Consider the following 144,179-nt stretch of genomic DNA (forward strand, 5'->3'; position numbering starts at 1 on the left):
AGTTTCTACACACCATAGATTAAGGTGTGGAGCTCTGCTGTACCTCGAGTATTAATACAATTACTATTATTCTTCTATTCAATTCAGCTTATTCTTGTTCTAAGATATTCATTCGCACCCAAAAACATGATGAATGTGATGATTATGTGACGCTCATCATCATTCTCACTTATGAACGCGTGCCTGACAACCACTTCCGTTCTACAAGCAAACAAGGCTTGAATGTTTATCTCTTAGATTCCTTAATCAGAATCTTCGTGGTATAAGCTAGAATTGATGGCGGCATTCTTGAGAATCCGGAAAGTCTAAACCTTGTCTGTGGTATTCTGAGTAGGATTCAAGGATTGAATGACTGTGACGAGCTTCAAACTCGCGATTGTGGGGCGTTAGTGACAGACGCAAAAGAATCATTGGATTTTATTCCGACATGATCGAAAACCGACAGCTGAATAGCGTGCTGTGACAGAGCGCGTTGAACATTTTCACTGAGAGGACGGGACTGTAGCCATTGACAACGGTGATGCCCAACATACAGCTTGCCATGGAAAGGAGTAAGAAGGATTGGATGAAGACAGTAGGAAAGCAGAGAGACTGAAGGGACAAAGCATCTCCATACGCTTACCTGAAATTCTCACCAATGAATTACATAAGTATCTCTATCTTTATTTTATGTCTTATTTATCTTTTAATTATCAATCCTCCATAACCATTTGAATCCGCCTGACTGAGATTTACAAGATGACCATAGCTTGCTTCATACTAACAATCTCCGTGGGATCGACCCTTACTCGCGTAAGGTTTATTACTTGGACGACCCAGTGCACTTGCTGGTTAGTTGTGCGAAGTTGTGATAAAGAGTTGAGATCGCAATTGAGCGTACCATGTTGATGGCGCCATTGATGATCACAATTTCGTGCACCAACCATTATCTGTTACTATTTCTTTTGGTATTCCAAATCGGCATATAATATTTTTTCATATAAAAGATCGTACCATTTCGGCTGTTATTCTTGCTAACGGTTGTGCTTTTATCCATTTTGAGAAATAATCTATTGATACTAAAAGAAATTTTACCTGTCTTGGTGCTATTGGAAATAGACAGAGGATATCGAGTCCCCATCTATGGAAGGGCCAGCTTACCTCCATGTTATGTAGTACCTCAGCCAGCTTCATGGAAATTGCAGCGTGTTTCTGACAGTTGTCCATGTTTTGACCTTTGTTATGCAACCCTTCATCATGGTTGGCCAATAGTATCCTGTTCGAATGATCTTTACCGCAAGAGCTCGTCCTCCGATGTAGTTTCCACATACACGCTCATGGATTTCGTCCATTACTTCTTTTGCTTCCTCTTCATTGAGGCATTTTAGCAATGGTTGTGAGAAACCGCGCTTGTATAGTTTCCCTGCTATGTTTGTGTAGAGACTTGCTTTTCGTCTGAAGTGTTGAGGGTTAAGTTCATTTCTGGGTATGATTCCTGCATTAATGTATTCAAGGAAAGGTGTTCTCCAGTCGCATAGATGGTTAATGCTTGTTATGGATAATAGTTCAATGCTAGGATTTTTTTAATGTAAGTTGTGATAATGTCGATGTTTGTGTATCGGCCCTAATAGCGGCAAGTTTAGATAATATGTCTGCTCTAATGTTCTTTTCTCTATGCACATGTCATATGATGAATGTGTCAAATTTTGAAATGAGATCCTTTGCTATGAGCCAATACCGCTCTAGCAAGGGATCTTTTACCTGAAATTCTCCTTGGATTTGCTGAACCACCAAGAGGGAATCACAATGTACTGTTAGGCTATGTACTTGGAGGTTGAGGGCGAGCTTGTATCTTGCAATCAGTGCCTCGTACTCAACCTGATTGTTGTTCGCTGAGAAGTGGAATTGGAGGGATTGTTCGGCCGTTACTGTGTCTCCCTCTTTCAGGACTACCTTGGCCCTGCTTTCTTCTCGACTTGATGCCCCATCAACGTGTAACTCCCAGGCCTTGTTGTATTGGTGCTCGCCATGTGTGAGATCCGAAACAAAGTCTGCTAGGATTTGTGCCTTCAGAGTCGGCCTGGGTTGAAATTGGATATCAAATTCGAAGAGTTCAATGGACCATTTAGTCAACCGTCCTGCCAGCTCTGGTTTTGTTAATATATGCCTTAATGGTTGATTCGTTCTCACAATTATTGTGTGGCTTTGAAAATAGTGCCTGAGCCTTCTTGCTATTGTCACTAGTGTTAAAGCTAGCTGTTCTATTCTCGGATACCTTTGTTCTGTTGGTTGCATGACTCTGCTGGTTTTTGTATTTTTCCTGTCTCAATGACAAGAGCTGAGCTAATAGAATAATTTGAAGCGGATAAATACAAGTATAAAGGTTTACCGACTTCTGGTCTTTGTAACATTGATGGCGATGATAAGATGGCTTTGAGCTCGGTGAATGCCGTCTCGCATTCTTTTGTCCACTCAAATTTCCTATTCTTTGATATTGTCTGGAAGAAGTGGTATGATCGGCTTGATACCGTTGGCAAGAACCATGATAGAGCAGCTACTCTTCCTGCTAATTATTGTACCTCTTTCATTGTTTTAGGGCTTGCCATGTTAAGTATTGCGTCACATTTTTTAGGGTTTGCTTCGATTCCTCGTGAGGTCAGCATAAATCTGAGGAACTTGCCTCCTTGTACTCCAAAGGCACATTTTTCTGGGTTGAGTCTCATGTTGTATGTTCGGATCTGCCCGAATATCTCCCTGAGGTCTTCACAGTGGGATCTTCCTGGGGTGGTCTTGGCGATCATGTCGTCCACATAGATTTCCATATTCCAACCTATCTAATGTCGAAATACCTTGTCCATTAGTCGTTGGTATATTGCACATGCATTCTTTAGATCAAATGGCATTACTCTATAACAAAAATTTCCATGTTCAGTGAAGGTTGTCTTGCTTTGGTCTTTTGGATGCATGAGGATCTGGTTGTAATCAAAGTATGCATCCATGAAGCTTAAGCTTTTAAAACCTGATGCATTGTCTACAAGCTTGTCAATACATGGTAAAGGGTAGGCATCTTTAGGACATGCCTTATTTAGATCTGTAAAGTCGACGCACATGTGCCATTTACCTGAATTTTTCCTTACCATTACCACGATTGATAGCCATGTGGTGAAGCAGATCTCTTTGATGAAGTCAGCGCTAAGGAGTTTCCTGGTTTCTTCTAGGGCTGCCTTTGACTTTTCTGCTCTGAGAATCATTTTCTTTTGAGCTATAGGTCGGATTGTCCTGTCAGTGGTGAGCTTGTGGCAAATGACGTTTGGGTCTATACCTGGCATGTCTGCCGGGGTCCAGGCGAATAGATCGGCGTTGGCTTGTAACACTTTTATGAGTTCCGATCTTTCTTGTCCTTGGAGTGATTGGCCGATGTATGTGACCTGCTCCAGTTCTGACGTCAGTGGAACTTTCTGGAGCTCATCTGCTGGTTGAGGCCTTTCTTGGGTGTCCTTTCGAAGGTCAAGCTCTGCTAGGGACAATACCTCGTTTGTGTTGTGAATTGCTTTGACTTCTTGTTAATATTTTTGTCCTATGTCCGACCTCTTTAGGCTTGCATTGTAGCATTGCCGAGCTTGTTGGCGGTCTGAGTGGAGTATCGCTATCTTTTCGTCTTATGCCTGAAATTTAACACATAGATGAAAGGTGGATACGACTGCCCTGAACATGTTCAGAGCAGGCCTTCCAAGAATAATATTGTAAGGACTGGGGCAATCAACTATAAGATATTGTATGTCAATGGTCTGTGATAATAGGGGGTCTCCTATCATCGTCTTTATCCATATGTAACCTTTAATCGGGACCCTTTCTCTAGAGAATCCCACTAGTTCTCCGGATGAGGGTTGCATGAGTTTTTCAGATAATTTCATTTTTAGAAAAGTAGAGTAAAAAAAGACATATGCACTATTACCTGGGTCCAAAAGGACTTTTCTTACCAACAGTTCACCTGTTTGGATGGAGATTACCACTGGATCGTCTATGTTCAGAGCGGCCGAGGATATGTCTGCCTGACTGAAAATGATTTTGAGGTCGGATGTATGTTTGTCATTTTGTGGTACTGTTCCTTCGATTGACAGCATCACGCGGTAGATTTGTTTTCGCGCCGAGGTTGTTTCACATCCCCCGGCGAATCCTCCGGATATGCAGTTTATGATCCCCTTTAGTGGAGTATTGTTTGACCATTTACTGTCTTCCTTGTTTTCCGAGGTTTGTTGGCGTTCTTCTGGGTCCTGGCCGTTTTCTCTATTCTTTCTTCCTTCGATGTATTTGTCCAAGAGGCCTTGCCGAGCTAATCTCTCTAACAAGTCTTTTGCTATCACGCATTTGTCAGTCGTATATCCATACTTTTGGTGAAAGGCACAATGTTTACTTTTGTCTATGAACCGCTGATCCTGGTAGCTCCCTGCTCTAGCTGGAGGTTTTATGATTTTAGCATTGAGTATCTCTTTAATTATCTTTTCCCTCTTCGTGTTGAATCTGGTGTAATTGTCGAATTTTGGGGTGAGCTTAAATGGCTTCCTTGAGTCTTTGTTATTCGCCGACCTTGTGGTTCTTTCTTCCTCCCTTCTGGGTTGCTTTCTTTCTATTCTTTTGGCTTCACAGAGTTTTTCGATCTCCATCTGTCCAACCGCCCTTTCTCGGAATTCCTCTAACGTCTTCGGCTTGGTCACCGCGATCGTCTCTCAGAACTTACCGGGTCGAAGGCCGGCCTTAAGGGCGTGTAGGTGGACAGCAGGGTCCAGATCTGGTATCTCCATGGTTGCTTTAGCAAATCTGGTCATGTAGTCTTTTAAGCTTTCTTGTGGACCTTGGCGGATGGTACCGAGGTAATCTGATCCGTGCACGTATATCCGCGCTGCTGCGAAGTAGTCGATGAAGGACTTCGCCAGCTCTTCGAATGAAGAGATTGACCCTGCAAGTAATTTAGAAAACCAAAGTAGTGTAGTGCCGTCAAGGTAAGTAGGAAAGGATCTGCAAAGCACAGGTTCATCGTTAGGGCCATTAAAAAACATCATGGATTGAAACTTTTTAATATGAGCTCGGGGGTCACCAATCCCCTTATATGGCTCGAGCGAGGAAGATAGCATAAAATCCTTTGGCATCTAGTAGTTGGTGATTTCCTCGGAGAACGGGTTGTCTAAGGTCAGCTTCTCCTTTGGCAGGTTGACACTTAATAGGTCTGTGTTGCCTTGGACTGGGCCTTTGGAGCTACCCTCCTCACGTTTACTGGCGCTGTTGTGGGTGGACAGTTCAGTAAGCTTTCGAACTTCTGCTTGTAGCTCGGCCATCTGGGCCATGAGCTGGTGAACTCCGTTATCGGCCATGTTGGAAGGTTGAGAAACCATGCGCAAAAGAGAAATACAAAGTGCAATATAGGAGAAATAATGGGGCTAGATTAACTCTTCGTTCTCCACGGTGGGCGCCAAATGTTCTGTCCTAGGTGAGCCGAGATATACGACTTCTATGACAGCTGCTTAATTTCTGGCAGAGTTATACGTCGTCCAAGGAGCAGCGTTATAAGTGAACCTCGGCACTGTGAAACATGGCAGCGAGAGCACCTGCAAAAAGCATTCCGACGCTCAAGTAAGAATGTAAGTTATGAGAAAGTAAGAGAAATAAATTAGAGTGAGTTCTGTGACCTGTTTTTCCCAGGACTATTTGGTTTGGTTTTATAGATGAGTGAGGTGCCGTCTTCTGTTTATCTGTTTCAATATTATTGGCTTGGGTAGTGAGTTCCGTTGTAGATAATGGCCAAAAGATAGTGTTTGACTTGTAAACATTTTAGTCAGATTTATGATTTTAGGTCTAATTGTTTGTTTCTAGATCTTAAGATTGATTTTCGATTATAATCTTGTTTCTGAGTATAATGGGGTACACGTCAAAATTATTTAACTATTTTTCTCTCTATATATATATATATACTAAACGGAATCTTTTACTAGAACCAAACCTCATTATCAACACACCAAAATTACTTGACGTGATTAAACTTTTCACATTTCCTTTTAAAGAAACTACTACATATATAAAAAACCTGCACGCCCCTAGATTCCGTTTTATATTTCGTCCCTTCCCACCTCAAATAATTTGTGTTTGAATATTCATCTCTCTGACTTTCATTACAGGACAGACTGTTAATATAATCACGCGTCTTGGAACACAATAATAATGACTAGCAGCTAGCTATAAAGTAGTCTAGTAGTTAATCCAAATTTTACTACTTGTTTATATGTAATGACTTTTCAAATAAAATCTCAACCTCCTTGGCAATGGTACTCGTACTTCTAATTCATAAATTGGGAACAAGGAAAAGTCGCAGCATAATATTATATATTTATTAATTAATAATAAGTAAATTGCCGACCACCCAAACAAGACTAGATGATATTCTGTTTATTTTTTTCTCCCGTTAGATAGATTGAAGTTATCCTCCCTCTTTTTTTCTTTTTAAAATTAAAACACTCGTTACAATTAGATGTCGATCACTTTAAATTTTTATATATTCATAACTCAATACATTAATCAATTTGAGTTGGTCGAGTGGTTAGCTCACTTGTCACTTAAGTAAGTATCAAAAGTTCGAATATCGTCTCGTGCATACAAAAATCTATTAGCTAACAATAGACTCTTAACCTATCAAACTAGGAGCTAAAAAAAATAAAAAAAAAACTCAATACATTAAATAGAATATGTGATATTTGATATTTGGGTATTTAATAAAGAGATATATTAGAAACAGTAAAATTTGTAATGTGTAATCATCAATTAGCTATTATCAATATTTTAATGATATGAGATAATATTTAATAGTATAAAATTATTCTTTTTTTATAATTAAATACTGAATTTCAATTAAAATACTGACCTCTTAAACTTTTTCTTTAATAAAATGTCACACTAATTTCATGTATAAATAGGATATTAATTACTTCTCTTATACGGAGATCAATCAATAAAATTAGTTATTTTTAGAGGAACAAACTATAATTTTTTTAAAAAATGAAGGGTCATTTTATGAGTCACATAGTTAGTACATAAATAATTCAACATTTAGATGTTGGTCAAAATAAATTAATAACAGCTACAAGGTTCATTTTCTTCCTCTTGCATGTGGCTATTTTGAATATGATTAATAACTTTGTCGTCAAAGGTTTTAGCTTGCAACAATTTTCATCCTCTTATAATTAATTTCCAAATCCGGACCAAAATTCAGCTGCTTTTAATAATCAAACAACCAACCTACTAAACCGTGCTAAAATTGGAAATGTCAAAGCAATGGGATTCTCTATATAAATACGTATAATTGCTTCATTAATTGTTCCAATGATATTAATTAGTTACATTCAACTATATCTACAAGCATCAAATATATCGACGTTATGACGCGTTTTGCGTTTTATCTTGCATGGGTTTTTGCAACAATTATGCTAGTAGCTTCTTCATTGGCTTCTGCTGCTGTTGTGGAACACACTTGGGATGTATGAATTATTATTCTTGGGCCTTTTCATTATTATGTCATTCTTGTGTTTATCAATTTTGAAAATATCGGTAATATTAGAAAAAAAATAACTAAAATTTATTTTATTTAATATTTATTAATTATTATAATAATTAATAAATGATAAATAAAATAAATTCTAATTATTTTTAGTTAATATTTTTTAATTACCAAACATTTTAAAAAAATATATAATCATGTCACGCTTAATTTTTCATGGACTTAATTAATGTGTGATATTTTACTTATTTTTTTTAATTTTGTTTGTCATGTGTATCCAAATTTTAAACATATTAGAAGGGATATGATAAAAATTCCAAAATTTTCTTGTAAAAATTTAGATTAAAAACTAAAAATTCAACTTTATTAAAACTTTTTTTCCTAATTACGTTGATGACCACTTGCACCACCGTCAACCGTAGTTCATACGGCTACCATATATCAACCACTTTATTTCTCCCTCCACCACCGTCAACCTTAGCTTAACCGCCACCATCAACCACCCTCTCCCTCAATTTATCATTCTACCTAGATTCCTTGAATTTTCCCTCCAAAGTCACAAAGTTTAACTAACTATATTATCTTTTAATTAAATGTATCATGAAATCATTTGTTAGCGTGAGGTTTTAATTTGTATGGCTTTACTTTCTTTTTGTTTTGCTTTATCTGAAATTCTTTCATTTTTAATTGGATAACAAAAGAGATGGAATTTTTGACTTTTTAGTGGTATATATATATATATATATATATATATATATATATATATCAGATATATAAATGATTTTTAAAAATATTATTTATGTATAAATAATATATATATATATATCTAATTCAATTTATTTTTAATGTGTATTTTATATTTTAATATATATTCTACACAAAAAATTATTTTTTTGGTTGATTTTAATATACACATTAAATGATTATATATATGACAAAATGAATAATTAAAGATTACATATAAAATGATAATTATGAGCGAGATATCATCAGAATCCAATCCCCTCTCTGTTGAAAGTAATTAATAAATAATTAGAGTTTGCATAATATACTAATATGATAATGTTAAAGAGATAATATTTAAAGTTATTTTATATAATATAATATTTATAATTTTATACGTATAATATTTATAATAATTATATATTTATTATATTTAAAATTGTACAATTATTTTAACGATAATTAATAAATATTAAATAAAATAATTTTAAATTATTTAAATTGATTTTTTATTATCTCCTAATCATTATTGATACTAATAATAGTTGAAATCATTAATGAATTTCTACTTTGGTTGATGCAGGTTGAGAACTTCAGTGTGGAGCGTTTGTGTAATCAGCATGTAATAACTGGAGTCAACGGAACCTTACCAGGGCCAGGAATTGAGGTTCAAGAGGGTGACACTGTTATTATTCATGTTAATAACAATTCACCCTATAATGTTACTATTCATTGGTATCCACTATTTACCCTTGCTACCTTTCCTCCTAAGATTTGACAACACGCATTTCATGCACAATAAATTCTTGGTTCTTCACTTCTTCTTTGGAAGATACCTTTTTCTCTTCTTTCACATTATTAATATGCCTTTTTATCCTTTTTTATTTATTTTTTTCTGTTTTTTTACTTATTCAAACTCAATTTAACGTCAATCAAAGAGATGTACAAAAATGGTTACTATTTTAAATCACTCTAAAGTTTCGATTTATATACACAATACACACTTAATTAATTATAGAATGGATTTAATTATTTTCTTCACACTAATATATGACTCTATTTTATATATTTTAATATTATTTTTGTCCTCACTATCTTAAGATTAATAGTTTCTTTTCAATTAATATATTAATCATCACACGTGTATACAAAAAAAAAATTCCTAATCATTCGTATAGAATAAATATTAAAATATATAAATAACACATGTATCAACTAATTATATATATATATATATAAAATAATATTTTGAATAATTATCTAAATTAATTTTTAAAATTTTTAAAATTAGACACTTTAATCCTTCAATCTCAAAATACATAAAGTAGTTCTCAATTTTATGAATATATATATATATATATATATATATATATATATATATATATATATATATATATATATATTACTTATTTGTATACCGTTGCTACCTCTCCTAAGCCTTTTTTTTTCTGTTTTTTACTTATTCAAACCCAATGTAACTTCAATGAAACAGATGGGCAAAAATTATTATTACTTTGAGTCAAATCTACGATTTATATACTTATTTATATAGTAGTGAACTTGCGTGTAGTTTTCAAAATAATAAAAAATAAAAGAATACAGTTATATATTCTGACTGCTATACATATTTAATACATTTAATTAACAATCACATTAAATATATACACAAAAATCAGTTATCAATATAAAATACATGATAAAATATAAAATATATATTAAAAATAAATTAATTAATACATATATTTATACATTAAATATAGGATGACTGACTTTTTAGTATGTAGATAACATTTTTGTTTAACTAATTAAAAAAAATATTTTCTTCACACTAATGTGACTATATTTTATATTTTTAATATTACTTTTTTCTCACTATCTTAATCTTTTGTATTAATCGTTGCCTTTCAATAAATATGTATATATTAATCATATTATATGTATACAAAAAATAATTACTATATAAGTCACTTGTATAAAATATATATTAAATATACGGAATCATACATAAATGTATACATATAAATACATAATTCAGATTTAGTATTTTTTTTTTTTTTTGTGTGTAACAACTAACAACATTGTTTATTATATAATGAGCGCAGGCATGGAATATTTCAACTTGCGAGCCAATGGTCAGATGGTCCAGAATACGTAACTCAATGTCCAATAAGTCCTGGTGGTAGTTACACATATAATTTCACAATAACTGGACAAGAAGGAACACTTTGGTGGCATGCGCACTCCTCTTTCCTACGTGCCAATATCTATGGATCCCTTATCATTAGGCCTTCAAAAGGCAGATCATACCCATTCTCTCAAGTTCACCAAGAAGTACCCATATTGCTCGGTAATTTTATCTTTTCCTCATTGTTACTTTTGCCAATTTTTGTTATTGCTTTTATATATTCTATTTGTAACTTGTAAGTGCAAAGTTTGGATTTATTTGATAATAGGTGAATACTTCATTAGGTTCTTGTACTTTTTTTAATCATGTACTTTAAGGTTGATTTTCCTTTGGTCTGAGTTTAAGGTTGAATTTTATTAGCTAAAAGTTTTGTAAGTTGTGTTGTGGGCTACTGTATTTTGTCTTGCTTCTCAATTCCTCCTTATTGTCAGAGGATTGAATTTTCTGCATTATTACTATTAAAGAAAAATGTGAAACATGAGCTATATATAAAGCACCACATGAAATGCATGCACTTAATTTCAAATTTTTTGTTTTTTTATATATGTATAATATAATATAAAGAATTTTGTAAATAAAATATAATAATATCATGATATTTATTGATAATAAAAATATAACCTATTTTTTAATGAATTTAATATTTTTTAATTATATAAGTATTTTTATTTTTTATTAATAATTAATAATACATCATTATACATATTACTTCTAAATTTATCTCAAAAATAAAATTAGATACACCAACATATAAATAGTTCAATGTGTCTAAATATATTTAAAAAATATTTTTATTTTTTATTAAAATATAATTAAACATAAAAGATACACGCCTCAAAAAGTATTATAGTGTCCAGTTCAAAAGATTGTAATAAATAAGACGTTGTTTTGAAAAACATTTCATGATATTTATTTTTTAATTCTATTTATTTATTTATTGCAGGGGAGTGGTGGAATGATAATGTTGAGGATATTGGAAATAATGCATCAAAAGGAATAGCTCCGAGAAACTCAGATGCTTACACAATTAATGGCTTGCCTGGCGATTTCTATAATTGTTCTCAAAACCGTAAGTCAACTGTTTAAAAACATTGACGAGCCCTGTGATACTCACGTGAATGCGGTTGTTTTTATGTGAAGTTTATAATTGAGAATCGTTAGATAAAAATTTAGTCAAATTTATTAAATTATAAAACAATCGAACAATATAAACTTTATATAGAGTAAAGTACATGTGAATTTTCACCTTAAATTAAAAATTTTACATCGAAATGTTTTAATTTTTCAGAGACTTACCGGCTGAACGTGGAGCAAGGAAAAAGGTACTTGTTGCGAATTATCAATGCTGCACTGAATGAACAACACTTCTTCAAGATTGCAAACCACAGTTTCACAGTTGTAGCCATTGATGCTGGGTACACTAGAGAGTATAACACGGACGTTATAGCATTGGCACCGGGCCAAACCGTTGATGCAATAATCACAACAAACCAAAGAGTGGGTTCTTATTACATGGCATTCAGCCCATACCGTTCCTCAAATGTAAGAAACGATACCGCAATTGCAAGGGGAGTGATTACTTATGAGGGTGCGTCTTCAACATCAGCACCTATAATGCCAAACCTGCCAGATGCACATGATACGCCAACAGCACACAAGTTCTACTCTAATCTCACAGGTATTAGCAGCACATTTGAGAGAGTTAGGGTTCAATTTAGTTCTTTAAAATTCAAGCATATCTCATTTAAATTTTTAAAACTGTCAATTTAGTTCTTTAAACTACAAGCTACAAGCATATCTCATTTTTAAGAAAGCCATATATCGCTTTTCTTTAAAAAAAAATTAAGGAGATTTTAATAAATTGTTTACTTATATATTTTCAATCCAAACAAAAAAAATTGTTTTTGCAATAAAATAATCTTCTTAAGAAAGATAAAACAAAAAGAGAAAAATATCTTTTCAAAAACAAATTCAAACTCACCGTCCCTAGACTAATAACAGTTAGTTAATCAACCGTTACTCTTTATGTGATGTATGTAGACTAGTGCATAATCATGTCTAACATTTTCATTCATAATTTATAGTGAGGTTGTAATATATATAGAATAGAGGAGTGTTATGGTCAACAAGTTTTGTAATTTGTAATAATCATTTAGTTATTATTGGTGTTTTTAATGGTGTAAGATTTCATCTAATAATATAGAATTATTTACTTTTTTTTTGCTAATTAAGTGTTAAACAAATTTTAATAAAAGTGCTGACTCTCTAGACTTTCTCTCTAGACTTTGAAAATAGATCCTCGTCATTTTATTTTTAATTGAGAGTATAAAATATTATTTTTAACCTTTAATTTTAATATTTTTTATGCTTTTTTTTCACTTATAAAATATATAATAAAAAATTACACTTTATTTTCTCAAGTTAAAGAAAAATGAAAAGATTCAATCCCATATTATATTACTGGAATAAGAAAGTAAATTTAAAGATTTGTATAAAAGTATACGAACTTATACATATTTAATTCTTTATGGTCTAATTATATATTTATCTCTACATACATACACTATTACAAAATTTAATATTACTATGCATATACTAAAAATCAATTATTATATATTTATACATGTATTATATGTGTAATACATATATTATTTAATTTATTTTTAATGTATATTTTGTATTTTAATATATATGACTTATTTGGGGATTGATTTTTAGTATTTAGGCAGTATGATTGTACAAATTTATGCAAAACTTTTTATCATGCTACTTCCCTCTTAATAATTTTGTATATGAATGTTTCTCAGGGTTGGCTGATGGTCCTCATTGGATTCCAGTTCCACGTAAGGTGGATGAAAACATGTTCATCGCATTTGGAATTGCCCTAACCGTATGCAACCTTCCAGGACCAAGTGCATGTTTAAATGCCTTTGGGGTAAACTCACCATTCTCTGCAAGCATGAACAATGAGTCATTTGTGTTGCCTACAGGTAGAGGCTTCTCTATGTTGGAGGCATTCTATCGCAATGTTAGTGGGGTCTACACTAAAGATTTCCCAAGTCAACCTCCACTTGTGTTTAACTATACTGACCCTTCTTTAGAAACCAACACTAGCAATCCCTTGATCTTTGCACCTAAATCAACAAAGGCAAAGACATTGAAGTTCAATTCAACTGTGCAAATTGTGCTTCAAAATACAGCGATACTTGGCACCGAGAACCATCCTATTCATGTTCATGGATTTAATTTCTATGTTTTGGCTCAAGGGTTTGGGAATTATAATGCTACCATAGCCGAACCACAGTTTAATTTTGTTGATCCACAAGTGCATAACACAATTTCTGTACCTGTCGGAGGATGGGCTGTCATCAGATTCCAAGCAAATAATCCAGGTTGGTATTCTTTGTTTAATAGATTAAATGCAATTATTTTCACTATATGGGTTGAGATTGAGTTTTGATTACATGATTAAATGCAATTATTTTCACTATTTAGGAATTTGGCTTGTGCATTGCCATTTGGAAACTCATCTACCATGGGGGCTAGCCATGAGTTTTGAGGTTGAGAATGGACCTACCCCTTCAACAAGATTGCCTCCACCACCAGCTAATCTTCCTAAGTGCTAAGTTCATCAATCAATCACCACAATCACATTCAAACCTCAATAAATTTGACGATTACAAAAATAAGGATTTATTCATGTTTATTCAAATTAAATGTTTATTATATTTAAAATAATTTTCTAATATTGACTACATTTGTTAAGGAGATTTTATACGGGTAGATAATAATATTATTTAATTTTTTTTAATTATGTTATATAGAAATCCATTAAAATTTAAAAGTATTTATAAGAAACTACTTTAAAAGTCTTGGTTTCTTATAAAAACATTTTATGTAACTTTCAAAATTATTAAAATGAAAGAAGAATAAAATGAGATGGAAGATAAGAACATCCAATTAGGAGAGTGGATGAGATAAAGAGTGGACATATGACGTATACTAAAGAAAGACCTAAAAAGATCATACATGAAATAGTCGAAGAAAATCTGCGTGTCAACATTTTCACTGCATACATGATACATAATAGGGTAGGGTACAAGGGTACAATGACATCGTTTCATCCATGTAGCTGACCCTACCTAATAGAAAAAAAAAAAAAAAAAAAGACTTTGTTGTTGATATCATTGTTTGTTGTTGAAGGAAGAATAAAATGAATGACACATTGTCACGTTGTCAACTAGGAAACGAATACATCAAAAGGTTCACAATTGTTGTTACTTGTTACAAGTAGGTTAAATATCAAAAACAAATTACAACATCTGAATATCAACAAAGCAAAAATGGCATTTGAAATTACCTCTCATTTTCTTTCTTTCCTTTCCTTGTCTCTTCATCCATCATCATGCAGTTCCTCATAGCAAAAGATCATAATGGTTCTTGCCACTGAACAATAGCCTCACAGGTTTCTTGGGAGTCCTGTTTGTAGTACCGTTTTTGAACTCACTTCCATACTCCGCAATGGCAATGAAACCAGATCCCCAACCACTCCCTGTATACTGCAATTAATTTACAAACCAGACAAAAACCATCTTTTATTTTTTAGGGTGTTTGCTAAATTTCTAGTAATAAAAGTAAAAATACTTAAAAAAAAAAAACCTTTTTGAGAAGCTACAATTTACATCTTTTTTTTAAAAAAATTCTTTAAAATAAGATGTTTTCACATAAAAAATAAACAAAAAATACTTTTATATTATTATACCCAAACATAATTGATAAATAAAAATATATTTTTGCATGAGATATCCAGACAAAATTACTTGTATTTTTCTAAAAGATCTTCTAAAAAAAAACTCAAAAAATCCTTTTTTAGAAAGTCATCCAAATAAACCCTAAATCACCATTTTGGTGCTTGGAAGATTAGTAGTCCCACAAAGATTCATAATTATCTCATGGTATCCGAAAAAAATTGGTTTGCTTGAAAAATACATCCAATGTGAGGATAATGTTGACAGCAAACTAATATTTATCTTTCAAGAGTTGAAATAGTGGTTTACTCATTATAATAAAAACAAAATAATTGCTAAATTACTCAGTCTTTAAAGTTTTACCAAATTTTTAATTATATCATTACAGTTTAAAACTTTGTAATTAAGGCTTCATATTAGATAAAAAATTTCTAGGATATCCTTGCTAACATTATTTATTAAAAGGTATGAAATATTTTTTGAACATTATTTGTGTTTAATGTAGGATGAAGTGTGGAATATTCTAGAAATAAATATTCTGAGATTATTCTGGTTTTTTGAAAGATAACAACCAGTAATACCTAATCAAAAAAAAATCTAGTATAAGGAATTAAGGACCCAATTACAAACTTTTAAATTGTAAGGAACTAATTGAAAAGTTGATGAAAGTATCAAGAGTAATTAAACCTAATATAAACTACAAGAATCATACTAAACTGGCCACAAGGCCACAAATGTACTAAATATCCAAGTACTATCTACATTTGTTCCCCTCCCCCAAAATAAAGGAATTATTACCTATTTATACCAAATCTTTTCATAAAAAAATTAGCGCAACAACGAAGTAATCACCCATTGTATAGACATGCTTTCCATACACAAGTCATAATATTTGATAAAGCAAGTAACAGAGTCTAGGTTAAATCGAAAAATAATTGCGTCTCCTTGAGCATGTATAATGCATGCCATGCAAGTAGCTCTCCTAAAATTAGTGAAAGGAACATTCCTTCCCAAGTACATTAGATAATATCAACCTAGTAAGAATTGTTGGAAGGCATACCTCATGCTCTGGTATGTAAACAATAATTGGCTGCTTACATAACTTTGCCAGTACCTGCCAGAATATGGCCATTGCTCAGTATCTGATTTTTTGTTCAAGGGATTTGTGGATCAATTAGGAAACGAGGATTAAAACATTGACAAACGAGTAATGACATAATATCCTAAGAACATTTCTAAACATCCACTTAAATACTTAATGAGGTAGAAAGCAGATACTTCCAGTGTCTTGGTAAGTTGTCAAAAGGTATCAATTCTTCTTTCATTTAGAAGTTAGGAGAATCTTTAAGAGGATCTCTTAGGAGGACAATTCAATTCTTCTTGATAGTGTAGGATCAACTCTTGTTTAGAAGGCCCAACGGGAGTTTCTATCAAAAGCTATGACTAAATAAGTAAATAATGCCACTTTTTGTATTGATCAAATATCAAAATACCAAGATATGATATTAAATCATTTAACTAGGTAGATTATGATATAATTTACTTATAGTTTCACAAATACAATTTCTTTTACAGAGGTTCCAGTCCCTGATCAAACCCCAAGCTCTATATATGATAGCATTTGATGTGAAATGAGTCAATTATTTAATTAATCTAATGCTTATCCGTCTATGACAGAATGATGCCAAAACAATGTATTGAATTTCAATATTCTAAGGTCTGTCTAAGAAGAACATATGTAAGCCTTGTATAAACTACAATTATAAATGTATTGTAATCTTAAAATATAGAAGAGCTAGAAAAAGCAAAGCTTACAGTATTTAAGAAATATGCATAAAGAAACACTAACCAGCAGCTCTGACTCTCCTCCCCAAAAATCAGATCGCGCAATTCGTTGGCAGTAACTGCAGAATAGCAGATTTAATCATGCCACTGTATACAAATTACACAATATGCTTCAAAATCTCCGATCTCTTGAGATTTCCAAAACATACCGTGGTAGAGACTCAGCAACTGTGATGGCAATGAGAGCTTCTTTATATAATTTACGCTCTCCATTATTATCACATAGAACTTCTTTCACAGCCCTTCTTAGTTCATCTGTGCTTTCATGGGCAAGGAAAAAGATTCACAAGAAGAGCAAAGGAAAAAAAAAAAAAAGAAGGAGTCATAAGACATGATGCGAAAGAAAGAACTTGGAAAAAAGTAGTTAAATTTGAAAGCAGAACCAGCCATAATTATTATCACCATGCTTTGTGTTACATAAAGAACATCCTGTAAGTGAAAGCAAAAAAAAAAGGCAATATCTTTTCCCATCGGCATGTCTGTTGTCAGTATATCAGCATACCTGCATCTTCTGTCTCCTTGCGTTGGTTAAGAGAGACTCCTTTATTGTAAGCCATTCCTTTGACCTAATTTTGTTGAAAAACCAATATCAAATTAGCCATGTTTAAAGCTCAAATACAGATTGGAAACAACTTATATAAATTAATAAAAATAAAGGTTTTTTTCCACAAAGCACAATCAATCATGAATCATCCTCTTGTTTGTGATGTTCCAACCCACCAGGCAAAACTTTTCTTGACCAATGTCTGCAAGGAAGTACCATGCAAAGAACCTCCCAACTCTCAAATCTTAAGGCTAGTTATATCATTCTGCGCTATGCCAGACAGACTAAACTGATAGTTCATAGAGGAATTATTCACTAGAGTCGGTGCTTAAAAATAGCAGCGCAGTGGAAACAACATGGTTAAAATTAAATACAGCAGAAGCTAGAAAGATCATGAAAAAATGGATTACATTCCAGTCAGGTACTTTCAACAGAAAACAAGAGTACATCACCAACAACTCCAAACTTAATTTTAATATGCCCAGGAAATACTATCTAATAACTTTATGAATCTCATCCTCCTCTCAGTTCTTTCAAATATTCCTAATTGCTAGAGCAGGCAGCATTTAGAATCTTGTACTTTTCTCAGGCTGATTTCAAATGGTGGAGGTCATCTACTCAGCACCACATTTGAAAATCCACTAATCCAAATACCATTAACTTTTCAGTTTTCAACAAGAGTTATTTTGTTTCCTATACATTCAAGGATTAGAAGAAAACTCGATTCACAAGGATGGGACTTGACCGAGCTGTTTCAAGTCTAAATACTAGGCAGTTCAGTAAGAATTATGTAACAAATATTATAGCATACGGGTCTTTAAAAAACATTTCAAAGGTTAAAAATAAAAAACTTCAAAAATCGAGGAGTAGCAAATCAAATCAGCATGTGAATTCTGCAAATGAGAAACCAGAGAAGTGATTAACGCAAATGGCAAAGAAGACAGTACCAGTGCACGAAACATACACCTTCCATCCCCTGTGACCTTCTGAACCGAAAACTGCTCTAGCTTCTTCATAGCTGGAGACTGTCCACCACTGACATATCCAGGTGACAAGCAAACGAATCGAAATTCAAACCATGAAGGAAAATTTTTCAAAACGTCTCATCCACTTTTGAAAAACATACGAACTCTCCAAAATCAAATAAAAATGGACAAAACAAGTCAAGCACAGTCCACTTATATAGTTCCTCAAAATTTTAGATTCTTCAAACATCTTAGGTTATCTCACCCTTCTATAATTAAAAATTTGAAATCCCACATCAAGCCCCCTAAACACACACAAAATAAGACTAGAATCATTATTATTTTGGTTTGATTGAAAAACAGTATACAAATTCCTAATTTCCTATGTCATTAGGCATATCCACATTCTACGAATAGATTTCTATACATAGATCCTTTTTATCCTTTATCCTTTTTTTTTCATCTTTAAAGCTCAAGAACTTGAACTACTGGTTGGAAAATTCAAGTGCCCATGAGTTTGAGGCAAATAGATGTACATACTTATTTTGAACAATAAAATAAAATAAAACAAAACCATGGAGTGACCAGAAAGAAAGAAAGAAAAAACCACGGAAATGATGTCTTACAGTGATGAGGAAATTCTAGCGAAAAAAAGAGTGCTAGTGCTACAATTTCCGATTCCAAATAAGCTTGTGATGTTACTGAATTTAGGAGCAGCAGCAGCAGCAAGTGAAGGAAGTGGCGAAGATACAAGCTCAAATTTTGCTGTACCGTTTCTCAGCTGCTCCAAAATATCCTCTGCAAGAGAGAGAGAACAATTGGAATAACAATAAGAAGAGTTAAAACGAGTGTTCATAGTGCGGTGTAGGATCTGTTTGTTTACTAAGTAAATCGCAGAAACAAAAAGAGAGAATATTAAATATAGAAAGAGAGGGGGACGCGAGGAAGAGGTGTATGGTTACGATTGCAGAGCTTGTTCGCCATGGAATGAGAATTGAAACGCGAGCACTTCAATACTTCAGTGAGGTGAGAGGAGGAGGTGAGAGGAGGAAGAGGAAGAAGTATAGAAATTGGGGGGAACGGACTAGAAAGAAGGAACTAGGAAGGCATGATTCCCTTCAAGTTTAAGGGTGGCTAAATCCTCCACAGTGATCCTTTAATTACTTTTTACTATTTTAGCTTCTTAAATCTAAATTTATTATATTAGTCTCCCAAATCTAACCTCTAATATTATATTAGTCCCAAATCCTTTCTAAAGTTGAATCAACCAACGAAATATTAAACTAACTTTAAAGAATAAGGGAAGATACTTAAACAAAAAAAAAAAGTTTTTTTTTTTTGCCTTCTTTACATAATAATACGAAACGACATCATATAGTCCAGTATCCAAGTTAATAAGTCAGAATCTAGTAGAGTATTTTATTTGTTTACTCGGTGTTAGAAAAAATCTAAAGACTAATATAATGTTTGGAGCTGTACCTTGAGCATCAATATAATGAATTTTAAATCTGATGAATTAAAATGGGAAAAAACATGAATTTCAGAAAAAAATTTTAAAATAAAATTTTTATTAAGTACGAAGAAATTCAGAATTTATTTGGATGAACTTTTTTACGAAAATATATTTTTTTGAGTGGTCTTTTTTTCTAATTTTAAAAAATAAAAATAATTTTATGTTTAGATATCTTATATAAAAATATTTTAATCTAATAATTATATTTAGGTACAATAATATAAAAATATTATTTATTTTTTTATGTTAAAAATATATTTTTTAAAATAAAAAAATTTGTTTTAAAAAAATGTAAATTATAACTTCTAATTATTACAATTTAATCAAACCTGTTAAATTATTTAACGACTTTGAGCTATGAATTTTTACCTCTGACAGAAAATGTAACTTATAACTTTTAAAAACTATTTTTTTATTTTTCTAATGTTTTAATTTTTATTATTAAAATTTTATCACACACACTAAAAATTTAAAAAAAAATTATCAAAAAATATTTTTTTTAACAACTTTATCGCACCCAAACTTACCTAAGCTTTAAATTTTGAGAAATGCCAATTTGAAAACTACACAACCAAATAAAATAATAACCAAATAAAATAATAACCAGTAATCATGAAAAGACAAAGTTAACATCATTCATGATTTCCAATTTATTCTTTATTATTCAAGGAGATTTATTAAGGTTATTAATTAAAATATAACAAAAAATAAAAGGTTTAAATTTTTAATATATTCATTTCTTATACATTTATTTAAAAAGCAAAATTTTAACCAAATCCTATTTTTCCAAAATTATTAAACTTGCAATTCAATCAATTTTATTTCATAGATCACAATCATCCTAGTATCATAAAATATTTTATGGGCTCATGATTAAAGTAAAAAAATCCAACACTTTTTGTATTAATATCTAAAATAAGGTGAATTTTATGATGTAAAAATCACTGTCTTTTTACATATATAAAAATACTGCGTATGATCTCACTAAATGATAAATGTTTTACTGAAAAACAGAATCAATATTTGTTGCAGGTTTTTTACAATTTACTTTCACGTAATGTGAGTGATAATTGATAAGTGGATATGTTAATGTAGACCATTTGCATAATTGTGTTAGCATAATTGTGAGCTTCTAATTTTGACCTTTTTTAGTTTTTGAACAAAACAATGAGTTTATCATATAACCCGTTGATGTTTTTAAATAAAATAAACTATTTTGTAGAAAAAAATATAATATAGTTACTTAATAGTAAAGTCCGTTTATTGATGAGTCATTAGAGGAGAAGAAAAATCTATTCCTTATTTTATGGTTCTTATATTATTCTGTGAATAATTAATGAGTCTAAATATTTTTTTTTTTCAATTTTTCCGTAATAATGATTATTTAAATTTCACAATTCGACTGGTTTATGCTGTCATATTTTTTTAATAGCACTAATAGTTATGAAAAAAGAATGGGTAGCAAATAAAGTCATGAGGAATAGCATCTCACCTAAAGCTTTAAATATGGATAGAAAATCTTATGCTCTATTTGCACGTAGACTAAGTTCCACAATACATGTCACATGGTATAATAAGAAGCATTCACATGCATGTACTATGGTATTTATATGTGTTTCTTTATTTTTAATTATTGATTTTAATTATAAATATATTGTAATTAAAATAAAAAAATTATTAAAATTAATTTTATGATTGAGATTAATAATTAAAAATACAAAAATATTTCATGTTATGATATATGTAATATATTTTCATAATATATTATTTTCACATGTACCAATTTTATTAACGTGACACAATGACATTTAATAATAATAATAATAAGTTGAATAAATTTCAACTATTGATTGAGCATATATAAGAAAGGTGCCTCGTTAATTAATATGTCAATGAAATATACTTATATACCGCACTAATTTTATACTTGTAGAAAATAAAATAAAATAAAAATATAGAGATGAGATTTTGATTTCGTTTATGTGTGTTTTTTTTAAATAATTATATAAATATTTGTATAAAATTTTGATTAAATGTATATAAAATTTGTCAAATACGATAGTCGTTTTGCAGTAAGAAAAAAATAATTACCTTTTTAAAAATTGTTGTTACATTTTTAAAAGTTTTTCCGTAAAAAAAATGGCTAACTTTTTTATTCTCATATATAATTATGACCAATTTATTAGTTTTTTTAGTATATAAAAGAATTTTGAAGTGTCTAATTTAAATAATAATTAGTGGTTAAAAAAAAAGAAATGAATGAAGTTGCAGATGATAAACCATAACCACCGCATAGAATAGAAAGCTAAACTTCATTGCACTCACGGTAATATGCACTTTCAAGTTTCAAGTTCTAACTGTGAATTTCAAAAAGGCTTCATTAACTCCATTGGGTCCACGAATTGTAGCAAAAAGATTAATCCACTTATCCAAAAAAGGCCCAATAAAACTAGCCCAGCAACAGCTCGCACTAATCACCTATTCTTAATCTAATTAAACAAGGTAATAACCTTTTTAGGTGACGTGGAGTCCGATCAATTTCTGACTCAATAACAGACTATTGTTGCAAGTTATCACTTCTGCCTCCTGGGTCAACACTTGTCGCACATTGACTTGATCTACGCTATTTTTATACATGTAGAAGCTTAATCACTATCTACACGGAAGACTTCACCCTAAAATAAATATTAACAACTATAACATCTAATTTATATAAGAGTATCCAAAATTCAATTTATACCACTTAAAAAAATCTCATTCTCAAAAAAATATATCTACATTTTTTTCTGAATTAAAAATAAAAGAAGTAACTTTTAGACAGAAATTAATTTTGCTAAAGGGTTTGGATAGGAAAAGAAGAGAGGAATTTACTCGAAAAAAAAGTAAGAGAGTCAGAAAAAAAAAATTAAAAAAAGAGAGTTATTTATTTCATTTTATCAGAAGAGTTACGGAAAAAAAAAAGAGAATTTCATATAGAAAAATTGTATTTATTAAAAATAATTCGTAATTATACAACACCAGAAAAATATATTAATAATTATTTGAATTATTTAATTTATGTAAGTTGATAAAATTAATTTTTTTTATATTTTTAAATTTTTATAATTTTTGTTATTGTTATGAAGATATAATATTATTATTTGATTACTTTTCTATATATTTAATAAATAATTTAAATATTAATAAATTAAAAAATATTCTTATTGTTCGAAAATAAATATTATTAAAAATTTTGAAAAATAAATATTTTAATAAATAAATATTACTAATAATATTAATTTTTCTGTTGTATTTTAATAAATATTTATATTTATTTATATGTTTAAATAAATAAATGTGATTTTTTACTTATGATTAGTAATAACAATATTTATATTGATGTAAATTAGTATAAGAAGTATTTATTTGTAGTAACTTTTATTTATTTAAACTAATAAATATATTTAATGAATAAATATTTTTTGAAATTTTTTTATTTTTTTGAAAATAAATATGCTAATATTTTTTAATAAAATATGTTTTCTAAGTCTTAAAATAAAAAACAAATGAAGGACTAAGTTCATATATTTTTTTTCTTATTTTTCTTTCCTTTCAACGGCATACACACGTTTTCTAAAAGCATATACATCAAGGTTGCGAAAACTGAATCGGTCAATGAACCAGTAGAATGACCGATTCAGCGGTTCAGTGATCTAATCGTATTTTAACCGGAATTCAACCGATTTAATTAAATATAAAATAAAATTATAAAAAATTAATATATTATTTTTAATATTTAAATTCAATAAATTTTCAACTAAATAAACTCAGTATAAATTACATACAACAAAATAAAACTTCAGTCATAAAAAATATACCTTTAAATTCTTTAAAAATTCTTATGAAGTACATTATCTCAAAGAAAAAAAAAGCTTGTTGTAGTTATTGGCATTAATGTATAATTTACTTTTTTAAAATTAACAGAATTATTCTAAAAAATTCAACAAGGTACCAGCAATCATTAACAAAAATACTCCAAAAGTAACAAAAAAGATGAAAATCAAATAAAGCAGTAACCATATTTTCTTCAGTTAATCAACAGAGTTACATAGGTAATCCAATTGAAATATTTTTTGCAATTACAACCAATAGAATTTAATCTATCCAACCATCAGAATTCAGAATATAAAAACAGCAAATCATAATCATTATAATTAACAAAATAAAAAAAAACAAATTGAACTACCGATCGAATAACTCAAGAAGAGGGAGAGTGTAATACCCGGTCTAACCGAAATTAATTAAATAATGAGTTAAGTAGGAGCGAATATGGTTGGAAGATTTGGCAATTGGAATTTGATGATTTAAATATGATATTTGGATTCAGTGAATTTTTCCGAGTCGGAAGACATAGTTTTCTGCGTAAAAGTGCGCAGTGAAATTTTGACCGGCAGTACCGGCTGAGACCTGTCTGGTACTGCAGCTGAGAAAATTGATTATGAGTAAATAGGATTAAGAAATGAGGAATTATGATTAGGGGAGGTAGAAATATTTGAAGTGCGATTTAGAGCGCTAATCTTAAAGGTTTTGGTCCAAAATTGGACCAACGGACAAAAATAAGTGAACTGGGCCTAAGTGGGCCCAAGACCCAACATATATAAACATTAGTTATGAGCATTTCAGCTCATTTTACCCTAAAAAGAGAGGTTGGGGCGCTGAATTGAGAAGAGAGAAGAGAAGAGAGAAAACCTAACTCTCTTTGATCTTCAAACCACCATAACTTGAGCTACGGAGCTCTGATTGACGAGCCGTTTGCGGTCACGCGTCGCTCTTCTCATCCTCTACAATTCTATCTAAGTTTTGTGGTGAGTATTCCATTCATCTCTGCCCAGTTTTCGATATTCTCCACTGTTACACGTTTTTGGGTGGTTAGTGTTGAAATCTTGTGATTTTGGGTGTTTAGGGATACTCCAACATGGATTCCAAGTGGGTTCTATCCCTACTTCATATGGGCTGAGGTAAAAAGTGCTCAAACCCTTGTGATTGGTCATCTTTATGAGCCCTAGGTTGATGTATGTATGTGATATTGGTTATGTTAGTGTATTTGATGATCTTGGTGCACAATTGGGAGATTGGTGTTGCTTGAGGAGCTTCGGTGAGGCTTGGGACTAAGGTTGGTGGAGACTTTCAAAGAAGAGGCTCAATTGATTTTGCTACAAGAGGTACGGTTTAAGTTTCATTTAAGTACCGTGTGGTGTGATGAGAATTCCTAGGCTAGATGCCCATAGGATTAAGTTTGGATTGTGTAAATGGTTGATGCTAATATGCATAGTTGGTATGTAATGTGAATTGATGATTGGGTTGAGAATTGTGTGGCCTTGTATGCTTGGTGTATTGAAAATTTGATGTATTGGGTAATGAGTATTAATTTGTGGTTTATGCATTTAAATTGTGAAATTGGGCCGGAGGCCGTAAATTTTGGGTCGGAGGCCGGAAAGAGGTAAGGGAGGTAAGTTGATGTGTGCATTGTATGATGACACAAGTGATTGGATGAATTTCATATAATGAATATGTGAATGATTGGGTTGATTGTTGAATAATAAGGTTTGAGGAGTTGAAGGGTGAAATTATGTAGATGAAGTATGTTTGGTTTTGGGTTGAGAAATATTATGTGGTCATATATGTGATTATGATTATTGATGTCTTGATGGTATGATGATGCATGAGAGGTATATATATTGTGATATATGCTTGAGGAATGATTAAGGTTGATTTGTGGGTGAAACCACATGATAGTGATTATGATATTGATTATGTATAATGATGGTTGATTGGAGATAGTATTGTTGGAAATTGAGATGAGGAAGGATGTATGACATGTTGATATGTTTGTAATTTAGCCATTTGTTTGAAATAGGTAAAGATGGTTATATGGCGGTTTGTGAATTGTGGTAAGGTGTTAATGTATGAGTTGAGGAGGCTTGATGTTGATTTTGGTATATTTTGATTGGTTTCAAAAAGGGTTGAAATTGGCATGTTTTGATTGATTTTGAAAAGGGTTGGAAATGGTTTGTTGTGAAATGGCACTTTGTGGTTTTTATGAAAAATATGGTTTTTGGGCATACTTTGGTGAGACATAACTTGGACTACGGGTCTCTGTTTTGCGCCAAATCTGTTTAGAAATGAAATGGGATCCGGGATGTCCATGCCGTTCGAAGAACGGATGAAAAATGATTTAAAATGAGGAAGTTATGTCCATTGGAAGATTGGGGTCTAAATCTGTGAATTCTGCAGTTTTTAACTTAGAAAATTTTTAGCAGAATAACCCCTTGCGCGTGGGCGCACTTGGCGCGTGCGCGCCGATCTTCCAGAAAGCGCCATCCACGCGTGAGCGTGATGTGCGCGGGCGCGCTGATAGTGCTGCACCCAATGCCCAGCCATTTTCCAGAGAGTTGTGCCAGAACTATGCCAGCTTTGTGCCTGGGGCACGAGATTATCCACGCGTACGCGTGGTTGACGCGTGCGCGTCGATTTGGCAAATCTTTAATCCACGCGTTAGCGTGCATGTCGCTTGCGCGTCGATGAGTTTTTAAGGCCATCCACGCGTACGCGTGGAGTACGCGTACGCGTGGCATTGTTTTCATTCCAAAGTTGATATTTGAGTTTTAAAAGCCAAATCTCATACTTCTAAACCTCCGATCTCACCCCTTATGTATTAAATCATTATGATATGCTTAGTAATGAGAAAGGAACTAGGGGATGTGGTAACTTGCGAGTGAAGCAAGGGAAAAAGTTATGATCAATGGTGATCAACGATGATTATATGAGATATGGAGGATGGCGGTAGGAGTACCGTGTATGCCATGAGCCGAAGGGCTATATTTATTGATAAATGGCTGGTTCTTGATTGAACCATGAGCCGGATGGCTGAGTTATTGCCGGGTCACGGCAAAGCCATTATTGATTATGGCTGAGTATAAATGCATATATGATTAATGAATGAATGTGTTAAATGGATAATAATGGAAAATGTTGAAATGTGATGTGTAACCCCGGGTAGTAGGCAGTGGCGTTGTCCACTTGCTCCGGGTATGAGACGAAAAATGATGTTTATGATAAATGAGTTAATTATGGAGTTTTGAATGAATGTAACTCTGATACCTGGGTAGTAGTAAGGGTTGGGGTTCGTCCCACTTGCTCCAGGTTAATGTTTGAGATTTGATAACAATGAGGATTGATAATATGAATTGAGATTGAATGAATATATGCTTAAGATACCTGGGCAGTAGCAAGGGTTGTGGTTCGTCCCGCTTGCTCCGGGTAAATGCTTGAGATACCTGGGCAGTAGCAAGGGTTGTGGTTCATCCCACTTGCTCCAGGTCAGAGATTGTGATGCCTGGGTAGTAGCGGTAGTAGTGGTGAATCCACTCGCTCCAGGTTGAGCTGTTAAACACCCGCCTGGGTAGTAGCCGCAGTAGTGGTTGTTCCACTGGCTCTGGGCTGAGCGGGTAGTAGCAAGGGGGTTGTAGCTCAAACCTACTTGCTCCGCAAGGGGTGTTTCTGTCCATGGTTAGCTACCAGGACATGTCGGGTTGGCTATATAACCGACAGATGATATCATCAGCCATAGGGCAGGCATACAGCATTTGCATATGTTTGAATTGTTTGGGTTTGCCTATTTGTTTTGGATTTCTACATTATATATGCTATGTTACCTGATTATGTGCTACTTGTTCTACTTGTACCTTATTTGTGTATTACTTGTCTGTATTGCTTGTGTTTGTACAACTGAGAGATCCACATGTTGGTGTCGGTGTATGTTGAGGGCTGTTCTTGATGAGATGAATTGATGATGCGATTGCATGATGATGATGATTTTTGAATGAGATCATTTGAGCCCCTGGGTAGACGCAGTGATGTGATTTCACTAGCTCCAGGCGAGGGTATGATGTATTGATATAAAGTTGCTGAGGCAGAACAACTGATAATGGTTTTGCTTATGATTCTGAGTCTGATTCGTGAAAGAATCAACGAATTGGGAAACATGTGTAACATGAACTAGATGTAGTATCCCCTTACGACAGATGCCTATTTATGGATTAGTGAGAATCTAGGCTGGATACTTGGTGAAAAGGAGTTTAGGATGCTTAGTGAGTTTTTATTGCAGTGCATTGTATTTATTTGGCACTTTTACCGTACTGGGAACCCATGGGCCCGGGGTTCTCATTCCGTATATATCTCTTGTTTTTCAGATACAGGTTCAGGTGCTCAGAAGTGAGCTGCGGTTCGTCTGAGAGACGGCGAAGATATTTATTTTCTCTACTTTGTATTTTGCTTAGAATCTCTCCACCTTTGTTCTAAAAAGATTATATTATGTATTGAACTCTTTTGGAACTTGCCTATAGAGGCTCTTATGTTTCCTTTGGGAGAGATTAGGATATATTGTTGTCATCTACTTTCATACTGTACCCTAGCCGGCCTAAACTTCGCGGGTCGCGACTAGTGGCTATTTACTTATGTTATATATATCTATCTGTTATCTGTCTCTTAATCTCCTTTATGCCTTGTCCGTATATCGCTTTCGGCTTCACGTTTTAACTTTTCGTTGTCGAAACGTGAGTGATACGTCTTCGCGATTTTATTTCTACTCTTTTCAGGCTTCTCGATTAATACTCCTTTCGAAATTACCTATAGTTATATATTAAAAATCCACCTGAGAGTCGTACCACCGTAATATCATTGACTTATGACTCGAGCATAAGGATTTGAATATTAGGGTGTTACATTATGGTATCAGAGCAGTTCGTCCTCGTGAGCCTGAGGGATGGAACTGCTTATGCTTCAATGCATACTCTGAGTCTGTGCCTGTGCTAGTTAGGGTATCTAACCGATACATCTAGCATGAAGTCCATGAGTGTATCTTTGGTACTTTGAAGCACTATACTTTCGATATTGAGACTGATCAACTTGATATCGATTGTTTGGTGTGTATAGGAACCAGATGGCGCCTCGTGGACCCGGTCGGGGACGTGAGAGAGATCGTACTAGCACGCAGGAACCGGAAGTCAACCCGAATAACCCGATAAACCTTATGGCGGCGTTGGAGAATATGGTTGCTGCTATGCAAGCCACTACGGAAGCTCTTGGGCAACAGATAAACAATAATGGCAATGGCGGAAGGGAAGCTCAGGGCCCGATGACACTGGCAACTTTCTTAAAGGTTAATCCACCTAAGTTCAAGGGAACCACCAATTCGACTGAAGCTGATACTTGGTTTCGGGCCATGGAGCCAGCACTGCAAGCGCAGTTGGTGCCTGAAGAGCAGCGTGTTGAATTTGCTACCTATCTGCTCACGGGGGAAGCATCACATTGGTGGCAAGGGGCTCGACGTCTCCTGCAACAGGGGAATGATCCTATCACTTGGGATGCCTTCCAGGTGGAATTCTATAAGAAGTACTTTCCGAATTCTGCCAGAACAGCCAAGGAATTGGAGTTACTACAGCTGAAGCAAGGTGCTATATCCGTATCTGAGTATACAGACAAATTTGAGGAGCTATTCAGGTTTTCCCGCATGTGTCAGGGAGCTCCGGGAGACTTTGAGGAATGGAAATGTATTAAGTATGAGGGAGGACTTCGAAGTGAAATCCTAAGCTCCGTTGGACCGATGGAGATTAGGGTCTTCTCTGAACTTGTGAACAAGAGCCGTATTGCTGAAGAATGTGTGAGGAAGGCTGTTGAGGCAAAGAATGACCGTCGGGAGTCCCACCGCAGGGAGCACAATCAAGAATACCCAACAAGGGGTCAAGAGTTTAAGAGAAGAGGATACCCACAACGTTTTCCTCAAAGGCGAAATGACCTTGCGACGAGTGAGGAGTCCCAAAGGGATGGTAAGGGAAAACGAGCAGCGGCTGCTTCTAATGTTCTGAGCTGTCAGAGATGTGGAAGTCATCACCCAAATAGAACATGCCGATTGGGGTTAGGCGTATGTTACAAGTGCGGGTTGCCAGGGCATGTATCAAGAAATTGCCAACAGGGAGAGAGTCAGGATGCGGGCCGATTGCGGCAGTAAGATTGAGGTAATTGCAATAATCAAGCTTAAATGGCAGTGTGTGATTTTATAATACCACCTATACAGTAGAACTGGGAATGTCGAGCTTAATGTTAGACTGAGAAGCAAACCGGATGGTCTGAGTAAGGATTTGCCTTAATACAAATGGATAAATGCTTGTGATGTAAATGATTTTCTGTTGAAAATAATGTGTTGTGTTTGTTATATAGTTGGTTAATTTTTGGATTTGTGGCGAAACGGATTGAACCCGTGACTTTTAGTTCCTTTGATTTAAATAGATAAGCAATGGTCCTAAATGATGGATTTAGAAACGTTGATTTGAAATGTCAGTCATGCTAAGTTGTGGTTGGATACTTGAGGAAATAAGTGGTGGAGCTAATACTTGACGAGAAATCAAAGTGGCATAGTAGAAGCTTGCTAAAGCGTTAGCATACTAGGGTAATAATAAGGAAAAGTGGGATATGATTAAAAATGCTTTATGCTTTGAGTACTTAAAAGTTTAGTGAGCTTATACAGATACTGATTCTCGATAATTGGAATTAATTGCGGCGGTGAGCCTTAACGGTTCTGAAACGGGTGATGAAATTATCATTGATGCGTAGTCGGATTTAGATGATGATTGAGTGCAAGTTGTCGTGTTCGAGAGATGAGTGCTATGATGTCTGGTCATGGTGACTTTGGATTTAGATCAAGATTTGTAATGATCGGTTTCAGAGAAATCGTTTGGAAACCTTTAAATTGCAATACTGATGCGGTACTGAGATTGGTTTGAGGGAACCCGTGACGGGTGGTAAACTCCAATTTTTAGGGAGGTGCTGTTGAAAACTCTCCCAAGAATTGAAGGAGTGTTGGTTATATTTTTGAAAATGATTTTTGATCTGAGTAACTTCAACAAAAGAGATGTGTCTCAAAAGCTTTTATAGATTATTAAAGGGAAGCGGATTCATAAGAGTTTGTCAGCTTGTTAGTACAAACTCATTGAATTTAAAAAACTAAGAAAGCTTTGATTGATTATAGTGATGTGGGATGATGGCTATGATTAACGATGATAGCAATATTATTGATGAGATTTAATAGGGTGTGAGTTGATGAGACGATAAAAGTAAGGAACGAATGACCGAGATCATCAGAGATGGAGAAATCAGAGCGCGGCAACGGAAGCGTGCAGAGTAAAAAGACCTTGGAGCTGTTATGCGTTGGATATAAAGGCACACTACGTGCGCGTACGCGTAGGGATGGATGGAATTTTCGAGGGCGAAAATTTCTGTTAGGGGGATAGAATGTAATACCCGGTCTAACCAAAATTAATTAAATAATGAGTTAAGTAGGAGCGAATATGGTTGGAAGATTTGGCAATTGGAATTTGATGATTTAAATATGATATTTGGATTCAGTGAATTTTTCCGAGTCGGAAGACATAGTTTTCTGCGTAAAAGCGCGCAGTGAAATTTTGACCGGCAGTACCGGCTGAGACCTGTCTGGTACTGCAGCTGAGAAAATTGATTATGAGTAAATAGGATTAAGAAATGAGGAATTATGATTAGGGGAGGTAGAAATATTTGAAGTGCGATTTAGAGCGCTAATCTTAAAGGTTTTGGTCCAAAATTGGACCAACGGACAAAAATAAGTGAACTGGGCCTAAGTGGGCCCAAGACCCAACATATATAAACATTAGTTATGAGCATTTCAGCTCATTTTACCCTAAAAAGAGAGGTTGGGGCGCTGAATTGAGAAGAGAGAAGAGAAGAGAGAAAACCTAACTCTCTTTGATCTTCAAACCACCATAACTTGAGCTACGGAGCTCTGATTGACGAGCCGTTTGCGGCCACGCGTCGCTCTTCTCATCCTCTACAATTCTATCTAAGTTTTGTGGTGAGTATTCCATTCATCTCTGCCCAGTTTTCGATATTCTCCACTGTTACACGTTTTTGGGTGGTTAGTGTTGAAATCTTGTGATTTTGGGTGTTTAGGGATACTCCAACATGGATTCCAAGTGGGTTCTATCCCTACTTCATATGGGCTGAGGTAAAAAGTGCTCAAACCCTTGTGATTGGTCATCTTTATGAGCCCTAGGTTGATGTATGTATGTGATATTGGTTATGTTAGTGTATTTGATGATCTTGGTGCACAATTGGGAGATTGGTGTTGCTTGAGGAGCTTCGGTGAGGCTTGGGACTAAGGTTGGTGGAGACTTTCAAAGAAGAGGCTCAATTGATTTTGCTACAAGAGGTACGGTTTAAGTTTCATTTAAGTACCGTGTGGTGTGATGAGAATTCCTAGGCTAGATGCCCATAGGATTAAGTTTGGATTGTGTAAATGGTTGATGCTAATATGCATAGTTGGTATGTAATGTGAATTGATGATTGGGTTGAGAATTGTGTGGCCTTGTATGCTTGGTGTATTGAAAATTTGATGTATTGGGTAATGAGTATTAATTTGTGGTTTATGCATTTAAATTGTGAAATTGGGCCGGAGGCCGTAAATTTTGGGTCGGAGGCCGGAAAGAGGTAATGGAGGTAAGTTGATGTGTGCATTGTATGATGACACAAGTGATTGGATGAATTTCATATAATGAATATGTGAATGATTGGGTTGATTGTTGAATAATAAGGTTTGAGGAGTTGAAGGGTGAAATTATGTAGATGAAGTATGTTTGGTTTTGGGTTGAGAAATATTATGTGGTCATATATGTGATTATGATTATTGATGTCTTGATGGTATGATGATGCATGAGAGGTATATATATTGTGATATATGCTTGAGGAATGATTAAGGTTGATTTGTGGGTGAAACCACATGATAGTGATTATGATATTGATTATGTATAATGATGGTTGATTGGAGATAGTATTGTTGGAAATTGAGATGAGGAAGGATGTATGACATGTTGATATGTTTGTAATTTAGCCATTTGTTTGAAATAGGTAAAGATGGTTATATGGCGGTTTGTGAATTGTGGTAAGGTGTTAATGTATGAGTTGAGGAGGCTTGATGTTGATTTTGGTATATTTTGATTGGTTTCAAAAAGGGTTGAAATTGGCATGTTTTGATTGATTTTGAAAAGGGTTGGAAATGGTTTGTTGTGAAATGGCACTTTGTGGTTTTTATGAAAAATATGGTTTTTGGGCATACTTTGGTGAGACATAACTTGGACTACGGGTCTCTGTTTTGCGCCAAATCTGTTTAAAAATGAAATGGGATCCGGGATGTCCATGCCGTTTGAAGAACGGATGAAAAATGATTTAAAATGAGGAAGTTATGTCCATTGGAAGATTGGGGTCTAAATCTGTGAATTCTGCAGTTTTTAACTTAGAAAATTTTTAGCAGAATAACCCCTTGCGCGTGGGCGCACTTGGCGCGTGCGCGCCGATCTTCCAGAAAGCGCCATCCACGCGTGAGCGTGATGTGCGCGGGCGCGCCGATAGTGCTGCACCCAATGCCCAGCCATTTTTCAGAGAGTTGTGCCAGAACTATGCCAGCTTTGTGCCTGGGGCACGAGATTATCCACATGTACGCGTGGTTGACGCGTGCGCGTCGATTTGGCAAATCTTTAATCCACGCGTTAGCGTGCATGTCGCTTGCGCGTCGATGAGTTTTTAAGGCCATCCACGCGTACGCGTGGAGTACGCGTACGCGTGGCATTGTTTTCATGCCAAAGTTGATATTTGAGTTTTAAAAGCCAAATCTCATACTTCTAAGCCTCCGATCTCACCCCTTATGTATTAAATCATTATGATATGCTTAGTAATGAGAAAGGAACTAGGGGATGTGGTAACTTGCGAGTGAAGCAAGGGAAAAAGTTATGATCAATGGTGATCAACGATGATTATATGAGATATGGAGGATGGCGGTAGGAGTACTGTGTATGCCATGAGCCGAAGGGCTATATTTATTGATAAATGGCTGGTTCTTGATTGAACCATGAGCCGGATGGCTGAGTTATTGCCGGGTCACGGCAAAGCCATTATTGATTATGGCTGAGTATAAATGCATATATGATTAATGAATGAATGTGTTAAATGGATAATAATGGAAAATGTTGAAATGTGATGTGTAACCCCGGGTAGTAGGCAGTGGCGTTGTCCACTTGCTCCGGGTATGAGACGAAAAATGATGTTTATGATAAATGAGTTAATTATGGAGTTTTGAATGAATGTAACTCTGATACCTGGGTAGTAGTAAGGGTTGGGGTTCGTCCCACTTGCTCCAGGTTAATGTTTGAGATTTGATAACAATGAGGATTGATAATATGAATTGAGATTGAATGAATATATGCTTAAGATACCTGGGCAGTAGCAAGGGTTGTGGTTCGTCCCGCTTGCTCCGGGTAAATGCTTGAGATACCTGGGCAGTAGCAAGGGTTGTGGTTCATCCCACTTGCTCCAGGTCAGAGATTGTGATGCCTGGGTAGTAGCGGTAGTAGTGGTGAATCCACTCGCTCCAGGTTGAGCTGTTAAACACCCGCCTGGGTAGTAGCCGCAGTAGTGGTTGTTCCACTGGCTCTGGGCTGAGCGGGTAGTAGCAAGGGGGTTGTAGCTCAAACCTACTTGCTCCGCAAGGGGTGTTTCTGTCCATGGTTAGCTACCAGGACATGTCGGATTGGCTATATAACCGACAGATGATATCATCAGCCATAGGGCAGGCATACAGCATTTGCATATGTTTGAATTGTTTGGGTTTGCCTATTTGTTTTGGATTTCTACATTATATATGCTATGTTACCTGATTATGTGCTACTTGTTCTACTTGTACCTTATTTGTGTATTACTTGTCTGTATTGCTTGTGTTTGTACAACTGAGAGATCCACATGTTGGTGTCGGTGTATGTTGAGGGCTGTTCTTGATGAGATGAATTGATGATGCGATTGCATGATGATGATGATTTTTGAATGAGATCATTTGAGCCCCCTGGGTAGACGCAGTGATGTGATTTCACTAGCTCCAGGCGAGGGTATGATGTATTGATATAAAGTTGCTGAGGCAGAACAACTGATAATGGTTTTGCTTATGATTCTGAGTCTGATTCGTGAAAGAATCAACGAATTGGGAAACATGTGTAACATGAACTAGATGTAGTATCCCCTTACGACAGATGCCTATTTATGGATTAGTGAGAATCTAGGCTGGATACTTGGTGAAAAGGAGTTTAGGATGCTTAGTGAGTTTTTATTGCAGTGCATTGTATTTATTTGGCACTTTTACCGTACTGGGAACCCATGGGCCCGGGGTTCTCATTCCGTATATATCTCTTGTTTTTCAGATACAGGTTCAGGTGCTCAGAAGTGAGCTGCGGTTCGTCTGAGAGACGGCGAAGATATTTATTTTCTCTACTTTGTATTTTGCTTAGAATCTCTCCACCTTTGTTCTAAAAAGATTATATTATGTATTGAACTCTTTTGGAACTTGCCTATAGAGGCTCTTATGTTTCCTTTGGGAGAGATTAGGATATATTGTTGTCATCTACTTTCATACTGTACCCTAGCCGGCCTAAACTTCGCGGGTCGCGACTAGTGGCTATTTACTTATGTTATATATATCTATCTGTTATCTGTCTCTTAATCTCCTTTATGCCTTGTCCGTATATCGCTTTCGGCTTCACGTTTTAACTTTTCGTTGTCGAAACGTGAGTGATACGTCTTCGCGATTTTATTTCTACTCTTTTCAGGCTTCTCGATTAATACTCCTTTCGAAATTACCTATAGTTATATATTAAAAATCCACCTGAGAGTCGTACCACCGTAATATCATTGACTTATGACTCGAGCATAAGGATTTGAATATTAGGGTGTTACAGAGAGCAACATAATCGAACTGTTTAATTTTCTATGGAGGCAGAGTGAAACAGCGAAGAGTCCACGACGACAGAAAGTAACGCTCGAACTGCGCTGTGAGCTCGACAGAGAAAGGAAAAAGACGGGCAAAAATACCGAGGACAGAGACGAGTTCAGGAAGGCCGACGATGACAATGACAGAAGTGACTTGACGACACGATGAGGACAGAAACAGCGACGAGAACAACAGCTCCCGGTAGATCTGGCGATACGAGAATAGATCCAGGAAGAAAAGAGGGGCGGCCAACGACGGCGAGGACAGAGGCAAGCTTGGCGACACCACGAGGACAGAGAAGCTGAGAAGGTGACACTACTGTTGGTGGTGGCGGCGCTGGAACTCAAAGGAGGTGGTGGCAGCGTTGGAACTCAAAGGGGTGGTGGCGGCGTGGAACTCAGAGGGAGAGAGAAAGAGGTATTAGGGTTTTCTTCTGAGAGTAAGGGGGTAGCTGGGCTTTTATATGGGGGGTTTGTTTTTTTTTTTCTTTTTAAACCTTTGAAAACCGTCACCAGTTAACCGCCGGTTCGACCATTTTTTTACCAATTTTTTATCAGATGATTTTTAGGCTTATCCGGACCGGCTAGCTAACTGATTCCTGATTAATCCTGTTGAACCGGTCGATCCGATTCGGTTTTCAAAACTATGATATACATACACTATGCTATATCTTTCCTCATTGTCATATTATGTCTCTCTTTTCTCTCTCATATCACTTCTTCAACAATAATTCTATACAATTTTATTTCAATTAATTTTGCTATTCTTCTATTCCAACTCTATTATGTTTTATCTATTATGCTTTCTTATGTTGGCTTTTATTCTAAAATTTTATTGAAGTAGTCTAATCTTAAAGAAGAGAAAAATCACTTTTAATTCAAGTATTACCAATTATTAAGACATTAAGGTGACTCTTGAACTTGATAATTACCTATATTTTTAAATTTTTTCATATTTATAATTATGGGTATGATCCCTTCCATCTTGTATTTTCAGTAGAAGAAACCAACAATTATATTTAATTAAAAAATCTATAAATATATTGATTTAGGTGCAATATATTAGTAACAATTTTGTTTGGGATGCGGTTACTTTATTATCTTGAAGGATCATCATTATGCTTCCAACTTCCTTCTCGTTAATTTTATTTGGATACTTTCAGATTCTCATCACATATATTTTAAAATTCTAATAAAACTTTCTCACATTGACAACAACATCAAGAACATAGTCGTAGTATTTACCCATCTTGTTTTGATTATCCAGTATGTATTATGGTGAAGATAATTAATGTTAGAAAATATGTTTGAAGAAGCTGGTCTCAAATTAAAATTTTTAATCTAATGGATAAAATAAAAGACATTATAAAAAAATGTTTGTACTATTTTGTCTTATATTATAAAATATATAGATCATATATATAATAATATTATTGTATTTAAAAAATTTTACCATCATATTTCGAGCAGGTTCCACATACCAAAATGACAAAATTAGCATATATGCGTGTTGAACATGAAGATGTGACACTTGTTGAGTATTGAAACATATACTGATTACCTTTTATATATTAATAAATTGCCATTATATGAACCTTTTACATGTTAAATTGACGCAACACCTCAATTTATTAAATTTCAAACTTTATAGGTAGCATATTTAAACAAAGAAAATTTCTGTCTTATTTATTGGAATTGTCAACATAGTATGTTGTCACTGCGTGTCAGTACTAGTACAAGATGCGTGTCAGCACTAACACAAGATGCGTGGATGGTCCATACGCATAGTGTAATGACTCCCATTCTATTTAAGAGTCTGATTAGGGATAATAGTTTGGTTAGTTAAGTATGATAAAGTGGATGAGTTTAGTGGGCTGTTTCTTTATGGACTTGATGTGTTTGAAGATATTTTTAGTAAAATTTGTTAGAATTTGCATGAAAATAAAAAAGGCTTGGATAATGCAACTCGCAAAAATATAATTTTTTTTAATAGTTTAACTTGTTACGAAAAAAAATTGTTTATATATTTCATTATTAATGATAAAAGAAAAAAATAAATAGAATATATAATAAAAAATGTATCTCATGTTATTAATTTGACTACTATAATAATATTAATAATATAAAATATATATTACTATTGACGTAAGAAATTTTAGCTATTTTTAATATTTTTGTTAACGACAAAATATATAAAAAAATTTAAATTAATATTTTTTTAACAAGTTAAAATATTAAAGATAAATAAAAACTATTACAATAATAATAAGTATATATTATGTATTATCATTTTTATTTTTAAAACATTAATATAATTATGACTAATTTAAAAGTAAAAATAATTATAAATAAGTATTTTAATTGATAGACTAAAGTGTATCTTTTAGTGGTGAAATTTAAAAGAAATTTTTAGAGGAGTCAAAAATCTTAATAAAAAAATTATATAATGGTATTTATATTAAAATACAAATAAAAAATATAATTATTTTATTTTTAAGTTTATTAATTAAAAGGTAGGATTATATATGATTAAAGTTAACTAAAAAAGTAAATATAACTTTCGTTAAAAAAAATTGTTTAGATTAATAAATAATTTGATTTTAAATAAAAAAATTAAAAAAATAATTACTGGAGGCGGGTTGACATGGCTCGAGTTACAGAAGTTCCACTAGAATCATGAGAGGAAGCATACATTCAGGTTCAGGATTTTTAGTTCATGTCCCTCGTGTAGTCATTTAGAATGTTTTGGGACCTTTTTTATTCTTTTTGGGACCCTCCTTATTTTTCATTTATCTTTGATCAACATTACACGACTCAACCCATCAATTGGCCCATTACTTAACCATCTCTAATATAGTGATTACTTTCTAATTATTTAATCTTCACAAAATAATAAAATAAAAACAACAGAGTCACACTTTACAAATTCCGTACACACATCTATCTTTAATTCCACGCGTCTCCTTTTTATTATGACACCACATATAAGCATGTCATGCTTACAACCACCATCAGCACCATAGAATCTTCCATTGATCCAAAATTCAATTTAAAGTTCTAATACCGCTTTTAAAAAATGGAACATGCGAAACGTGTTGAACATAGAGTTGTGACACTTGTCGAGTATTAAAACATATATTGGTTACCTTATATATATTAACTAGCAGAAGCCCCCGCGCATACGCGCGGGTAATAGTAGTGTTTGGATGGTGTAACTGCTTTGCTTACAATATTGGATTGAATACTAATATTGTATGTAATATATATAACGGTCTTTTGACCGATTTTCTAAGATATAATATAAATAAGATGTGAAATTAAAGAAAACATAGATAAAAAAAGGAGTCGTTGAATGTTTTAGTTGTGATGTACTATCTACTATGTACTTCCTTGTAATTAAAAATGTAAGGTTCCAATATTAGTGTAAACAATAAAGGAAACACAATAAACAAAAGAAATATAAAAGATAAGAAGATGATAGAAATTGACACAGTGATTTAGATCTATGCTCTAATGGAAAATTGGAGGAAAATATGAGTAACCATGAATATCCACTGCTTTGTTAAGTAATATTTTTCCATTTTTGCATCAAGTTGGAATATAAATGCACAGAAAGATTATAATTTAACAGAAATTTGAAATATTTGGAAGCAAACCAACCAAGGAAGCATACAATGAAAAGAATCATGTTAATAGAATTTGAGAAGAGTTTAATATACTAAATAAAGATCTATTTGTCAGAACACAATATAGTTTATGTTCATGTTTCACAAAATTCTTAAAGCAAGAAAGTGCAACATACATTGAAAGGAACAGTTTTAAACTTGTTCAAGTAGTTAAAAGAGCAAAAAATATTAAAAAGTAAATTTCCTAATGCTGGAAGACAATTTTTCCTTGTTTAATGATGGTAATTATAGGTTTGTCGTTATGGACCTGCATAGATTGTTGAGAAAATATAAGTAAATTTGATTTAATCAACTAACAGGTGCAGATGCATGTTAAATGATACAAATAGAATACTGTTTTAGTAGTTTGTTTTAAATGAGTAGTATATTATTGTAATTGGGACTTTTATGAAAATTTAAAGTATATTGGAAGTGAAGTTTAGCAACATGGAATATTGATTATGGCAAAGAAGGTAAGGCAGATAATACTTGATTTCAGACATTATGCATGATGAGAAATCAGGATATTAATGAGGTAAATTGAAATATTAAAAGACGTGAGCATTGTTTCTTTTTTGATAAAGTACTTCATACAGTTAGAATGTGATTAAAAAGAACAGTTAACCATTTCAAAGCAAAATAACATTATGGGGTAGATGACTTATCATTCCAAATTGTCTGTGTTAGCATGCATGGGAGGCATGATTGAGGAGTTGTAGGAAAATATAATTTTTTTAAGTCACATAGTTGCGATAGGAATATAATAGGAATTTTAACAGTAATAACAAAATATTAATCATAATGGTAGAGTTGTGCATACCGGTATCATTTGGGAGATTTCTAAAAACTTCTTGGTATACCACATTTTGTGTTTCGGTTGAGTTGTTGGATTTCTCATGGGATATTACAATTTTTAATCCACTTTTGTTGGTAACCCGTGAAATTGCCACATAAAGTTGTCCATGCGTGAATACTGGTTGTTTAAGAAGTAATCCTACATGATTCAAAGATTGTCCTTGACTCTTGTTTATTGTGATGGCATATGAAAGCATCAAGGGAAATTGTCTGCGTTGGAACTTAAAAGGTAATCTTGCATCGGATGGGGTTAGAGTCATTCTTGGTATGAAAACTTTTTCACCAGCATTATTGCCTGACAAAACTTCTGCTTCGATAACTTTATTTCCAAGTCTTGTGACACTCAATCTAGTTCCATTGCAAAGACCCGCTGAATGATCAATATTTCGTATAAGCATCACAGGACAACCTTTTTTAAGTTGTAGCTCATGACTGGGGAGGCCAGATGATTTAATGGTTGCCAAAAAGTCCGGTGTGTGTATGCTTTCAAATGTGTTGTTAGCTCCATCTTTAAAGCACGCTGAGTTAGAACTCACATATGTTTTCATTTCATTCACATTTAAAGAGAGCATGTAATTATTGACCTCTTCAACAACATTAATGGTAGGGGCTAAAATAGCTTGACCTTGGAGATGTAATGGATTGCAAACATTATTTAAGTAATCAGCATAAATAGCTCGAACTATTGCTTCAATTGGATCATTGAATTCTGTAATTAACAACTTTGGTGGAATGTGTATGATACTACAACCATCATCCGAGTCTCCTAGTTTACCATCTCCTATGGCAAGAATCCAATTTGCAAATTCTTTCAATTCCTCAACACTGTGGTCCTCATGCATAGAGTTTAAACGCATATTTTGAGTCAATTTTAAAATTTGACATTGTTCCCACAAATATGATGAGTTAATTGATGCATCAACAATATCTTGTCTAGAACCTTTTGTTATTACTGGAAGAATCTGCCTGAAATCCCCTCCTAAGACAACTGTTTTTCCTCCAAACGGTAAGTGCAAACTTGCATCATTGATATGACGCAATAAGTCTCTCATTGTTCTATCCAGTGCCTCAAAACAAAATCGATTCATCATAGGAGCTTCATCCCAAATAATAAGTTTCGTTATTGAAATTAATCCAGCCAACGGACTTCCTTGTTTGATGTTGCACGTAGCACATTCATCTGGAGTAAGAGGAATTGCAAATCTAGAATGTGCAGTTCTTCCACCAGGTAACAAAAGCGATGCTATTCCACTTGAAGCAACCGTTAACACGATTTCACCTTTTGATCTAAGAGCAGCGGAAAGAGTTTTCCAAACAAAAGTTTTTCCTGTTCCTCCATAACCGTATAAGAAGAATACCCCACCTGAATTTGATGTGACAGCTGCTATTATTTTGTCATAAACATGCTTTTGGTCTGTATTCATCTGTGATAGAAATTGCTTGTGTTGTTTAGCTAACAGTGCACGATCATAACGAAGCTCATCTAATATTAACTTGTTCTGAGAGGCTTGCTCCATTGTGAACTGAGTGTCATCTACATCAGGAAATGGCATTGTTGGAAATTCTCGGAGTGACTTTCCATTTCTATTAAGAATTTCCTCAATTTCAAGAAGAGTAAGTTGCAACAATTCAGCTTCTGATAAAATCAAATCTACATGATGAAAATCAATTGTATGTAAGAAACTATAAGGGTAAGTGTGTAAACTTTTTGTTGTTGATATTGAGTAATAAAAAATTTTTAGGCCACAATATGAAGGAAAATTTGAAAAATGAATAAATATCCATTTAAAATTAATCTTAGGATATGTAAAATAAATAAAAAACCGAAAAAGAGAGGATGGGAGTGAACCTGGTAGGCAAAACATGTTTCTATGATCATGTTGTATTCCATCTGATAAGAGACTCTAGCATTTTTGCCAAACTACTTCTGGTCTAATCATTGAATGTGTCCATAGTAGTGTGACAAATAGCTTACGTAAATAATATCCAGAACCCCAATGACTTGCTTCTTCAATAGCATCAATATATTCCCGATCATCATCCAATAAACCTCGGGCATAACATGCATCTCGAAATGATGAATATACAACATTGTTGTAGGTTCTAAGATCTCTATAACTTTTGGGGCCTTTTACAATGTTCAATAACATTCGTAGGTAGTATAATTCTCCAGATGATGGGGGAACAAAGAATAATCTCCCAATAACAGAGTAGCTTTTTCTTGGCTCCCAAATCCTAAGAGATGGCTTCCAAACAAATTTTGTTGGAAAATCATTGTAAGTTAATTCTCTTGCAGCAGCATATTCTTTGTTAGCTTTAAACCAAGCCATAAACATTGATTCTCTGACAGTTGCTTTATCAACAACAGTTTGCAATGCATCATCATCCTCAAAAAGAATTGTATGTTCATCAGGCAAGTGAAAACTTAATCGTTCAACTGATGGTCTTCTATAGTGGATGTCAAATGCAAATATCCTCCAAGCAGATTCACATGGAGAAATATATCGACAATCATAAAACATTTGAACTTCATCGACAGCAGTGGCTGAACTTTCATCTATTCTTTTTGAATAGAAAGAAGCTGTAATGCGATCAGTTCCCTTGTTGACATACTTGAATAAGTATTTGATTGACCTTGATTGATTGCACCATTCGACATTTATATGGGCACCATACCTTAAGAGAAGAAATCTATTATGTGGCACAACATAACGATTATCCAAATCAATGCCAGACACCTCGATGGTACGACCATTGTTGCGACGTCTATAGACTGGATATCCGTCTTGATCGATAGTACTGTTCTGAACAAACTTTTTTGGGAAATGACGAATGCAGCGGCTGTTTTCCATGCAAGGTGAGTTTTTCCTTGCTGATCCACATGGACCATGCATCATTGAACTCTTTACAGCTTGATAATATTCATGATCAGTTGTTGGATCTGGAATCTCTGCAGAGATGATTTTATCAATGTCATCTGGAGTAGGAAACTTGTGTTCTGGTGCAAGGAATAAAAGGATATGAGCATGCGGTAATCCTCGTTTTTGAAACTCAATTGTGTAAATCACTGAAAAAATTTCCATTGAAATTGTTAGAATATGTGTAATTGTTGAAAGAACAAAAATGTAGTAGAAATTACAGTTTAAGAGATTACCTGCTCGTGATCTACCGAATATATTGTTCTTGTCGATATCTCTAATGAGCTTTTCCAATTTCAGTTTGAACATTCTGCAAACTATATCAGGTCGATCTTCTGCTTTCAATTTGTTATCTTTGCAATAATCTGCAATCTCCTTCCATTGTGGGTTGCAAGTGAAGGTTATGAACAAATCTGGATATCCGATTGCTCTACATATTGCCATTGCATCTTGATAATTTTGAATTGTATATCTTGGACCTCCGGTGAAGCTTGCTGGTAGAACAATTCGCTTGCCAAGTGTAGATGCCTGTGTTTCACCGTTAAGAACTGCATCTTTTAGGCCTTTATAAATCTCAGCTCTAAACTGTTTTTGCTTGAGGTATACATATTTCAGCCTAGCAGCTTCGATCATTGAGAACGCATCAACTATAAACTGCTGGAAAAGTCGTCGAGAGTAAATCAGAACACCTTCACGCCAAGGTCTGTGTTGTATTCTATATGCGAAAAAGTCTCTCATGCTAATGAATCCTGGTTCACTTCTCATATTCTTAGGTAGTCTGTTCAATGGAATCTTTTCTCTCCAACCGTCCTCCCCAAATGGAAAAAGAAGTGGATACTGCAGACCCAAGTATGCAGGATTCAATTCAGATATCCGTTTAAGTATTCCAGATTTTGTTTCAATTACAATATCTCTTTCTTTGGTGCGTCCATCAAAATCACCCACAAATAAACCAGCGACTTCACTAACAGAGGGTAGATTGTACCGTCTTCCATCTCTACCTCTTTTACCAAACAGTCAAAGTTTGATATCTGTTCGTGGATTAGTTCTAACCATTTCTCTTGCCATACGGAATGATTTTGCAAGAACATTGTGTGTATCTAACACGTTGATTAGATCAGAAACTATCTCGACATTCAAGGGGTTTGACTTTTCGCTTGAGCTGCAATTGACATGACAGTTGTGATTAATATTTTAAATACTTTGTAGCAATGAAAAGATGGAAATTTAGGGATTAAGATTCGATACTAACCTCACAACTGATGTTCGATTATTTATCTCATTTTCCGTGTCATAAATGTAAAGTTGAGCAAATTTTGCAGTGCTTCCTTCTGTTGGTAGTAAACTGCCCATGAGATGATAATTTTGGCCGTGTAATATGAACGTGGGGGGTGCTCGGCCTTGGTTAATTGATTTATCTACTTTGCCACCAAACGAAGTAAATGCAAACATACTATTGTATGTTCGAGTGTTTTTTTGGAAATGGGTTGCCTTAGCACTATCACCAAAGAATAGATCATCAAGTGTGTTGGGCGGTTGTTGTAAAAAAGGCAATTGAACTTGACCTTGGCGACAACATAAGGTAAACTTTGGATTAACAGCATTAAAGTGTTTGTCGATACGCTCTTCATACCAGAAATTGGCACCACAATGCTGACACTGATATATTGGGTTCCCAAAGTCTAGATAAGCTGGAGCTGAAATATTATAGTGATGAGTTATCATGTATGTTAGTTAAAGAAGGAAATAAGTAAATCTGATAAAGTTTTACTTGCCGGAATCACATTTGTAGTATTATGATTCTCATCCAATTGCTCTGATTTATATAGATTGGTGTCAGGGTTGTGTATTATTTATACGGATAGAAAATGAGAAATGATTTCTTTATAGATATCGATGAATTGAAACTAACCTTCATCAGGGAGTTGGTTTGATAGTTGCAAATGATTAATATTGTTATCCTCGTCCTCTATATCTGCAAAAACATTCATACAATACCGTTACTTGTTTGTTCTGAAAGGTAGTAAGTTAATTTAATAGATACAAATACTTTTGATAAATACCTCCTTCTTGTCGACTTTGGGAACACTTCCAGAATCAAAGTTATCAACATGTATGAGTCCGCTTAAGTTACATGAATATTGCACATCTGTCCAAAGAATAGAAAACACAAATGACCTTATGAAAATAATCCAGGCCTTCTCTTTTGCCAGGAGAATTTGTATGTTTAAAAAGTTTAGTTATAAAGGTTAATTATTGTTTATCAACTGGATTAAGCGATGATTTTAGGAACGGAGCTATATTGAATTTTAGGGAGGGGCAAAAAATTAAGTTTGTAATAAAAGAAGAGTAAAATCAAAATTTTAAAGAAGACTAAACTAAAATTTATATTAAATTTATGAAAAAAATTTGAAAGGGGGTGTTTCATAAAATGTTAAGATACGTGGGAGAACATGGAAAAGTGGAAACGCTAAACGCTGATTTTAGGGACGAAGGGCACTACATGCTCCCCTTAGATCCGTGCTTGGTATATGCAGGGTTAGAATTTAATGAATGAATGCTTGTGTTGTGGAGTTAACTTCTTAAAAAAAAAAAAGTAACAAATTGAGTAGAAAGGCCAATGATTTTATTTAATAAAAGAGATATAAACATAAGAAAAGTAATTTAAATTTGTTTAAGATATCAATGTATTATTAATGCAATTTATCATGAAGGTTAAAAAACCAATTTGATTATTGTCGTTGTACACAGAAATAAATTAAACCTTGGTTCTCCCCTCTTGGTAAACACTCATGAACTCCAGTTTTGTCCTGTTCCAATGGTCTCAGTGAATGATCCATACCTTGAATACCTATGAAAACATAATCAGCAGGGAATATTTAGTTGATTTAATCCAATTCATATAGTTTGGCAAGAGAATTTACATATTTAAAAAGTTTAATTATAAAGGCTATTTCTTATTTGTCATTGGAGTAAGTGATGATTATAAGGGCCACAACAGAATGAATTCTAGGGAAGGACAAAAGAATTTAGCAAAGGAGGGCTCAAATAAAATTATTTTTTTAATAATTAAATAAAATATTATATATTTGGTAATATATATAATCATGATTAGTATATTTTCTAATTAGAAAAAATATTAATCAACACTTGTCAAAAATATAAGCTAATTAGAAAAAATATTAATAATCTATTTTTATTTTTTTTTGTTAATTAATTTCCTTTGCTAAGTATTAATGTGATAGTAAATTATATTTTTATACTTTGCATCATAGAATGTATGACATAAAATAATATGGATCAGTTGTTCAAACTATATGTATTTAAAATAAATTTGTGAATAAAAAATATAATATATACTCATTTTAATGAATTGATTTAATATGTTATAATTTTAATATAAAAAAGATAATAAATAAATTATAATATTATTTATTTTCATATACTATCATATATATAGATTTTTTGACATCTAATTAAATATTGCTATTATTATAAATATTTAACTATTTTTATATAATAATAGACGTAAGAATCAAGTGAAAAAATGGAAGTAAAAAAAGAGAGAAGCAACCAAATAAAATAAAAGCAATGTTATTATAAATATTAAAATACTTTTTATATGATAATTAGTACAAAAATTAATTGAACAAATAAAGAAAATGTATAGGAAAAGTAATTTAAAGTTGTTTAAGATAAATATATTGGTAATGCAATTTATCATGCAAGGGTAAAACACCAATGTGATTATTGTTGTTGTAAACATAAATAAATTAAACCTTGATTATCCCTTATTGGTAAATATGGGTTTATGTTATATGATTCATCTTATTTTTTTATTGGATTTTTTTAAATCAATATTCATCTTTTTTGTTATTTTTTATTTAGTTTTTTATAATTTTTACTATGTCAATTTGTATGTACTTTATCTGTTGTTGTTATTTTTTTTATAATATAAATTATTTATTCTATTAGAAAGATCAAATTAACTAAGAAAAAGAGTATTTAAGAAGCGTCATAAAAAATTATAAGTCAAAAGAACTTAAATTTATTTGTAGAATTTAGTATTTTTTTATAAAGTACTCTTTTTCATGTAATTTGATCTTGCTAATGAATTAAATAATTGAATGGATGAATGTTTGTGTTGTGGAGTTAACTTCTTCATATGGCAAAAAAAATTTAACCAATTGAGTAGAAAGGACAATGATTTTATTTAATAGAAAAGATTTTCAACATAAAAAAGAGTAATTTACAATTGTTTAAGATATCAATATATTATTAATGCAATTTATGATGAAATTTTAAAAATCAAATTGATTATTGTTGTTGTAAACAGAAATAAATTAAACCTTGGTTCTTTCTTGTTTGTAAACACTCTCCAGTGTTGTGCTGTTCCAATGGTCCCGGTGAATGATCCATACTTTGAGGACCTAGAGAAAGCATAATCGGTAGGAAATATTTTTTAGTCGACTTAATATTCATATTATAAAATTTGTATAATAGTGGACTTCATTGTCATATATACTTTCACTTTTAGTATATGATTTCTTGTAAATTTACAATGCATAAGATTTAAAAAAAAAACCTTATTTATTAACAAATGTAGCAAGCATATGGTCCATTAATAGTTCAGTGAAGTTGTATCCATAGATAAATAGATTTAGGCTTATATTGGAATTTAAAAAAAAAAGAACCTGTGTCAATTTCAATTTGAAAGGAACGATTCTCCTGATAAGTATGATCAATGTTTGTTATGTTTGACAGAGTTGATGGTGTTTTAGAAATGATGTCGATCAAATTCTGCTGCTGCTTTCCACTGTTTAAGCTGGGACTATTTCCACCAGTTGAACCTGCGATATTTTGTTCACCAAGATTTACAATGCAACTTCACCATTCAGTTTTGTTAATCCGTATAGTAACATATATACTTACCTTGCGTTACAGGATTCGCAGCCTCTTTCCGAAAACTTAAAATTTGTGGATAGCTAAACTGCATCGTGTACACATTCCTCTCAGCAGAGGTTTGGTCATTGTGTGTGACAACACTCTCGATTGAATAAATTTCTAAAGATAGCCAAAATCATTGGACTCCAATTAGGTTAAAAGATGACATACGAAGGACAACTTATTTGTTAACATTACAAATCTTTTCAACTAAATTAATAATTTACTTGTGAGTCATGTTCAAAGGAAATCTGTATAGTTTTATTCTGATATTCTGTTTTATGCATGTCTTGTTTCATATGAAATATAAATAAATAATAAATTATGTGTATATATGTATATGATGTTTTCACATGAACGCCAATTACATCTTGCTCACGTTTAATAATTTTGTCTCTGGCTATTTAATTTCGTCATTTTGTAATGAATATTACGAAAATTAAGATTCGTGACAAAGGAAGTTGATTGCATACGTTAAATTTGAGAAATTCATTTCTTCCCTTATCTTTTGGCTTATAATTTGTTCCTGCATAGGTTTCATTTAAGTTTTGAATGTGAAATCTAAAACATGGAGAAGGAAAATTTTGTGTAGGAAGCACATCAAGATTAACATGCCTGGTTGGATTTCAGTAAGGGGTTCTCTGTCTGTGAGTGCAAGCTTTGTGAAGTCTGTTGCTGCAGAACTCTCTCCTCTTATATGTTGCTTGTCAAGCCATCCATCATTCTCTGTATTTCATTCAACATAACACAATGGCCTATTAGTCGTAGCAATAAAAAAATGTCGAGATACACTGTAAATGAAGTTTGATTCATAGATGTTTCATGCGTGTATAACCTTTCTCATTTGATGTGCTTAGCTTTCTCTTTTTTGCTTCTCTGATGAGATATCTACGTTTCCTTGCCTTCTTCCCATCTTCTCCATCCATTGCCTACAACAATGGTGGGATAAGTTCTGGAAAAGTTATGGTATCGGATACTTGACGTGTTAGCTGAGGTAGAGTTTACTCTAAAATGAAGTTGAATCGCACGGTAGAAAAAGTTTCCCTGACACAAATTGGATCCTATTTGGTTGTTGTTTTGTGGTTATTTATACTGTACGAACTTGCTAGCTTAAAAAGAATTCACAAATGCAAGTTCCTTTGCAATGTGAATTACAAACATGGAATCCTTGTAACCTTAGTTGATCGTACTTGTACTTGGCGTTTAAATTCAAAGGTCCGACCTATATTAACACATGTCCCAAAGAATAAACTTGCTTAGTATACTTAGTTAGAGTTACAATGTAACAATGCAAAAAACTATGCAAAAAACTAAGTTCAAATAGTTTTAAATAAACAATTAAAAAATATACATATCAAGGTAGAAGCGGGAACATGGAACCTGCTTCGAGTCTGACATTGGCTATGTGGAGGTCACTGTAGCTGCATGACACACTAAGTTTATTAAACAGCGGGTAAAAAAATAGCTTCACCCAAATTCTTTACGCTTCCGTTTTCAACCAGGATGCTTCCATCGTGACATGAGTTTGGGAAAAATGTCTAGTGGCTGCAACGGAGTTTTGGGACAACTCAGATTCATATCCAATTTTTTGTCAGGTGTGGAAGAAGGGGAATCCACATAAAGGACAATAACGAAAATATAAATAATATGTATTAACGGTTCCGCAGATAATATTACATTTCGGTTACTACTTATGTTACAATCAATCTTAAACAAAGGCCACGAAATGAAATACATTGCATAACAAAGAATATGAAATTTGGTTGTTTAGACATGTATTCAAACGGGAAAAAGTGATTGCCAATATTCATTGATAAATTTGATTTCAAGTTGTTGGGTCCAATGTCCGCATTGAAGATGGCATCTCTTGAAATTAGGTGAATAGCAGAGTCTTGATAGGACAATCTCGTTGAAAGGCATACCAGTCCGTCCGGTTTCGTCAGTTAAGCAGATGAGGTCCTCATCCATGAAAAATTTAGGAATGTCATGGATTCTTAAATCGGTGAGTTTGAAGAGAGCCTTCTGATGAGCGGATAATTTATACGCTTTTTGGCATTGTTTTTAGGTAGTTTTTAGTAAGTTCAAGCTACTTTTAGGGATGTTTTCATTAGTTTTTATGTTAAATTCACATTTCTGGACTTTACTATGAGTTTGTGTGTTTTTCTGTGGTTTCAGGTAAATTTTGACTGAAATTGAGGGACTTGAGCAAAACTCTGAAAAAGGCTGACAAAAGGACTGCTGATGCTGTTGGAATCTGACCTCCCTGCACTCGAAATGGATTTTCTGGAGCTACAGAACTCCAAATGGCGCGCTCTCAACGGCGTTGGAAAGTAGACATCCAGGGCTTTCCAGCAATATATAATAGTCCATACTTTATTCGGAAATTGACGACGTAACTTGGCGTTGAACGCCAAGTACATGCTGCTGTCTGGAGTTAAACGCCAGAAAAACGTCATGATCCGGAGTTGAACGCCCAAAACACGTCATAACTCGGAGTTCAACTCCAAGAGAAGCCTCAGCTCGTGGATTGATCAAGCTCAGCCCAAACATACACCAAGTGGGCCCCGGAAGTGGATTTATGCATCAATTACTTACTCATGTAAACCCTAGGAGCTAGTTTATTATAAATACAACTTTTTACTATCATATTATCATCCTGGATTGTATTTTGAATCCTGTGATTACGTTTTGGGGGCTGGCCTCTCGGCCATGCCTGAACCTTTCACTTATGTATTTTCAACGGTGGAGTTTCTACACACCATAGATTAAGGGTGTGGAGCTCTGCTGTACCTCAAGTTTCAATGCAATTACTATTATATCCTATTCAATTCCATTTATTCCTATTCCAAGATATACGTTGCACTTCAACTTGATGAATGTGATGATCCGTGACACTCATCATCATTCTCACCTATGAACGCGCGTGATTGACAACCACTTCCGTTCTACCTTAGGCCGGGCGCATATCTCTTAGATTCCCCAACAGAATCTTCGTGGTATAAGCTAGATAGATGGCGGCATTCATGAGGATCCGGAAAGTCTAAACCTTGTCTATGGTATTCCGAGTAGGATTCTGGGATTGAATGACTGTGACGAGCTTCAAACTCCTGAAGGCTGGGCGTGATGACAAGCGCAAAAGAATCAATGGATTCTATTCCAACCTGATTGAGAACCGACAGATGATTAGCCATGCGAGTGACAGCCGCAGAGGACCATTTTCACTGAGAGGATGGGATGTAGCCACTGACAACGGTGATGCCCTACATACAGCTTGCCATGGAAAGGAATAAGAAGGATTGGATGAATGTAATAGGAAAGTAGAGATTCAAGAGGAGCACAGCATCTCCATACACTTATCTGAAATTCCTACCAATGAGGCTGCATAAGTATCCCTTTTATTATTTCTTTTTATTATTTATTTTAGAAAATCCATAATCAATTGGTTTAATCTGCCTAACTGAGATTTACAAGGTGACCATAGCTTGCTTCATACCAACAATCTCCGTGGGATCGACCCTTACTCATGTAAGGTATTACTTGGACGACCCAGTGCACTTGCTGGTTAGTTGAGCGAGACTGTGAAGTTGATTTTAGACCATGGTATTGTGCACCAAGTTTTTGGAGCCATTACCGAGGAATATTATTCGAATTGTGTGAAAGTATAAATCACAATTTCGCCCACCAAGTTTTTGGCGCCGTTGCCGGGGATTGTTCGAGTATGGACAACTGACGGTTCATCTTGTTGCTCAGATTAGGTAATTTTCTTTTCAAAAATCTTTTTCAAAAATTTTTCTTTTATTTTTCGTTTTTCCAAAAATGTTTTTCGAAAAAAATTAATAAAAATACAAAAAAAAATTTTAGAAAATCATAAAAATAAAAAATATTGTGTTTCTTGTTTGAGTCTTGAGTCAAATTTTAAGTTTGGTGTCAATTGCATGTTTTAAAAATTTTTCCTGCAATTTTCGAAAATCCCATGCATTCATAGTGTTCTTCATGATCTTCAAGTTGTTCTTGATAAGTCCTCTTGTTTGATCTTGATGATTTCTTGTTTTGTGTCTTTTCTTGTTTTTCATGTGCATCTTTACATTCATATTTTCCATGCATTAAAGATTTCTAAGTTTGGTGTCTTGCATGTTTTCTTTGCATTAAAAATTTTTCAAAAATATGTTCTTGATGTTCATCATGATCTTCAAAGTGTTCTTGGTGTTCATCTTGACATTCATAGCATTCTTGCATGCATTCATGGTTTTGATCTAAAAATTTTATGCATTGAGTATTTTTGTTGTTTTTCTCTTTCATAATTAAAAATTCAAAAATAAAAAAATATCTTTTCCTTATTTCCCTCCAAAATTTCGAAATTTTGGGTTGACTTGGTCAAAAATTTTCAAAATTAGTTGTTTCTTACAAGTCAAGTCAAAATTTCAATTTTAAAAATCTTATCTTTTCAAAATCTTTTTCAAAAATCATATCTTTTTCATTTTTTTCTATTTTTTCGAAAATTTCAAAATATTTTCAAAAATCTTTTTCTTATCTTTATATGTAATTTTCGAAAATTCATTAATAATTAATGTGACTGGTTCAAAAATTTGAAGTTTGTTACTTTCTTGTTAAGAAATGTTCAATCTTTAAGTTCTAGAATCTTATCTTGTAGTTTCTTGTTAGTTAAGTCTTTTTTAAAAAAAAATTAAATCTTTTTCAAAATATCCTTTTCTTAAAATTTTTTATCTTATCTTTTTATCTTATCCTTCTCAAAAATTTATCTTTTTCAAAATTTGATTTCAAAATATCTTATCTAAATTCTTATCTTCTTATCTTTTTAAATTTTGATTTCAAAACTTTTTCAATCAACTAACTAACTTTTTGTTTGTTTCTTATCTTTTTCAAAACCACCTAACTAATTCTCCCTCTTCTATTTTCGAAAATATCTCTCTCTTTTTCAAAAGTTCTTTTTAATTAATTAATTGTTTCATGTTTAATTTTAATTACATTTTATCTCTAATTTTCGAAAATTACTAACCTCTTTTTCAAAAATTAATTTCGAAAATCTCTCTCCTCTTTTCTTCTTCTATTTTATTATTTAATTACTAACACTTCTCTTCACCTCTCTTCATTCATTTCCTAACATCTCATCTCACATCTCTGCCATCCTCACAGTTGTGTTTCTTTTTTTTTCCAATCTTCTTCTACCCCCTTCTTCTTCTACTAACATAAAGAAATCTCTATACTGTGACATAGAGGATTCCTTTTTCTTTTCTTGTTTCTTCTCTTTCATATGAGCAGGAACAGGGATAAAGGCACTCTTGTTGAAATTGATCCAGAACCTGAAAGGACTCTGAAGAGAAAATTAAAAGAAGCTAAATTACAACAATCCAGAAGAGACCTTCTAGAAATTTTCGAACAAGAGAAAGAGATGGCAGAAGAAAATAATAATAATAATGCAAGGAGAATGCTTGGTGACTTCACTAAGCCAACGTCCAAGTTTGATGGAAGAAGCATCTCCATTCCTGCCATTGGAGCCAATAACTTTGAGCTTAAGCCTCAACTAGTTGCTTTAATGCAACAAAACTGCAAGTTTTATGGACTTCCATCTGAAGATCCTTACCAGTTTTTAACTGAGTTCTTGCAGATCTGTGACACTGTAAAGACAAATGGAGTTAACCCTGAAGTCTACAGACTCTTGCTTTTCCCTTTTGCTGTAAGAGACAGAGCTAGAGTGTGGTTGGATTCACAACCCAAGGATAGCCTGGACTCATGGGATAAGCTTGTCACTGCATTCTTAGATAAGTTCTTTCCTCCTCAAAAGCTGAGCAAGCTGAGAGTGGATGTTCAAACCTTCAAACAAAAAGATGGTGAATCCCTCTATGAAGCTTGGGAAAGATACAAGCAGCTGACCAAGAGATGTCCATCTGACATGTTTTCAGAATGGACCATATTAGATATATTCTATTATGGTCTCTCTGAATTTTCGAAAATGTCATTGGACCATTCTGCAGGTGGATCTATTCACCTGAAGAAAACGCCTGAAGAGGCTCAAGAACTCATTGACATGGTTGCAAACAACCAGTTTATGTACACCTCTGAGAGGAATTCCGTGAATAATGGGGTACCTCAGAAGAAAGGAGTTCTTGAAATTGATGCTCTGAATGCCATATTGGCTCAGAACAAAGTGTTGACTCAACAGGTCAACATGATCTCTCAAAATCTGAATGGATTGCAACATGCATCCAACAGTACTAGAGAGGCAGCTTCTGAAGAAGCCTATGATCCTGAGAACCCTGCCATGGCAGAGGTTAATTACTTAGGTGAACCTTATGGAAACACCTATAACTCATCATGGAGAAATCATCCAAACTTCTCATGGAAGGATCAACAAAAACCTCAACAAGGTTTTAACAATGGTGGACGCAACAGGCTGAATAATAGTAAGCCATATCCATCATCTTCTCAGCAACAGACAGAGAACTCTGAGCAAAACACTTCTAATTTAGCCAATATAGTCTCTGATCTGTCAAAGGCCACTTTTAGTTTCATGAATGAAATAAGATCCTCCATTAGAAATCTGGAGGCACAAGTAGGCCAGCTGAGTAAGAAAGTCATTGACACTCCTCCCAGTACTCTCCCAAGTAATACAGAAGAAAATCCAAAAGGAGAGTGCAAGGCCATTGATTTAATCAAAGTGGCTGAATGCACCAAGGAGGAGGAGGACGAAAATCCCAGTGAGGAAGACCTCCTGGGACGTTCCTCAAGCAAGAAGGAGTTTCCTATTAAGGATCCTGAGGAATATGAGGCTCATCTAGAGACCATAGAGATTCCTTTAAATCTCCTTCTGCCATTCATGAGCTCTGAAGAATATTCATCCTCTGAAGAGGATGAAGATGTGACTGGAGAGCAAGCTGCTCTATATTTAGGAGCTATCATGAAGCTGAATGCCAAGCTGTTTGGTAATGAGACTTGGGAAAGTGAACCTCCCTTGCTCATTAGTGAACTAGATACTTGGATTCAGAGAACTCTACCTCAAAAGAAGCAAGATCCTGGCAAGTTCTTAATACCTTGCACCATGGGCACCATGAGCTTTGAAAAAGCTCTATGTGATCTGGGGTCAGGGATAAATCTAATGCCACTCTCTGTAATGGAGAAGCTGGGGATCATTGAGGTACAACCTGCCCTGTTCTCATTACAACTGGCAGACAAGTCAGTGAGACAAGCTTATGGATTAGTAGAGGACGTGCTAGTAAAGGTTGAAGGCCTTTACATCCCTACTGATTTCATAATCCTAGACACTAGAAAGGAAGATGATGAATGCATCATCCTAGGAAGACCTTTCCTAGCCACAGCAGGAGCTGTGATAGATGTCAACAGAGGTGAGTTAGTCCTTCAATTGAATGGGGACTACCTTGTGTTTAAGGCACATGGCCATCCCTCTGTGACAAAAGAGAGTAAGCATGAAGAGCTTCTCTCAGTTCAAGGTCAAGAAGAGCCTCCACAGTCAAACTCTAAGTTTGGTGTTGTGAAGCCACAACCAAACTCTAAGTTTGGTGTTCAACCCCATATCCAAACTCTAAGTTTGGTGTTGGGAATACCACACTTAAATTGACCTGATCACCTTGTGGTTCCATGAGAGCCACTGTCAAGCTATTGACATTAAAGAAGCGCTTGTTGGGAGGCAACCCAATTTTATTTATCTAATTTTATTTTATTTTGTTTCTTTGTTATTTTTATGTTTTATTAGGTACATGATCATGAGGAGTCACGAAAAAATCAAAAAAATTAAAAACAGAGTCAAAAACAGAAGAAAAAAATTTTTCACCCTGGAGGCAGCGCAGACTGGCGTTCAACGCCAGTAAGGTGCATCTGTCTGGCGTTCAACGCCAGAACAGAGCACCATTCTGGCGCTGAACGCCCAAAACAAGCAACAACCTGGCGTTAAACGCCAGGATGCGCACACAGAGGACAATCTGGCGCTGAACGCCAGAAACAAGCATGAAACTGGCGTTCAACGCCAGAAACATGCATTACATGGGCGTTTAACGCCCAGAACATACATCAATGGGCGTTTGAACGCCAGAATGATGCATGAAGGCAATTTACACGCCTATAGGGAGAAGGAATGGTATTTCTTTTCACCTCAGGACCTGTGGACCCCACAGGACTCCCCCTCAGGATCTGTGGACCCCACAGGATCCCCACCTACCATATTCCCACCTTCCCTTTTAATCCTAATCACACTCTCTTAATCCAAATCTCATTCTCAATATCACACTTCCCAAAAACCTTCACCAATCACCTCAACTCCTCTTCCCAATTACCCCATTCACCATTCACATCAATCCACTCTTCCCCATAAACCCCACCTACCTTCATAAAATTCAAACTCAATTTCCCACCCTTTCCCACCCAAAATGGCCGAACCTATATCTCCCCCCTCCCTATAAATACCCTTCAATTCCCCTTCATTTTCACACAACACAACCCCACATTCTCCTAAATAGCCGAACCCTCTCTTCTTCCTCTCTACCATATTTTCTTCTTCTTCTTCTACTCTTCTTTTCTTTTTTGCTCGAGGACGAGCAAATTTTGAGTTTGGTGTGGTAAAAAGCCTAAGCTTTTTATTTTTTCATTCACCATCAATGGCACCTAAGACCGGAGTTTCCTCAAGAAAAGGAAAAGGGAAAGCAAAAGCTTCTTCCTCCGAGTCATGGGAGAAGGAGAGATTCATCTCCAAGAGCCATCAAGACCACTTCTATGATGTTGTGGCAAAGAAGAAGGTGATCCCCGAGGTCCCTTTCAAGCTCAAGAAGAATGAGTATCCAGAAATCCGACATGAAATCCAAAGAAGAGGTTGGGAAGTCTTAGCCAACCCCATGCAACAAGTCGGATTATTGATGGTTCAAGAGTTCTATGCTAATGCATGGATCACTAGGAACCATGACCAAAGTATGAACCCAAGCCCAAAGAATTATCTCACAATGGTTAGGGGGAAATACTTGGATTTTAGTCCGGAAAATGTGAGGTTGGCGTTTCACTTACCCATGATGCAAGGTGATGAACGCCCCTACACAAGAAGGGTCAACTTTAACCAAAGGTTGGACCAAGTCCTTATGGACATATGTGTGGAAGGCGCCCAATGGAGAGTAGACTCCAAAGGCAAACCAGTCCAACTAAGAAGATTGGACCTCAAGCCTGTAGCTAGAGGATGGTTGGAGTTCATTCAAAGATCCATCATCCCTACAAGCAACCGATCTGAAGTTACTGTGGATCGGGCCATCATGGTTCATAGCATCATGATTGGAGAGGAGGTGGAAGTTCATGAAGTCATCTCCAATGAACTCTACAAAATAGCTGACAAGCCTTCATACATGGCACGGCTAGCCTTCCCCCACCTTATATGCCATCTATGTTACTCAGCTGGAGTTATCATAGAAGGAGATGTCTCCATTGAAGAAAACAAGCCCATCACCAAGAAAAAGATGGAGCAAACAAGAGAAGTTCCTCACGGCCCTCAAGGAGAACATGAGGAAGTTCATCATCAACAAATGCCTCAAGGAATGCACTTTCCTCCCAACAACTATTGGGAGCAACTTAACACCTCCTTAGAAGAATTGAGCCATAATGTGGAGCAATTAAGGGTGGAACATCATGAGCACTCCATCATTCTCCAAGAAATAAGAGAAGATCAAAGAGCAATGAGGGAGGAGCAACAAAGGCAAGGAAGGGACATAGAAGAGTTGAAGAACATCATTGGTCCTTCAAGAAGAAGACGCCACTAGAGGTGGATTCATTCCTTGTTCTTTATTTCTTTCTGTTTTCGGTTTTTAATTATTGTGTTTATCTATGTTTTGTGTCTTTCTTTCATGATCATTAGTGTGTAACCATGCCTTAAAGCTATGAATAAATTCCATTAATCCTTTACTTCTCTTAAAAGAAAAATGTTTTAATTCAAAAGAACAAGAAGTACATGAATTTCGAATTTATCCTTGAATTTAGTTTAATTATATTGATGTGGTGACAATACTTTTTGTTTTCTGAATGAATGCTTGAACAGTGCATATGTCTTTTGATCTTGTTGTTTATGAATGTTAAAATTGTTGGCTCTTGAAAGAATGATGAACAAAGAGAAATGTTATTGAGGATCTGAAAAATCATGAAATTGATTCTTGAAGCAGAAAAAGCAGTGAAAAAGAAAGCTTGCGAAAAAAAAAAGAAAAAAAATGGCGAAAAAAAAATAGAAAAAAAAAAGAAGGAGCAGTAGAAAAAGCCAATAGCCCTTAAAACCAAAAGGCAAGGGTAAAAAGGATCCAAGGCTTTGAGCATCAATGGATAGGAGGGCCTAAGGAAATTAAATCCAGGCCTAAGCGGCTAAATCAAGCTGTCCCTAACCATGTGCTTGTGTCATGAAGGTCCAAGTGAAAAGCTTGAGACTGAGTGGTTAAAGTCGTGATCCAAAGCAAAAGAGTGTGCTTAAGAGCTCTGGACACCACTAACTGGGGACTCTAGCAAAGCTGAGTCACAATCTGAAAAGGTTCACCCAGTTATGTGTCTGTGGCATTTATGTATCTGGTGGTAATACTGGAAAACAAAGTGCTTAGGGCCACGGCCAAGACTCATAAGTAGCTGTGTTCAAGAATCAACATGCTTAACTAGGAAAATCAATAACACTATCCAAAATTCTAAGTTCCTAAGAGACGCCAATCACTCTAAACTACAAAGGAAAAAGTGAGATGCCAAAACTGTTCAGAAGCAAAAAGCTACAAGTCCCGCTCATCTAATTAGAATTAATATTCATTGATATTTTGGAATCTATAGTATATTCTCTTCTTTTTATCCTATTTGATTTTCAGTTGCTTGGGGACAAGCAACAATTTAAGTTTGGTGTTGTGATGAGCGGATAATTTATACGCTTTTTGGCATTGTTTTTAGGTAGTTTTTAGTAAGTTCAAGCTACTTTTAGGGATGTTTTCATTAGTTTTTATGTTAAATTCACATTTCTGGACTTTACTATGAGTTTGTGTGTTTTTCTATGGTTTCAGGTAAATTCTGACTGAAATTGAGGGACTTGAGCAAAACTCTGAAAAAGGCTGACAAAAGGACTGCTGATGCTGTTGGAATCTGACCTCCCTACACTCGAAATGGATTTTCTGGAGCTACAGAACTCCAAATGGCGCGCTCTCAACGGCGTTGGAAAGTAGACATCCAGGGCTTTCCAGCAATATATAATAGTCCATACTTTATTCGGAAATTGACAACGTAACTTGGCGTTGAACGCCAAGTACATGCTGCTGTCTGGAGTTAAACGCCAGAAAAACGTCATGATCCGGAGTTGAACGCCCAAAACACGTCATAACTCGGAGTTCAACTCCAAGAGAAGCCTCAGCTCGTGGATTGATCAAGCTCAGCCCAAACATACACCAAGTGGGCCCCGGAAGTGGATTTATGCATCAATTACTTACTCATGTAAACCCTAGGAGCTAGTTTATTATAAATAGAACTTTTTACTATCATATTATCATCCTGGATTGTATTTTGAATCATGTGATTACGTTTTGAGGGCTGGCCTCTCGGCCATGCCTGAACCTTTCACTTATGTATTTTCAACGGTGGAGTTTCTACACACCATAGATTAAGGGTGTGGAGCTCTGCTGTACCTCAAGTTTCAATGCAATTACTATTATATCCTATTCAATTCCATTTATTCCTATTCCAAGATATACGTTGCACTTCAACTTGATGAATGTGATGATCCGTGACACTCATCATCATTCTCACCTATGAACGCGCGTGATTGACAACCACTTCCGTTCTACCTTAGGCCGGGCGCATATCTCTTAGATTCCCCAACAGAATCTTCGTGGTATAAGCTAGATAGATGGCGGCATTCATGAGGATCCGGAAAGTATAAACCTTGTCTATGGTATTCCGAGTAGGATTCTGGGATTGAATGACTGTGACGAGCTTCAAACTCCTGAAGGCTGGGCGTGATGACAAGCGCAAAAGAATCAATGGATTCTATTCCAACCTGATTGAGAACCGACAGATGATTAGCCATGCGAGTGACAGCCGCAGAGGACCATTTTCACTGAGAGGATGGGATGTAGCCACTGACAACGGTGATGCCCTACATACAGCTTGCCATGGAAAGGAATAAGAAGGATTGGATGAATGTAATAGGAAAGTAGAGATTCAAGAGGAGCACAGCATCTCCATACACTTATCTGAAATTCCTACCAATGAGGCTGCATAAGTATCCCTTTTATTATTTCTTTTTATTATTTATTTTAGAAAATCCATAATCAATTGGTTTAATCTGCCTAACTGAGATTTACAAGGTGACCATAGCTTGCTTCATACCAACAATCTCCGTGGGATCGACCCTTACTCATGTAAGGTATTACTTGGACGACCCAGTGCACTTGCTGGTTAGTTGAGCGAGACTGTGAAGTTGATTTTAGACCATGGTATTGTGCACCAAGTTTTTGGAGCCATTACCGAGGAATATTATTCGAATTGTGTGAAAGTATAAATCACAATTTCGCCCACCACCTTCCATCTGAAAGAATGGTCTTCACCCTTCCGAATACTGAAAATAGATAAGGCATAGTGATCATGATCACGTAGATAGGATGCTAAAAATATACTATTCCCATACTTCATCAAAGTTTGGCATTCCGACCGAAATACTTCTGGTACAGGTAAGATTGAAACTTTGTGAGTTAGCACGGAATAAATTACAACGGATTCTGCTGTTCCAAGTTGTTCGCCAGAAAAGTTTATCCAGACTATATCCCCATCGCTTGCCACGTACTCTGGACTAAGTTTGTGGATCTTTCCTTGGCATTTAACTGTTTCGCTCCAATCTTTTTCCCCGGAAGAATATATAGTATATGTAAGAATTTCATCTAGAAAAGTATCCTTAAAACCATGAAAAATAAAATAGTGTGTGCTACCGGGATAAAATGCAAATGCGAATATAGAAACTTGTATTGCGAAAGAAAAATTATTTGGTTGAGAAATAATTCTCTTTGCATCGGAAAACATGTTCCAAACCATGATAGTTCTGTTACTCAGTTGAGTTGTATAAGCAACACATGCAAGCCCATTTTCTAAACCCAGTATCGAAAACGTTTCGCAATGACTCATTTCAGCTAGCAAGGGAGAATACAAACGATTACCTCCTTCTGGGTTGATTGTAATCAAAGAGTTATTATGGCCTCTCCAGTTAGGAAACCAAGCATGGATAATAATTGAACGTTTCGGCTTTGAGTAAAGTCTATAATGTCGGTAGAGAAACTCAGAACTTGTAAGCGTATGTAGCCACTCACGTGATAACATCCTGCATCTACAAATGACCACAGGATGGGCTCTATAAAGTATCTCCAAAATCAACTCATTTGGTAAAGATTGGTTCAATAATGGTGTTGAGAAAGTTGTTTTGGACATGGTTTTGTGCAGAGCTATTTCCATCACTTTAGTTAACAGAATAAAAGGTAACTACCTTAGAGTAGAACTAAACGGTCAAGATTGTATGGTGAGGCCTATAAATAAATTACACTTATACTAAATATATTAATTTGCTCAATATATATAAAAATAGGGAGCTCCTCAGAAACGCATTTTTTAATATTTTTAAGTTATTAAAATTATATATATATAATTGAGTAAATCATGTTATTTTTATCAAAATTAGATCATATTAAATTGATTTGTTCAAAAATTGGTAAATTATACTTTAAACCGGTCTAAATTAATATTTTTTTTTAAAAAATAACTATAATATCCCTATTATAAAATGTCTAAAATATTATTATTATTATTATTATTATTATTATTATTATTATTATTATTATTATTATTATTATTATTATTATTATTTATTTTTTGAAAATCCTAAATTCTAACCAATTTTTTTCTCTGTGGCATTATAGAGTTAAGATTTAGAGTTTTTAAACAAAAAAATATATACATATAATAGGAATATTTTAGTCTTTTTTTATGATATGGTTATTGTAGTCATTTTCTATAAAAAAAATATTATTTTAGATCGGTTCAATGTTTGATTTACGGAATTTTCGTCTAAATCAGTTTGTCCGATCTAATTTTAACAAAAATAATACAGTTTAATTACTTATATGTATTAAATTTTAATTACTAAAAAATATCTTAAATTTTTTTTTTAAAAATGTTTGTCTGAATGGCTTCCATAAAAATATATGTTTAGATCATTTTTTCCAGACGGTTTTACAATCAAAAGTTTATTTACTTAAATTAATATTCTGTGACATTTATTTTTAAATCTTATGGTTAAGAATTAATTGCAAAATTTATTCTCTTTGAGTACTCTTCATTATCTTTTACCATCTTTTTGTTTAACAAAATATCACATTGTTGAGTTCACATCACTTGTGCCATACTTATCTATATGGACATCAATGTTTAAATGTTGATAGAATTAAATCTTCACTTTTTAGTCATCAGGAACATAATAATGGATTTTGTAATTTTTACTTTCAATTTTTAGAATTGAAAATTGATTACAAATTTTATTTTTTCAACTACACTTCTTCACATTATTTTTTGTGTTTTCTACATGTACAATTATTTTGTATTTCATAATTGCCCCTATTTATCTATTTGAGTACTTTTTATGACTTTTACTTCTTCTTATTCTTATTTTTGTTTAATTTTATAAATTTATGTGCCGTTTATTATTATAGTTTATAATTGTTAAACATTATCGATTATGTGTAGATATATCTAATATTAGGTGTGATTTATTATAATATGTGCATGATGTATTTAATATAATATTTTGTATAATATAAATATATTATAAATTAAAAGTATATAATATAAAAATAGTTAAAATAATAATATTATAAAATTTTATATAATTTTTATCTTTTCCGTAATATCATATCTAAAAATGATTTTAGACATTATTATTCAAGAAATATTCTATTAATTTTAATTATTTTTCAATCACTGTATTTAAACATAAACCACATTAAAATAAATTTAATTTTAATTAAATTGAATGCTAATAGAATCAAATTTGACTCAATCAAAGTTTACAAAACTAAACCAAACACACAACAAATTATTTGTGTTTAATACAAATAATAGGGTAAAATGAAATATGGGATGACTATGAATAGGAAATTAGTAAAATATAATAGACATATCTCATTAAAAGGTGATATATATGGTGATTTTATACAATTTAAGAGAGTGATCACTTATTTATTAAAAAGTTAACAAATATATAATAAGTAATTTTAAAGTAATGTAAATAATGATCTTTTAAATATTGATTTTTGACTGTGAAATATTTGTTAGCAATAAATTAGGCGCTAAGTAATGAAAATAATAGATTTTATCTAAATTTGTTTATCAATTAGATTAGCTATAATTAAACATAAAGTATGTTGATAATACCTAAATGGAATTAATTATATGTGATGGGATAATTTATTTAACAATTTTAAATTTTATTTAATAAGTGATTTTTTATTTTATAATTTTTAAGATTTATTTTTATTTTATATTTTATTCATTAATACATTAAATAATCATGGATTTTAAATATTTGCTTGTTTAAGAATAGGATTTCTATTACCGTGCATGGAATGTAATAAATATTTTATTCAAAATTTACATGATACTGTATGTTCAGCTTTTTGTATTAAAATGATGTAGAGAATATATATTGTAATATACATTTTAATCATTTTCATATATATTTTGTTTTCTGAATATTCATTATAAGAAGTTTTTAACTATATTTTGTCAAGCTGCTGGCTTTAGGTTATTGTTTGTTAGACGAATTTAGTAAATTTTGATATTAACTTTTTAATTTCACGAAACCATCACATAAACTATAGTGTGTAGTTAAATTGTTGCTATATTTCTGTATTTGTTCAAATATTATAATTGCGTTAATTTTATATGCTTGATTCAATTAATAGGTATCACTAATGAATATTGTCAGAATTAGCCACTTTTTTAGGCAAAGACAACACCCTTTGTATCCTTCCATTTAATGCAATCGGTACTCAATGAAGATTCTTTGATACTTACTGAACTAATACAATCACACCCATCACTAAGCATGCAGACAATAGTAATGATGACTATTTTTGCTTAGGAGATAAAAAAAAGATCTTTACTTCCTCTTTTCTAGAAATTACTTTTTTTTCTTCTTTTGACATGACAAATTAAAACTTAATCTTTTAACTATTTTTAATAATTTATGGCAATATTCAGTTTAATACAGTAAGTTATTAAGTATTCAGTTAAATACAATCTAATTTGATATGAATAATTTAATATAAAATTATATTATTATTTTGAGAAAATAAATTTCTAAAAATTGTTTACATATGCCTGAAATTCCACTGTTACAAAATGCAGCAGGCCAAATCTTGTCTTCTCATCAGTGCTTATTAGTGCTTATTAATTATTGAAGAGAGAAGTTAGATTTGACAAATAGCTTCTGCAAAAAAGATTTGCAGAGTTAATTAATGCATTAGGCTTATAGAATCACCTCATTTTACCATTAAACTCTCGTCAGAAAGACTAAAGTTACCATAAGTATAGAAGTTATAATTTGGTTCAATTGTAATCAGAGGACAAATATCACCAGAGAACAAACATGAACTTCTTATTCATTTACTATTATTTCATATATATAGTCGCAAAATATCAAAAAATTAATACCTGTTTGGTTAAACAAAATTGATTAAAGGATTAAAATTTTGTATTTATATTTAACGAAATTGATTTTTTTTAAATAACAGAACGTTTGACTACAAATTATTTCTTGTCATAACATAAAATATCTAGGATATAGAAACTTTTTTTTATCGATTCAGTTGAATTACTAAGATACAACACAATAAACTAATTTAACTTGTCAATTTAGTCCCGAACAAACATAAAAAAAACGTATTTCATTAAAACATGAGTAATTTAAGGAAACTTTTAAGATTTTACCTCATTTTACTAATTAAAAAAATATATCCATTCACCTGAATATAATATTTTACTATCATAATTATTAACGTTATCTTATTTAACTTACAATTTTATTCAGTATTTATTACTAAAATTTTTTAATAATGTACAAACTATCATAATTTACTTATACATTTATTTCTTAGATTTAGATACATTATTTATAGGCCTTATTTTACAACTATTGTCAAGTATGAGTACATGCATTTTTTCAGTACTTTCTAATTGTAGTAGCCTATGAATGGGTGTTTTGATTCCACACCTTTTAGATCGTCTTCTTAAAACTAAATATAAAACATTAAATAAGAAATAAATAATCAAATTTAAAAAATACAAAATAAAACAAAAATAATAGTATCATTTCTTATTGTAAAGTTACATAATCTACACATTCACGATTTTAGATACATTGTTAATTCCGAATCCCATTATTTTTATTTTAAAAAATTTTTGTTTTGGGCTAATGACAAAAACCGATTTGGGCTACGATTCATGATATATGGTTTTTTTTATCAAGCTATATTAGGCTTTATATTTGTTATTGTATTAAATGTAATATAGTTAGAATGTGTCACTATGTATCTTAGGATCTTGTTCTTTTGATCAAGAATTTGAGGCATATGCGTCAACTTTAATGTGAAGTCAAATTTAATGCTAATTACGGTGGATTAAACAATTTTTGTCTTTATTGTTTCATAATGCATATATTCTTGATTTTGTACTCAGACCATTGTTTGTAATACTGAAAATTATAATTTTCATTAACAACCCATAACACGCTGGCTAGTAAATATAGATTTTAGAACATGTAATAGATAAAACTTTATACAGAAAACTTTACATAGAAAAGGAATAGATTCCAACTTCTGTATGTTACACAAGTGATCTAAGGGAATTAACAAACAGACTGAAATTACAGGATAAGTAGACACACCACCACTACTTGGTTTACAGCAAAAGCATAACACACAAGATACTGACATAAATATCACGCAACAAACAAACATAAAAATACAACTTTAAAGGAAGCACGATTGATTACTCCATTTTCCTTTTTGCACCACCTCGTCTAAAAATTTTGTTACTGGAACCTTGCACTTCAGGAGGAGAGATGTATGGAATATCAGAATTAGATGCAACATCATGTGTTACCACCTTTCCAGGAGTTTGCTGACCGCTCTCATCATTGCTTTCTGTACCACTATCCTGGTATATTTTGGTTGCATACAAACAGAATAATTAATATAATCATATACAATAGATATTATTAGTAGCTGTAAATTAATAAATAGTATGAAACAAAATCATTATTCACCTTTGATAAACATACAACAGATGCACTGTTGACACCAAAATCTATTCCAATTTGACCACCTGTAGCCAAACTGCTTAGAATCAATTCATCAACACCCTACAACACCATAAATACAATGTCAATAAATTAAATACTATTAACTCTGTTTTCTAAACCATATAGCAAACAACTCATAGGACCCCGAAACATACAGGAGTATCCATGGAAGACGACTGAGAGCTATGAAGTCCTATGATAGATTCATCATCGCTTATCTTGAGGACAGTGTAGACAGTTTCCACACAGTTAATATTTTTTGATGTCACCGATAATTTGAAAAGGAACTTTTTCTCAAGTATATCATTTAGAGCTTTAGGATAGGTTTCATCATGATCATCTTTCTGTTACAAACATTAAAATAATCTGGATTGAGGACAATTTGAAATCCAAATATGAAAAATTTAACCAAGTCATCTATACGAAAATAAAAAACTTACACTCCCATCCATTATTTCATTTGCAGTTTTACCAATCATGACCCGAGCCTCATAATTCCAAATGATTATCTTTATACACCCAGTTCCATCGGTTATAATAGTATTAAGACGATACCTGAAAATACACAATCACTAAAAAATTAGTTGCATAGTAAATGAGTCGCAGATATTTAATAGCCAATATGAATACACTCATTTACATTGTAAAAATAAACTTATGACTTATTTTTAGTATTTCTTCATTAAGTAGTCTTTTTTCCATACTACTTTTTTTTTAACATAGAGACATAAGCTATTTCACCAAAATTATAAAATAAAATTATTTGAAAAAGATGATTTCATTACCTAAGAGGAGGATTGAACCCACCCTTCCTACAATGTTCACACCAATACCTATCTTTATTAACTTGAACTTTCCTGGGACAGAATCCACATGAAGCATAACACCAATCTCGAACACCATGCTCAATAGAAACTATAGTGCCAACCACCCAACATGTAGATTCCTAAAATTATAGAAACTTTTCACTAACACAACATACTGTCTAAATATAACTTAAATGAGTTACATATAAAGCATCTTTAAATTGCCAACACACCTCCCTCATGTTCAGAATTTCCTCAACTGACTTAATAGAGTCCCCGTTGATTTCATCGGACACAGATTGTGGTGGCTGACTTTGAATGTGAGTGATCCCTTGTGAGCATAGATCTCCTTCCTTCGTCAAGCTGAGTCATGCCAAATATTCCATAAAACAACACCACACAGTGACGTTATATTTAAGCATACATCAAATAAGTAAACTACATTTATAGTCATGGTCTTAATGAGTTGCGTACCTATCTCTAAATATAGCAACATCAGGGAAGTCAGGATTAATATAAATCTGAGACACATGAAAACTATTTTGAATGTTGACTTCATTCAAATACAAATGAGGTTTGAACAATTGAGTCACCATCACCAAGGGCTGACCATCAGCTTTATCTAAAATTTTTTCAACTTTGCTAACCAAGTCACCAAACAGAGTACACTTCAACCGATTCTTCCTAAATACAGCACATAGCCACACAGAAGTGATTAAGAAGAAGTCAACAAAAAGTCTATGTCACATATATTACACGCAACATGAAGATAGCTTTATATAAAAAATTGGAGATTATAATTTAAGTAGCAAACATACTGCAGATCCTCCAAATAGACTCCTAGAAGTTTACACTCCCTTCCTGATTTTGTCACCATATTTGTTACATCCTCTTTACCTACAACTAGGGGTGTACACGGCCCGGTCCGGCCCGAAGACCCGGCCCGGGCCCGAAGGATTTTGGATGGCAAAGGGTCTGACCCGAAGTGACCCGGGGAGGACCCGGGGAAAAACAATGAAACCAAGAAAGGATATGAAGCCGGGACCGGGCCATGGCTCGGGTCACCCGGACCCGGCCCGGTGGCCCGGCCATATATACAATAATACAAAACACACACATTACAGATTTGAAATTAGGGAAAGGGGGCTAGGGCACATTCAGATTTCAGTCACTCCATTCTATTTTCCATTCACTGCCTCCCTCAGAGCTCAGCGACTGAGGCTCACTCCCACACCCCCAGTTCCCAGTCCCCACTCCCCACTCCGGCACCGGCAGTCCCCACTCCCCACGGCACAAGCTGATCTGGTAACCCCTGACCTCATCTTCTCTCCACACGGGCCATTCCTAGTCTCGCAGCACGCAGCCACGCACCAGGCAGTCGCCCACTCCTCTCGTTCTCGTCTCTTCTCAACCTTCCTTGTTCCACCCCAGTTACCGGCGAAGGTCTTCGTTCGACTGACGACGGTGACGACCTATGGTGCTGCCCTGCTTCTCGGTGATGTGAAGTTCTTCTCTAATACTGCCCCGCCGTTGCTCTGCTCTGCTAGTCCTGCTCCTTCTGCTCCGCTCTCTTCTCCGGTCTTCTTCTCAGGTCTTCTTCTCAGGTAAGTAATTAATTTTATTAATTAATTTTATTATTTCATTAATATTCTGATTAAGAATTAGGGTCTTTGAAACAGAATTTGTGAATTTAGGATGTGGGTGTTGATTTTCATTATTAGAACTCTGATTAAGTGTGGGTGTTGATGTGTATTTAGCTGATTTTTGTTCTGAATTGTTGTTGATTACTGATGTGTTTAGTGAATAGTGATTCTGTTATTAGTTGTTCTGTGTTTACTAATTTTTTACTGATTACTGGACTTCCTATTAGTGTTTTGTTCTTCTTAGTTCTTATTAGTGTTTTGTTCTGATTTTGTGTATTGATTTAGATTAGGAGTTTGGTTAATATAATTCCTGAGTTCCTGTTAGTGTTTTGTTCTTGTTATTAGTGTTTTGTTTTAATTTTGTGTATTGATTTGGATTAGGAACTTGGTTATAATAATTTCTGTTAGTGTTTTTTACTAATTTTTTACTGATTACTTAACTTCCTATTAGTGTTTTGTTCTGATTTTGTGTATTGATTTAGATTAGGAATTTGGTTAATATAATTCCTGACTTCATGTTAGTGTTTTGTTCTTCTTATTAGTGTTTTATTATGATTTTGTGTATTGATTTGGATTAGGAACTTGGTTATAATAATTTACAATTTCACAAATAATTTGGCAATTCAACATCATACTAGAATATAACTTGATAGCAACGACAGTTGAAGGCAAGCAAGTAGATGCAAATAAGTGAGAGTGAATTAATCAGAGTTTAGAATTTAAATTGGACTAAGCAAGAGCAAGAGTAGTTTCAATAATATATGAATTTTAGAAGAAATAATCTCTATGAAGATGGCATACATAGTAAATTGAACTATGGAATTCAACTCAGTGGACCAAAAGCAGTAAATTGACCATATTTGGAACTGAGTTGATTTTGAAATTGTTTCAACTTTAGTCATGTAAATATAGAGGTTTTCCATATCAGGTTATATTTGACTTCTAAAATATGAATCAATTCAACTTGAATAGATGGAGTTTCTGAATCGAACCAAATCAATTCTATTCAAAATTTCAAAAGGACTAAAATTAATCATCCCTTTCAATAATTTCTGTTAGTGTTTTTTTTTCTTCCTATTATTAGTGTTTTATTCTTCCTGTTATTGGATACAAACAAATAATGTATTGGTTGACTGAAAAATTATGTGTTCACTATGTGTATTTGTCTTATTTTCAAAACTTTTATATATAAATTTAATTGAATATGTCAAGTTACTATTAACCTCTAATGAAGATGCATATGATTTTTTACATTAAGGTACAAACAATGGGAGGAGGAGACAATTGTGTTCCTCCACCAACCATCGAAGAGGACAAAACAATAGAAATTGAAGCTGAAAATGTTGCTATTCCTACTTCTGGTATTGAAGCTGAAAATCCTGGTGCTCCTACTCCTGCTAGTAATGCACCACAAGTAGATGAAGAAAACAAAGATCCAGAAGTTGTGCGTAAGGGGAAAAATCATATATTTGGCAGCATTTCACTGTACTTCCGTTGACTGAGACAAAGGGACAGCATCAGGCTAAATGTCATCATTGCCAGAAAAAATACAGTTGTCACCCTACTAAACATGGCACGAATTCTCTAAATAAGCACTTGAAGAGTGCTCATAAGTGGATATTTACTAAAGTGGGGAAGCAGGGGACACTTCATGGTTATATGCCTAAAATTAATGAAGAAGAGGAACTGTGCAAAGCTTTTAAGAGTTATAGCTTGGAAGATTGTAAGAAGTCTGTAGCTGAGTTCGTTGTCCTTGATGAAATGCCGTTTAAAGTTGTTGAAGGGATTGGGTTTCGCAAAATGTTAAATCGGTTTGAGCCAAGATTTACAGTCCCATCTAGGGTGACGGTCTCAAGAGATTGCTTTCATTTTTATTTAGATGAGAAGAAAAAGCTGAAAGAATGGTTGGCAAAGTCATGTGCTCGGGTTTGCTTGACAACAGATTGTTGGACATCAAATCAGAATTATAGTTATATGAGCTTGACTGCACATTTCGTTGATGAAGAATGGAAGTTGCAAAAGAGAATTATAAATTTCTGCCAGATTGAGAACCACAAGGGTGATACAGTAGGAAGAGAAATTGAGAAATGCTTGAGAGAGTGGGGAATTGAAAAAGTCTTCACAATCACAGTGGATAATGCAACTTCGAATGATGGAGCTATCACTTACCTTCAAAGGAAATTAGGTGCAAGAGGTGGGTTGGTGTGTGGAGGAAAGTATATGCATGTGAGATGTTGCGCTCATGTTCTGAATTTGATAGTGAATGAAGGAATTAAGGAGCAACAAACTTCAATTGAAAGCATTAGAAATGCTGTCAGGTATGTTAGGTCCTCTCCTCAACGGACTAAAAATTTAAAGACTGCATTGAGGCTGAGTTGATTGAATCTAAAAGTCTTGTATGCTTGGATGTTCCAACTAGGTGGAATTCTACCTATCTAATGTTGGAACATGCTGAGAAATTTGAAAAAGCTTTTGATAGACTTTTTGATCAAGAACCTGATTTTCTTAGATGGTTTGGAGAGGATAGTGGGGGAAAAAGGAAAGTTGGTCCACCTACAGCACTTGATTGGCAACATGCTAGATTATTCATTGAGTTTTTGAGAATCTTTTATGAAATAACTTTGAGTTTCTCTTCTTCTTTACATGTTACATCAAACAAATGTTTTCATGAAATTGCATCTATTGCTTCTCAATTAACATCTTGGAGCCAAAGTCATTCTGAATTGTTAGGGTCTATGGCATGTTCTATGAAGACTAAATATCATAAATATTGGGGACCTGTTGACAAATTTAATCCGTTGTTACTTGTTGCTGTTGTATTGGATCCTCGTTATAAATTAGATTATCTCTGTTGGTGTTTGGAGGATGTTTATGACAAGGAAGTGTCTACTAATATGACTGGTTTTGTTAAATTAACATTAGAGACTTTATATAAGTTTTATGAAAAGGAGGTTGTAGATGATAAAGGAAGGGAGGATGGTGGAAGTTCATCTAGAGATGTCTTGGATGATAATACTAAAGTCTCAACTGGTGCTAAGGGAGTTTCTGAAAATAGAGTGAATATGTGGAAAAAGCAAAAAAAGAGAGAAGGCTAATGCAGATAGCAAGTCAGATGTGGAGAGATATCTGGCCGAAGATACTGTAGAAGATGAGAATTTTGATATATTGGCTTGGTGGAAAGTGAATGCTTTAAAATATAGAGTTCTTTCTCTCTTAGCACGTGACGTCTTAGGTATTCCGGTCTCAACCGTTGCTTCTGAATCATGCTTTAGCACTGGTGGACGTGTGCTTGATGTCTTCCGCAGCTCTTTGTCACCATTAATGGCCGAAGCTTTGATATGCACTCAAAGTTGGTTGTGCCCTTCGAAACAACAAGTTGGAGATCAAGAGTTTGATCAATTTGATAGTAGTCAGAAGATTGTTGAAGGTACATTTATAATTTTTTTATTATTGTGACTTAATTATTTGAATTAATAATCTCTTATATAAAAATGAATAATTTTATATATTTTGTAATTTGCATTTTGTAGGTTTTACTAATGCATCCACATCACAAGGAACAAGTTGACAACATTAATAGCAATTGATGGATGACTATTCTTCTGTGGTTAATGTTGTGTTATAAAGACTATGAGTTAAAGTTCTATGTTTAGGAAGAACAAGACTTGTGTGTAATGTTTTGTGTTATTTGTTTGTGACTTAACTGTTTAGTGTTACGAGACAATATTAGTATTGATTGTGGTTATGTTTTAATTTTAGATAATGGTTGGCTGAATTTTATATGCTAAAGACCCGGTTTTCATCCGGTTTTTACCCGGTTTTCACCCGGCCCGAAGATGCATAGGTTTCATCGGGTTTAGGGTCGGGTTAGGGTCTAAAAATTAGGCCCGGTCTATATTTCGGGCCGGATCTGGGTCAGGCAAAACCCGGTGTGGCCCGGCCCATGTACACCCCTACCTACAACATGGCCAATATAGTCTGCACAACATGAAAAACATCCCATTCATAAGAAATGGTAAAAACAAATTATAATTTTTTACACAGATTAAGTTGAAACCATAAAAAATAATAATACATTGTCTTTCAAGATACCTATGAGATGATTTTCATTCCCAGCAGGCATGGCCTGAACCTCTTCATAAGATACAAAACGGAAAGGATTAAAGGGAAATGTCCCAGTTGTTAGCCGTGATACTGACGTCTTGATATAAAAGTTTAACTTGTACTTGTGATCACAGGTCCTAATCCCTTTCCCCCAACCCTTCACAATGAAATTCTTCATGGAATAAAGCTCATGTTCCCGAATAAGAGTCTTGAATACAGCAATATTTTGTTTTGGTATGCTGCAATGGATTCGATCACCCTTGCATAACAACAAAAGAAAATAAAATTTAAATGTAAAGAGTTAATGCTGCATATATCTAATGAGCCAATCCATAAAATTTAGAATAACGACAACAGTAACATACCTGTTCATCTTGCAACACCATTTCCACACTGTAAACCTCAGCCGGGTTCCACTGGTTTTGCATCTCATACAGCCTAACAACTCCAACCACCAGAGACCAAGACAGCTTCGTTGGATTCACTTCCGAAACTGCATCAACCCCATTATCTCGCATATTAGATGAAATTGGTTCAGCCATGACCATACAGGATGTATCAAAAAGACCAACTCTCTAACAGATTATATTAATTATGGACAAACAATAACCATCAATGTTGAAGAACTAATACCAACTTAAAAATTTCCCTGTTAGGTATTTATAGTGGTTGTTAACAACACTGTTGATTATTCAAATTACACATTCGTATCTATCAAATCAACCAAAAACCACAAAATATAGATTAACATAATCTCACTTAACAAATATAAAATTTACCCGGGAATCTAAATACCTGCCTCTTCAACGAAAAGCGATCCCCGTGATGCTGTTGTCAGCCAATCAAATGCTACCACCGCCCATTGTGTGTTGCAAAATTGGGATTTTGGTATTAGAGATACACTGAGCACGTAAAGAACCTTTGTGCAATATAATGCTACATCCTTCCTTTTGGCAATAGCAGGATCTTTGGGTAATGCTCTCTTCGTTATCCTCTCACGGCACGTGGAGTACACGTTGAGTTTGAAGATGATAACACAAAGACGAAAGAAATAAAAGGTTTGAGAGACACTTGTCTCTTTCTTGGAAACTATTTAACAGTATAAAAACTATATAATAATATAATAACGTGAATGTAATTAATTTTCATTAACAAAAAATGTAAAGACTTTCCTCTAGAATAATTGAGATGATTCCCGATGTTACCCTTTTCTAAATAAACAATAAATGATTATTCTCATGTTAACAAATAATTTTTTGTATAATTTTTATATAGTTTTTGTGTAAGTATTTTCGAAAAGTTTTTTTTTTGTTATCAAACAGTAGATTAATTATCGGAATATTCATCATATTTGTATATACCTTAATAGTGTGCAATAAATATTTAGTAATAATTTTATTTTTTGTATCATTTTTATATAGTTTTGTGCAGGTATTTCCGAAATTTTATTTTGTTATCAAACAAAAGATTAATTATCGGAAGATGCATGATATTTGTATATACCTTAATAGTATGATGTTTTGGGAGTTTTGAATTTTATCATTTATAATTTTTTTTAAGTTAAATAAATTTTATATGCTATACTGTATCAAGGTTTGCTTTTGATTAAATCACTGAAATCAATATTTTATTATGATAGTAATGAAAGCTTTTTTTTAATTAAACTACACAGATCATGACTTATTATTTTTATCTCTTTTACTTAATTGGCATATCAAAAGGTTTGAAGTTTATAATCCTATCAACCATTTGTATTTTATTCTGAAGTTGTCATTAGTTAATCACAATGCATGAACTCTGTTTCTACTTTAAATTGTAGGCTGTCATAGATAGTTGATTTATTTTATTAACCAAATACTACATTAAATTTTGTTTAAAAAAAGTTTAAAATGGTGACGTTTCTTATTTTTCTGCATTTGCTCTTATAAAGCATGAAAAATCGAGTACAAATTAATTTTCACTTGAAAAGGAGAATTATTAACTTCCTAATAATTTTTAGGTATAGTTTATAATATTTTAAGAAGTTGATTAATTAATACTTGATTTATATGAAAAGATTAAAATTTTTTCTGATATCCTACTAAACTTTATTTATATTGAATTTAGTTAAACTCTTCTTTTATTACAATGGTAAAAGAAAATTTTCATAAAACTTTGTTGATTACCAAAAGTGTTGAAATTAATATTTTATACTGAAAAAATTTTAACATGTAGCTTGTTTTCTATGCTTGATCATATGAAGCATATAAATAGTTGAGTACAAAATACATTGTACCTTACAAAGGAAATTATTGAATTTCTTGTAATTTTCATGTATTATTTATAATATTTCTGAAAAAGGTTCATTAAGTAATATTAAATTTAAAAGAAAAAATATTTTTTAAGATTTCTAATATTTAGTAAAAAAAAAGTTTAGTTTCATAAAGAATTTGGCAAAAAATATTAAATTGTTAAAATAAAGATTCATAACACTCATGGCACTTATAGCTTTCTAGTACTCAACTTAATTGAACAACAAATATTTAGTAGCCGTTTTATTCATATTTTAGAATCTTTATTAATTTTTTTCATGCATGTAATCTTTATTAATTTTTTACTCTTTATAGTAGTTTAGGAAGCTTCTTTCTTAATGTCACCATTTTTTTTTATGAATTTGGATTATTTCTGGTACGTAACTTTTTTTTCTAAGTTGAAAGTTTGAAAAATAATATTATCAATTGTTATGAAAGCTCAGTTACCTCATATGTTGATTACTTAATTATGCTAACAAACATCACACGATCACTATACGAACATGCTTATTCAACAGCAAAAACATAAACATAAAATAGATAAGTAGAAATGTCTAAAAACATCTCACACAAGCAACATGACATAGCAACAACAAACACACATTCCATTACAAACCTAGAAAGAAAGAAAATACTTAATTAGAATCACACCAGATGCATAGACCTAACACAATACGATCATTAAAGAACCAAACTTGCATATCACACCGGGAATAGTCCTGGGTAGAATTTGTGTAGTGTCCATAATTTGACTACATTATCATAATTAACCCATTGAAGAGTCTTCTTTGAGCCAGTAACTGGACTATAACGGCGTATATGAAAGTGAGTGAATCTGAAGTCATGTATGTCTTCAACTTCTAGATGTCTTTCCTTAATCTGAATAATATCATCATCAACAATGGTAGCAGGTATGTAAGACGGCCCAATGCCACTGTAGGAAAATAGTTTAGTCCAGTTAAAGCTAGAACTATTCTGGTCAAGTTGCCAAATGACTGAGTAATATGAGTAATCATCACCAATATTAGCAGCAACACATAGGTGACCACTTCGGACTAAAAGAGTATGGGAACCTTGAAGTCCTTCATTTGGAAGTGAAATCTGATCAAAGGAGTAAGTGATAATATTGAAAGAAACTATATAAGGAGGCTGAATATCCTCTTCGTCAGTAATGACACTAACCCAATAAACAACACCATTAACTGACACACAGGCTGGATTCAACCTACGTACATTCTCTGGGCATGGAACTGTAACATTCCAATTTCTTCTAAAACTTGTGTACATGGTTAAAACACATGTGGAGCTATCTGGATTTTCCATGTACACGTGCAGCAGAGCATAGTCAAGCGTGTTTGGATAGTACAGAAAAGAGTAAAGAAAAACACAACCTTCACAATAATGTTTAGTAGGGTCAGAAATGATTTTAGAGTAACGGGAAATCGGATTCCAGGTGAGCAAGTAGCTTTTGTTACCCATAGAAGAGTAGCGTATACAAACAATGCCATTTTCAACTCCAACTATCTGGAACCAACCTTCAGCAGTTAACAGGAATGGGAAGTGAAGTGGAGAAGTCTCACCAGTTAAGGCACTCATATTCATGACCCAGTCTAGTGACTTTGTCCAATCAGAAGAGTAGCCAAAGTGAGCAAAGATGGAACAACCCTTGCTCTTCCACCTTCTTGCAATCTCTTCTAAAAAAGCATATGAACTGAGATTTTTTCTCCAAAACCTGCATGTTGCTCGAGTATTGAGAATGGTAGATACATCACACAGATAAAAAATTTCGAACATAATCTCTATTGGAAGATCTGGAATGTTAACCCTTTTAGGAGGAACATCACTCATGGTGGTATTTTTAGTAATGAAATACTGGCTTATTGTAGAGGCTGGAAGAAGGATCAGTAGAAGACTTATTTGAGTGTTTTAGTTTAACTGTGAAGACTTATTTAAGTTCTGATATAGTATTTATAGAATGATGTATGTATCACTTATAGGATAATAATATTAAGGTCACCTGCCTAATGCCTTTGAGTAAACTAAATATGGAAAAAAAACAATGCTATCAACAAATAGAAAAAAAGAATATTCATTGATTCTCAGATTAATGTTACCAATTAATTAATGAAAAAGAGAATGCTTGATCGTATTTGGTGAACACATGTCAATGTTGGAGATTGTTTTTACCTCAAATTATTTTTTGAAATGCAATTAAGTTGTGAAATGGACTATATAAGTTAAAGCATGGCATATATGTTCCTTGACTTAATTCTACTTATATCCTTTGCTTCTGCAGATATATACTACATTGTTGCTTTGTTTTTTTAGTAAATAGATAAGCTTTCTTTATTCATTTATATAACTACAATATGATAATAGACTCCTTTATTGTTAAATTAAACCAACAATATATGAAATGGGTAATTATTTGGCCAGTCAAATCATTGGGTTTCACCAGGTATTAATACATAATCTAAATTGGAAAAATCCCTGATGCAATTTTCATCGATGATTGGGTTTACTTCAATAAGCTTCAGACCACTGACACACATTTAAAGAGATAATACCTCTCATGTTGATATGAAACCACTCATTAATTGAAGATAGTAAAGAAATCATTTCTAGATACTTTATCTCATCTTTTTAACTAAGGTTTGTTTGGTTCTATTGTTCAAGAAATCTTTCCCAAGGTGAGGCTATTTCGAACTAAGATATTTGGAATAGTTAATATTTAACTTAGTAGGGAAAACAATCTTGTCTTATTTGTATGGAATTTACTATAAGTCTATAACAATATAACTTTATCTTCAATTTGATAGGAAACAGAGAACTTGACATTAATATTAAGAGATATTAATTACACAACATCTTTTTAAATAAATAGAATAATATTGATTAGATGGAGTACATAATTGATTGCCTAAGATGATAGGACCTCAACTTGAAGGTTACTATAGTATAGCTCTAGAGAAATATTTTACCTACTGTATTTTCTTTAGCATAATTAGCCTAATTGTTTACTTGTTGAAGTCATTGGTACTCCAATAATGATGATAATTCCTATGTAGTCAAATTTGAATATGCTCATTTAAAATGGTTTGATTGGGTATATATATGAACTGTATGGTTGATAAATAGTTATGTTAAATAGTATTTTTTTAATTAACAATCCAAACTAAAATAATTGTGTATTTTTTTCTCAATTATCAAGTTAATAAAAAGTTAAACATTTTTTGTCATAGATATGCTCTTATACCTTCATATAAGCTCTCATAATATTAAAGTAAGAAATTTTTTTGGCGTTGTAAATATATATGCATATTCTGTACTTTTATAGATCCAATTTTAATTGTTACAATACCTCTCATTGCATTTTTTATAGTGAAAAGTTTTGTTTACACTGATCTTTTCATAGGTAATTAGACTTAACTATATTAGACACTCAAAAGATTAAGTGATATGTTATTAATAAGCATGGAGATGCACTTACAAACATGTTAACGATAAACTTTCAAACCATGATTCAAGAACTCTCAAGACATATAAAATGTCAAAGCAATAGAATGTATAGGAACTATATACCTGTATTCTCGCTTATCAATCTGATAAGAAAGTGTTTTAAATAAGTTCTTTGAAAGAAAGTTTGTAAACATATAAATTGCAATAGCCAATAAAATGTTAGATTTGTGTTGAGCTTTATTCATCAATAAAGAGACTTCCATATGATAGAGCATAGCAACATTAAGCAAGAAAATAAACATTAAGTTGGCAATAAAGATGCCAGCTAAGTTAAGATATCTGTTAACCTGATAAATTTATCCCACTAAGCAAATAGGTTAGTTTCTTTTACAACTTATTTATTACAGTACTTCATATTATATAAAAAAAAGGAACTTAATTAGAGTACAATATCAGGAAAATAGTAGAAAATGACAAACTCAAAGAAAACATTAAGGATGTAAATTCTGATACAAATGGATCCCAATTTTTGAAGCTAATTTCAGCATATATGCTATATCAGTTAGGAAATACATATAAATTATGATATATAGTTTCTCATAAAGACTTTAGAATAACATACAATAGTTGTTAAGACCATGTATATACTAAACTGGGACAATAGTGTTAAAATTCAAATTCAGTGATTTAATATACGTAGAAAGTGGGAATTCCACCACTTTAAGTGTTCTTCTCTGCTGATTTTTTGTATCTAACTTGGTGATGGTGAACTGAGTTCCTCTAGTTGGTTGAGAAGTATCTTTAACTGTTATCAAATAATCATGAGTCAAATACTCTGGAGATTCTGCTGATCCATGACCTCGAAACTGAGATGACAACTCCCAGGAATATCCTTGATTGCCTTCTTCAATTTTCCAGATGAGCCACCTATAACTGTCTGATTTAGCATGAACAGCAGCATAATACAAACAACCTTCACAGATTAAAAGCCGCTGAATCATAGCTCTGGCTTCCACAGGGATCAAAATGAATCCAAACTGATTGGTAAAAATTGAAAAGTGAACAATACACTGTGGACTTGTCTGTGCATGATTGTTCCAATTCAACCAATAAACGATGCCATGGTTAACAACATACCTAGAATCAACACCCTGAACATATGGAGGGCAGGGAAAATTACTATCCCAATGGCCAGTCACTGATGAGTATGAAGTCAACCATGATTGTGAGTCAAGAATTTTCTTCTTATAAATATTTATCCACACATACCCAACCGAATAAGGAAAGTACAGGAATGCATAAGTGGAGGCACAAATACAACAATGATGTTGCATAGGATCCGGAATTCGTGTTACCTGATCAGTATTAGGATTCCACACGATGAGATTACTTGGGTGACTAATGCATGAATACCTAATGGCCATGCAACCATTATCAGTACCGATCACCTCGAATTGGCCCTGAGAGTTCCTCAAGAATGGGATGTGCAGGCGTTCATTCTCACCAGTATCCACATTAAATCTAAAAACCCAACTCCCCAATGATCTTCGTCCCTTGACACCAAAGTGAACATAAATGGAAGCTGGCCTCTTCTTAGCAGCATGTAGATGCTTCAAGACAAACTCCTCGGTCCCCAGCTCCCAGTTCCAATAGCTACACAGGGTTCTGCTACGACCAATCGTATTGACATCGGCTCTAGCAAAAATCTCCAATATGAGGTCGTCTGGCAGCAATATTTGAGGTTTGGAAGGTGGATTAGCCATTCTAAAATTTGGTTTGCTGAAGGAAGAAAAGAAGGCTATTACCACTGTCAATTATACGTATAACTCGAATATAGTAGAATGTATATGGCTACTTGTCATATTAAGAAAGAGACGTTAACCTTATATAAACTACATAAGTGGTATGTTACACAGGGGCATAATTACTTGGGGTTATACTTTTCAGGTTATTTTTTTCATATCCAAATGTTATGAATTAGGTAACAATAATGGTTGCAGGAAAAAAAATTCATTACTAAACAACTGTTCAAGTTTAGTTATAGCACTACTAATCCGGTTTGGTTATTTCAACTTAGTAATTATATTTAATAAAGAGATTCAGAAGTATATATTTACACACAACAACATCCCAAAAACTATAAGTTATCAGGTTCACTTAGTTGATATTAATGCATGGTTTAAGTATAGGTCAGATAAAGCACCACTTTGGAAAATGGGAGTTCTTTCTTTCAGTCTGGGTTCTGACTTGGCTTAAAATTAGTCAGGCAATGCAACTACAAAAGGCACACTTCTAGTAAACAACTGCAGTTTTTTTATTGGGCAAAAGCTTCTCATATCTGATAACAATAAACACACACATAGGAATTGCTGCTCCATGTTTATTAAGCAAAAAGAGTTACCCTATTCCATTTGTTGGAGTTGGATATCACACTCTTAAATACTTTCCAATTTAAGAGTAAGCTGCTTCTTTTTTCCCATCAAATCATAAACAAAGCTGCTATATATCTATCTTTTCGCCGGCATTTTTTTGTCTGCATTTATTACCAAATTAAACATTTGGGGTATTTCTTTTTTAGGAACTTAATCTCGGCCCATGTAATTAAGATTTGCTTGGTTCGACCGAAAAAAATGTTCCTAAAAGTGACCGTACTTCCAAAGTAAGTTAGCTGAAATACTAAAATAGTTTAGTAGATAGACATTATGTTTTCATATATATAAGAGACTTGATTATAAAAAGGTAACTTTAAAGAAAACCCATTCTAAAAAATTAAGCATTTTTTAATAAAAAATCAAAAAAATGCTCACAATAAATATCGAATAATAATTTTTTGTATGAATTTTATATGTTTTTTATAAAATGTTTTCGAAATTCTTTTTTTTTATCAAATAATAGACTAATTAGCCCAAGATTCATTAATATTTCTAAACACATTAATTCTATGTCACATCCTAAATGTTTATATCCTAAATCTGTCTGTCATTTATATTTTAAAGTTGCACTTTATATTGTGTACTTTAAAAAAAAATAGCTTATTTTGTATATTTCTTATAAAGCAAATATAAATAATTGAGTATAAAATGTTTTTTTCTTTCAAAAGTGAATTAATAAATTTTAGTTCTTTTCATTAATTATTGATGATGTTTATAAAAAGGTTGATTAAATAATATTATGTAAAGAAGTAAAGAATATTATATTTTTTGTATATTTATGAAATTCAGTATACAAAATTTAACTCCGTGCATTACAGAAAAAATTAAATAGTTAAAATCAAACTTCATAATAATAATAATGGTAGTTCAAATAGTTTGTACTTAAAAAATGTAGCTGACTTTGGAAATTTTTTTTTATAATAAATACATAATTGAGTACAAAATGCATTGAACTTTAAAAAGCGAATTACATACTAAAGTTTTTTTTCGTTTTCATGCTTTATTTGTAATATTTCTAAACAGTTTGATTAAGAGATATTAATTTTAGGAGTTTCAACTGAAAAAAATTAAATAGTAATTAGAATCTTTTGTATTCAATCTGTGCATAATTTTTTATGTTAGTATTTTCATAGCATTTATATTTCGTTATATCAAATTCCATCTTATGTATTGTATTTTAAAAGGTAGATTATTTTCTATATTTTAATCATTGGAAACATAAATAATTGAGTACAAAATGAATTTGACTTTAAGGAGTGATTCACTAAGTGTCTTGTTGTCATCTTTTGTTTATAATAGTTCTAAAAAGATTGATTAAGTAGAAATTCAATTTAGAAGTAATATTTTGTTTTATATTTGTGATCTTTGATAAACAAAAGTTGGCTCTGTAAAGGAATTGAGAAAAAGTTTTAAATATTTAAAATCAAGTTTCATAATAATGATAGTTGGCACCTATTAACTCCATAAAAAAACTGACTACAAATCTTACTTTTTCCAATTACCAATGGAGTATAGTTAGAAAGGATATGTAATTTGTAGTGATGTTATTATTTTGTTATCGAGTTCTATTTTTTTTAACGGAAAACACTAAATAGATGAAATTTAGGGTACATGTAAGGGTTTTCACAATCCGTTATTCCTTTATATAGGGGTTTATGCATGTGTTATGTTCACTTCATTGTCTTAAAGTTCAATTCAAATAGTTTTAACTTTTAAAAAGGAACTAATTTTTTATAATTTCGTTATAATAAACAAACAGAAGCCACTTCGATAAAGAGGTCCAAAATGTCTTTTTTTAAAGATATTTTTTAATAATTAAAATTTAACATATATAATCGATTAAATCATGTTATTTTTATTAAAATTAGGGCAGACAATTTAATTTGATCGAGAAATGGTGAATCAAATTTTGAATTGGTCTAAATTACTAATTTTTTTTATAAAAGGTAAATAACTAAATTTGTTTTTATTTTTTATGTATTATGTATAATATTTCATATAAGATTGATAAAGAGATATTAAATTTAAGAGTGAATCAAAATGATTTTTTTTTTTTACTTTTGAGATTCGGTATACAAAAGATAACTCCCAAAAAAATCAAGTTAAGAAACATTAGATATATAAAATAAAGCAACATAAAATTGCAACTTATATTTGCTATTTTAAAATTATCATTTATATTTTGTATCATAGCCGTTTTATTAATTTTATTATATAAAATTGCACTTTATATTTTGTTTAATAAAAAGTATATTATTTAATATATTTTAATATTAACAAACAGAAATAATTGAGTACAAAATAAAATTGACTCTAAAGGTGGTTCACTGAATGTTTTCTTGTTGTGCTGTATTATTTATAATATTTCTAAAAAGCTTGATTAAGTAATATTTAATTTAAAAGTGATTGTTTTTGTATTTCTGATATTTGATATACCAAAGTTGACTCCAAGAAAAATTTGAAAAAAGTTTAAATATTTCAAATCGAGATTTATAAGAATGGTAATAGACACTTATTAACTCCATCGAACAAAAAACATTTAGTAATAGTTCTTCTGTTTTCTTTATCTTGTTTTATATATAGTTGATTTGTTTTATATAATTATTTAGTAACAATGCTCTTAGATTTCACATTTTTTTTTATCAAATGGCAGAACAATCAACAGAAGTTTCATCACATTTTTTTGCATCGCTTAATAACTTATTATGTCTTAAGAGTCTTGATTTTTTTTTGTCTGTGATTTTCTTTAGTTAAAAATACGTTATGACTTAAAACGAATGATAATTTTTTTTTATAATAATGCAAACAAATAATATTCGAAAAGTTGATGTTTTAAAATAAAAGACACCAAAAAGTTATATAAACAAATGAGTCCAACTGCAGATTTGACTTAGAGCAAGGAGTTACATTTTGTTTACTGCATTATGAAAGTCAATTAAAAAAGAAAAGAAAATTTAGAGTAAAAGTAAATTACAAAACGTTAAAACTTTGATATGACATTGTTCATGGACACCCAAGGTCATTACAGCAATATACATAAGTTCATAACACTGAGTTTCATAAGGATAAATACCCATAGCAACTAAACTAAAGCCAACAAATGTGTACAATCACATTACATATCCCAAATTGAGTACAATCACTCAATCCCGCTTTCAAAGATGCTCTCAATGCCAGAAACCTGCATGAGTGCAACAGGATTTACAATATCAAATATTGGGTTCTACAATGCAACAGAATTTGCAATATCTTATTGGGTTCTAATGGAATCTTGACCTTTGATAGTGAAACAATAGCAGCTCCATTCCCATCTAAGTCAAGGTCATTATTTCCAGTTGTAGACACTACGTTTGAAAGGCCTCGTTCAACCCCCTGCATCACATGAATTCCAATTTTAGTTACGAATACACCCTTTAAGAGTATGGAAACTGCAATGGACAGTTTAATAATGAGTCATAATTTAAATACGAACTCCAATATCTATGGAAGAACTGTGGGATGAATAGAGATCAATCAGTGCCTCATCATCACAAATCTTAACAGCATTATAAGCTTGGTCCACAGATGTCAGATTTTTCTGTGAGATAGACAATTTAAAAAGAACTACACTCAATCTAAGGAATGAGAAAGAAAGTCATTAAAATTTTAAGAAAACAATTTTTAGTCAAAATAAGAAAAAAAGTAACAGGAATCGGCAAATTAAATGATACTCTTTGCTCTTATCTTAGTCATCTACATCTCTTTCTGTCTCTGAAATTGACATAAAAACTATTCCACATTAAATAATGAACACAAAAGAATCATTTACGCAAGTTAGGCAATCATATTGGCATTTCAACCCAGATAAAGGATATGCAAACATGTGTATCTAACCTGAGTTGGGCAGTTGTATTACACTGATATTATCATGTTATTTAAAAACCATAAATAAGAAGATCTTGAAGCTTGTACGTACTGATCATAATATTTAAGAATTAAGATCTCAGAGTTTGTTAGGTGAAACCGAAAGGGTATCCGTGATCTACAGGAGAACAAATTTTGACCAAATGAAGAACAAATTGAAAAGACCAAAAACTGAGCAGCTACACTAATTCTAATTAGTTGTAAAACACAAAACAGAACCTTGAAAAATTATCTCTTACAGAATTATTTTTTGCATTACTTCATGATCTTCATTATTCCAAAATTATGTCTTATAGAATTTCCAAAAACAAATCCTTTTTATTCAAACCAATTCAAGCTAATAAATGAAAAACTCAAAACATCTTTTGAGAAAATTTATATTGGCATATGTAAAGTGTTAGTGATGAGAGCATTCACATATCAAATGAAGAATATCTAACAATGTGATGGTGGGAGCAAATCTGAAACACTGTTATGTTAGTCATGGAATCAATTAGTTAAAATGAAATGAACATACAAATGCTTATTCTTTCTTCATATGTTATAGAATAAGGGCTGCTGACTACATGAATCAAATCCAAATAAATAGAAATATCAAGAGTACCAAAGACGATACAAAAAAGTAAAATAAAATTTAATCAAGATCCAAAAATGAAATGATAGAATAATACCTGTATCTGCTAGGTTACTTTGGGGAGATTTGATATGATTCATTTTCAAATGCATCTGACTGGATAGAGTAAGGTGAGTTTACAGGGGGAACTGATGGAAACTCATTCTGATGATGCTTTCAGGGAGTGACTTCAAACCACAGAAGCTTGTTTGTGTGCTCCCCTCAGTTGTCGCGTCATTCCACCATTGCCGACATCGAGATATCCTAATCTTCTCCTCTTCAAGTGTAGCACACCATTCTGCCACTACGCTCTTCCAGAAAAAAGATTTAACGGCAGAGAAGAAAAAAAAACACAGCTCGATTCGTCAATCATGAATATTCTTTCCTAAAAAAATTGAAGAAAATGATACTCAAAGAAACATGCAATTAAAATCATCATTCAGCTCAAACTCGAGGTTTCTCAACCAAATTCATCTCAACGCAGAAAAAGCAACAGGAATAGCAATTCAATGCAGTGAAAGTGAGAGAGAGTGTGCGACGACAAAAACCTTCCAAAGACAAACCTTCAGAATTCTTCTTGAAAGAGAGTTTGTCTGTACTGTATCAAATAACTCTCTAAAATCAGCATTAATCCATGTAATGATTAAAATCTTATACCATGTCAGATCACCATACAATGCTTCTGCAAATTGTGCCTGGCTATGATGTCTTTGAAACTGCCATAATATAAAGCAATTAATTATTGATTACTATCTCTGTATATTTTCTTTGACTGTAAGAAATTATGTAAGAAAAATGATGCCTACAATTATATAAAAAATTATGACTTTAGTAGCAAATATATTCTAAAGCAAAAATGGTAAATTGATGAGTGAAAAAAAATCATGTTTATTTTGTAAGAAATTTATATTTTCTTCACATCTTAATTTGCCTTCTTATCTCACAAAGATTTTGAGAGTTAAAAGGAAAACAAATAAACAAATAAGCAATAAATATAGATCACAAACTAAACAAAAATCCAAATCAAGCATGGGAAAAGGTCAACAATAGTGAAGGATAACAGGATCATACTCACAGATCATCTCAATTCTAAAATCACAAAAACATGTTTACATCAAATAAATAAGTTTGCAACAAAAACTTAATCCCAGAAAAGCCAGTAAAATTTGAAATGAAAAGTTTCCAACTTAATGGGTAGAAGGAAAGAATATACGGTACAGTTAAAACACCATGTTTTATTTTCAAACTTATTGGGTCAAGCAAAAGCAATTAGAATTCTAAAAGATGCATTTCACAAAATCTATTTCTCCTCTATTTGTAGTAAAAAATGAGGGATAATGGAATGTGGAAAGCACAAAAACAATGTAAATAATATATAATCTAATGAGGGATATCCTTGGAAAGACGTTCCTCTATAATAATTGAGATGATTCCTTTCTAAATAAACAATAGATGATTATTCTCATGTTAATTAAATAGATAATGTATTTACCTCTTGGACAACACCACCATGAAACTTTTGTTTGAAGGCACTAAAGACTTTTGATGCTAACGGAGCAGATGCAATCATAGTAGGCTGGATTTTAAGCCTGCTAAGATCAAATTTCAAAATGAAGATGTTTCAAATTCTATACTTTACAGAAATTAAAAATGAAAAAAAAAATCATGCATTATACAATAGCCAAAAACTTGTTTAACAAAAAATGGAATTGCATAATTCAACTTAAAACAATTACCTTATCATAGTTTGTTGTATCTTGGCAAGAAGAGGTTCACAGTACTCTTTCAATAAGCTTCCCATATATGACGCTGTCATCAACAACAAACACATGAAATTATCTACATAGATGATAGAGTACTATGGATATTTCCATTTTCTTATTCTTCTTCGTTTTTCATATAATTGAGTCCTCAAAATATGTGTATAAAAGACAAAAAAAAATTACAAAATAAAGGATAATTTAGTAATAGTTTTGAAAAGTTAACAACCACCCTGATCAACAATCAAAAGATTTATTAAAACTGCACTCATAAGAAACTAAAACTTGACATTAAGTAATGAAAGAAAACAATATATTAGATAAGTTCTCTATTATGTATGCAATCTAATAATTCAATGGGGGCATGTAAATAGATGCACTTTCAAATGCAGATCAATTTTAGGGTTTAGGGTTTAAGTAACGAAAGAATGCATACACTTTAGCAAAGTGCAAAATCAACATGACAAAATTGATCTTTAGACTAATATTTTAAACTTGTCCAATCTCGTGTTTATAAAAGTTTGCATATTCTAAATAGCTTACTATATCCAAATTGAGGGACCATTTCTTGAACTAAAGACGATTATTTACTTATAGTCTTATATAATAACATAATTTAGATGAGATGGTAACTGAACCTTTTGTGAATAACATGATTCTGCTCTTTTAAACTCGGTTTCACCTCATTTATCTTGTGTAACACAGAGTAAAATAAAATTTCTTTTATACGTAAAACAATTATATACCAACATAGCTTTTCATGCGCATCCAGTTTATATATTAAAAAAATAAAAATAAAACACTAAGCAAAAGAAAGAAGAAAAAATACTAAGCAGGTGTGAGAAGAACTAATAAGTAATAAAAGAATTAGAGTCATCACAACACAATAAAATGATTTTAAATTAAAAATAAAAAAAATATAAAAAATGATAGAGGGAAATGGCTAAACTTGGCCACAAAAAATCATATGTAGTAAGTAAATGTTACTCAGACAAACACACACTTGGGTAATTAATACTATAACATGGATTTGGTAATCCTCTAACGTGAGCATAGTGGTAAAGTGTGAAAGAAATCAATCACGTTGGCAATGATATAAAATTGCATAAAAAACAGGAGAGGTATTACAATCAAGATAACGAAATTTCAGGAAATCACCTATACCTTTGGGTGAACAATACCAAAATTGTCAATGTGCTTTTCGTTGTAAACGATTCTATCTTGTCTACCTGCAAAAGACTCGAGCTCCTTCAATAAGCAGTAGAAAAGTAATGAGTAAAAAGTTAGATTTTCTTTAAAAGAAAAAAGGGAGCATAACACATGCAAATATATAAAAACTCAAAAAATCTATGCAACGGACGCCATTACACTTACCTCTAATCACTCAATATAGTAACTTAATTTATCACCGGATGAAACCAAAGAAACGTCATTCTTTTCCATCACTCTGTCCACTAAACATGAAAAATCTGCAAAACACGTGGTAAAGTATGAGAGGCAGCAACATTTGCTTTAAAATGTAGATATCAAACATTTATTACAGTTAAAAAAGGAAAGAAAAATATAATTAGTCAATAAAACAAAAAAAAATAACTGATCATCATTTAAGTTTAATTAAACAACCCATTACCAATCTTCATCAACATAAAAACCGTTGAGGCCCTTTAGAGTAATAGTCGTTAATATAAGATCACATACAAATACAGGCATGAATCTCATTGTCACCAACTGAAACAATTGGTTCTTCTAATGCATAGGTAGGGTTGCTCGGCGGCTCGGCCCCATATATCTTTAATGTCTTCATAGGAACATCTAAAAATCCAAGTGAAAATTATACAGTATTAAATAATTCAGGAATGTCCACAAATTATGAGTATATATTGGATATAATATGGATCATCAATCAGTACATGAAGGTGTATAAAACACTTTGAAAATAAAATTAACACCCATAAACAAAACCAAATTTGGGCCAAGTTTTAATAAAAGCACATGCATATATTTTTTTAACCAATCATAATCTGTAACCTACAAAATTTTATGTAAATTTTGCTCCAAATATTAGTAGAACTCAATCCATAACATTCACAGGAAACTGACAAATTCAACTCAATCCATTTTCGACTATGATTAACACCCATAAGGAAAGTGTTTTGTAAAAAATATTTTAACAAAAATAAAATATAGTTTTATTTAGGCAATACCTTTTGTTTAAATCTTTTATGTCTTCAGTGCTGATGTTAGTCTTCCATGCCCTCCATTAGGCCTCGACCACTTCCATCCATCAAACTCCCCTTCATTCCCGGCAACTGATCATAAAGCAAGCAGGTATCATTAAATTGCAGGTAAATGCTAAGCAAAGATGACACAATGAATACACAACACCACCACAAAAAAATATTTCTCCAACAAAATAACCTCAGGTTTCAGCAGCACCACGAACTTCATCGTCTTTAATGTTTTTACTGAAGCATGGATTATCATATACTCGTTAAACAATTCAACACTGACAAATTACTCCATTTCATTGGCATATGGAGAATGAAGTCATGAACTAAGCCGGACTAATGGCAAATCTTCTTTTGTATGGAATCATTAAATTAAAAAATTAAACAATTTCATCATCTTGATTTCAACTTTTAATTAAAAAAATAAACTATAAAAATGGTATCCATACTCTGAATCTCTGCCGGGAGCAACTCCAGCACCCTGTAGAGAACCACTTCCACTCCCTCAACGCCGTCCACGCCCTTCTTCAGCCTCCTTGCTAGGCCTTCCACGTGCCCATACATTGAGTAAAACTTAATGAAGATCCTCAGCCTCGTAGCAGCGGCAGCCACCCCATTGGACGATGCTTGGGCGTTTTTGGTGATGTCATTTGTGGAGGTGTTGTCACGGGGGATCGACACCGTCTGAGACATTCCGACAGCAACGGATGAGAGAGAATCGCCGGCGACACACCTTCTTCTTATTGGGAACGCAATCTCCTGTTTTCCCGCTCAAGATTTTCAATGGAAAAAGATTTCAGAGGATGAGAATGAGAGTTTTAGAATGTCGGGGGGGTTCGAAAAAAAGAGGGTAGTTATGAGAGTGAATGGGAGCATGAGGAGATAGATGAATTAGGAAATTTGTTTTATTCGGCCAAATTTGAGCGGAAAATTTAATTGGGATTGCTGCAATATCTTCTTTCAAGTGAAAGAGAGGGTTTGAGCGTAGAACAGTTTTAGAATTTGAATGGAAAATTGAAAATTTTTGAAATCAATCTGAAGGCGCGCAATCATCCTATTAAAAAGCTAGTATTTTCACTTTCTCCAGTTAAATGGTGGTTTTGGGATTGCTGCTCGATTCACTCCCTTCAATCCACTGGACAAACGACTCCCCTGAGAACCTTACTCCAGGTAAGAAGTTCTTGCTGAGGATGGGATTGCTGATGCCACTCTTGTCTTTGTTCCAGCAAAAAGCGAAAAGCAAAAGAACCTTGCAACAGTGGAAAAAGGGCAGGATACGTAATTACCAATGTATATATAGAATAGGATTGTAATTTCAATAGAAATAAAGATACGTCTCAATTGGAGAAATGCCAAAAACAGTTGAAAAATGGACAGGTGTTGAAATATGTGAACGGGTGTCACTGTTTTGCAACTCTTCTTTTATATAATAAATAGATCATGAAGAGGAAAAAAACAAAACTACATTGGACAGTTGTCACTCTCTAAGAGACCCTCTAACAGTGTTAAATAGTGTGTGAGTTTACTGTTTCACTAGTTAACTATTATATATTAATTAGATTTCAAATTGATGCGGCACTTCAATTTATTAAATTTTGAACTTCATAGATAACATATTTAAATAAATTGATCCAAATTTTAATTTAGAGTTTTGATACTGCTTTTAATAAATATATTTTTTGAGCCTTAAAAAAAACAAACGCAAGGCTAAGCCCATAACTTTTTCTTATTTTTCTTCCCTTTTAACGGCGTGCACACACACTCTAAAAGCATATACACACACTATGCTATACCCTTCCTCACCGCCATATTATGTCTCCCTTTCCTTTCGCATGTCATTTCTTCAACAATAATTCTATACACTTTTATTTCAATTAATTTCACTATTCTTCTATTCCAACTCTATTATGTTTTATCTATTATGATCTCTTATGTTGACTTTTATTCCAAAATTTCATTGAAATAGTCTAAATTTAAAGAAGAGAAAAATACTTTTAATTCAAGTATTACTAATTATTAAGATATTAAGATGACTCTTTAACTTGATAATTATCTATATTTTTAATTTTTTTTGTCATATTTATAATTATGGGTATGATCCCTTCTATCCTGCATTTTCAGTAGAAGTTATTTAATTAAAAAATCTATACTTGTATATTATATTGATTTAGGTGTAATATATTAGTAATAATTTTGTTTGGAATGTAGTTACCTTATTATCTTGAAGGTGTTGGAAATAAGTAGTATGACCACAATTCAATCAATCATGTATCAAATAATTTATTATTGTTATTATATTAAAATGTTAATATAATAAGATCATTGATTAAATTTAGAGATTTATCATTGTGATAGTGATCATAATATTGAGAGATAAATCTTTCATAATTTAATCTAAATTGTTCTTGAGCATAGGATTATTAAAAAAGGACATTAATAATCCGGAAAGATCAATATATATATAATGCTCTTCATTGGATGAAGATTAATAGATCTCATTTATTAAATTATATATATAGATGGTGCATATAGAGATATAACTATTGAAATGACTCACTTTGAGAATTTCTAATGGTTATAATTACCGTATATTTGTCAATAAGATATTCTTAAGATAAATATAGTAATAGAGTTTTCTTTGACCTGCGACAGTCATAGTAATTAACAATGTATTTATTATACTTTGATTCCGGACACCTAATATCCTAGGGTGCTAGTTGAATGGATATTGGGTATAATTTAAATACTTGTAGAATTAATGATTAGTCAATAAAAAATCTGTCAGCTCTCGGTAGGAAGTTTGAACTCTATAATTATAATGACTGAGATGAATAAAACTTTGGCCAAAGGGATTGAATGAATGAAGAAATGAGCTTTTTAAGTCATTCACAATTCATTATAATAATGGTAACAAGTTAGAGTTTGACAATTAAACCATACTCTAAGGGTTAAACAAGAGCTGGAAAGATGGAAGGAATTATATTTTGTTCTTCTGAGATTTTTAGTAAAAATATATTACTTCATACTATCGGGTCATTGAGGAGTGTTGTTAAACGCCAACCTTGATTAATAAATTTAGTATGACTAATTGCTATCCGCTTAGTATTGAACCTATGGGGTCACACACTAACGAGTGTTCTAATCTTTGTTATAGACTTATTTAATTATTATTTTGATTTGATCAAATAAATAATTATATTAATTCAAATGGAATATTATTGTATTATTTCCTAGCACCAAGAATATAATAATAATATGATAATTGAAAATATTAAATGAGATTTGAGAATAATTAATTATTCTATTTCTGAATTTGAATTATAAATTTGGATGAGATCTAAATCGATTATGTTTTAAATTGTTATGATATGATTCATAAAAGTTGAAGGATTCAAATTTGGAATTTCAATATATGATTTAAGTTTGAATTGAGAATCAAATTTAAAATAAGTAATAAATCTCATGCTATATATATGTATGCCAAGAGTAAAGGAAAGGGAAGAGAATAACACAAGAGTTTTATTTCTTTACCTCTACACACATAAACATACTAATTCTTAGAGAAGAATTTTATGGCATGCAAAGAGTTGCAAGAGATTTCTCAATTTAGATCACATGTCCATTGGTCAAAGAGTTGACAGCAAATGTTGGTTTCGGTATGGATACGCATAGCGTCTTCGTACCATCAAAGGAGAAAGTGATTTTTACTAAAGCGTTTAAAGGTATTTAGATCTGATCTATGTATTATTTCTAGAATAAAGTTTAAGCACAAAATAGATCTTTATGATTACCTTCTTTTCTTCCACTGCGTATTATGAACACATAGTAATCTTTTAGTGGTATCAGAGCTTTAGTTTTTTTGTGTTTAAATTTTTATTCATATTTTCTTAAAGTTTGTGAATTAATAGGACATTAATTCAATTTTTTTAAGCATATGATGTAGTTATTTCCATTGAGATGGTTGTCTAATAGATTAATAGTTAATTTATTTTAACTTTGATTATTTAATTATAATTAAATTATCTTTTTTTTTAAAATAATAGTTATAATTTTAATCAAATATTTTATTTTATTTTATTTCATTGTGATTTTAGTCACATAAAAGAAATAAGATATAAAAATAATTTTTTTTATTTGTTTCTTAAATATATAAGTGTATATATACAGGTTAATTTAACAGTTTTATAAGGCTAAACATTAGTCTATTAAAATCAAATTTTGATTTGATTGATTTATTTTAGACACTATAATTTTATAAATTAGTTTTTTCTAATGTTCTTTATTATAAAGAGCGGCCTGACAACCAGGAGTTTTATTTTCAAGATAATAATCAGTGTATATATTTGATATATTAAGAATTTAATTTTATATTTTTACTTAGACAACTTGGGAGTATAAAATTTAATCCATGAATACTGGTAGAAATTCTCTAACAACTGAGATAAATCCTAAAAATTAGGAGTTTGCAAAAAATAAATTTATCTCTTGTTTACAAGGAGCAACCTGACAACCAGGAGACTTGTATTCAAAGATAGAATTTATTTATGCATATGATGATGTATAAGGAGAATTAATTTTATACTTGAACCTGGACAACCTAGGAGTATAAAATATAATTCAGTTAAATAATTGTCTGACAATCAGATAATTATTTGGGATTATAATTGTATGTGATATAATTTAATCATATTTATTTAGAATAGGTATGAGTAACAACTTGACAACCAAAGTACTCATTCATGATTCTAAATAATTTTAGTAGAAATATAGATTTCTTAATTTACTTTATATTTTAAATTTTTAAATATGTCCACCTTTTGTGGCATACTCGAAAGTAATATATTCGCTAATATCTGAGAATTGTTCTCATGTATAAAAGGGCTATCATGGAGATGATAATTCTATTAAAATAATATTCTCCAATAAAATTGTTTTGGAATGGTGAGAACTTTTAAAGTATTTGTAATATTATTTTATATGGGTTATTTTGACAACCATAAGTTCTAATTTCAAAGGCATTTTCCCATTATTTATTAATGAACATCTTAAGAAGATGTGGTGCGTAAAGTAAGATGGTATGACTAAAAAAAATTTATTTAAATTAGTGGGAGTATTGGGCGATATATTTTGATCTAAATAACTTTTGTAAACCCCGCTAAAATCGGTATATAATTAGTCAATAAATCGAATTTTCAATAGGAAAATTAAATACGCAAAACTGATATCAAAATAAGATAGAGCTCATCGAAACGAGAATTTTGATACCAATTTCGAAAAGTTTGGCCCAAGATTGGGCCGGATGGGCCGAACTGGTTGAACCGGACCCAAAATGGGCCCAAGGCCCAACCAAACCCAATCCATTAAAGAGGCACAGCTTCTTATTTCCTTTCTTCTTCATTATTCACGCTGGGAAACATTCTTAGGGGGAAGAAGAACACAAGCAAAAACCTAACCCTCACTTTAATTTCAAATCCATGTAACTTTTGATCCGGAGCTCCGATTGACGAACCGTTTGCGACCACGCGTTCACCGTGACGAGCTCTATGAAACCCATGGAACAATTTGGTAGGTAACTCATTATTTCCTTCTCAGCCAGCTTCTCCTAATTTCGGAAATTTATGAACAATTAAGTTAAAAATTGTTCAATTCTTGTGTTCTAGGTTCAAGTTAGCTTTCGGAACTTGTGGGCTCAAGCTATTGAGCATATGGGTATGGTAAGAACACCCTAACCCTAGCTCAACCTTGTTTTAGTAATGGAGAACTGAAATTGGAATATGTATATGTATTAGGTGTAGATTAAGTGGGTATATATGCATTGGGAATATTTAGAGGCTTGTTGGTGATCAAAGCTTAGTTTGTGGCTGTTTTACTTGAGCTTGAAGAGGCTGTAATTTTGTGTTAAGAAGCTGCTTTGGGTGAACTAAGTGATCGGCCAAAGTATGGTTTAAGTTTCGCACGTTTAATATTTACGGTGTTGTGAAAACTTAGGTTAGAGGAACCATAGGATAAGTTGAATTGTTTGTTGTATTTGATGATTAGCCTTGTAATGTTATTGGAATAGAGTTGTTGGTGGATATATATATTGGAATTTATGAGGTGTGGAAGTTATGAATAATGTGTTCTTATATTTATTTATGATGGATTAGGATTGGTGTTTGTTAATAAGGATGTAGAGTTGTGTTGTGGTGGTATTGCATGTGGTGTAACTAATTATGTAATGATCGGAATTGCATGAGACTAAATTTGGGCTCTACTTGGGAATATAAGGAACTAAACTGGAAAATTTAGGACCTTTTTGTTAAATAATCAATTTATGGCAAATTTTTAAAGTTAGGTTGTTAAATCTGTCCTGCAGCAGAAAAGATCAAACAGGGCAGCAACTTGTTTGTCTTGCTGCGACTTCTACGAGTTGAGTTTTGGAGCGAAACCAATTTTGTTATAAAATTTGATTAACCAGCTTTATTTCTCTAAAATTTTAGAATTTTAAGAGTTGAGGATTGGGAGCTGTGAATTTTTGAATATCACATGCTGCTGCTGTTTTTCTGGTTTTATGCACTGCAGAGCAGTCACGGTTTTTCCTTTATTCCCGAGGCTAGAAAAATCAGAAAATTATGATATTTAGTTTGTTAGAAAGCTTATTTCAATATGAACGCCTGGACATAAAGTTTGTGCAATTCTGAGTTCATTTGCTATATTAGAAACAGAAAAGAAAATAGAGTGTCAAGGATGTCTTAGTGATAGTCATGAGTTCGAGAAGTTAAAGTGCAATCCTCGTGCGATGTGATTGACTTAATGTTGAAGTTGGGTTGATTTTAAAGATTATTCGATATTAAGAAGCTTGAGAAGAATTTGATAAATAGTTTGGTCAGGACCTGGAAAGTGTAATCAAGATGAATTATAAGGGAATGATGATGAAAAATGTGAAAGGGAAGTTGTTAACAAAAGGAGTTAACATGCCATGGCTTGATGAATGATTAAATAATGATTATGACTATGAAATGGCTTATGAATGATGATATCTGAGATACGAGTTTCCCTGGGTAAAAGCCGTGGCTCGCCACCACGTGTTCTAGGTTGATTCTCGATACTCTGTTAACCCTACGTCGTAAGGGTGACCGGGCACGTATAAATTCCCGGGTATGGATAGCCCCCATTGAGTGATTTTATGAAATATGAATGTGAACTCTATGCATAGACTCTTGGGGATGCGCAACGGGGGACAGTTTAAGGTTTTCGGACTTGTCGGGTTGGCTGGATAACCGACAGATGGGCCCCATCAGCCATAGGACAGATATGCATCATATGCATTTGTTTGCTTTGATTGCTATGCATTTCCTGGGTATGCCTAATTGATATATATTACCTGCTATTTGTTATACTTGCTATTTGTACTATCTGCTAATTACTTGTGTGTGACCTTGTTTGGTTGCTTGTTTCTATTGCATTGTGAATGATGGAGGGAGGGAGGAAAAGGAGAAATGGTTTGGTGTTAGATTAGGATTGAAAATTGAAAATGAAGGATTAACCACATGAGCGTATTTCGGTTCGGTGGCTATTGTGATTTCGGTTCTATGCATGTATGATTTTCGGTTCAGTGGTTTGCTGTTAGGTTAAGCGTATTTCGGTTCGGTGGCTATTGTGATTTCGGTTCGATGCAAGTATGATTTTCGGTTCAGTGGTTTGCTGTTAGGTTAAGTTTGAACTTGAGTAAGTTAGGCAGATTTAGAATACCTACCCTTGTTTATGGCTTCTATTTTAGTGCTTAAGTTGGATAATTGAATAATGGAGTTCTAGGATTGCCTATGGCATTCTCAGGACCGTATTTCTTATGCGCGTGGCACTTTTACCATGCTGAGAACCTCCGGTTCTCATTCCATATTGTATTGTTGTTTTTCAGATGCAGGTCGAGAGGCTCCTCGCTAGGCGTCTGGATTCTGGAAAGCGAAGTAGTTCTTGGGCGTATTTTGGGTTCTATTTGTATATATGTATATATATGTGTAGCTTACTCTCCAAGTAACTTATGTATGCTGCTCCTCTTAGAGGTTGAGGGAGAGATAGGAGTTTACTTTGGTATTTTGGTATATTTTGGGGACACTTATGTATGTTTATATGTATATATGTATCCTCCGGCCAGCCTTAGCTTCGCAGGCTGAGTCAGAGGCTAGTTATGCTGTTCCTTGGCTTTTCTTTATCCCTTCGTTTATTGTTCTATCATATTCCTATTAGGTTTCTTCACCCGCAAGCAATTCGATTTCCCGAGCGTTGTGCTTTTTATTTTGCGATTTTGTTTTGCCCGTTTTTCAAGGCTCCTAGTTAAGTATCTCTTTTCCTATTATTATATATATATAATCCTATTTTAGAGGTCGTAATATCTTACTATCTCAATCTTATGACTTAAGCATAAGATTTAGTATAGTAGGGTGTTACAACTTTAGAAGTTGGAATGCCATCAGACAAATGATTTTAGCGTGAATTGTTCTTGTAAGTATTTTTGGAGATTTATTTTGTTACAAACAATTTATAATTGGTCTTAATATGATTAAGGTTTGTGATTTCTTTGAAAAAACTCAATATAAGTATTGAGAATGTGAATTAAAATTGCTTTTAACAGTTGGTCTGACCAATAATAAATATATTAAATATTTTTATTATAAGAGTTTAAAATAAAACCTTTAATATCTCATTGATATTCTATTGAATAGAGAATGAGATTCTCTCAATGCACAAATACTAGTACTCTATGTACTTCATCATGTTTAAAAAACAAGAAATTTAGCTGAGAATCACTATTTGTTAAATATTTAGACTACGTTTTAGAAATGTAGCTAAATTAACAAATTTCTTACTAAATCAGTTTTTACCTACATGGGATATAGAAATGGCATAAACCAAAACTAAAAAATATTAGAGTTTGAAGATGTCTTATTATGTGTTAAAAGATTGCACAACAATAGAATTGATATTAGGTTCGATAAATAGATTTATTGGTTACATTAAAGAAATAATGAGTATTATTTCCATCGTCCTTCTTACGACAAAGTGTTTGTGATAAGAGGTTGAACTCTTTTTTAGAAAAAGAGATTTCCTCCCAAAGGAAGATAAGGTGAACAAATAACATTCTATGAAGTTCAAGACAATCTAAAATTTGATTTGTGCAATGTCAAGAAAAACTTTGTATTTATAAAGAAAAAGTGGGAGTACAATTACTTTTATTGTTTATCACTCAATAAAGGATATACTTTTAATATCCTAAAAGTATAAAAGGTTTGATCGTCAAACTAATTTTTTGAAAAGTTGCCTATTTGTATAACGATACAATTCTATAAAGATAGATCTAATGGTTACTTAGATTTTTTATAATCATGTTCAATAAGGATTGTCTTTAAAATAAAATTATGTACTATTGTAGTGGAAGATTTCATATTTTGAGAAAACGTAATATTTATTATGCATTAGGCGTATTTTGCAAAAAGTCAAGCACATGTGCTCAAGAGTTAAGGTGTTTAAGGTCAAAGGAATTTTGATAAACACAAGTGTGCATTAAAAACTTATAGACATGATTGATTGGCTCTAGTGCAAGTGAGAAATTATTAAAGATAATAGTATGCCCAAGATCCAATCTATCATGATTGGCTCTTGTGCAAGTGGGAGATTGTTGGAAATAAGTAGTATGACCACAATCCAATCAATCATGTGTCAAATAATTTGTTATTATATTAAAATATTAATATAATAAGGTTCTTGATTAAATTTAGAGATTTATTATTGTGATAGTGATTATAATATTGAGAGATAAATCTTTTATAATTTAATCTAAATTGTTCTTGATCATTGGATTATTAAAAAAGGACATTAATAATCCGGAAATATCAATATATATAACGGTCTTCATTTAATAAAGATTAATAGATCTCATTTATTAAATTATATATATAGATGGTGCATATAGAGATATAACCATTGAACTGACTCACTTTGAGAATTCCTAAGGATTATAATTACCGTATATTTGCCAATAGGATATTCTCAAGATGTGCATAGTAATAGAGTTTATTTTGACCTGCGACTGTCATAGTAATTAACAATGTATTTATTATACTTTGATTCTGGACACCTAATACCCTAGGGTGCTAGTTGAATGGATATTGGGTATAATTTAAATACTTGTAAAATTAATGATTAGTCAATAAGGAATCCGTCAACTCTCGGTAGAGAGTTTGAGCTCTATGATTATAATGACTGAGATGAATAAAACCTTGGCCAATAAGATTGAATGAATGAAGAAATAAGTTTCTTAAGTCATTCATAGTTCATTATAATAATGGTAACAAGTTAGAGTTTGACAGTTAAACCATACTCTAAGGGTTAACCAAGAGTTGAAAAGATGGAAGGAATTATACTTTGTTCTTTTGAGGTTCTTAGTAAAAATATATTACTTCATACTATTGGGTCGTTGAGGAGTGTTGCTAGAAGCCAACCTTGATTAGTAAATTTAGTATGACTAATTTGCTACCCGCTTAATATTGAACCTATGGGGTCACACACTAACGAGTGTTCTAATCTTTATTGTAGAATTATTTAATTATTGTTTTGATTTGATCAAATAAATAATTATATTAATTCAAATGGAATACTATTGTATTATTTGCTAGCGCCAATAATATAATAATAATATGATAATTGAGAATATTAAATGAGATTTAAGAATAATTAGTTATTCTATTTCTGAATTTAAATTATAAATTTGAATGAGATTCAAATCGATTATGTTTTAAATTGTTATGATATGATTCATAAAATTTGAAGGATTCAGATTTGGAATTTCAATATATGATTTAATTTTGAATTAAGAATCAAATTTAAAATCAATAACAAATCACATACTATATATATGTATGCCAAGAGTAAAGGAAAGAAAAGAGAATAAACACAAAAGTTTTATTTCTTTACCTCTATACACATAAACGTATGTGAGCCTAATTTTTAGAGAAAAATTTTATGGCATGCAAAGAGTTGTAAAGGTTTCTCAATTTAGATCAGATGCCCATTAGTCAAGGAGTTGACAGCAAAGGTTGGTCTCGGTGTGAATATGCATAGCGTCTTTGTACCATTTAAGGAGAAAGTGATTTTTACTAAAGCGTTTAAAAGTATTTAGATCTGATCTATGTACTATTTCTAGAATAAAGTTTAAGCACAAAATAGATCTTTAGGATTACCTTATTTTCTTTCGCTGCGTGTTATGAACACATGGTAATCTTTCAGAAGGATCATCATTATGCTTCCAACTTCCTTCTCGTTAAATTTATTTAGATGCTTTCAGATCCTGATCACATATATTTTAAAATTCTAATAAAGCTTTCTCACATTGACATTAACATTAGGAACATAGTCGTAGTTTTTATCCATCTTATTTTGAGTATTCAGTATGTATTATGGTGAAGACAACTAATGTTGGAAAATGTGTGAAGAAGCTGGTCTCAAATTGAAATTTTTAATCTAATGGATAAAATAAGGGACATTATGAACAAAGTGTTTGTACTATTTTGTCATATATTATATAATATATATATTATATGTATAATAATATTATTGTATTTGAAAAATTTTACCATAATATTTTGAGCAGATTCCACATACCAAAATAGCAAAGTCAGTATACATGCGTGATGAATATGAAGCTGTGACACTTGTCGAGTATTGAGACATATGGTTACCTTTTATATATTAACAAATTACCATTATATAAATTTTTTACATTTTAAATTGATGCAACGCCTCAATTTGTTGAATTTCAAACTTCATATATAGCATATTTAAATAAATTGATCCAAAATTCAATTTAGAGTTCTGATACCACAAAAAAAAATTTAGAGAATGAGTGAGAGAGAGGGGGGGAGACATTGAGTGGGGTAGAATTAGGAATTTACAGTTAAAAAATTCTAGGGTTTGGAGTCGAAAAGAGTATCAACATTTAGAAAACGATTCTTTCTCCGTTTTTGTCAACAATCTGCCTCAAGACATCTCAAAGAAGGAATTATTTCACTTGTTCCATTGGATAGGATGCATCAACGACATCTACCTAGCACAAAAGCTGAAAAATAGAAAGGTTTACCTGTTCGCGTTTGTTCGTTATATAACGAAAGGGGGAGCCATGAAGGCTATAACAGAAATGCACCATACGAGTATAAGGGGAAAGATAATCTCCGTAAGTGAAGCTAAGTATAGAAGGGCTATGAAGAGGAAGAACATCGGGTTACACAGAGGGGACATTGCAAGAACTGATGTGGGGAGCAGCCAACCATAGACAGGTGAAAATCCTACAAGAATGAAAGAAACTAAGAAGATTACGTCCATCAAGGACCCGCATGGGAATGGTTGGACGAAGAAGGTTGAAGTATCATTAGCAAAAGAGAATTTTGATTGGCTATTAAGGAGTTTAGTTGGAGGAACGACGATGGCCATCAACTTCAAATCATTACAGAGAGCAATTAGTAAGAACTTTCCTCAAGTTGTTGAAGTCATGAGCTTGGAACATACAAAGTCCTATTAGTTTTTGATACAGTGAAGAATGCAGAGGAAGCTTTTACTTTCAAAATGAATAATTTTCTACAATTCTTTCATAATGTATGGAGATGGGAGGAATCGGAACGCAGTGAGACTAGAAGAGTTTGGTTAGAGTGTTATGAAGTGTCTTTACATGTTTGGTCAATGGAGCCGTTCAACATAATAGGCGGTCTATGAAAAAAAATAGTCAAGTGTGATGAACTGACGAAGTCCACCATATCATTCAGTGTTGGCCGAGTGTTAATTGACAGTTGTGTATTTGACGTAATTAAGGAATAGATTCATATCACTGTAGAAACTAGTGGCTTTGATATTTTTGTAAAAGAGGTAGAACGTGAGATATATGGAGATAATTGTTTTTTGGAAGATGCAAGCGTCAGGCCAATGTGTGAAAGCTCTAGTTCACTTGCCGAAGGAATGTTATCGATGACGGGGGTGTGGGATCCAGTGACTGATCTCATCATGACACATGCTAGGGACGGTGATGAAGATAAGGGTAGAATGGTAACTCCACATATTTTTTGAATGAATGTAATAAAGAGAATTTAATTCCGTATCTTGTGCAACGAAAAATGGTTTCATTCAAAGTCAAAGGTATTAATGGAGAGGCTGATTATGAGGGATTTCATGATTGTGTGAAAATTGAGTCTGAAAAAACGGTGACAGAAGAATGCTTTGAAAGGGAATGTGGGGCCAAAAATTTAGAAACAAGTGTATAATGGTGGTATGATAGCAATTTGGGTTTAAAAAATATGAAAGGCCACAAACATCACTACAAGGATAGCCTTCTTTTGGCCCATAAAGCTGGTGGGCCTTTGAAAGAGTTTGAAATAAATGGGTCTTTGAGAGGTGATGGGTTGTTGGGTGGAGAGAAGATGCAAGGAAGCCACGCAAGGGAGGCAAGACCGGGTCAGGTGCTCTGTAGCGGGTCCAGACCGGGGCAAGTGGATCCGTTCTTGAACAACGAATGCTTGTGCGTAATGAGCTGCGACGTACCACATTCAGAGGTTGTTGAGGATAATCACGCCGCAGCTATGGAGTGCGACTTCAGTTCCCTAGCGCTGAGGGGAGGCGTGGCTTGTCCTCATGGTTGGGAAGCGCAGAATGAAAGCCAAGCTCGAGGTCCATGCAGCGGGATCGTTGAGAACTTGAAGGAGCGACACATGGTGGATGGGCAGGACCAGGGAACGGAAGCGGATGGATTGTTGGAGAGCTCTATGAACTGGGATAAACAGGGAGGCTAACAGAAGTAATTCCAAGAAAGAGGGAACAACGTGGCAGAGGTAGGAGGTGAAGACGATGTTGCGAGACATGAGAACATTAAAGATCGGGTCACAGAGGATGTTAGATCTAAAACAGAAACAGAATATATAAATCAAAATAGTGATCAGAGGGCTACGCAGGAAACACAATTAACAGATAATAAGAAAACATGGAAATTGGTAGTGGAGTCTGGTGTGATTTTCTATGATGAAGAAGAAGACATTATGGCGATTTTACAAAGTCAGAATGAAGCTATTGCGACAAAATAAAGGATGGCAAAACAAAAGGAGAAAGCAAGGAAGAGCAGGCCCAAACAACATAACAAGATGTGTAAAAATACTTTTAAATAATATATAGCTGTTGGAATATTAGAGGATTAGGAGGGAATGAGAAGTTAAGTATGGTGAAAGAGTTGAAGAAAAATTATAAGTTGAATATGCTAGGATTGATTAAAACTAAGACGGAGGTAGTGACTAAGTTTGATGTAGCACGAGTATGAGGTTGTGACAGGGTGGGTTAGGATTATGTGGAATCAATAGGTGCCTCTAGTAGATTATTATTAAAGTAGGATGATTTGTTGTTTAAATGTTCGAACTTCTATAAAGAAAATGGTTGGCTATGCGTTGAAGGTTTGCCTACAAAAAAATAACTTTCAATGTGCATTTTGCTTGGTATATGGAGCTCATGTCAAGAGTGAGAAACTGGTGATGTGAGAGGAGTTGAGCTATATTGTCAGTTTATGTCAGGTTCCATTTTATTTCATGGGAGGCTTTAACGAGATATTACGGTTGGAGGAAAGAAAATGTGCTGTTAGTTTACCGGCTACTGCAGAAGTTTTTAAGGATTCGGTGCAGGATTTACAGCTAGTGGATTTATCGCTAATTGATCGGAAGTTCACATGGTTTTGAAATCGATCTTGTAGCCGCATTAATAGGATTTTCGTTAGTTTGGAGTGGTTAAAGGAGTTCCCAGATACTCGGTTGAAAGGGGTTAATAAGGTTCTTTGCGGTTACTTGGAACATTTGATTGGAACGAAATAGCAGAGTGTTTCAAAACTCAGAGACAGGTGTTGATGGAATAAAAGATAGGTCGTTTTTGAGTTATAGGGAATGATGTGGTGTTGATCCGTTTAGTTGTTGATGGCAATGACGAAGATGACAACGGATTATAACCTGTTTTACTGTGTCTATTGTCTTGTGTTTTTATTTGCATTCTTTTAGTCCTACTTGCTCCACCTTAATGTGTTGAGCTCTTTTTGGTAAAAAAAGAAGAAGAGTTCTGATACCGCTTTTAAAAAATAGAACATGCGAAACATGTTAAATATGGAGCAACGACAGTTGTCGAGTATTGAAACATATATTGGTTACCTTTTATATATTAATTTCAAATTGATGCAGCACTTTAATTTGTTGAATTTCGAACTTCATAGATAATATATTTAAATAAATTGATCCAAAATTTAATTTAGAGTTCTGATACCGCTTTTAAAAAATGAAGCATGTGTATGAAAACACAAAAATTTACACAATTAATATAAAAATTACCAAATATTTTATTGAAAGATATAATATAATAAAATTATAAAATTAGCAAAACAGATAAATTAAATAAGTAAAGGAAATTGATAAGAAAAAGTTCATTCGTAAAAATATTATGGAATAATTTAAAGCACGTCTGACTTGTAGTGGTGTCGAGGTACTGCCGTTCGAGTTTCTCGTGAGAAGTGTGGATAGTATCTACAAGAAACTCCGATACTTAAGTTAGCAAGGATTTTAAATAGATTTTTAATAAATTGGGATTTGAATGTACATGATATTTATAGTAGAATTAATAACCACTTTTTAGAGTAGTTTCACTTTTGATGGTGGATAACCGTTCTCTTTTGTTAGAGAAGTTGTTGAGATATTACTTCTAGATTATTAGGAGATATCTTAGGAATCAGTTACTTATTTAGATAAGTAGGGCTGAACTACCGTTGTCGTGACCTCTATGAGGTCGGATAGATATTGACGAAATCACATCACTTTGTAACCTCTCCCTTTTGTGGGGGTGGTTAGCCCCTTTTTTATCTTGGAATTGTTAAGATCTCATATTTAAATATATGAGCATATTTGTAGGTGCAGTTAAGATTTTGCATACCAAGTTGGACAAATAAGGTCGAACACATAGGTGGAGTGAGTTTGAACTCTGAATACAAATCTGATATATCAAGTCAGATATAACTGTCAAAGTAAATCTGATCTCTTAATTTTTGTAGACTGTTAATTGAGTTTTTAATAATTTTGGGTCAGGTTCTTATAGTGGGCTAGTGCATAAACAATATTATCATTATAGGATAGGAGTAAGATTTATTTTTAGTAACTAAGTTGGGTTGATTTAGTGGTTAACTCACTAGTTTGTTTAAGTAAATATCGAGATTTAAATTATGTTTTGCGTATGCAATAACTCATTGATCAATGAGTTCAGTACTACGATCAATTAATCTTTGCCTTGCGGGTTGGGCCATAGAAAAAAAAAAAGATTTATCTTTAGTATATTAATAAGTAGAAGTAAATAGATAATACCCGAGGAGATAGATGGCTTTTTTTGGTCGGGTTGTGTTCAAAGTTTCATTAAAATTGTAATTAATTTACACTAACAATAATATTAAAGTCGTGGGTAAAAAGAGAGATATCTCGGAATCACGTATTTCTTCGTCCCACGCCCTCTTCCTCCTTTGTTTTTGCGCTCTCTCTTTCGCAATTTCAATTCATTTTCATTCGTTCGTTCGTTAATAATAAAAACAAAACAAAACAAAACAAAGCTACAACAAACAGCCCTCACTTCTTTGTTCTTTCTCTCTCTACCCCAACAAACCCTGCTCTCTTTCTCTCTCTACCACAACTTTCTCTCTCTAGGGTTTCAGCACCAGCTTTCAGTGACGCTCTCCACTCCTCGTGATCCACCGTGTTCCAACACCGATCAATTTTGCCGTTCCGCCCGCGATTCCCTTTTGTTTTGCTTGCTCAGGTTTGCAAATTTCGATCTTTTTGGGCGCTCTCTTGTTCTCTTCTTTTCTTTGTTTTCCTCGTAATTCGAAGCTTCGCATGTGAATTTTTTGGTTCATTTCTTTCCCGCATTGATTTCGATAATGGTAGTATTCCCCCTGCGAGCTGGGAGCATGTCAGAGGAGAGAGTCTAACTGGGATTTCGCTATTTTGTTTCTATTTCCAAATTTTCTCGAAAGTTTGGGGTTTGGGGTAATCATGGTGGGAGAAAAAGCTTAATTGTCATAGGAGGACAGAGTATTTGATTTTTCAGCTGCAATATTTTATTAATTTCCACTATTGCGTGAGCATTTTGTATTTGAGGATTTTAGCAAAAATTTTTGGGCCTTTGTTATGTTGAGCTGATACTTTTATACCACAAGCTGGTAAAATTTGTGAACGTGCTGGTTTAAGAATGGGGTGGCCGATTTTTGAATGGTGCAGGGCAAAAGGGTTGCTTTGCTTGCAAACAAAGGTAGTTGTGGGCAGTTTGAGATTCTTTTGTAGTGTTGGCGAGGAGGAAATGTTGCTTGATGCTTGATGATAGTTGCTATGGACTTGAATGCATCGCCAGTCCCTGAGGAAGATGAAGATATCTTTGAGGGACATGTTGTCGAAGAGTACCATGCACCAGAGGAACGTGTTGAAAGTGCAGTTGACATAGCACGCCGGGTACCCTGTCCTCTCATCTTTTATTTTCTGTTTCTATTTTCTTATTATGGATGTGTATGTTTCTTTGATTCCCACAGTTATGATAGTACTTACTAGTGTCTCATTTATTATGCCGATAAGAAATTGTGAATGGATGTTCATAAATGATTTTCATTTGGTTTGACTGTGATCTGCCTTTTGATGCCCCCTAAAATTTGACATTTGTTTAGGGTTTTGGGGTACTGAAGTGAGGATTTTAATGCTTAAGTGCTCTCCTTTGAATATAACACTGATTGCCAATGAACTATTATGTGCACCAAGGTTATCAAATTGCAGTTAAAGACTTGAATTGCTAGGGATATTGAATTGTGAATTGTATTGAATTGTTAGATTTAGAAGCACAATGCAAATTTACATTATACATGACGTATCATAAATAGAATAATATTCTAGACTAGGAAACAACAAAAGCAATAGCGTAAGGTCATCACCGAAGTCATAAATAAGATGGAAAATCACAAAATCTTCTATCATCAATACGAAGCTAAGACCAAGCGGTGAGCGAGCCATTCTTTTATTTTTTCAATTTTAAGCTACATTACAATATTGGTTATAGGTCAAATAGGTGTGATTGAAAATAGTGTTTTGTCTCCTTTTTTATTCGGTGCCTATATTTTCAAAAGGAAAAAAATGTAGGTGGGCTTTGGGCTACAAATCGGGTAACAAAAGACCTGGTTTGTTTGTGTGAATGTTCCAACCTATGTGTAGTGCATGACCGCATGTGGTGCGTGATTGTGAATTATGTCAACCATGCAATTCAATGTGAATCGAATTGAATGATTGACTCAATGAATGCAGTTCTATCATCTCATCATTTCAACTAACCGATTTGCATCACTAGCACCTTGAATCAAAGCTGATTGGCCGATTCATGATTTGGAATTGTGTTATTTGATAATTTGTACATCTAATGGTTTTTCTCCTATTTATATCTAGTGTAAGTAAGATTCTAGAGGATTCGGGAATATCATTCTATTCTAAGGTGGGCATGGGTCCTTTCTTTTCTAAGGTCTGTGACTGAAAGTCGTTCATTCAGATCCCATCCATTTACTCCCCAGATGTTTTGGTCAATTCTTCTAGTGATGATGTTAGTACTTGTCTGCTCTGTTTTCTGGTATATTATAAATCGTTTGGTTTCTTGGAAACTGGAGTCAGGCTTAATATCATAAATACTCGATACAAATTGTAAATGTGCTTGATTGGCTGCCATCATAACATGATAAGGTGTTGAGTTGAGCATGTTTGTGGCTTATTATTTTGACGAGTAGGTGGTAAAAATTGCTTTAAAGACTTCTTGCAATACAAAAGGAAGGATTTATGATTGAAGATGTATTTGTTGAGTCCAACTTTGACTGGAAACAGTTTAATGTTGCATGTGATTTGAGTCAAGAAAATTTTTGTTTTGATTAGCATGAAATCTTCTTATCACCGTCTACTGTCTCCTCGTACTCCATCTTTCTGTCTGTTCATACTCTCACATAATGACAGTAATTCAAAGTTTGAGTTAGATTTTTCTGTGTTATGAAATGTGATAGTTAAAATAATGCAACGAGGGCTTTTTAAACGAAAACTTTTTTTTACTGGTGGAAAATTAGGATTTTAATCAAAAGCCTTCTAGCAAAAGGAGTTTGATTGATCTTTTGGAATTTTATTGGACATCATAGGAGACCAGAGAAAAAGGAAAAAGCCTACAATCCCAAGATTTCTTTCTTGCTATGTTAACATTCTATTAGAACTGGTTAGAGTTTCCAACAATAATTCTCTTTGGTTGTTCAATAGCACAATCATTTATAAGCTACATGTTTACTTCTTGGGTTTTCACAATTATTCAAACCGTATTTACCTTAAAATATCTAGTCAGTAATGCAATTCTTCACATATTGCTTCTTTTAGGAGCGCGAAGAGAGAAAACAACGATTGAAGAGAGAACGCTCTGATGACAGACCTGGGCATTTATCACAGTCACGTGGATATGATCAGTTGTTTCAAACTAAGGCCCTTAAATCATATGATAAAAGTAGGCTTCCACCAGGTGAGGGTCTCCTTCCTTGGTCCACGTGCTTTCTTGGAAGTGATCAACAGTAATGCTCTAATGTGATTCAATTCTTACTTTCACGTTGTAACTTAATATGGTCACATGATGCTATAGTTATCTGCATGTCAGCTTCAGATGGTTATCCTTATGTTGAACTTTGTAGACTTGTACTGGGTTTTATTATTTATCATCGATGATTTTCACATGTAAAGTTTCCTTTTTTTTTTTGTAAATGGTAAATTTGGTTAAATATAAATGAAAAGATTTATGATGTGCTATGTGTGTAGCGCACACATGTATGTGACAACAAAATATTGTCATTTTATTCTTTACTTGCAGGTTGGTTGGATTGCCCTTCATTTGGCCAGGAAATTTTTGGTATGATACCTTCTAAGGTTCCACTTGGTGAATCATTCAACGACTGCATTGCTCCTGGTAAAAGATACTCATTTAAACAAGTGATACATCAGATGAGAGTCTTAGGGAGAAAAGTAAGTATTGTTTTCTACAAAACTGCAACTTTCCATTTGTATTTTAGTTTTTCTGTTTCATGTGTTCCTTTTTGCGTTTTTCCTCAACTTTAAATTGAGGTGCAGGAGTACTCGAATGAAAATAGTTTCTGGATTTTCAGCAAATAGAAAAATATACTTTTGTTGTATCAGTCTATCTAGTTGTTTACTCGGTTACAATATCTGCTGTTTGTCTTTAGCAGCTAAATTAAAGAAATTGAATGTTTTGATTTCATCCGGAAAATCTTTTTAACAAAATATGCTGCTTATTTACATATGATTCTCTTTATTTGCAGCTGGGCTTGGTAATTGATTTGACAAATACTACTCGGTACTATCCAGTGTCAGATTTAAAGAAAGAGGGTATTAAGCATGTAAAGGTGTGTAGTGGCCAAGTTTTGCTTGCCAATTCAATGCTTTTCAATCTTTTGTGGCTTAAAACTGTGATGCCACTTTCTTCTTACATTTGAAGATTGTTGTTGTGTTTTAGATCCAATGCAGGGGGCGCGATTCAGTACCTGATAATTTGTCTGTGAATCAATTTGTCTATGAGGTTTGTTCTTGATAATATTTTTGCAGTCATCTCAAGTTATTTAAAAGAACATGGCATGCATTTCATGTCCTCTTCTAGGATTCATCAGTGATTCATTTTTTACTCAAATGAATATCCTTATTTTATCGCTTACATAATTTTTTGACATTTTCTTTTACAAAATTGTGTGCAAGAAATTTCATATCAATATGGCATTGTCTAATCTGTCGGTGATAATTTAAATTTCCAGGTCACACAATTTGTATCACGTCAAAAACACTCAAAGAAGTATATACTTGTTCACTGTACTCATGGACATAATCGTACTGGATACATGATTATCCATTATCTAATGCGTACTACATCAATGTCTGTTACTCAGGTCAGTAATCAGTTATGCAGTAATTTTACAATTGTAACTCTCTCTCTCTCTCTCTCTCTCTCTCTCTCTCTCTCTCTCTCTCTCTTGCATAATATGTCTTTTTCAAATGTTGCTTGATTTATGTATTTAGAGTTTTGATTTGTTCATTTTGTAGGCAATAAAAATATTTTCTGATGCACGCCCTCCAGGAATCTACAAACCTGATTACATTGATGCATTGTATGCATTTTATCATGAAAAAAAGCCTGAAATGGTAAATTGTCCTCCTACTCCAGAATGGAAGAGATCTTCTGAACTTGATCTCAACGGTGAAGCAGTTCCAGATGATGATGATGATGGAGAACCAGTCCCCCATTTGAATGTATGGATAATATATTGAATTTTGGTATTTCTGCTTGTATTATCATCTTATGCTACATGATTACTTTTTGATCTTCTGGTGTGTTGAGTCCTATTTTATGTTTGGTCTCGTGGAACGCATTTAGAATCTAAAATTTTCTTAGATAAGTCCTAAGTGGCGCTTAAAAACTGAGGGAAAGTTGCAGGTTTTTAAGAAGTTGATCGAAGTTGCTGATCAATATTGATTGCACCTTGTCCTTTCCATTGTGGTGCTTTGAAGGTTTTGGTGGCAGTGTACTGGTTTTGCTGTTTCTTTGGTTGTTGTTGAATGCCTATTTTATGTCCTCCATACGATATAACTGGACCAGAACCAAATACTATAGGATAGAAATTTAGATACATTCACCTCACTGAAGTAATATTTGAGGTAATGTTCAGAATAGAGGGAATGATTTAATACACAGTGAATTAAATTACCACATAGAAACAAAAAGAAAGTCTTGCTGCATTCTGAATTTCTTTTTCTGTTCTTGTTTGGTACTTGTCATCCTTGAGTCCTACCATACTTTTTGCTCTAATGAATTCCTTTTCCATGAATAAAAAGAGAACATAATGAGTCCAACAAAGAAAAAAAAAATTCCTTTTTTCACCTCTTTATTTTTTATTTTATTTTTTTAAAAAATAATGCCCATTTTCACTGCTGGCTAGTGTGTCATATCTGTGACAGGTAAATGTATCATTTGAAGAAAAATTAGTACTGTTAACTTCTTTATGTCTGTCTGTGTTTGCCTGTGCGGTCTGACAATTTTAAGATTTGCATCAGGCCAGATATCTGTGTGGTACCTGACATTCCTGAATGTTGGTTTGGTATAATTATGTTATCTTTTTCTTTAATAGTGTTATACTCATATTCATGGGGAAATAGTAGAGTCAACCACGTTACATGTTTAAATCCTGAAATTTTCCTCATTCTATCAGGAGAACCATGAGACAGACACACGGTTGACAAATGATGATGTTTTGGGAGATGAGATACCTTCTGATCAGCAGGATGCATTCCGGCAGTTCTGTTATCAAACACTTAAATTGGGTGTTGGGGTAGGTTTTCCATCCCGAGTCTACTGCTTAGATTTCGAGCTCATTTTTGGAATCAATGTTTTAATTTAGCTTCAGTGCAGCTAAACATTCTTATTCAATTACAGTTTAATAAAGTTGATGTCATTTAATATGCTGGTTGCTACTTTATCATTTAGTTGTGTGTTATGCTTGTCAATTGTCATATTGCTGTGCCTTGTGCTTGCCTTTTGATGTGCTTGGACATTTCTTGTGTTTTCAAGGCATTTGTTGTATTCTTGCTATTTCTCTTGCCTTTGGCTTTGGTCTTATTGTGTAAAAAGTTCTCATTTTAGCCAGGTTATTGACATTCCTAGCTTTTATGGATTTTTCATACTTCCTTTGGGATTAGTCACCTACTTCATTCAGCTCTTATATTTTGCAGCCCAGGGGACATGCACAATTTCCAGGTTCACATCCAGTTTCTCTTAACAGGTACTACTTACATGAGCCATTAATAATTTTCTTTTATCATATCTTGGTATGTTATAATTATAAACATTAGACCAAGGACTGCTATTTGTTTTAGCTGTTATACTTTTTTTGTTATTATGTCTTGTTTCATGATTGTGCATCATGGTTTCATTCTCTTGCTTACATGCATCTTCATCTTGTTTGTCTATGGAAGTTATTAATGCTTGTCAAAGGGGATATTGTGTGAAATGATCAATTATTTATTATTTATTTTGAGAATTGTACAAATCCGTGAGGATGCTTTTGTCCCATCATTAAAATTGGAATATATTTTATTATTGTATCTAAACTAGATCTCTTGGAAAAGTTGTCAGTTTTTTGAGCTTCAATGATTTCGCAGATTTTTGTAATTGTCTTAATTGGTTTCAAGAGGTTTTGTTTAAGACATTGTTTCTTATTCATGTATGAGTTTTATCTGTTAGTTGACATTAAATTTTGTATCATTGTTATGTAGGGAGAATTTGCAGTTGTTACGACAACGTTATTATTATGCAACATGGAAAGCTGATGGTACAAGATATATGATGCTAATAACGATGGATGGGTGTTACTTAATTGATAGAAATTTCAACTTTCGAAGGGTCCAAATGAGGTTTCCCTGCAGGGGTACAGAGGTGTGTATATTCCTATATGTTGCTTTTTGTTATATATATATGAGCTTATGAAATAGATTTTGACATTTGAGTACCATCATCACTGATTAATCAGTATACTACAAATAAAGCTCCTAATCTTTTCAAATGATTTCTGTCCAATATGTGGGGAGACTGAAAAGCTATTTTTTCTTGATTCCTCCTTGGATCCTCCCCCCCTCCCCCTCCCTTCCACAACCCCCACCCCAAAAAGGAAAAAATGTAAAAGAGAAAAAGTTGTAAGCTTTTGATCTTTTATAGAGGATATTGTCCTCCCATGACTTTGTATTCTTCCTCTCTTTGTTTTAATAAAATCCTTTCATTGCAAAAGAAGAAACTAATGAAAACTGTTATGTTATATTTTTGGGTTCTAAGGGTTTGGGCGAGAAGACCCATCACTTCACATTACTTGATGGTGAGATGATTATAGATACATTGCCAGATTCACATAAGCAGGAGAGAAGATACCTTATATATGATCTGATGGCAATCAACCAAGTATCAGTGATAGAGGTTTGGTTCATTTGTAATTGCTCAAAGTAATGCCGGATGATGTCCATTGTTTTTGATTAATTTTATTCAATCTATTCTCATGGTAGGGAGTCATATACAGTTTTTGTTTTTAATATATATTTTGTCCCAACTTTTCTTTAAGACAAATGTTTAGCAACCCTAAATAATTCATTCTTCCATTTTTCCTTTCTCCATTTTCTTATATATTTTCGCTGCATTTGGGGCTAACCTATCATCTTGTCCTTAGTTGTTACTCTTGGCGATTTTTTTATTAGTCAGATCACAGGAAACAAGTTACATGCTGCCTGACAAAAAGAGATTCTACTTTGCATTATGTTGATTAAGCAATTAAATTGGTTCTGATGAACATTATGTCTTACTAGCATGAGTGTCTGGTTCCTTTTTGTTTCTTCACAGGATGAGTAACCTCTGTATGGGTCAATAAAACATGTTGGTGGAAAATATGCTTTCATGAAACATAATTTGAACTTCGAGTTTTTCTTTCAATTATTTGCTTCCACCATGTTTATTGTTTTCTCTTTTTAGTTTTGATTCTGTGATACAAGTTGTACCTAGCTGTGTATGATTATTGGCAAACAATTGATGCAGCGACCCTTCTATGAACGGTGGAAGATGCTTGAGAAAGAAGTAATTGAACCTAGAAATACAGAAAGGCAACATATTTTCCAGAGCAGGAACCCTTACTACAGATATGACCTGGAACCATTTAGGGTATTTATTTTGGTCATTTAATTTAGCCTAGAACAGTTCAGATTTACGTTAGTTTCCCATGTTGCATTTTTGATATGCTTGAAATGTTCAGGTGAGGAGGAAAGATTTTTGGTTGCTCTCTACTGTCAGTAAGCTTTTAAAGGAATTCATTAAAAAGCTTTCACATGAGGCAGATGGTCTCATATTTCAGGTAGGTTTTGATAATCTTAAGGGACCAAAGAGCAGAATGAGATTTTCTATCCTGAACCCTATGCTTGTATATTGATACCAAATTTGCAATTAAACTACTTTGGATCATATTGCTCTTTGGTTCTTTGCTTCTAATCCTGTTTGATTGCTTCATTTGTTAAGATATATGCATTAGGACATACTTCGACAGTGTTAGAATGAGAATAAAATGTCTCTGGCTGATATAGCTTAATCTGATATGATGTTCAGTGAAAGTTTGGGAGGGAATGAAAATGAAGAGGACCATGTTCCTAGACTACCACATAGTCCAGTTACATAGGGCCATTCATTATCCTCGAAAATCCATGTGTATATTTTCTTACTTCTTCCTTATGATTCTAGATTGATGGAGATTGTTACTGACAATATTAATGATCAGGGCTGGGACGATCCATATGTACCACGAACTCATGAGGGCCTGCTAAAATGGAAATATGCGGAGCTGAATTCAGTTGATTTTCTCTTTGAGGTTGTATAATCTCATTAGTGATTGTGGAGTTGGATATTGTTCAATTATTACATGGTCATTTATTGTTGCTGACTTGCTGATGCTTCCAACTAATTTAAGCTGCCCATGTTGATAGGTCGATGATGATCACCAGCTACTTTTTCTCTATGAACGTGGAAAGAAGAAACTAATGGATGGGAATAGGGTTGCATTTGGAGGTCAGTCAATTTTTTACTTGACTATACTTGTTCGACTAATCATAAGTTGATATGTGATTTTTCACTCATGCTTCATCAACATCACTATTCTATGTGATCAGGAAATAAACGAAGTAATGATGGTGTTATCTGTATGTTTTCTGAAGTGTTCTACATGCCAATTCCGTGTCAACAAATTTTGTTTTTGGGTTGGGGTGGGGAGGGGAGGGGAGATAATGCTTTAGTAATACTGTACATGATTTGCTACTTGTTTATGTTGTTAAAGTGGGTGGCTTATGCCCTATTCTTTTCAATTGCACTAATTGAAATTGCTGACTCTAAATTTAAAATCTGCAGATGATTCAGATCCTGCTGATTATTCTGGAAAGATCATAGAGTGCTCTTGGAATTCTGATAATCAGGAATGGGTATTCTTGCGAGTGAGGACAGATAAATCAACTCCGAACGAGTTTAATACATACAGGAAGGTGCTATATTGACACCCATTTTTCAACTTCATCAATTTATTATCGTCTTTCTTGCCTACAGCCATCTTGCAATTTATTGCAGGTTATGCGAAGTATTAAAGATAACATCACTGAGGAGGACTTGTTGAACGAAATAAATGAGATAATTCGCCTTCCCATGTATGCTGACCGTATAAAAGCCGACAGTAAAGCCACTCAGCATGCTATTATGGCAAGGCGAAATCGGTGAGGCACATGTTGGGTATTGTGCCTTCAATTTTTCCACTGGTGGGAGAATGAGAATGAGAGTCGGATGTTATTTTGTGACATCAGTTGAAACCAGCAGCAGGTCTATCCACTGATGGTCTGAAGTTGTATTGGTTTTGGCTATTCAAAGGTTGCTAGATCTATAGTATGTAATTAGTTTAGGCGTTGCGGTAATTACTGCAGTGCAGATGAGTTTGTATGATGCAGTTGGTAGTTGGTACCGCCTCAAATTCTAGCGTTGAATGCATTCCTATGGTTGTCCTGATTAGTATAGTGTAGGCTTAGGATATCAATGTATATTATTAATTTTTCTTTTGAGTAGTGATATTATAATGTTAAAAAGTGTAGCCGTTTCTTAGGTCAGTTCATTTACATTTGTTAGATTTTCTTTTTCAGTATGTTAATATTAATGTGTTCAGAATTAACAGGCCTTCCATTGTTTGGGAAACTATCCAGCTCATGGTTCCTCCCTCGTTAGCACTTGAGAGGTCACTACTTTGCTATTTCTAATTTAATGCAGAGTGTATTATTTCCACTTGGATGGATAGATGCTTTGCCCAGCACTCAAATTATGGGAGTTTATCTGTCTAATGGGTGTCAAAGTAATTACTAATGCTCGTCTTTCTGGGCAACAGTTTGGTAAGAGAGTCTGGATCAAAAAATTTCTTTTTAAAGAAAATACTCCTGAATATTCAACATATTTTACTGTTCGGAAACGCTTGCTACTGATGAAGAGATTAAAATGAAGTTTAAATAAGTGCCTTGTTGATTATTGTTTTAAAAAATAGTTTTAAAGTATCGATATTTAATAATATGCAACAATATCTTAATACAATCAAAAGTAAAGCGTAGCAAATCTCTTAATACCAAGTGGTGTAAATATGTATTTATAAAGACAGAATAAATAGTAGTTTTTCTTGTGGTCATTACATCCATTTTTCTTTTGATATTTGTTTTACTGAATTATGAACTGTTATGGTGTTTTTCTGAAATATGAGATGATTTAATTAGAGAGTAGAAATTGAACTGTTTGATTTTTGGAAAGTATAGAAATCAGAACATCTTATTTGATTTTTGATTTTTGGATACAAAAATCGGATTCTCTGATTTTTATAGTCAGACTTTTCGAATTGTGTTTAAAAAATTAAAACTTTTTGAGGTACACAAGTTAGAAAGTCTGATTTGTACCTCAACTTTTTTTTAAACATAAATCTAAGAATTTGATTTGTATACTTCACACAATTTTAAAAAACACAAAGTTACAATGTTGAGATATATCATTCATTCTACTCTCATAAAAAAATTTAGCCTATTACATCAGGTGTTGAGACCTCTAGACAAAAAAAAGGATAAATGCCATTGAGTTATGGCTTGTTGGCAAATAAATTATAGTTTAAATTTAAAGTAATGTTTTATATGCAGTAAAAGAGAATCACGATTTTCATTTAATTTCTTTTTGTAGTAAATCATAAAATGCAACAACAATTTTTATGTTTGTCTTAGTAACAAAAACTACGATTTACTCTTTCTTTACTTGGTCCTAAATTGTTTATAATTACGATTTATATTATTTTTTTCGTTGTTTTAAATTATGATATACATAATAAAAAAAGAGTAAATGCTCAATCTGGTCTCTAACCATTTGAACGACAAACAAAACGCCCCTTGAAGATACAAAACTGATTCACCGGACCTCAACCACACACGAAACCGCTTACAGCGGACCCTGCAACCGGATGGGAGAAGGTGGAGCGATGACATATCAGTTTCTCCACCACATGAATATTGTCTTCCTCCAAATTGATACCAATTGACCCTTCTCAATTTCAGAAACGGTATTGTGAAGGCTGTTTTGAATTTTCATAACCCCCCATTCTCCTTTGTCATTTATGCTTTACTCTAACCCAGACAAACCCTTCATCTTCATTCCCTCCAAAAACTATACCTGACATTGACGACCTGTGAGTTAAGGCATGTACTCATAAGCTTCTAGGGACAACGAGTTTGTGATGACGGTACTGCATTGCAAAAGTAGTCGGGCACAGTGAGTGGCATTTCTGTTCTTCCCTTTTCTTCATGTTTTACTTAGCGTGCGTGAAGAACATCAGATAGGTCGTACTCCGTAATAGAAAGCTATGATTAAAAATTTGTATTGGTTGAGAAATCGGTTTCGTTAGGGTTAAATTTTCTGTAATTATTTATCTACAAATTAGGGCAAAGTAGGACATGTTCAAAGTTTAAACTTGTTTTAGTCAAGTATTGATTAGAAAAATCACAATTTTTTTATCCTTATTGCGTTTAAATCTTTTGGGTTGAAGTTTAAAAATTTATGTTAGTCGATATTTTGAAATGTATATAATGCCATTTTTTAATGTGATGCAGATTTCTGCTTTTGTTGTGCCTGAGTTTTATCATGATGGCAAATTTATTAGAGATGGAAGTGGAATTTTACGTTACAGAGATGGGAAGGTGACAAGATTTCCTCCTATCGATGTAGATCTTGTGAATAAGAAAGACATGGAAGAACTGCTTAAGAGTTTAGGGTATCTGGAGTACAAAACAATGTATTGGTTGGATTGTAATTGCTCTAACATAGAGCTTGGATTGCACATTCTGAAGAGTGACAAGGAGATTAATGACATGTGTGATTGCATCCTTAACAATGATCACCCAAAGGAGTTTTATGTGTTTTTCGAGCATTCTGTTAGTGAAGATCTTGTGATCGTAGAACATATGATTGTAGAGACAGAGCCTTCTTCTTCTTCACATGATAGTTATGAAAGTACAAAAGATGAAGCATACAAGCCACCTCCACCTGGTTATGAGAGTGAGAGCAGTGATTCAGAATCATCAAGAGAGACTAAATAGAAAAAAAAAGTTATTACACCAAAGAAGCCATCTCAAAAATCCTCGAAGAAGTATGCTAGAAAAAGGAGAAAGGGACATGTTTTAAGGAAGGGTATGGAGAGTGGAGCAGGGACAAGTGGGTCAGCTGCAAAGAATTCAGGGAATAATGGTTCAAGACTTAGTGGGTCAGGTGCAAGTGGAGTCGGACCCAATGCAGGAGTTGGGCCTTATGCTCTAGTGGTGGCTGGTGAGGATATGGGCTTAAATAATGGTCTAGTAGGAGCAGGTGTCAGAGATCCAAATGTTGAAAGTGAGTCTGAAGAGGAAATCATTTATGATTATACCTCTGAAGAGTTTCATACCCTTGTCTCATAAGAGGATGAAAAGGTTGTTGCATGTCCTGATTTCAATGAGGACAATGAATATGGCAATGTTAGGTTTGAGCTGGATATGCAATTCGCAACAATGGAAAGGTTTAAAGTAGCTTTGAAAGAATTTTTTGTGTGGGAAGGCAGGGATTGCATGTACATCAAAAATGAAAAAGAGAGGGTCAGAGCTAGATGTGCAGAAGATACATGTCCTTGGTTGATATACGTAGCTAAAAATTCTGCTACATTATCATTTGAGGTTAAGACATTCCGTGACGAGCATACTTGTAGGAGGGATTATGGGAGTAATTTGGCTGATAGGCTGTGGGTGACTGACAAAACATACATATTACATATAAACTCACACATTTGTCAACAAAAAATATCCATGATATAACCCTGTTTTGATATCCTAACCTGGTTCTTATTGTAACATTCTAATTACCCTAAGCCTTACCTTTAGTCGTAAAGCAAAGGTTAATTAAAGGTCACGACAGTTCTAAGGCTTATATATAATATATATAGAAAGAAATAGTAGTTCTAGAAGCCCGATGAATAAATAAGCTCAAAACAGAGTTTCAAAAGCGCAAAACGTTCACACGAAGCTACACGCATCGAGGCACAAGATAAAGATACGAGACATCAAGACATATATAAATATATAAGTAGAATAGTTATAAAGTACTAGCCGCAACTCGCAGAGTTTAAGCCGGCTAGTTATATACAGACATACAAAGTTTTGAAAGTTAAAACAACGTATACAGAATATCTCGCTCAAAGTAAGCCTCTAAGGCAAAAATAAATACAAAAGTGAGAGAACTAATCAAAATAACCAAAAGACTCCCAAAACATAGTAAGGATCCTCCGCTCTGTCACTATCAAGCAACTCATCGAGGTGGGTTGTGCCCTACATCTGAAAAATAACAACAAAGTATGGAATGAGAATCAGAGGTTCTCAGTATGGTAACAGTGCCTGGTAATGTAAGATATAAGACTCCGGGACGCCAGAGGAAATCCTAGAGCTTCATATCCATCACAAGATTCAAGCTTAAACCATAAGTAAAATTTAAAACATTAACTTTAAAACCACAATGAAAAAGGGTAATCTAACTTAGTGGATTTCTAATATAATAATTCACCGCTGTCCCACAGCCTTTGCCAGCCTAACCGCCATGCGATCCCATCGCCACCGCCTTCCGAACCTCCTCAATCCCAGTAGAATACACAGATAATAACAATGCAAGTAAAGCACAAGTATAAGCATGCATATCAAGTAATTCAATGAGCAATTAGACATGTTAAACACTTAGGCAAATAATACAAGTCGGAAAAACAAACAAAACAGATAGTATATGCACATTATGAATGCCTGTCTTATTTGGCTGTGATATCATATTATAGGTTCAATTGCCAACCCGACACATCTCCATGGAGATGTCGCCTTCCGGTCACGAATAAAAGTGGGACCCCCAGGATATAGTGTTGGACACACTCTTGTGATCTGAACGGATGCGAGCGGGATACTCTGCCTTAAACCTTACATCTCAACGTAAGCGGGACTAACCACTGCCCTTATGCCGCTACCGCGACCTCGACAGACAGGATTAACCAAACCGTCCCTGCCAAGCGCGTAGCGTCTCAACAATTTCAATAGCAAATAATATATCAAGGATTTTCAGAAAACATTTTTCAGTACTCAGTACAGTCATCATTCCCCCAACTCATCACATTAATCATCATTACAGTACTCCGCCATCTCACTCAACTAATCCCTCTTCAGTACTCTAGAATCCTAAGACTCCGTCTTCTAAACTTTTTATCTGAAATTATATAGTTTGCCGACTTATGGTATTCTCTATGTTTCAAAGCCTAAAATCAAGTTAAAGAATCTTAAATAAGTGTTACGGAAGTTTACAAGCTTGTTGTGAAGGTAAAACAATTAAAAACAAGATTTTCATTGAAAAACAAGGTAGTGTGCGTACGCATAGGGTTATGCGTACGCACTCCCCAAAGAGTTTTCTAAAAGTGTGCGTGCGTATAGAGGTGTGCGTACACACAGTAAGTAAAAGTTTCCATTCTACGTACACGCACAGATACGTGCGAACGCCCTCAACAGAATGCACCTCCTAGCGTGTGCGTGTGTACGATTTTGTGCGTACGCACAACTTGCAAATTTCACAAGGTGTGTGTGCGAACCAGAGTGTGCGATCGCTCTCAATAGTAGGCATCTCCCTGTGTGTACGGTGCACTAGTGTGTGCGTACGCACGTTTTCTGAAAATCGTAGGGGTGTGCGTGCGCACAATATTCAAAGCGCGTGCACAGCAGTGTGCATGTGCACACAAACCAGAAATCACAAATTCTGCAACATCACAGAATTCAGATTTTTGACACCAACTTCCAACTATCATATCTTTCTCTACAAAATTCATATTTCTACAAAATCTATACTATTTTAAAGCCCTTTGAATTATCTTTAATTTGATACAAAACTCAATAAATTTAAAAAACTGTAGCTCATGATATGATCCGTCGAAGTTCACCAAAAATATATTTTTTTTCCAAAATTCTCTAAACCTCAATTTTACTAAACTCTCAATCCAAAATCACGTATTCCTCATTCAAAATGGTCCTAATGTACCTAATTTATATTCATACACCTTTGTTTATTTCATAACTTAGCAACACAGGAAATCATCCATTCCATACACCAACTTCTACTTGTAAACTCACAATTTCAACAATTTACATCACAAACTCTCATTCCACGATCCTCTATCACCATCAACAAGCATCTTCATTCATTAGCAATCTACCAATCATCATTATCCCAATCCCTTATCATACATCAACATCATTATTTACCAAGATAATTACCATCATCAAAACTATCAGACATCACAATTATCATCATTCAATTTCAATCTTATCCTAAGGTCCACTAGTCTAAGTGTCCAGAAATATTACATATTACATAGAGAAAACCAAAATCATACCTTAGCCGATTTTCAATATGCACAACACCCAAATTTTGAGTCCAAACAAGCTTCCAATCACAAGCAAATCACCAAGTCACGTTCCAAGCTCCAAATAAACTCCAACAAGTGCAAGAACTTAACTAAAACCATATAAATTACCATAAATCAATACCTAGGGTTTCTAAATACACAAATTTACAAGGTAAAGAGTTTTCTTATCTTTTCCGATGTTGTTTGGGGGCACAAACCACCAATTGCCTAACCTTAGATACCACATAATCAATTGAAAACACAAAATTCATTTAAAACCAAAATCTAGAACTTCGAATTTCTTAGAGCAGACGAATGGGGATGAGATTCAAAATCTTACATAGAACTAACTGGTTCAACGAGAGCTTCGTGTAGTCACTGACGGCACACGAATCGGAACACCGTAGCTCAAGATATCGCTACCGAAAGTGGAGGATGAATAGTAACAAAAGGCGGAAAAGCTCTCACCTCTCTCCTCACTTGTGGAGCTGTGTTGTTTTTGTTTATGAGGATGTAATGGCTGAATGTGGGTTCATTTAAGTGGGTATATATGTTGAGTTTGGGCCCAACCTGGGCCTGGTCCAACACGTTAGTGTTTTTCGCCCAACTTTGGGCCAAACCTTTTAAATTAGTGTCCGATTTTTAACTTTAATTATTTTCCTAAGTTTTCTACAGTTTTTATCATTCTCGCACAGTATCGAACATATTTAAGTCGGTACTGCCGGTTAATTTACCGGTATGCATTTTTACGCAATTTTCCAAAGAAAATTTCATTTTCCAAAGAAAATTACAATTTTCAACTCAGAAAAATCTACTGAGTCCAAATATCATATTTAAATTTCTAATTAACATTCGAAATTGTTAGAACCTATTTTGAATTATTAATTTATTATTTTTACGTTATTTAATCGTTAATTATTTTCACTTCTTACACTTATAAACTAAGAACCAAATTTTTCAACCATACAGTTCACTGAATAAGACCCAAAATGACAGTGCCATTGTAATTCCAACCAAGAATGTTAGAATAGTCTTGCATTTAGTACTCTTAGCTTTCATTCCTACTCTATGCTTTGCCATCAACAACTCCATGAATTCCAACTTCTCTTCTAATCTCTTAACTTGGTCCACCAATTCATTAGAACTAACATCTTTAGCATGGGAAGATGTCACATATTCATTCAGCCAAGTAAAGAATTTACAGTGAGGAGTTCTGGTCTGCAATAATAGATGAACTTGCTAACACAAGAAAGAAAGAAAGAAAGAAAGAAAGAAAATGAAATTGGAGAATATCCCACTTCAATATGTTTTACCTTAAAATAGGCACACCTGAAGAAGAGTTTCTTTGGATTGTCTATGGTGCTTGATTTAAACAGTATGGCATATGTTCCACAGTTACATGTAGGTATTGTAAATTTTTCTTCCTACTATTTGCAGCTTTTCGGAAGCTACTGATCGAGCCAAGCATCGCACTTGAATCCTCACTTTGTGCATCGGCACCCATCTCGGTTTTGCTTCGTGAGTAGCAACCATCTTTTTCAGTCATGACTTGCATATAGTAATCCTCAAATGTAGCTCTAACAAATATTTGAACCCTAATTTGGAGAAGATTCAATCCAGCCTTGATGACGCCATTTTTGAAATTGGGAGGATTGGTCTCAATTTGGAGGAAGACAATATCCATGTGGCAAAGAAAATGACATGTCATCGCTCCACCTTCTCCCATCCAGTTGCAGGGTCCGCTGTAAGCGGTTTCGTGTGTGGTTGGGATCCGGTGGATCAATTTCATATCTTCAAGGGGCGCTTTGCCCTTCGTTCTAATTGTTAGGGACCGAATTGAGCATTTACTAAAAAAATGACATGTGGCAACCAAATTCAATTTAGAGTTATTGCGTAATTTTGTTTTATATTTATTTTGTTAATGTAAAAAACTTAGAAAAGACATAGACAAATTTTATTTTTAAAAAAGATTAAGTAATCGTTTATTATTAATTTTAATAGAGAAATAATATTAAAAAATATTTTTGAAATATTAAAAACTCAAAATATTATATGCATACTAAAATCAATCATCAAATTAATTACCGTGTATTTGTGTAATAAATGTGTCATATATCTAAAAGAAAACTTGAAAACATTGATACATCTATCTATAGAAGAAGAAAATTACTATTTGTACCCATAAAACATCGGTTCCGCATAATAAAATGATCTAAACACAAAAAAAATTACCTACAAATTCCAAATTACCCTCATCATCATCATCATCATCATCATCATCATCATCATCATCATCATCATCATCATCATCATCATCATCATCATCATCATCATCATCATCATCATCATCATCATCATCATCATCATCATCATCATCATCATCATCATCATCATCATCATCATCATCATCATCATCATCATCAGACACACACACACACACTCTCTCTCTCCTCCCCCAAGGCCACAAATTCAATCCACAAGGTGCAAGTTGATGCGTGAGCATCTTTCCTATCTTTTCCTAGTGAATTTACATTTAATTTGTTGAGTTTAATAAAGAATTAATTATCTTTTAGCACCCAAGTTAGGCGCGGATACAGTGAAGTCAAGTGGTCCCCACGTTACAAAACGCAGAGTAGTTAGTTAATTTTGATTTAAATTCAAATTTAAATTTGAAAATAGGAAAAGATATTATTTTAATTTTAGAAATTAGATTTTAAATTAATTAGGATTAGTTATAAAAAGGAGAGACTTCTCTTCCATTGGACATTCCATTAGGGGGATTCCATTAGGGAATTCTATACAAATTTACATTCCACATTCCATGAGCAACTAATCCTCCCATTGTTAAGGTTAGGAGCTCTGTCTATTTGTATGGATTGATTCATTTGCTCTTTCTATTTTAATTTATGTTTTGGATTTATATTTAAGAATTGTTTTCGTTCTTTATCTTATGAATTTGGGTAGAACGAAAGTATGACCCTCTTTCTATTTGAGTTCTTGTATAACTTGGAAAAGCTCTATACTTGAACAACAGCTTGAAAACAAATTCTCCTAAATTTTAATGATCTGAATTTAACAGGATACGTGACATATAATCTTTTTATTTCTTGGGTAATTAGAATTTTTGTGGCATATAAACTAGAAATTGATTATCACCCTCTAATTGGAATTAATTGACCAAGGAATTGGCAGTTAATGAATTTTAGAGGAGACTAGGAAGGTCTAAGGAATTAGAGTCTAGTCACATATGGTTTGGCATAAATTAAATCCTACGTAATTAAAATAGTTAGTAAGAAAAGTAAATCCGGAAAAATAGATAACTTTGAAACCTTAACTATCTTCTCCATATTTTATTCCCAACTTATTTATTTTTCCTTTTGATATTCTGAGTTCGAATTTAAACCTTTTGAATATCTCAAAACCCTTTTTTGCTTGTCTAACTAAGTCTATCAAACACTATTGTTGCTTAATCCATCAATCCTCGTGGGATCGACCTTTACTCACGTAAGGTATTACTTGGTACGACCTGGTGCACTTGCCGGTTAGTTTGTGGGTTATAAAATACCGCACCACAAGTCTACCATTTTGTCTCTGTTCTTTTTCTCATTCTCCAACAACAACAACAGCACCAACAACAATGATGAAGGGGTAACAGAAACAAAAAATGAGAGAAGAGATGAAGAATTTGAAGGGTACCATTGCAAAACTAGGTGTTAAAATTATCGGTGATGGTCCTCAGCAAAATTTTCGCCCTCTGGTTCTCCAGTGACAACAACCACCCGTGGATGAAATTCTCCTCCAACCTTCTTGTGAAGCCATGGAGTCCAGTCTTCGTTGGAGACTGCGTCCTCGCACTCTGCAACGTCGGCTTGTCATGGCTGGTGAAGGTCCCGCGACGATGCTGATGGTTGGTGAATTGAAGTTGCTATGGATGATGGAGGTCGTGCAACAGTGCTTCAAGGAGTCTAGCAAGTTCAAGATTTTTGGACACAGAGATAGGGTTTGCTTCTCGGCGAAACAGATCGAGAGTGACAAAGGGAGAGAGATCGAAGGCCTTAGGAGGTGGAAGAGAAGGTGTAAGAAAAATAAAAAAAGGGAGAGAGAGAGAGAGAGAGATGGGGGGAGGATGATGGTAAAAGTGGTGATGATAAAAGTAATTTGAGATTTTTAGGTGATTTTTTAATATTTATGTAATTTTATTATGCGAAACCTGTATTTTATGGGTATAAATCTTCTTCTATGGATAGATGTGTCAGCGTATTTTGTTAGAAATTCTAGGATTTCTCAAACCCAAGACTATCCATGTCAAATCATTATTGAGAAAGAAATATTTGGATGTAGAAGCGTACTAGAATTCATAAGCATGATTAAAAGAGTTTGGTTCTTTGATCTTACTCAACTATAGCCTTCTGTATCCCTGATAGTGCTAAATTGTAACTCTTCTAATGGGAAAAGAGCTATAGAGGCACCTTTGATGTATTGAGGGCCGAAATTCCGAATCAGTATTTATATTTGAGTGTGGCACCTATTAAAATCTAAAGCTCAAATAAAATAGTATCTCTGATTTTATTTTCATTTAATTCCAAATCAAAAGTAACTATGACTTATTCAATTCAGCATTTATGGCAATAAATGAGATCACTATTATACAAGTCATTTAATGTGAAATAACTTAATTTGTAATTATAATATATATATATATATATATATATAAGGATTTTTTATTTAAATAAATTAAATAAATGTATTAATTACTGGAATAAATAATTTTTATATACGTGTTAAATCAATGCGTTTAGAGTGTAAACGAGATACAGTAAGACAAATTTTCAGCAGCTATAAAAGGATGTGCAATCCTTGGCATTCTCCACATATATTTCATATAATTTTCTCTCTCATTTTTCTCATGAAAAGAAGGCAAAAAATGGCCAGTAAAAGCATATACATGTTGTGTGTGTTTATCCCAATTGTCGTATGAGAAATGGCAATAATGTGGTGATATTTGAGTGTGAAAATCTGATACTCTTGCGCACTCAGTGTATAAGTTCGTTGTCCGAGTTGAAAAGTTTGATATTGAGGAACTTTGGTGGCACATGAACGAGGGAGGTCGAAAGGGTGAGGTATATGTTGCTAGCACCGTTGGGTAATAGAATTTTCCGGTTTCGACTATTTCGGCTTATGGGGGACGAGCGTGTGTGACTCATGTTTGACATCCATGAAAGAATCATGGCGAAACAAGTGATGGAGCTGTCTGCCGAGGTTGGAGATGTTGGTGGTGGTGGTTCTGTACACTCGACCTATGTACAGAATGACCGACCTCTCGCACCACCACCCATTCATGTCACCATTCCAGTGGAAGACATGGAGGTGGATGAGGAAGACTCTGACGAAGAGTACGTTGTTGATAGTGCCGATAGTGATTTCTCTGAAGGGGACAATGAGGAGGAGTTTGTACCGGAGACACCCGCTGAGACAGCGGTGTGCCATGTTTTACCTCCCCCAAGAATCGGCTGCTCTCCATTGAACTAGCGTTTCACCCGATCAACCTGGTGAAATTGGACGGTGTTGAAGCAGACAAGGGGGATGACTGACATCCATGTCCCCTACTCTTCCTCCCCGAAGAACCAAGGGGGGCACAGAGCCTGCAGAGCAAGGTCGTCGTACGCCGTCCAGATAAACTGAACCAACAGTTATAGTAGAGAATGTATAAATATTTGATATCCCAAAAGGTTAATAATGTTCAAAACCTAATAATTCAGTAAGTGCGTACTAACTTATGATTTACATGAAAAACGAAATTTAAGTAAACCACTAAATTAAAAAAGACGTGGTGTCAACTGTGGTACTAACCTCGTCGAATCGTAATCGGTCTATTGCCACTCTCTAGTGCAGAACCCTCCTCTCATGCTGGTCTCTGCTTTGTTGCTGCAATCTTATCAACCTGACACAAATTAACAGAATAACAACAGTTTATTATGTAGAAAAACAGGAAAATGTTACAAATTGATAACACAGTAAATTCATAAACAGTTGTTATCTCGCAGTCATAGGATACATGAAAATCCCTCGCTCTGGTGGATACCACTGGGGAAATCTCTGGTATATCTAGGAGATCAAGAGTGGAGTACAGCCACGATGTCCGTGACGCCTCGGTGTGCTACCGAGCACAGTGACTGGTACGTTCAGGCCAGCACAACCGAGCCCCAAGACAATGCCCGGCACCACCCAAAGTCTTGAGGCAGCGGCAGCCAACGTAGATGGAGCAAGTTGTTCGACTTGTCCGTCATCGATAGCCTCTGATCAATAACATGATGTAACATCTAGCATACTGTCGGAGAATCTCTAGTTGTCTGTCGGAGACATCTGGTGGACATTGTCCCGCAGCCATATAAGCTTCGACGAGAACGACTCCTTCCTCTGCACTGCCTGCTGTGGAACCACCAGAGGCCTGTCACCGAGTATCCGCTCCACCATCTCCCACGTCTCCGTGCAGTACCACCTGTAGAAGTCACGGAAGCACCTCCAACCGGGTCCCCGTGTGTGCATAACCCGAGGTGGTATGTCACGTCCTGCAGGGTGATGGTGGCCTCACCCCACAGGAGATGGAACGTGTAGGTCTCCGGATGCCATCGCTCCACGAATGCCGTAATAAGGGAATTGTCGAATGTGAAATCCCTGAGAGGCACCATGTCGCCGAATTCAGCCTCCCTCAAATATCGGAAGATGGCGTTGGGTGGAGGAAGGGTATGATTCACCCATCGAGAAAGGAGAAGGCGAGGCCTCTAACTAAAATATATATATACACAATTATTAAAAAATAAATAACTGGATAGGTCCATCCACGTAACAAATTGTCTTCATTATTCTATACATAACCATAACAGAATCTTACATGTATGTACTAGCTGGATTTATGCCGACACGACATTATCTGTGACTATGTACTTTCTTAACTAATACACATTTTCTCATTCCGTTACATGGATTACAAACATTCAATAAAGTTATTAATAATGTAACCAACAAAGTCTGACTTAACTTAATATTCTAATTATCAGCCTTCGCTAGTTACTAACTAAATTAATAATTATGTAGTAACAACCTAATACAAGAAAAATAAACTAGAGTTCCAAATTTCAATCAATGACCTATTCCTAGTGATACAAACCGTATTCTAGTTCTTGGCAAGTGTCCTAACCATGGCTATATATATACATATATATTTATACGGGATTACATAAATGTTAAGATAACAAAACTAACCTCAAAGTCCTATGCCGCCGGCGTAATGCCAAGTCTCATTCAGTTGGTTGATGTCCCGATCACTACCTCCTACTACTACTTCTTCTTCTTCTCCTTTTTCTTCATCTTTTTTTTATTATCGTAATCGTCACCATTACCATACCACCACATCCATCTCCCCCTCCTCCTCCTCTTCCTCCTCCTCCTCCTCCTGTTTCTTTTTTATTTGAATTTCTTTGATCTCCTCCTTCTTTTTTTTTCTTTTTCCTCCATCATCATTATTGTCATCACCAACATTTTGCTAACATCTTTATTGATTTTGATTCTCTGTGGTGATCGAATGAACCGAAAATATTATTAAAGCGAAACCATTGTATAATACCAAATGAACTGAAAATGGTCTATTATATAAATTTGAATTAAAAAATACGTGCGTCTCGAATGAACCAAAAATATTATCAAAACGAAATTATTATATAATACCAAATGAACCGAACATTGTCCATTATATAAATTCGAATTCGATGATGATGATGATGATGATGATGATGATGATAGAGGAGAAGGATAAAAATGAAGGAAGAGACGAAATTCTAATCGGAGGAGAAAGAAAAAGAGGAAGAGATATTGTTGGTGTGACTGTAATGAAATTAAAAAATAATAAAAAAAGAGAAGAAGAAGAAGATATAGTATTTGGAGTAGAGAAGAAGTAGAGTGAATTTAAAACAAGAAGAAGAAGAAGTGTAAAAAAAGAAAAAAAACGAAAAAATAAAAAGCATAACTAAAATTACTTGAATAAATTTGGATGTAAAATTGGTTGGAGACGTAGAAATTACTTTTAAGAAATCAATAATTTTTTAACATTTTCAAATTTCGTGGTAGAGATGGTCCTCTTTGTCAAATTTTATATATTAAGATGTCTCTCACCTCTGTACCTCGCTCACCGCTATTGCACGGTCACCGTCTCATCTCCGCGCCTCTCGCCGGCTTCTCTGCCTTGTATGTGCGCCCTTAGTCTCTGCTCGCCTCTGCTTCCGCGTCCCTGCGTACCTCTGCTCGCCTCCGTCTGTGTCGTCTCAGCTGTCTTGGCCCCGCCGTAGCTTGTCTTCTCTGCCTCGTCTGCCTCTGCAGTGTGCTTCGCTGTGGCTCGCTTCTCTGCCTCCGCCTTCTCTGCCGTGACTTTGCTTCTGCTTCTGCAGTGTACAGGTGAGTTTTTATTTTTATTTTTAGTTATTCTATATTAATTTTTAGTAGTTGATTGTTGCTGTTTTAATGTAGGTTTAGAATAGATAAATTGATGCTAATTGGATTTGTATAGAATGGAACTTGAATGCAAATTGAGTTAAGCGAGCATTGATTTATACCATGGGATTGGTTCAAGTTGGTTCTGGTTGGCTCTCTTTTGATGTTAGCGTTGTGACTACGGAATCATTGAACTATTGGTTTTGTTGCACTTAGTTAGCTAGATTCAGGATGGGACTTCTGTTCTTCCTCCTTCCTCTTTATTTCTTCTCAATCACTGGGTTTTTGTGTTCCCTCTTTATTTCTCTGGTCCTCACTTGGTGTTTGTCTAGCCTTGCTGCCGCTGGAGCCTTGCGCTAGCCTTGAGCCTTTTCCCTGTTGCTGCTCACAGAGTGTGGTCCTCTTGCTACTGCCGCCACAGCTTACTCTCGCCGTTGACATTGCCACCAATTCTGCACGCCGTTTCGCCGTGTTCTATGCCGTCCTGCCTTGCTCATCTTCTGCCTTGCCTTCAATCCTTTCCTGTCGCCGTACCTCTACTCCCCACGAGGAGGATGAAGTCAGCCCTCCTGACCGCTGCTGACAAGCTCAACTGTCTCTTCTGCACTGCCTTAGGTCTCACTCCCTCCCTCCCCTCCTCCCCCCCCCCTCCTCGCCCCCTCTCTCTCTCTCTCTCTCCAATTTCATGTTCCTATTTAACTTCCTTTCTTTGCAAACTTTTTATTCTCTGTATATACCTTGAGCTGTCTCTGCTGCTATTGTGATATTGTTGTCTACTTGATTGTGATAATATATATAAAGGTATTGCGACTTATGTGGTGTTTAGTTTCTAGATGGCAGATTGTCTTGACGTATGTGCGTCTCTGATATGTGTTTTTCCTGGTCTTTCTCTGGTTTTTCTTAACCTGCTAAGTGTTCTTCTTGGTTTGCATGATTTTCATGGAGAACTTGAGTGCTTTGCAAGCCTTTGTTTGTTCTTTAACCTTGAGAAAGCTAAGACTAGATACATACTAACAAGATCAATCCAAAGAAGGTTACCTGTAATAAGTCACTAAATCCTAATAAACGTTATGGTAATTGATTTATATGTCTATCTACTCTTCACAACAATGGCATAATAAGCTTCTATCTATAGATTTTAATTTTTTTTAATAGTACTTTGAAGCATTTTCACTCAACTTACTGCTAATCTTGTAGGACTAGGAGTTGTTGCAGCTTCTTGAAACTACAAATCTTAAGCAGACATGTGTTGCTTCTCTGAAAATTCACAATTCAGATTAAGATTTATGTGAAGAAGACAAGAATTCAAGAAAAATATTTTGAAGAACTTTTATATTCCAATTCTGATTTAGTATTCATTATTTGTTCTAGCTGTATAATTGAGTTGATTTGTTTCACGAGTTCTTTATTTTGTTGTTTTGGCATCAGAGTTAAAAACATACTTTCCCTTCATATCTCTGGGGAGTTTCTCTGAAATTGTTTTAAGTCTTAAGCTCTTGTGTTCTTGTTCTTAAGTCAAAGGTGAACATCTTTCATTCTTTCTTTATGATGTCAAAGCAAAAAGAAACTATGCTAATTGTGAGAAAACTTGTTGCTGATGAATGAAATTTTTTCACCCCTTTTCTGGTTTACAATTTTTCTTTTTCATATTTCTTTTCTGCTTTAAAACTAAATTGATCACTCATCAGTTTAGTTAAATGAGTCAAAAGTTCTCAGTTTGAACTTTGAATCATTGGGTAAAAGTTTAGAACATGGTGTGGTTAAGAGTCATTGAGTTCAAGCAAAATACTAATGGTTATGTTTTTATCTTCTTTGCTATGTATTTGGCGTAATTGATCATTGTATATCCCTTGAAGGGATTCAACCTTTAATAGCATGTGGGAGGCATTTCTGAACTATTCAATCATTTCACTTCTTTTTTTTTAAATTTTTTTATTATATTAGAATAATAAAGGGAGAAAAAGAAAAAAGAATAGGTCTTTGCTTTTAAGTAGCAGTAGGTGAACCAAAATCTATTGTACAGTTGGATTTATCTTAACCATGTGGTGGAAGGTGGAAACTAAAGATAAAATAAAAAATTATTTAAGATGGTAGCTGATTGTTTTATTTACACTTGTTTGTAGGTAGGAAGAAGGGTGATATTATGCGATAAAAAGCTTCAGGAGCTGCTTGGATGTGAAAGCATCTCTGCTATAAGGTACATGATTCTACCTATCTTGTATCTAATTTTGTTGCCAGGATTAATTAAAGGGCAAAGGGATAGCCCGGTGTACAAGCATCCCACGTTAACGCAGGGTTCGGGGAAGGGCTGCACCCAAAGAGTGTAATGTACGCAGTCTAACGTGATAATTACATCAATGACTGTTTCCATGGCTTGAATACGTGACCTTGTGATCACACCGAGATTTTATTGTTTGGGGGATTTTAGATTATGGAGGATATATACGAGAGGTGGATCAAGAGAAAGTACAAATAATGCAAGTCATGTAATTTATCATATAAAATATTGCTTATGCTTTGTTGCTTTGTCTCTCTCAACACTGTGTTATGTAGCTTTTGCTTTGTTGCTTCATTTTCCTTTTTACCCCTTTGCTACTGAAATATAAAATATTACTCACTCATCTTGCTTTGGTGTTGCAGCTGCCACTCTGCAAGTTCCTGACCACCAACCAGTGACGGCAAAGGTCCCCTCTCCTTCTCAGCCTCTCCGGTTCACATTCCATGCTTCTGACAAGGTAAGATATTACTCACTCATCTTGCTTTGGTGTTGCAGCTGCCACTCCACCAGTTCCTGACCACCAACCAGTGACGGCAAAGGTCCCCTCTCTTTCTCAGTCTCTCCGGTACATACTCCATGCTTCTGACAAGGTAAGATATCTTCTTACCTCCTGTACTTTTTCACCCATAACACCATTTCTATTCTGGATTTTGCTGTCATGTATTATTCCTATGCTTTGTGGCAGAAATGATCAAGTTTCTTCTTAATTGGCAGCATTCAGTGCAGACGATGAATAATTTGAAAATTGATTCATGAATAATAATCAACAATGGAGTTATCACAGGAATGGAGGTCCTTCTTCCCAATCGGAACACCTGGTGGCGCCACCGTCGCCCCTCTTCTCCTTTCTGAACCAACCACCACCACTTTAGGCCCCCTCAAATTCAACCCTGACACTAACTCCCTCAATCCTCTCTTCTCCTTTTCTGTCTTCCCCTCTCTCCTTCACCTTCCTCCCATTCTCTCACCCTCCCGTTTTCTCTCTTCCCATTCCCTCCTCCCTTCAACTGCTTCTTCTCTCTCCTCCTTCGCCCAAAACAATGCCATTTCCCCGTCCTCCTATTTCCTTACTAACCGCCTCCACCTCCTCACTTATCCAGATCGCAAAACTGCCATTGTTTTCTTCCCCACTGGGCCGAACGATGACAAAATCGGGTTTTTCATGCTCTCCGTCACAGACTCCAAGTTGCAAGTCCACCTTGACGGAAACGATGATATTTTCCGTGCGGAGATGGGATCCTCCTCTGCTCACCATATACTGAAAATTTTGGTGAACCCTATTCTTGAACCTCCTCCCTATTTGGGTAATGATTCCTCTTCTCCTGTTATTGGGTATTTGTCGGCTTGTACTCTCTATTCTGTGCACTGGTTCATTGTGAAGCATAGTTCTATTTTCGATAGGCCTGTTATGTTATATGTGGGCGGTAAAGTTTTCGAGAGTTCTTCCGTTGTTCATGCTTGTTGGAGCCCTCATATATTGGAAGAGAGTGTGGTGTTGTTAGAAAGTGGTCAATTGTTCTTGTTTGATTTGGAGTCTCATTATCATGGTTCGAGTACTTCTTTTAAGGGGACTAGGTTGAAAGTTCTGTGGAATGATTCGGGTTATTGTAGTGATTGTGTGTGGGTGAGCTGTGAATTTAGTTGGCATCCTCGGATTTTGGTGGTTGCTCGCTCTGATGCTGTTTTCTTAGTTGACTTGAGATCCAAGGAATGTAACGTGAGTTGCCTAATGAAGATTGATATGTTGCGTATGTATGCTCCAAGCGAAATCGAGCAGTTTCTTGTCTTGTCAAAGGCAGGTCCTAACCATTTCTTCTGCGCAGTGGCTTCTAGCAGTCTTTTACTTCTCATTGATGTGAGGAAGCCTATGATGCCAGTGTTACAATGGATGCATAATATTGATGAGCCTTGTTATGTAACTGTGCTAAGCTTGTCTACCTTGAGGTCCAACTCAAGGGAAGATGGTTTCAAGTTGGCTTCTGAGTCTGGATATTGCATTATACTGGGATCATTTTGGAATTGTGAGTTTAATCTCTTCTGTTATGGACCTGAATTGCCATTCCGAAAAGGATATATTGCTTCGAAGCTTTCAAATATTAACAAAGCATTCTGTGCCTGGGAGCTTCCGTCTGATATTGATTTATCTGGCTGCAAGTGTCATTGTGGAGATTGTCTCTTAAGGGAAGAGCTGTCAAAGGACGCTCTTCCTGAATGGATTGATTGGCAGCTGAAGAAAGAGATTGTCTTGGGTTTTGGAATTTTAAGCAGTGACCTGGCTGCCCTACTTTGTGAACCAGATGAAAATGGTGGATTTACACTGATAAGGCTGTTGTCATCTGGAAAGTTTGAATTGCAAAGATATCATGCTTGTCGGGCTCCAACTAGGAACTTAGATCATTGCCACAAAGAAGAATTATGGCTGGGCAAACACTTGCATCCCTTCAGTGAGGAGGAATACAAATTTCCAAAAAGATTTCATCACCTAAAATTGGCTTACCTTCAGGCATATGTTAGTGATAGTCTTTCTAAATTGCTACACAGGAAACTAGAAAAGAGTCACATGCAAACTCGACAGAAGGAATCTTCTGCGAGTAAAGTGCATGAGTTTTTGTGTGAGAAATTAAATGCTTGTGGGTTTGGTCGGTTAAGATCATCTGCTGCAACTGCTGCTACTGCTGCTGTCTTTAAAGATATAAAACCACCAACAAGCCTTCATGAAGTTGCTTTAAGGAGACTTTGGGCTGACTTGCCTATGGAGGTGTTGCAATTGGCATTTTTAAATTATTCTCAGTGTCCGCAAGTTGTAAACAAGCATAAGATAGCTTTAGATTTCTTAGCTTTACCTGACCTTCCTCAGTTGCCTCCATTCTTCTTACGGAAATCTTCACACCACGACAATGATGACATTGTGGGTCCAGTTAGGCCATTTCCATTTCTACTTGTGCTAAATGAATTTTACAACGGGTGCTCAACTTTGGAAGATGACGAGTTTTCTATAGAAGCAGAGCTTGGCCTCAAGTACAATGAAGTAATGAAGGTGGCTAGTAACATAACTGTTTCAACTGATTGCTCTACGGAGATATCTCTTTCTGATGATCAAGAGGAAGCTTGGGATGGTTCCTTGAAACGAAAATCTTTTTTTTCATATCGGCCAATGGCATTCAATTGCTCTGCCAAAGATTTTGTTACAGGGAACTCTGTTTATAGTGATGAAATTTATGATACATTTATATTCCATGTCCGGAAGTCCAGGGAGCAGACAAAGCCTCTTGGACAAGAGGTATTTGATGATCATTGCCCTGTTGAGTTGAGTCTTCATGCTCCATTAGAAATCTCTGAACCTCAAGGTTTAAAAGCATATAATCTACTGAAGAAACATATGTCAAAATGGGAACAACATTTTGATTTGTATAAGGAGTTTTGTATCCAATCTAGATTTGAAAGTGGTAGTTAACAGGTGTTCCTTCATTTTTTGTCCTTGTCCCCATAGATAAACGTAAATGAGTTTTATCCTCTGAAAAATATGCTCTTGGCTGATTCTTCGGGAAAATATCAAATATGCGATGCATTGTATATACCTTTTTCCCTTTTTGGGTGTTGAAGCAAGTTTGAGGTCAGCTTCCATAATTTTCTTGGTACAATCAGGCGGATCTTTTTAGTACTTTAACACATCTTAGTGATTCTTAATCTGCCATACCATAACTTAGCTATGGGCTATCTTTTAGCTCCTCATATTTTACTAACAGATACTAGAATTCAATAACATTTGACTTTTGTAAAGTGCATTTTCAAAATCGAGGACGGTGAGGCAGGGGTCTGCTGGAGAGTTTGGTTGGAGCTTGGTTTGTGTTAGAGGAAATGAAATCCGAAAATGTTAAATTGTCAGGCTATAACATAAACCAACTTAGTTTATGGTTGACAATTGTCAACTAAAATGACTCATTCATATATCTAGATTTACAGGTACTAGATAGAGCTTTATTTAAACCGGGAAAACAGACAAATTTGCAAGGCGATGGTTTTGAACTATATACATTATATATAACTAGAATGAGACCTGCGCGATGCGCGGGATGGTAAATTAATAGTAGTATATAATAAATATTCAAAATTGTTATGTTTTGTTGAAATAAATTAAATATGTGTAAATTGAAGTTAAATTTAAAAGGTGTTTTATTTTAAATAATTTGTAGTACAAAAGATTTGGATGTTGGAATTGTATAAAGTAACATTTTTATTTGGTGGTTTGATTTTTGCATTTGTTTTAATTGAGGGACTTAGTCATCTTATGTAGCGCTCGTCCTCCTTTCTTTTGTTGGTTGTTAGAGTTGGTGCTTTCTTCTTTTTGTCGTAGCTAGGTTCTTGTGAAGACATGTTCTTTATGAATTGTTGATGAGTTTGATGCACTTTCTATTGTGTTATTTGGTTCCATCTTTGTATGTATGTTCTTCTTCCGAAGATGTGTCTTGAATTTATATGGTTTTCTTTCTCCTTAATCTCTTGATGGGGTGGTGTTTCAATGTCATTATTTTTCTGAAATGTCATTAAATTAAAGCAGTTGTGCCCAATAAGTTTTTTGCGTCGCCATCAAATAGTACAAAAGTTGTTGTAACACTTTGATCTAAAATCTTTAATTGAATTCTGAGCCTAAAATAAGTATTGGGTTAACAACTAATAATTTGATAGATGAGATTATGAAAAGTATATTGAGTTACCTTATTGTTGGATATTGTGGTGTTTGGTTACATGTGCCACAAATGTAGTTGTTTCTTTTTTTATATATGCTTTCTTCTGACACTTTTTACATTTAACACAGTTCCATCCTAATTTGTCATAAATTTCGTTTATAGTTGCTAAAATTGTGAAGATCTTTTCCTATTCCAATATTCAATTTATGTTATCATTAGGTATATGGTATTTGAGTAAGTATGAATGTATGATGCATGTTGTGTTTTTTTCTGTCATACCTGATCATCAGATTTTCATTGCATGGCCATTAAATCTAATCGTTCTGCTATGAGAGAATGATGCTCTATTGAGTAAGTTTGAGATGTGCAGTTCGGAAATAAATTTTTGAGTAAAGGACAAATCCGTCCCTGACCTTTTTTACAGCGGACATTTTCGTCCTCGAGGCTTGGGAAATACGTTATCGTCCCTGACCCCCCAGAAAACAGGACATTTTTACCCCTTCGTTAGAGTGTCTCCGTTTAGCCCTGACGGAAAACGATGACGTGGCCTCGTGGTGCTGACCTGGCCTTAACGGGGTGCCACGTTTGCTGGGCTTTCCAAAAGAGGACAAATATGTCCCCAGAGCCCAAAACGCTGCCGTTTTCACCCAACCTTTCGAAACTAAGCATTAGTCACACACACAATACACATAACGCGAAAACGATTAGAATCCCTCCCCCTGTTTCTTCCTCCAAAAATTGCACTACGTGGAAGAGCAGTCGTCGTGCGGTGAGGAAGCTGTCGGAGGCAAGAAAGAAGGTTACTGCATCACTTTAGCACTGCCGTCTTCCAATCAAGGTAAGATCGCCTTCCTTACTCCTGAAGTTTCTGTGGTTTGTAGTAATGGTGAAGTGATCATGCGTGCATGTTGATAATGTCTATAACAGTGGTGTAGTAAGGGCTAAAATTGGTTTTTAGAGCATGGTGGCAAGTAGTCGTAGGAGGTATTGTGTTAGGGCAATGGAGGTTCTGTAATAAATTTTGAATGTAATGTAGTACTGAGACATTGTTGTTTCTTGGTAAATTTCAGATGGTGGATGTATTTGTGGTGCCAGTTTTTCACCACGGAGGTAGCTTCGTGAGAGGTGGTGATGGTGTTCTTGTTTATGAGAATGGTAAAGAAGAGAGGTTCCCGGAGATGGACCTAGATTTTGTGAACTTCGGGGATCTTGTAACGCTATTCAAGGGTTTGGGATACCAGTTGTACAAGGCAGTTTACTGGTATGATCGAACAAGTGGGTTGCTTGAGTCTGGGCTGAACGAGTTAACCGGGGACGCAGGGATCAATGCAATGCTGGAGAATTTAGTGAAGGACCAACAGTCTCTTGAGTTCCACATTTACTTTGACCACCCCGTTGATGTTCCGGAGGTAGTAGATAATGCTGGCAAGGATGGTGATGATGAAGTGGAAGTGGATGAAATTTTAAAGGAATTGAATACATCCTCTTCGTCGGATGATGGCTATGAGAGCACCGAAGATGTGTTATATAAACCTCCACCAGCTGGGTTGGAGAATGATGGAAGTGATTCTGACAGTAGTATAGGGGCTGTTGGTGGCAAGAGGAAAAGAGTAAGAGAGCCAAGAAAAAAGGTGGTAACCCCGAAGAAGAGAGTCACAAAGAGACAAGGGGTGAAGGATAAGTATAAGAAGGGTAAGAAGAAGGTGCAAGATGGTAAAAGCCAGAATCGAAGTGGAGATGATAGCTGTCAGACTAAAACAGGGGCAGCTGGTGAAGGTGGAATGGACTCAGCTGCTGGGCCTAGTGATGGAGGAGGTGGTGACAATAGGGCTGGAGTAGAAGACGTAGGGAGATACTATGTAAGTGAAGTCCCCACAGAGCCTGAGAAAATCATGTTTGAGTACGAGTCCGAGGAATTGCACACACCTATGGGATCAGAGGATGAAGGTGTAGGCCACAAGTTTCCAGAGTTTGATGATGACTATGCTCATGGTCAGGGCAGATTTGAGTTAGGGATGAGGTTTGCAAGTGTTGAACGGTTTAAAGATGTGGTGAAGGACTCATTCATTGCTGAAGGTAGGGAGGTTAAGTGGATCAAGAATGATAGGGAGAGAGTGAGAGTGGGCTGCAAGGATGAGGAGTGCAATTTCTTGGTTTATCTGTCTTACAACAAAACTCTGCAATATTACCAAATTAAGACGTACCAGCCAAATCATACTTGTGGAAGGGATTTAGGAAGTAACGCAGCTGACCAGCATTGGATCAGCAGGAAAATTGTGAAGAGGATGGCTACCCAACCACACATGACCACTAGGGAGGCAACTGAGTTCCTAAGGGAGGAATTTTCTTTGGCTCCCCATCCTAAGATGGTGTACAGAGCAGTTGTTGAGGCTAGGGAAAAGATTATGGGAAACGAGAAGGAACAATACAAGAGGACAAGGGACTATTGTGAGTAGATTTTAAGTAGTAATCCAGGATCTACTGCAAGGTTGGAACTTATGTCAATTCCAGAAGCCCCCCTGTTTTCGATAAGATATACATATGCTTAGATGCCTGTAAGCGAGGGTTCAAGGATGGGTGTAGGCCTTTGCTGCACCTAGATGGATGCTTTCTGAAGACATACTACATGGGGTGGCTTCTTGCAGCAGTTGCCCAAGATGCAAACAACCAATTCTATGTTGTTGCATATGGTGTTGTGAGGGCTGAGACGAAGGATGCTTGGAAATGGTTCCTGACTAACCTTCAGGCTGACATAGGAGACGATGCACACCATGGCTGGAACTTCATTTCAGATCAACAAAAGGTATGATGCATTATTGGTTCATTATTGCACACTTCATATATCTGCTGAGTTGTGATTGTTGGCTGCTCATGTTCAATGCAGGGTTTACTCCCTGCCCTAAAGGAAGTCATGCCAAACGCCAGGCACAGGAACTGCGTGATGCACATGTGAAAGAACTTCATTAATAGGTTCAAAGATTTATACATAAGAGAGGTTGTCTGGGAGTGTGCCAGATGCACAACAGTTACTGAGTTCAAGGACTGTATGGAAAGGCTGAAGGCAGTGAATCAGGGACCTTGGGAATACCTCTCCAAGTTTGAGCCAGAGACTTGGGTGAAGGCTTATTTTTCACATGGGGCGAAAGTTGATAACCTCACTAACAACATGTGTGAGGTCTTCAATGCCAAAATTGTTAATTACCGCTGCAAGCCGATCCTGACTATGTGCGAAGAAATCAGGTGTTACCTGATGCGGAGGATGGTAAATCACAAGCGGGTTCTGGAAAATCACCCTGGTAAACTTGCACCAGTACAGCAAAAGAGGATGGAAATATTACTTACTCTTGGGACGAAGTGGACAGCAGAGTGGGTTGGAGATAATGAAAGAAAAAGGTTCGAAGTGAGCCGCAAATGAAGCAAGGTAGATGTGGACCTCATTAAGTACACCTGCTCCTGCAATCGATAGCAACTTACTGGTAATCCAAAAATCTACTTATAATCTGTTAATTTCTTCATCACCTGTAATTTAACTAGTCTGTGCTATATGATCAAATTGAAAACATTTTTTTGTGCAAGGGATGCCATGCACACATGCACTTGCTGCTATTGTGAAAAGGCGTGACAAGGCAGAAGATTATGTCCACCCTTAGTTGTGTATGGAATCAATTCGGAGGACATATTCACACTGCATCAAACCAGTCCCTAGTGCAGAATTCTGGCCTCGTACTGAGTACTCACAACCAGAACCCCCCATCATCAAGAGACCTATTGGCCGGCCAAAAGTTCACAACAGACAGAAAGATCCTGCTGAGCCATTGATGCAAGGTGGAAAATTGAAGAAGTCTTTCTCGGTGGCTTGCAGTAAGTGTGGTGAAAAGGGCCACAACTATAAAACCTGCAAGGGAGCTCCATCAAACCCCAACTGGAAGCCTAAGACCAAGAAGTCTAAGAAGAAAGGAGGATGCAGCTCTCAAGAACTAGTTGTGCTTCCTTTGTCCCAGTCAGCTCCACCCCCAATGGTAAGTTCGCATTGTATGTTTCTGGTATGGATTACACCATGCATTGTAAGTTTGCATTGTATGTTTCTGGTATGGATTACCCCAATGGTAAGCTTAGTGATGACTATGTCAGGGACTTATCTGTCTGATTGCCATATAGTTCAGGGGTTTATGAGTACTAGTAATGAATTCGTTAAGGATCAGCATGTCTTAATACAACATGTTCATTAACTCTCCAGGATTCTTCAAGCAGCCAGCCAACCAACACACAACCCCTGCATCAAGCAAATACTGTAACTGTTTAAATTGAGCTCTTTGTGATGTTGATATATATAGTTGTCTGAATCACAGTTGGTGTCGTTTAAATTTTTTCCCGTTGGTTGGTCTCCTCTTGCGTGCAGGTTACAAGTGCAGCAGGACCAACTCATGCAAATGATGCAGCAGCTCCAACCAGGGTTACTAGATCCACGCTTGTCATAGCACCTCCTTTACCAACAGTCACTCCATTCAGGCCACCAGCCCCAAGTACAACCCCTCAATGTAATGCTCCAGGCAAGGCTCCAGAGATTGTTAGCAACACTTCTCGCCCGAAACAATCAAAATTCAGACCAAAGCAGAAGATCTTCAGGCCACCGGCACCACTGGTTCAAGGACAGTCTAGCGCAACGCAGAAAGCCGCATCTCAGGAAGTCTCCCAAATAACAACACCAACTGACCCAGCATCCAGGGAATCAACATGAGTGAAGACTGACGATATTATGATATTTTTTGTTTAGATGTAACCCCAATGTAACTGATTATCACAACTTCTGCATACAATTTCCTTTTTTTGATTTGGGTCTTTATTTTGAGTTAAAACAACACTTGTCAACAAACGACATGTTAATGGTAGCATTCCTTTTATTTTGATGTCAGTACATGATGAATGTATACTTTTATACTATGAATATCAGTAGTTGCAACTTTTATCAACTGTGATTTTGCCAACTTATGTTACACACAAACATTTCTTTCCCAACTTTTATCAACTGTGATTTTGCCAAATTATGTTACACACAATTATTTATCAACTGTGAAGCCAGATGCACAAATGATTAATACATTTTTTCCCCAGCATCTTGACCAACCTTACATCATTACTTACAACTAAATAAAGCAAAAATCAGGACAACAAACAACACACACATAATCCACCCATTTTGATTCTTTTTAACCTCTAACGCTTCTATCCTCTTCTCCAACAACAACATCTTGTTTTCCATCTCTTTCATCCTGAGAGGCTCTTCACCATGCAGAATTCCCTCCTTTGCCATGTACCTTGTAACACCAACACCAAGACCGGCTACGTGCTCGTCCAGCCACAAAAAAAATTTGCAGCATGGTTGTCTTACCTGCACAGAATCAATCCTCAAGGCTCAGAAAGGGTTGGAGTGGAGGATAAACCCTAACACAAACGGAGTTACACAAATGTCCTTTGCTTACCTTATAAAAGGGATATCCCAGAAATAATCTGTTCGGATTGCTGCTCGTCCTCGACATGAACAGGATTGCGTTTTCTCCACAGAAGCACCTTGGTGACACACCCTCCTTTCCATCACTGGCGTCCCGAACTGGGCCTCTTCTCGAGCTTGACGACACTCCTTCGGATCCCATGGTCGCAATGTTCCCTTTCCTCCTTCATCGGCTTCACTCTCACACTGCCTTCGAAGGATTAGGGTTCCAGGACTTCATAGATTGGGAAAGGGGGAGAAACGGCAGCGTTTTGGGCTCTGGGGACATATTTGTCCTCTTTTGGAAAGCCCAGCAAACGTGGCACCCCGTTAAGGCCAGGTCAGCGCCACGGGGCCACGTCATCGTTTTCCGTCAGGGCTAAACGGAGACACTCTAACGGAGAGGTAAAAATGTCCTGTTTTCTGGGGGGTTAGGGACGATAACGTATTTCCCAAGCCTCGAGGACGAAAATGTCCGCGGTAAAAAATGTCAGGGACAGATTTGTCCTTTACTCTAAATTTTTTGTGCTAAAGTTGATGTTATGTAAAGGAATAATGATAAGAGACTTATATATGTAGTTTAAATGGTATGGAATTTAAATACTTATAACGTAAAATTTATTATGATTAATAATATTATTATGACATTTGTAATATGGATATTTATTATCTTCAGTGAGTTATTTATAAA

The 144,179-nt window shown here is 34.1% G+C and overlaps 10 protein-coding genes and 1 long non-coding RNA gene across 18 annotated transcripts; 5 read left to right on the forward strand and 6 right to left on the reverse strand.

The window, feature by feature from the left end:
• The first annotated feature begins 7,350 nt into the window (after nt 1-7,350).
• Nucleotides 7,351-14,205, forward strand: LOC130960607 (laccase-7-like). Its single transcript, XM_057886050.1, has 7 exons — nt 7,351-7,502; nt 8,829-8,980; nt 10,348-10,592; nt 11,374-11,499; nt 11,719-12,108; nt 13,238-13,822; nt 13,926-14,205. The coding sequence occupies exons 1-7, from the start codon at nt 7,404-7,406 to the stop codon at nt 14,054-14,056; spliced, it is 1,728 nt and encodes a 575-aa protein (XP_057742033.1). The 5' UTR covers nt 7,351-7,403; the 3' UTR covers nt 14,057-14,205.
• A 183-nt stretch (nt 14,206-14,388) lies between these two features.
• LOC130958972 (OVARIAN TUMOR DOMAIN-containing deubiquitinating enzyme 3) lies at nt 14,389-19,681 on the reverse strand. 4 transcript variants are annotated; one of them, XR_009078100.1, is made up of 9 exons: nt 19,495-19,681; nt 19,159-19,330; nt 18,515-18,602; nt 17,526-17,589; nt 17,173-17,278; nt 17,028-17,082; nt 16,239-16,292; nt 14,791-14,982; nt 14,389-14,572 (listed from the first exon to the last, which is right to left on the reverse strand). XR_009078100.1 is itself a non-coding variant. In XM_057885254.1 (8 exons), exons 1-8 carry the CDS (start codon nt 19,514-19,516, stop codon nt 14,890-14,892), a joined length of 654 nt encoding a protein of 217 aa, XP_057741237.1. In that variant the 5' UTR covers nt 19,517-19,681; the 3' UTR covers nt 14,664-14,889. The 4 variants fall into 4 exon arrangements, 2 of the variants coding, with proteins under 2 accessions (XP_057741237.1, XP_057741236.1); XR_009078084.1 differs by having other exon boundaries at nt 14,391-14,572; nt 14,791-14,989; XM_057885254.1 differs by lacking the exon at nt 14,389-14,572 and having other exon boundaries at nt 14,664-14,982.
• A 16,356-nt stretch (nt 19,682-36,037) lies between these two features.
• LOC130963252 (uncharacterized) lies at nt 36,038-49,226 on the reverse strand. Its single transcript, XM_057889385.1, has 13 exons — nt 49,136-49,226; nt 48,916-49,026; nt 48,289-48,420; nt 48,051-48,206; nt 46,121-46,207; nt 45,407-45,505; nt 45,269-45,331; nt 44,609-45,053; nt 44,410-44,518; nt 43,593-44,193; nt 42,414-43,505; nt 40,404-42,089; nt 36,038-36,255 (listed from the first exon to the last, which is right to left on the reverse strand). The coding sequence occupies exons 1-13, from the start codon at nt 49,224-49,226 to the stop codon at nt 36,038-36,040; spliced, it is 4,890 nt and encodes a 1,629-aa protein (XP_057745368.1).
• Nucleotides 49,227-66,345: 17,119 nt separating this feature from the next.
• Nucleotides 66,346-68,341, reverse strand: LOC130963253 (uncharacterized). The gene is made up of 8 exons (XM_057889386.1): nt 68,283-68,341; nt 67,939-68,148; nt 67,698-67,827; nt 67,492-67,604; nt 67,099-67,213; nt 66,814-67,002; nt 66,623-66,718; nt 66,346-66,513 (listed from the first exon to the last, which is right to left on the reverse strand). Exons 1-8 carry the CDS (start codon nt 68,339-68,341, stop codon nt 66,346-66,348), a joined length of 1,080 nt encoding a protein of 359 aa, XP_057745369.1.
• Nucleotides 68,342-68,376: 35 nt separating this feature from the next.
• LOC130960853 (uncharacterized) lies at nt 68,377-72,810 on the forward strand. Of its 3 annotated transcripts, none has more exons than XR_009079284.1 (3): nt 68,377-69,068; nt 72,325-72,534; nt 72,638-72,810. XR_009079284.1 is itself a non-coding variant. In XM_057886345.1 (3 exons), exons 1-3 carry the CDS (start codon nt 68,428-68,430, stop codon nt 72,673-72,675), a joined length of 834 nt encoding a protein of 277 aa, XP_057742328.1. In that variant the 5' UTR covers nt 68,377-68,427; the 3' UTR covers nt 72,676-72,810. The 3 variants fall into 3 exon arrangements, 1 of the variants encoding a protein (XP_057742328.1); XR_009079283.1 differs by having other exon boundaries at nt 72,340-72,534; XM_057886345.1 differs by having other exon boundaries at nt 72,380-72,534.
• Nucleotides 72,811-72,999: 189 nt separating this feature from the next.
• Nucleotides 73,000-73,753, reverse strand: LOC130963254 (uncharacterized). Its single transcript, XM_057889387.1, has 3 exons — nt 73,577-73,753; nt 73,200-73,470; nt 73,000-73,085 (listed from the first exon to the last, which is right to left on the reverse strand). The coding sequence occupies exons 1-3, from the start codon at nt 73,751-73,753 to the stop codon at nt 73,000-73,002; spliced, it is 534 nt and encodes a 177-aa protein (XP_057745370.1).
• A 2,451-nt stretch (nt 73,754-76,204) lies between these two features.
• On the reverse strand, nt 76,205-77,350 carry LOC130963256 (F-box/kelch-repeat protein At3g23880-like). Its single transcript, XM_057889388.1, has one exon. It carries the CDS (start codon nt 77,348-77,350, stop codon nt 76,205-76,207), a length of 1,146 nt encoding a protein of 381 aa, XP_057745371.1.
• Nucleotides 77,351-79,608: 2,258 nt separating this feature from the next.
• On the reverse strand, nt 79,609-80,724 carry LOC130963257 (F-box protein At3g57580-like). The gene has a single exon (XM_057889389.1). It carries the CDS (start codon nt 80,722-80,724, stop codon nt 79,609-79,611), a length of 1,116 nt encoding a protein of 371 aa, XP_057745372.1.
• A 14,583-nt stretch (nt 80,725-95,307) lies between these two features.
• On the forward strand, nt 95,308-98,105 carry LOC130957279 (uncharacterized). The gene is made up of 3 exons (XR_009077241.1): nt 95,308-95,462; nt 95,558-95,611; nt 97,795-98,105. It is a non-coding gene; the product is annotated as an uncharacterized LOC130957279 (long non-coding RNA).
• An 8,338-nt stretch (nt 98,106-106,443) lies between these two features.
• LOC130961120 (uncharacterized) lies at nt 106,444-116,801 on the forward strand. Its single transcript, XM_057886804.1, has 18 exons — nt 106,444-106,733; nt 107,195-107,422; nt 109,355-109,493; nt 109,836-109,987; nt 110,302-110,385; nt 110,496-110,558; nt 110,788-110,919; nt 111,074-111,280; nt 112,237-112,356; nt 112,757-112,806; nt 113,300-113,459; nt 113,853-113,990; nt 114,600-114,722; nt 114,814-114,912; nt 115,330-115,419; nt 115,535-115,616; nt 115,953-116,083; nt 116,166-116,801. The coding sequence occupies exons 2-18, from the start codon at nt 107,291-107,293 to the stop codon at nt 116,310-116,312; spliced, it is 2,049 nt and encodes a 682-aa protein (XP_057742787.1). The 5' UTR covers nt 106,444-106,733; nt 107,195-107,290; the 3' UTR covers nt 116,313-116,801.
• Nucleotides 116,802-130,725: 13,924 nt separating this feature from the next.
• Nucleotides 130,726-137,053, forward strand: LOC130961670 (uncharacterized). Of its 3 annotated transcripts, none has more exons than XM_057887653.1 (5): nt 130,726-130,998; nt 131,367-131,649; nt 133,158-133,231; nt 133,675-133,902; nt 134,027-137,053. In XM_057887653.1, exon 5 carries the CDS (start codon nt 134,082-134,084, stop codon nt 136,764-136,766), a length of 2,685 nt encoding a protein of 894 aa, XP_057743636.1. In that variant the 5' UTR covers nt 130,726-130,998; nt 131,367-131,649; nt 133,158-133,231; nt 133,675-133,902; nt 134,027-134,081; the 3' UTR covers nt 136,767-137,053. The 3 variants fall into 3 exon arrangements, with proteins under 3 accessions (XP_057743636.1, XP_057743637.1, XP_057743635.1); XM_057887654.1 differs by lacking the exon at nt 131,367-131,649 and having other exon boundaries at nt 133,675-133,718; nt 133,808-133,902; XM_057887652.1 differs by lacking the exon at nt 131,367-131,649.
• The last annotated feature ends 7,126 nt before the right edge of the window (nt 137,054-144,179 follow it).

The sequence above is a fragment of the Arachis stenosperma genome, chromosome 2, assembly GCF_014773155.1.
Source record: "Arachis stenosperma cultivar V10309 chromosome 2, arast.V10309.gnm1.PFL2, whole genome shotgun sequence".
Classification (NCBI taxonomy): domain Eukaryota; kingdom Viridiplantae; phylum Streptophyta; class Magnoliopsida; order Fabales; family Fabaceae; genus Arachis; species Arachis stenosperma.

What these genes read in the sequence shown, in the direction of transcription:
- LOC130963254 (XM_057889387.1), bottom strand. Translation starts at nt 73,753, where the DNA reads ATGGCTGAACCAATTTCATCTAATATGCGAGATAATGGGGTTGATGCA. An exon ending in TGGTGTTGCAAGATGAACAG is followed by an intron (nt 73,471 to 73,576) that starts GTATGTTACTGT and finishes TTGTTATGCAAG; the next exon opens with GGTGATCGAATCCATTGCAG. An exon ending in GAATGAAAATCATCTCATAG is followed by an intron (nt 73,086 to 73,199) that starts GTATCTTGAAAG and finishes CATGTTGTGCAG; the next exon opens with ACTATATTGGCCATGTTGTA.
- LOC130961120 (XM_057886804.1), top strand. Translation starts at nt 107,291, where the DNA reads ATGATAGTTGCTATGGACTTGAATGCATCGCCAGTCCCTGAGGAAGAT. An exon ending in CAGTTGACATAGCACGCCGG is followed by an intron (nt 107,423 to 109,354) that starts GTACCCTGTCCT and finishes TGCTTCTTTTAG; the next exon opens with GAGCGCGAAGAGAGAAAACA. An exon ending in TAAAAGTAGGCTTCCACCAG is followed by an intron (nt 109,494 to 109,835) that starts GTGAGGGTCTCC and finishes CTTTACTTGCAG; the next exon opens with GTTGGTTGGATTGCCCTTCA.
- LOC130963257 (XM_057889389.1), bottom strand. Translation starts at nt 80,724, where the DNA reads ATGGCTAATCCACCTTCCAAACCTCAAATATTGCTGCCAGACGACCTC.
- LOC130960607 (XM_057886050.1), top strand. Translation starts at nt 7,404, where the DNA reads ATGACGCGTTTTGCGTTTTATCTTGCATGGGTTTTTGCAACAATTATG. An exon ending in AGAAGTACCCATATTGCTCG is followed by an intron (nt 10,593 to 11,373) that starts GTAATTTTATCT and finishes TATTTATTGCAG; the next exon opens with GGGAGTGGTGGAATGATAAT. An exon ending in CTATAATTGTTCTCAAAACC is followed by an intron (nt 11,500 to 11,718) that starts GTAAGTCAACTG and finishes TTAATTTTTCAG; the next exon opens with AGACTTACCGGCTGAACGTG.
- LOC130961670 (XM_057887653.1), top strand. Translation starts at nt 134,082, where the DNA reads ATGGAGTTATCACAGGAATGGAGGTCCTTCTTCCCAATCGGAACACCT.
- LOC130960853 (XM_057886345.1), top strand. Translation starts at nt 68,428, where the DNA reads ATGGCAAAGGGTCTGACCCGAAGTGACCCGGGGAGGACCCGGGGAAAA. An exon ending in TTCTCAGGTCTTCTTCTCAG is followed by an intron (nt 69,069 to 72,379) that starts GTAAGTAATTAA and finishes ATCATGCTTTAG; the next exon opens with CACTGGTGGACGTGTGCTTG. An exon ending in TAGTCAGAAGATTGTTGAAG is followed by an intron (nt 72,535 to 72,637) that starts GTACATTTATAA and finishes TGCATTTTGTAG; the next exon opens with GTTTTACTAATGCATCCACA.
- LOC130963256 (XM_057889388.1), bottom strand. Translation starts at nt 77,350, where the DNA reads ATGAGTGATGTTCCTCCTAAAAGGGTTAACATTCCAGATCTTCCAATA.
- LOC130958972 (XM_057885253.1), bottom strand. Translation starts at nt 19,516, where the DNA reads ATGGCGAACAAGCTCTGCAATC. An exon ending in GCTAGAATTTCCTCATCACT is followed by an intron (nt 18,603 to 19,158) that starts GTAAGACATCAT and finishes TGGATATGTCAG; the next exon opens with TGGTGGACAGTCTCCAGCTA. An exon ending in GTTGCTGAGTCTCTACCACG is followed by an intron (nt 17,083 to 17,172) that starts GTATGTTTTGGA and finishes GCTATTCTGCAG; the next exon opens with TTACTGCCAACGAATTGCGC.
- LOC130963252 (XM_057889385.1), bottom strand. Translation starts at nt 49,226, where the DNA reads ATGGATGGAGAAGATGGGAAGAAGGCAAGGAAACGTAGATATCTCATC. An exon ending in AAGCACATCAAATGAGAAAG is followed by an intron (nt 49,027 to 49,135) that starts GTTATACACGCA and finishes AATGAAATACAG; the next exon opens with AGAATGATGGATGGCTTGAC. An exon ending in TCAAATTGAAATTGACACAG is followed by an intron (nt 46,208 to 48,050) that starts GTTCTTTTTTTT and finishes ATGTTTTCATAG; the next exon opens with GTATTCAAGGTATGGATCAT.
- LOC130963253 (XM_057889386.1), bottom strand. Translation starts at nt 68,341, where the DNA reads ATGGTGACAAAATCAGGAAGGGAGTGTAAACTTCTAGGAGTCTATTTG. An exon ending in CGTCTTCCATGGATACTCCT is followed by an intron (nt 66,719 to 66,813) that starts GTATGTTTCGGG and finishes ATGGTGTTGTAG; the next exon opens with GGTGTTGATGAATTGATTCT. An exon ending in CTGTTGTATGTTTATCAAAG is followed by an intron (nt 66,514 to 66,622) that starts GTGAATAATGAT and finishes AAAATATACCAG; the next exon opens with GATAGTGGTACAGAAAGCAA.